This window comes from Epinephelus moara, chromosome 4 (assembly GCF_006386435.1).
Source record: "Epinephelus moara isolate mb chromosome 4, YSFRI_EMoa_1.0, whole genome shotgun sequence".
Lineage (NCBI taxonomy): Eukaryota > Metazoa > Chordata > Actinopteri > Perciformes > Serranidae > Epinephelus > Epinephelus moara.
Window position 1 is genome coordinate 15,964,549 of NC_065509.1, and position 144,179 is coordinate 16,108,727.

General features: G+C 41.9%; 7 protein-coding genes across 19 annotated transcripts in view; 6 read left to right on the top strand and 1 right to left on the bottom strand.

Moving 5' to 3' along the window:
* The first annotated feature begins 22,512 nt into the window (after positions 1-22,512).
* On the top strand, positions 22,513-27,902 carry rpl26 (ribosomal protein L26). Its single transcript, XM_050042524.1, has 4 exons — positions 22,513-22,668; positions 23,422-23,593; positions 23,685-23,825; positions 27,737-27,902. The coding sequence occupies exons 2-4, from the start codon at positions 23,426-23,428 to the stop codon at positions 27,863-27,865; spliced, it is 438 nt and encodes a 145-aa protein (XP_049898481.1). The 5' UTR covers positions 22,513-22,668; positions 23,422-23,425; the 3' UTR covers positions 27,866-27,902.
* Positions 27,903-29,516: 1,614 nt separating this feature from the next.
* Positions 29,517-32,371, top strand: atp6v0e1 (ATPase H+ transporting V0 subunit e1). 2 transcript variants are annotated; one of them, XM_050043056.1, is made up of 4 exons: positions 29,517-29,752; positions 30,285-30,332; positions 31,744-31,867; positions 31,987-32,371. In XM_050043056.1, the coding sequence occupies exons 1-3, from the start codon at positions 29,649-29,651 to the stop codon at positions 31,835-31,837; spliced, it is 246 nt and encodes an 81-aa protein (XP_049899013.1). In that variant the 5' UTR covers positions 29,517-29,648; the 3' UTR covers positions 31,838-31,867; positions 31,987-32,371. The 2 variants fall into 2 exon arrangements, with proteins under 2 accessions (XP_049899013.1, XP_049899012.1); XM_050043055.1 differs by having other exon boundaries at positions 29,518-29,752; positions 31,990-32,371.
* A 599-nt stretch (positions 32,372-32,970) lies between these two features.
* Positions 32,971-79,986, top strand: bnip1a (BCL2 interacting protein 1a). Of its 3 annotated transcripts, none has more exons than XM_050041588.1 (7): positions 32,971-33,098; positions 34,469-34,561; positions 34,698-34,789; positions 34,887-34,991; positions 35,192-35,310; positions 36,352-36,553; positions 79,861-79,986. In XM_050041588.1, exons 1-6 carry the CDS (start codon positions 33,018-33,020, stop codon positions 36,546-36,548), a joined length of 687 nt encoding a protein of 228 aa, XP_049897545.1. In that variant the 5' UTR covers positions 32,971-33,017; the 3' UTR covers positions 36,549-36,553; positions 79,861-79,986. The 3 variants fall into 3 exon arrangements, with proteins under 3 accessions (XP_049897545.1, XP_049897543.1, XP_049897542.1); XM_050041586.1 differs by lacking the exon at positions 79,861-79,986 and adding an exon at positions 54,693-54,829; XM_050041585.1 differs by lacking the exon at positions 79,861-79,986 and having other exon boundaries at positions 36,352-38,124.
* nkx2.5 (NK2 homeobox 5) lies at positions 38,262-41,536 on the bottom strand. Its single transcript, XM_050041582.1, has 2 exons — positions 41,015-41,536; positions 38,262-40,389 (listed from the first exon to the last, which is right to left on the bottom strand). Exons 1-2 carry the CDS (start codon positions 41,370-41,372, stop codon positions 39,776-39,778), a joined length of 972 nt encoding a protein of 323 aa, XP_049897539.1. The 5' UTR covers positions 41,373-41,536; the 3' UTR covers positions 38,262-39,775.
* Positions 79,987-98,108: 18,122 nt separating the features above from the next.
* stc2a (stanniocalcin 2a) lies at positions 98,109-104,851 on the top strand. The gene is made up of 4 exons (XM_050041583.1): positions 98,109-98,434; positions 100,527-100,669; positions 101,387-101,598; positions 101,839-104,851. Exons 1-4 carry the CDS (start codon positions 98,296-98,298, stop codon positions 102,200-102,202), a joined length of 858 nt encoding a protein of 285 aa, XP_049897540.1. The 5' UTR covers positions 98,109-98,295; the 3' UTR covers positions 102,203-104,851.
* A 4,065-nt stretch (positions 104,852-108,916) lies between these two features.
* LOC126388479 (cytoplasmic polyadenylation element-binding protein 4-like) lies at positions 108,917-122,147 on the top strand. 10 transcript variants are annotated; one of them, XM_050041569.1, is made up of 12 exons: positions 108,917-109,063; positions 109,992-111,111; positions 111,229-111,342; positions 112,114-112,207; positions 115,300-115,350; positions 116,306-116,329; positions 116,755-116,931; positions 117,128-117,217; positions 117,334-117,452; positions 118,579-118,693; positions 118,786-118,967; positions 119,146-122,147. In XM_050041569.1, the coding sequence occupies exons 2-12, from the start codon at positions 110,047-110,049 to the stop codon at positions 119,371-119,373; spliced, it is 2,259 nt and encodes a 752-aa protein (XP_049897526.1). In that variant the 5' UTR covers positions 108,917-109,063; positions 109,992-110,046; the 3' UTR covers positions 119,374-122,147. The 10 variants fall into 10 exon arrangements, with proteins under 10 accessions (XP_049897526.1, XP_049897528.1, XP_049897529.1 ...); XM_050041571.1 differs by having other exon boundaries at positions 112,117-112,207; XM_050041572.1 differs by having other exon boundaries at positions 111,229-111,327.
* A 19,758-nt stretch (positions 122,148-141,905) lies between these two features.
* Positions 141,906-144,179, top strand: part of LOC126388486 (homeobox protein MSX-2-like) — a 2,290-nt gene continuing 16 nt past the window's right edge. The window contains exons 1-2 of the mRNA XM_050041584.1: positions 141,906-142,345; positions 143,134-144,179. The exon at positions 143,134-144,179 is cut by the window's right edge and continues 16 nt beyond it. Coding sequence (XP_049897541.1) covers positions 142,045-142,345; positions 143,134-143,582 — 750 coding nt within the window. The 5' untranslated portion in view covers positions 141,906-142,044 and the 3' untranslated portion in view covers positions 143,583-144,179. The remainder of the gene's footprint in view (positions 142,346-143,133) is intronic.

Consider the following 144,179-nt stretch of genomic DNA (forward strand, 5'->3'; position numbering starts at 1 on the left):
TAATAAGAACAGCAGCAGTTTGGAAAAAGCCTGACCCCACATCTGAACACGTTCCCTCCCTTTTCAGGCGCACAGCTTGCCAGAGAGAGTTCAGCCATGTTCCAACCAGCCCCATGTGACAGAAACAGAACATGTTCTCCGTGCACCTCGGCTCAAGACCCCCGCACACACATTTAAACGCACAAAAAACCCACACAGCTTTATTACAATAGTCCCTCACACGCACTCCGTCAACAACAAAGACAAACACATGCAAGCGTGTCACACTTAGAGGCTGTAATCTCCAGGAAAATCCCATTTGGCAGAGCAGCTGCCAGCGTGGATCACAGATAGACTGTAGTCGTGGTGCCCACAGGGTGGCAAGCTGTCCATCCACGCTATTCAAGTAGACACACACACACACATACACGCAGAAACACATTTGAAGACGAGCTTAAGGTGGGATCAGGCCCTACCACTGTGATGATAAATTCATGCCACTTGATTTAATAGAAATTTGTCAGTTGGCTCACCAAGTCAGTTTCTCATTTGAACAGGGCTTAATTTTTATTGCTCAATGTATTGATCTGGCATGAGGGATCTCTGTTGCACAATAGCCTCAGGGACCCGCCATTTCTGACATAGTGGAGTCTGAGGGGACTGGCTGGCAAAGGTGGTCTGTCCATCTGTCTGTCTGTCTGTTTATCGTGCTGGCTGGCTGTCAAAAACACTCTGTGAAATGATACACAGGTAATATAAAACAATAACAGCATTAATATGCATTAGAAAGTCTTAATATCTAATGGGATGTAATGTCATTTACCATCTACATTATGAAATAAAACAAATGTGAAGTACAAAGTCTATCTATCTATCTATCTATCTATCTATCTATCTATGCTTTGTATGGTATTACACAGCACACATACATATAGAGTAAACCACATTGAGCTTACTGACATGAGCAACCTGCCTTCAGCATTAATAGAGCTGATCTTAGAGCACCACCATCTGGCAAAAGGAAATATTACATGTTTAAACTTGAGTAGCACTGTCAACATACCATATAAGATGTATGAATCACACGCATTAACCTTAGCCTGTGCAGGATTTCCCAAGAGCTTCTTGTCAGCCTGTCAAACTAACAATACTATTCACAACTGTGTGTGCGTGTGTGCAAAAGAGAGTGTGTCATAGATCACATTTAGTTAACCGCTGATATTTCCCTCACACATACACACACACACACACACGCACTACACTACACTTCTACTACATTCAGCACAAGCTATAATGGTCCCTGCCATTGTTGGGATTGGATTGAAAATTAGATTTAAGGGTTAGGCGTGCACTGGGCATACGCCAGGAAGAAAATCAATCAAATCAAAGGCAATGCAAAGAAGAGCTCCAGCAACACTGGGCTTATGAGGCAGATATCAATATGGATGTGCCAGAGTAGAAGTGCTGATAACAGTACGCTGTATTGTATGTCATTGTAACACATAACAATGATCCCTCAATTCTAGTCATTAAAGAGTTGGGATAAAGATATGGAGTGAAGCAGGGTCTTTATTTAATCAATAGGCTTTGTTAGTAAATATAACTGGACTTCGGGTGAAGTGGTGACTGTTTGAATTAAATGATAGGTCCATATTTCTTGTCTTAAATATTCATATTTAAAGAGATTTTGTTAGCTGTAAATATTTCTCCTGTTCATGCTGGCTGTAAAGATACCCTCCTAATGCAATTACAATGTAAATAATGGGGACAAAATTCACAGCCCTCATCCTCTGTAAAAATGCAGGCTGTTCTCATGCACTGCTCGTACTTATACCTGCAAAAGACAATGCACCAAAATGCAAATATGTCCCTTGTGAGCCAGTAATTCCTGTACAACCCATGTGTTTGGGAAGGCTGCAATCATATGACAAATTTACTGGTGGGAGTACAGGAGGAAACAGTCCACATATGGAGGCAGGTTGGGGTGGTGGATGGCTCATAAACCACAGGACTTTCCCCCAGGAGACCAGTATTCGGAATTGTGTGATACCAAGTGAACTTTGAGTCATTTTATGGTACTTTGTCACCATGTTTCTTTTCCTAAATCTAACCAAAGTAACTTTACTTGCTAAAACCTAACCTACGTTACTAAGTTTAGTGCATAACGTCATTTGTGGGGTGCTATTCCATAAGATATCATACAAACAGTTGTATGAGGATACACTGAAAGATATATTGTGTAAGTTCAGCTGAAGATATGAGGCTTCAACAGTCTGAGTTAGTCAAATCGATAGGTATACTCCAAAGCTACAGTCTTCTTAGTAGAAAATTCCCTCTTTGTGGTACCATCCCTCTGCAGTCGCTTTCATTGTCTGCCGAAGCATCATTGCTGAAGCATCATATTTGTTTTGGCTGAACTTTGGAATACGTTTTTGCATAGCAGGTGAACTCTGACCCTCATCATCACTTATATTGAAATTGCCTCAGGAAGCAATCTCTTTGCTGCCAATATGGACAGCAGGAGCAGTAACAACCCTTGTTGCATGTCTTTCCCCTTCTCTCTCTTTCCCCCTTCATTTCCTGATAGCTCTCTACTGTAGACTCACCAATAAAGGCGTCCTTGCCCCAAAACAAAAAAATAATTACAAACACAAATATAAAGGTATGTTAATTTCAAATGAAGGACAAGTACAGCCTATGAAACATTAAAGCTGCAATATCATGTTTGCTAATACTGTGACAATCAAGCATCAGCTGTAATACAATATCTACTCTCTTTCTAATGGGATGTCCCTGAAAATAAACTATTCGTGTGTGTGTGTGTGTGTGTGTGTGTGTGCGAGTGTGAGTGTGTGTGTAAAGATAGGGCTCAGTTCACATTTCAATCAATGCAGGAAATGCTTTTTTCTGCATCCCAAGACAATCTTTAGCAATCATATCGTACATGAAGGATTACAAGGAGGATGCAACAAGGACTTTTTTGTATCTATGCGGAAAAAAAAGCTCATGTTGGTGCATGTGTCCTGATACTAGATGTGCTCCGCCTGCATGCGATGTGACAGCATCAATATGGGATCCATATTTTGTCAACCCCTGGCCTAAGACACCAAGCAGAACTAATTACTGTGGTAACACGTAGGCCACAACCTGCCAGCTGAGGGCCTGCAGGAGAGCTCTGAGCTCAACAATCTGTGGGAGGTGGAGATGCGGGAGCAGCCCTGTGATTCGAGTATTCGCCACGGATGTATGAGGTCATACACGTGGGCACACAAGCGAGCAGATAAACACATGTACATTTCTGAAGGGGAGTGGTGCTAAGGGGGGGGGGAGGCACCCGTCTCCTCAGACAGACGAGCCAGTGAAGCAGCCAGAGGAATGAGGAGTCGGGCTGGGAGTTGTGCTCTACAGACACGCTTCAGTAATCATACAGTGAGCAAGCAGACAGAGGGGATGTTTCTTTATGAAACAGCCATTTCCACCTGCCAAGCCTCTCCCTGGTGAAAAAGCTCCTGGAAGCACAACACGCTACTTCAAACTGAGAGCGTTTTCATCATACAATCACAAATAAAATACCTTTTCGCCTATCTGACACTTATTCATTTATTGTCATCTCTATCTGAATGTAAAATAGAAACAATAAAGACGGCTGGATTGTGATGTCACACATGCAGAGACACACAAGGCTCACAGTGAATGGTTTAAGTTTGGGGTAAACAGTAAACAGCTCCTGTGCCAGGACAGCTTGGCCTAGCTGCACACCGTCAATACTAATGACATCAGGATACAAAGTATCACTATGGAAACCTGGAGGCTCTGGCCCTATCCCACACCCCTCTGTACTACCGGAAGACTGGAGAAAAAGGGTCCGACTGGGGTCGAGAAAAAGAGAGCGAAGGTAAGAAAAATTGAAAAGAAGCGCGGTGAAGGAAGGAGGTAGTGAATGAGAGTCAGAAAGATGAAGAGGGGGAAGAGAAAGGTTAGCCAAAACATCAGAGAGAGAAAAAGAAAGAGAGTGCGCGGGTGGGTTATGGGGTTCAGTGGCATTGGTCAGTCGAAGCTGGTTAGGAGCCAGAGCCGAGTGCTTGGTATGAAAACAGGCAGAGCAGTGTGCCGCAGCCAAGCCAGAGATTCAACTCTACCGGAAAAGAGCTCCTTTTCCCCCCCAAATCTGCACTCTCATCTTCTCCCCTCCCCCTGCATCCATCACCCCATCCATCACCCTCTCTATTCTACCGCCTGACCGCCTCTCTTAGACTCAGCAGCACTTTCAAACAGGCCAGATGGGCTCAATGAAATACACCCAACTGTCTGCAGCCGTCTAAATCTCCATAATGCCACTGCTCTCCTGAGCTGCTTTATTTCCGAGTACAGTTTTGCCAAAGTGTCTACTACAAAACCAGCTTGGCACAATGTCACTTTGAGCAGGCCTGCTATGAGGCGATGTGTAGGTCATTATAAACCATAGAAAAAAACATAATGCCTTTCAGGACGCATTGCTCTGCTCGTGCCGGGTCGTGACCCTCAAAAACATTTACTGTAAGTCATTTCCAGGCGTTAAATTGGTTGCTGGTGGGAAAGCTAATTTAAGTGCAGTGTTGTACTTTGTCTCACACCAGGCCTCCAAACACATTTTATGCTAGGTGGGTCACAGAGCCATTTGGTCAGATCAATGGGAGCTAATCACTGAGAGCCAAGGTTGAGAACAAACTGAACAAAGCTCATTTTATATAACAGAACGGGAACAAACCTCTACTTATCGACTCATTTTTAAGTTAGAATGAGACTGCGGCTGTTAGAAAGGACTATAAGGTCATTTATTTAAAGGTCAATGCCAGTTTATTGTACTGGCTGACAATATTTTATCCAATCATAATTTAGCTGGACGTAATGTGGCGCAGTAAATTTGCAATTATTCTGTAACTTTATGTTTTAATGTTTAATGTTGATGGCTAATGATCCATAGTGTGGCTAATATTTCAGGTGAACTGGTTTTCTGAGGTTGCAGTGGATGACCTACAGCTCTTTATGTATTTTAACAAGATGTGCAACACATAGGGACCTACAGTTTTTATTAGATTTATTAGACTCCATTTGTGATGGAAAGTGACATAAATCTGTACTCCTTATTTCTCTTGGAGTCCTTGGCCTCTGACTGAAATCAGTGTGGGAGTCTCTGTCTCTCGAGCCTGCCTGTGAATATGTCGAACAAATGAGATAACAAGTGCTGATCCCGCAGAGTCTCCTTCAGTCACGTCTGCATAATCCCACTGGAGGAGAGGGAGATGTGAATCTGGAGTATGGTAACGGTGTCACTGGTGGGATTTACAAACTGGTTATGTTCCAGTGAGACAAAGCTGGTCAACAAGGCTCTTGATCAAATCAATTTATGTGACGGAGGGGTTGAAATTGTAATTCGGGTAAAATATTCCACACTTAAAGAAAGAGAGCACACATTTAAAAACAGAGGTGATCTATGAACTAACTCAAGCATGACATTTCTTTAGTCTTCAGTGGAATACTTACAACACTATGAGTAATGTAAGCAGGAAAGTCCTTTGTTATGTTATATATTTATGTACCTAGTGGTTAATATTCAGTGTTTGCGAGACACACATCTAGGCTTGATGTTTTTTATTTTCACAGCTTATATAATTCAACAAGCATGAATTGTGGACAAATTTGCGAAATGGAGCTTGGGAGCATGGGCCTGAATTCAAAACTATAAACCTTAAATACTATGAAAATATTATCATAAATAGCTTCCAGACATGTTTAGTATCCTAACCCCTCCGCGTTGAGAATGAGTTACTGCCCCAAGCCAGGGAGTTCAAGTATCTCGGGTCTTGTTCACGAGTGAGGGTGGAATGGTGGATGGTTTGGCGCGGCGTCTGCAGTGATGCAGGCGCTATGCCGGACTGTCGTGGTGAAGAGAGAGCTGAGTCAGAAGGTGAAGCTTTCGATTTACTGTTCCATGTACATCCCAACCCTCACCTATGGTCATGAGTTCTGGGTAATGACCCAAAGAATGAGGTCACGGATACAAGCAGCCGAAATTAGTTTTCTCAGAAGGGAGAGTGGGCTCAGCCTTAGAGATAGGGTGAGGAGTTCGGACATCCAGATGGGGGCTCGGAGTAGAGCCCCTGCTCCTTTGCGTCGAAAGGGGTCAGTTGAGATGGTTCTGGCATCTGATCAGGATGCCCCCTGGGTGCCTCCTGTTAGAGGTGTTCCGGGCACGTCCAACTGGTAGGAGGCCCCAAGGCAGACCCAGAACATGCTTAAGGGGTTTACATATCTTGTCTGGCCAGGGAACACCTTGGGGTCCCCCCCTGAAAAGCATTGCTAGGGAGAGGGATGTCTAGAATACTTTGCTCAGTCTGCTGCCCCCATGACCCAGCTTTGGATGGATGGATGGATGGATGGATATGTTTAGTATCCAAGTCAGTTTCTTGCCTTACAAGAGACTTGAATAGTAGTAGCATACAAATGTGATGTATATCAGGGTTGGGCGATTGGACAAATATATTGGCTAAGAGTGTTGGTGATTGTTGGAACAGTGGAAAAACTAAACCAGATGGATTTGGTGAGTTTTATTTTGTTTCTGTTGAGATTAAGTGGGTTTCACGATGAGCTAACAAGGCAATAAGGCGAGTCTTTGTTCGGTGAAAGAGAGAAACTTTAAATCGCCGGTTGTAGGGTGGCTGGTTGAAAACCTTTATACATATCACCCAACCCTAGTTAATATACACCAATGGTAGGCTATAACAAAAAGTTGCTGACAAAACACTTAAACATAAAACGATGCAAACAATGCTAACAAGAGTCTACAGCCATACTAGTGGCTCTCTAAGGTTGCACAGTAGTGCTTTGAGTTAAAGACCGACTTGCTCAGAGTGATGATGCTAACACACTGTTTTTTGCACGTATAATATTTACTATGTTCATCATCTTAGTTTAGCATGTTAGCATTCTAACATTTGCTAATTGGTACTGATCATAAAGTTTAGCAAACAATGTATGGAGTACGCCTATTTCACATAACGCGAGCGGGAACCGTATGTAGGGAAAACCCACATCCAGTATTAGCTTAGCTTATGGGTAGAATCAGTGGCTGAGTAATGAAGCGGTCAGTTAAACTTCTTTTTGTTCGAATTCTAAAAAGAAACAAAAGTGTGCCAAGAAGATCATCTCCCTCTTATCAACAAATGATAAACTATAAATTAGCTTACAGGTTAGCTAGCATAAGGCACATACCCTGATAATGAAAAATTAATTGGTAGAAAAAACCTTATATGTGCAAGTTTGACCTTTTCTCATCTCCTGTAATTTTTTCAATAAGACAACATCTAACTTACCACAATGGTAACTTTGGGCAAAGAAAGAGGAGAAAAAGCACTGTTTAGGATCTGTGTTGCAGTGGTAGCAGGCAAAAGATTGTTACGGCGAAAACGGAAGTAGTGACTGAAACTTGTGATTCCCTACTTCTGGTCATGGTCACCATTTTTGCGGAATAGGCCTATGTCGTCAGCTTTACCGAACTATTAGACAGAAAAACATTCTGATGTGATGATGGATGCCACAGACGAAGTCAGGGATGATCAAATTTATTATAATTCATCCTGAGGGGACTATGAATGTCTGTACCATGTTTCATGACTATCCAATAGTTGTTTACACATTTCAGTCTGGGCCAAAGTGGTGGAGGGACTAGCCTACCTTCTTTCCCATCTCAGTTTACACTGTGTCATATCACATATGATTGTTTACTTCATTTGCATTTAACTGAACACATATACATGTACAAAGGATTTTGATCTTAAGATTAGAACTATTTGATAGAGGAAAAAAAAAAGGTAGTGGTAATTTTTATAGTCAATAGCACTTGCATTTCAAAGGAAACAGGCATAGAAGCTCGGATAAAAAAAGATGTTCTGTAATTTATGATATGTGGTGATACAGCTGTGTGACTACTGATTTGAAACTGTATTGTTTTTTTCAGGGTAGGCACTACTTCCTGAATCTAACAGGTAGTTTACAGAGTATTTTACAGGCTTAAACGGACCTAGTTGATGACTAATAAGGTTCACACAGGGGAACTCCACCAGCTTCCTTTCCTGCATAACAATACCAGCTATAAATAAGGTGAGGCTCGCAGTCTGAATCAGGATAAATGTGCTGCATGTAGAGGCTGTTTTTCACAAATTGTCAGAAACTAGAGAAACACAAAAATATAAAAAGACAGAGGCAGACAGAGACAGAGAGAGAATTGGTTTGCTGATTTATGACTCATCATGTGACATCATGTGCCATCCATCCATTCAGAGAGTTGTGTGTTTCATACTTTGTGTGTGTGTATATATGTGTGTGTGCAGGGGTGGAGGCTATGGGGTGGCAGAGACAGACTGGTACTTCATGTACTGCTGCTGTCTGCTGCCTCATACAGTGGCATTAGGGTACATTATTTATCCTGTGTCACGGCCTATGTGTAGAATACCATTCAGACTGAACAGTAAAAGCCTTCACCACAGCACGGCCTGAGGAGTGATGTAGTATCTCTCCTGTCTCACATACGTCACTTTACTCTGTCCATGGTGTTGACAGACAGAAAACACAAGAAACGCCTCATAAACAGCTTTCTATCTACAGCCACCTCTGCTTCAGTCTATGTTTTGGTTTGATCCCTGCTCCATATCGACCGTGTTACTCAGGTTATTCTGTACAAACGGGGCTGTGATGACTCTGCAACAATGGAGGGCTATTTTCAGAGGGATATTGAGAAACTATGCTGGGAAACTATAAAGGGCACCTAATGTGAGATCTAATTGGATCACAGCCATCACCCCTGTGGGTATGGTTTGGTTTCTACAGGCAGCTTAAACCCCCCGCAAATCTGTTTCTCCACCAACCAACATCTGGGGCCTTTAGGTCTCTTGCCTTTCTATCCGTAGTCTTTTTTCCTAGTAACTTTTATTCACACAGCGTTTTGCACCTGGAACCTACCCAGTGCAACCACAGTTCTCACATGCAGAGGGAAGTGTTATTCATTCATTTTCACACCCAGGAAGTGTTGTGAGACTACTTCCTCAATGCCGCCTTCTCTCTTTAGCATTTACTTCCCATGGAACATAACTAAATGTTGCAGAGCAGTGGATCTATTTTGTCTGAGATAGACACCCCAACACCTTATTTAGCTCTGTAGCACCTAAATGCTTCACTACGTTCACCAGCTAGTCACTGACTTTGTCTGCCTTTCATACTCTAACGTATTGGTAATTATTAGTAATCAGAGGACCTATTACGCTCATTTTCAGATTCATACTTGTATTTAAGGTTACTTCTTGGACATGTTTACATGCTTTTATGAAAAACACTTTATTTTCCTCAAACTGTTTGAGCTGGAACACCTGTATTCACCTTCTAACACGGTGATCACACTATAGGGCTGCCTTCCCATTTTTACACACAACCAAATGACGGCAGCATTGTGTCGCTCTAGTGTGTGATTTTAGATGGCATGTTGGCAACCCAGAAACAAAAGAGGCATGACAGGTGTGATGTGTAACACAACAGCGTCGGCCTCTATTGTGACATGTTGCATATGAGTCGGCAGCGCTGTATAAACAATAACGATGGCATAACATGGCAATTACAATCGTTTACTGTCTCTGTTATATGGTGGCTGATCTTGTTATCTGCTCAGAGGGTAAGGGGCTCCTGGAGCTTATTGTTGTCACAGTTTGCGTACATTTTCAGACGCTACTCTTCTTCTTTGTGTTAGCCATAACTGCTATCAGCTGCTTTTTAAATCTCCAGGGGTCGGGGTGCACACCCAACAGGATGTCAAAACATCACACTTGTCCGTCCATGGTCCTTTTCTGCTGGCTGTCCCTTTTATACTGACGTTGCTTTGGCACTGTTACTACCTTTATTGCCAGCTTAAATGCGAGACAACTCTGTCCCCCAATTCTGCGATTGTACCTTTTACACAAAATGTCAAGCTCCGCCCATGTTGATGATTTTTTCACATTCCAGGTAAGAGGCACTGAGCCAAAATTCTGGGCTTTAGTTACTGTTGGAGTCCCCCTCCTGAAAAGGCCACTCTGCTCTGACTGGTCAGTATTTCCATTTCTTCCGAATCAAAGTCCTCACACCCTTCTTGCAGCTGGGGAATGATTGTAATGGAGAATAGTAACACTTTTTACAGTAAAGAAACAAACAAGGAAAGCTTCTAAACACAGTTTCCAGCAGGAATGTGATCCAAAATCGGGAAGAAATGAATAACATCAGCAACTAACATGGAAAAACTTCTCTTGGTCAGTCTTCATATTGATGAATAATAAAATAAACTCAATGAGCCTCAGTTGATCTTACTTGAATATATATTTAATACAACACAAATCTGATGTCAGAGAGAATCTTGGTAGGCTACAAAATATGCATGAACACAGCCATCGCCAAACACTTAAAGCAGCAGAACAATGATTCAATTTACAGTATCTTAACCTTCAGACACCCTGGAGCTTCTTTGCATGCCTGCATGCAGACAGTGAAGGACTCTGAGGCACTTTGTTACACTTTCATATTTAATAATTTTCCACGACAGCAACCATGATCACATTTCCCTGGTGTTAGCATGTAGATACATACACATTAGCAGTGTAGTTGCACCTGGGGAATGACTGTGACAAAAAGTAGCTGCACTTTCTATCATGAAAAATCACCAATGAAACACTGGACACAACTGGACATGTTCTAGTAGGAATATGATCTGAAACCGGGGATAAATTTAGAACCTCAGCAACCACATGTTTCCCTGATATTTGCATGTAACTTCCTGTAGCAGTCAACACTAGCAGTAGCGTGACTGAGGCAGACGATCATATTAAGAAATCTTGCACACTATGACATCGTTGCCAGAGTAGGAAAAAGCTTTTGGAAACAAAGTGTTTAAAATGAAAATCTGAGGTTTTTGCTCACAGAGATTGTCTCTACTTATGTTTATCTCATATGAACATCCTTCACTGTAACACTATCATAAGACACAAAATAGGGAAAAGCATAATAAGTTCCCTTTAAAGATCAGCCTAACACCAACTTGTGATCCTGTTTCTGTGTTTATTTACTTCCTAAACACAAAGGCCAAAATAGTTGAGCTACTCCTCTATCTTTCCACGCACCAAATGGTAACCTAATCTAAATACAGTTCAAATACACATAAATCTGCTTAAAGCTCTGTTTTTTTAATTATTAATATGTAAAATTACTGTCACACTTTATCATCTCCAGCACCATTTGTTCTCCTTATCAACTGTATATCCTCTCCTCTACTGCTGCACAACCTCATTAAAGTTTCATCCAAGCTACCCTGTTCTTCGAAATCCACAAAACTTAAAAGGATTGCGATCAAACAAAAACTTTTTTTTTTTTTTTTAATCTGCTTGTGTCACCTGGGTATGCTGAGCACTTGCTAATGCTTAAACCTGGGTTTGTCTCATCTTAAGCATTTAGGTTTTATATGAAAAACAAAAACAGGATAGAGATTAACACAGAAGCAAAGAGAGCACTCAAACCATTGTTGCCTCGAAACTAATCTAAGAATTCATCACATTGGAATAATACTCTGTCACTTTTCATTGCTGCATTATTTTTTAAGAGGCAAATGATACAAGATGCACTTCAGGATTTAATGAAAGGGTTTTATTGCAGCAGTGCGAACCTGTCTCACTCAACTCATCAGGACCCTTTATAAAACCACAGAGACAGATGGGCGGAGAGGGAGAAAGAGGAAGCTCATCCTGATGTTCTATATATACCCCCAATCCCAGTAGCAGCCTCTGTCTCTGTGCTGCAGCCTGCCAGCCGGAGCAAAGGCCCAGCAGTCCAGCTCGATAAGGAGCCTCTTTGTCTGGCTCTATAGCTCCCACCAGGAGCAAAGTCGATGCCATATAACACAAGGGGCTCAAACACTGAGGCTCACCGTCAGCTTACTGGCCACAGGTGGAACATTTATGCTGCTCTTACATATTGCGAAACAGTGATAGAGAAAGTAGAGTGAAACTTGCGTCACTGTGTTTGCTGTAATGATACGCTGCCCCCTGTGAGGCTGTAGGAGCAAAGGGAGTCTCAGTGATACTGTAATTGCTCACTTCTTTCCTTGTTTTCATGTAGGCTTACTGGGGAGACCTGGCAGGAAGTGTTTGTGGTAAAGTGAGACTGCGGATGAGAGCTGTGTGAGAAAGAGGCTGGTATGTTATGATGTTTTTGTCTCGCTGTGGAAGAGAACGTCATGTTCGTTTCAGTTCCCATAGGCTCCTGAGAAACACTTAGTGGGATTCAATCTTTAACCCACTAACTATACGCCACCTATATTTTATAATGCTGCTCACATTTTCCAGAGCAGGTTTTACATTGACGTCCTTCCTTCAGACTGCCATTTGTTTCCTTTAATCTTATTTCAGTATAAATATGATATAGCACATAGAAATGTACTTCATCAATATAAACATTCTGGCACCTTTTCCAGTTTGTCACATGATCATGTAGCTCAATAAAGGGAAGTAACTGCTAGGAACATTTCTCTCATGTCCTCTTAGCGTGACCTTAACTATATCAGACTCATTTAAAGGTCCAGTGTGTGGATTTAGTGGGATATATTGATGGCAACCGAAAGTAATATATTAAAGGGAAATTTCGGTTTATTTCAACCTGTCTCCTATCGTCCTAAATTTGTTTCAAGTGACTAGTGACGAAAAATAATAGTTAGCATGTTAGCCGTTAGCCTAGATACAGCCGGGCACATAGTAGCGTCAGACCTGTTAAAAGAGAACATATAGAAAACGACATGTAAACGTGTTGTCTTACCTTACCTGTGTGCTGCCATGTTTGTTTATCCCTCTCGCTCTGCTTTCCAAAGGACGGCCGAAATATATCTCGCCAGCTCTAGATAAAGCCCAGCTGGATACTAACGTTACTCCAGGTGGAGGTGTCTCGTCCTCGGTCACATCCAGACCTTGAAAATAAGGCTGCAACCGGTCCCATTCCTTGCAACAGAGGCATTCCTCTTGTGTGGGCACTGGGGCACAGCATTCACAGGTACACCACCAATCTCCAGAGTTACTCAGCCTTGCAGCAGCCATTCGTCCTCTACCTGTTGCGCCTCTCTCTCTCTCCTCCTCCGTTCTTCAATTTCACGAAGCTCTTCGTCAGTGTATCCTTCCAGCTGTTGCTGCTTGTTCAGGCACGCTATGAGATCACTGCTTGTTCTCGCGATATTTCGGCCGCGCTTTGGAAAGCAGAGCTAGATGATAAACAAACATGGCAGCACACCGGTAAGGTAAGACAACACGTTTACATGTCGTTTTCTATATGTTCTCTGACATTTATCCTAACAATATGAGGCGGTCTTTGTGGAGAAAAAGCTTGTTTAGTGGACTAACTTTGCACTTGAAGGTTGCCCGTTCAATTACGTTTTAACAGGTCTGACGCTACTAATGCGCCCCGGCTGTATCTAGGCTAACGGCTAACATGCTAACTATTATTTTTCGTCACTAGTCACTTGAAACAAATTTAGGACAATAGGAGACAGGTTGAAATAAATCGAAATTTCCCTTTAAGTATGTTTTTTTTGTGAATAATAACCTAAAAAAAAAAAGAATCGCTGTGTTTTCATCATTTAAGAATGAGTCTTTTATATCTAAATAGGGAGCTGGTTCTCATCTACAGAGCCATGTTGCACCACCATGTTTCTTCAGTAGCCTAGAACGGTAAAACAAAACACTGGCTTGAGATAGGGCCCTTCGAACTTTCGTTATGGCCACCATAGAAGTCCCTCTGCAAAAAGAAATGTCGAAAAAACACATTTTTAAAATGTGAAACTGCTTTATTCAGTGTTTTTACTGCTTTTAGTCACCTGGTCAGTTTATTTTGGAGAAGAAGAGATCTGTGAATAACTGGATCTTTATAGGAGAAAAGGTGAGCACACATTAGCAGGTGCTCAGCTAACTCCAACATGCCAAAGAGCATCGTAGAAACACTGATTTGTGACGTAAAACTGCTTTATTAAGTGTTTTTAACAGTTTAAATCACCTAGTCCATTTGTTTTGGAGAGGAGACTTGATAATTTGGCTCCTAGATAAAACCTCCTGAATGATGAACACTAAATAAATTCTAATCAGGAAAATTTCAGCTGATTAAAATCTGCAATCTACACCACTAGATGTCACTAAATCCCCCTAAATCTCACACACTGCTCCTTTAAATTTAAAGCAGAAGCTGAACTTAACCCTTCCTAATCTTACACCTACATGACTAAACATGACAGTTTGACTGCATTTCTCTCCCTTTTGCTCCAGTTTGGACTGGACAATCCCCATGTCACTGCTAACTCCCCTGTTAGCCTCAGGAGGGTACACACTGTACTGCAGACCATGTATTGCAAATGTCTGATGCAATACACACGTAGTTGCCAACCGCTGCTTTTCACATGCCAGTGAGGAGGGCAGAACAAGTGCCAAGGTCCTATCACACAGACACCCTGACCAACAGGAGGAGTGACTCCTTACAGACGCATTAAATCTTAAATTAGATTAGTGTAAGGTTTATAAACTTGTTTTGTTACAATCTTATGATCACTGGGAGTAGAAAACACCACTTAATTAATATGGACCGGATGGGTTACATCTGACTGATAAATGACTGTTCAGTAAGGTCAATATCTGCACCGATACTGATCAAGTTCATTGGATTAGTGCATCACTTAGTGAAAACACAACCGATATGTTTGTTTAAAATGGTAGTAACTGACATTTTGGCCACTTAGGGGCATCACAACAAGCTATAAACACAACAATGACACATCATTTTATACAGTTGATATGGAAAAGTTGTTAGCAAACACTTGCCTCTTTACACAACCTGGTTTTTTAAAGGCTCCACTATGTTCACCAGCTCATCATTAACTTTGCTGCTGGTGTTTGGTACAGGCAGGGATCGTACAGTAGGTTTATCGGAGCTTGTGTGCTAAAAACAGATGCCTGCTACCACTGGAAATGATGCTGAAGAGAGCAATGAAAGTGAAACACATTTTAGAAAAAAAAGGAGAAGTCACTTATAAATAAATATATAATTCAAACAATCCTTTCCAAAAACAGAAACAACTTTCTCATTTTGTCGTCCTAGTCTTTGAAGAGAAATTCTCTTTTCTTCCAGCTACACCACGAGCTCTGCTGCAGAAGACAACCTGAAGCTAGTAGGCATGAAAGTGTCTTGCTCTAGGGCACTTCAGCAGAGCAGATGTTTGTTGTCACAGGAGCTTGTGTGTGTGTGTATTTCACTTTAAAAGAGGCACTCTACCAATCGCACACATCAAGTTCAGTTTACTTGTCATGAAGAGTACTATTCAGCCTGTGAAGACAGTTGTATAATGTCTCTTATGGCTCTGAAGGAGCTTTCTAAAGTCTGAGGAAATAACCCAGATGATGTCACAGTGATGTGATCGCAGCTTGGGGCAACTTTTAACAGAAAGCCTGTCTTATAAACACTAAGAGTGGACTTTAAAGGACACGGGCATTAACCAGGCAGATCTCTCACAAAGGGTGCTATTGAGCTACGCTATGGGAAATGTATAGGGTCCAGGGTTTGGCAACCTGTTCTCATTCCCAGGCCATCAAATACTGACACTTTGTCACACCTCAGGGCACCTTTTAGGGTCTGTATATGACACACTGCTGTCTCCTGGGTGAAACGCGTTGTAACACGTGGTTAACACTGTGAAATGGTCGTCGTTTGGTTGTGGGAACAAAACTACTTGGTTAGGTTTAGACAAAAACACCAATGTTTTGGGTAAAAATAAGTTATAAGTTATTTTTTACAGGGTTATGGTTAGATGTAACTTTGTGAAAATACATCATGTGAGTATTGTAACTACGTGAACCTGTAGGTAAGTTATATAACGTTTCAATGACGCAATGTTGACTTTTGGTTTCACACAGGACACAAACAGCGGCCTCCTGGGTGAAAGTCTTGTGTTTGTTTGACCTATCCACTTGCCTCCCTCCCTCCCCATATGGACTTTCTTACTATTGGCAGATCATAAGACAATGGCCCGTGGGCACAGATATGCAAGAGGCCCCACCACCTGTTCTTATTAGGAGCAGGACACGCAGACCTCGAGGTTTGTATCACTTTGTTTGTGTTTTGTGTCTCTTTGAGGTCATTTGTGTCTTTTTGGTCACACTGTGCGTCTCTGTGGTTGTTTTGCCCATTTTTGTAGTCTCTCTTTCAAGTTCATTTACATCATTTTGTGGTCATTTTGAGTCTCTTCCCAATCAGATTATGTTAATGTGAATGACATTTTGCCAAAATGGTCTCACTCCGAAGTCGTCGAAATCCTGTGCTTGGGCAGTGATTTGCGGTGTCAGACACTGATGAAAAAACACATCCTTTAATGTTGGCATGATACGTGGCCTGTCGCCGTTATAGTTTATTGCAGCAGGACAAGAATGAAATTTAAGGCGCCGAAAGTCCTTGTAGGGCGGATGGGAGGGGTGGTAGATGGGTCCAACAACCACCAACTTTCTCCCAGAAGAATGCTGTTTGTGTCCTGTAAGATTATAAAGCCAAACCCTGCTCCTATTTCCTAAACCTAACCAATGTGTTGTTGTTGCCTGAACCCAACCATATTTGTTGTTGAAGGGAAAAAAAAGTCAATTTGTGGTGTTGTACCGACGTAGTGTGCTTATTTTGAAAGAGACCTTATGTAAACAGTAACTTTCCCTGTGAAAACAGAAGTGTATTTTGAAAGAAGACAATACATGTAACAGGCAGAACTTGACACGGCGTCCCAGAACGTCAACAACCAACGCACCCAGGGTACCTTTCACATCATATCAGGATGTGGAAGATCCATGACCAAACATCAATATGTGACGAGGTCGGAGTGAGAATCATTTTGCACATGAAGGCCAGGGGGGCCCCTGACACTCTGGGCCCCTGGGCCTGTGTCTGGTGGGCCTGTTCAGTAATCCTTCCACGTTTGTTGCTCTTAATATTACATCAGTTAGTCTCAGTGTGAAATATTGCAGTGTTTTTTGCCTTTCATGACGGGACAGCTGTAGATACACAGGAAAGGTGGGTGAGAGCGGGTGGGTTGATGTGCAGCAAAGGGCCATGAGTTGGAATTGAACCCTTGCCGCTGCAAAGGACTCAGTTTATACGGGACGCATACTCTACCAGGTGAGTTAGAGGTCAGGTTCCATGGACAGGTTCACATTGTAGTTAACTGAAAGCCCGATGCATCTCATAAAGACGCAAAAGGGTGCCTTCGGTGTCTATATCACTCACAGAGGGGTGTGACAAGGCATCAGTATTTGATGACCTGGGAATGAAAACAGGCAATGTTTTCTGAAGCTTGACCCATAGAGACTAAAAATCAGGATACCTCTGTCTCTGCTGCTTCAGGACATTCTCCTTTCTCAACATGTTATTTTGCTTGTCACGGTGGTAAAGTATAAAGAGGAGGATGGACCGGGTTGGGCTGACAACTCCAAGAACTACCACTTCATCTCCTCTCCCTCCCTTTCTGGTATCCTTTCTAGCACCCTTTTGTTCCCCCGCTGTCCCATCTTTATACCCTCTGCACAGAAAAGCTGACCCAACCGAAACAGAACAGTCACGTGTACGAGTGTGTGGGTGCCTTATGTGTGTGTGTGTGTGTGTGTATATGTAGGGTGTTTGTCCCCGGCGGCATGTAAGGACGGGTCGGCTACGAGGAGTGTGTTCTGAGCTGTGAAGTGGGTGTCTGTCAGGATAACAACAACACAGCAGGATGTATGATAACGGCACACATACACACCAGCACACGCTTCGCTCCTCACCCACCAAACTCCTCAACTCAGTGTCATGCTTTGACAAAATGCCGACAGAAGTCCCCCTCAGGCACCGCCATGACAAGCTCACTGCTCCTCTTATAAATAAAACAACTGGGTAAAAATGCAAAATGCACAGATACACATACACAAATACAAGCACAGCACAAGACAATTGTCAACTGTAGTCCTTAAGCACAAAGATGTTCTTGTCATAGATCCAGTCTTAAATATTCACGACTCTATTCTGCTATTTTTGTGTCACACCTAAACAATCTATTGCACAGTTGCCCTCAGACGCCAAAGGAACAGGAAGAAGGACGACGAGGCAGAACTGGCTGTGTTGATTGATGGCAGCGTGAGATGTGGCGAGGTGTCAGTTGGGGACGCACCATTTTTCCCTGACTCCAACACAAGACAGCAGAAGGGAGACGCACATACAAACACACACCCATCAGAAACCTTTAAGACTTAATCCATCACACCAGAACTGACAGATTGATGTGAAATGGGGAAAAAGGAGAACACCAGGGGACACAAGAGCAGAAAAAAATCAAGTGAGACTCAGAGTTGCACAGAGGCCCAAACACACACACACATTTCAAAAGACACAGGCAGTCAAAAGCTGGCTGTGTATCCCTCAGAGACTGGACTCAGGTGAATCCGAGTGATGCTGGCACACTGCTCCCCACTATGGCCCAGATAAACAAAGAGAACACACACACACACAGAGAATATGGTCCAGTACGAGGCTTATATAATGTATTTTCTGCTAACATGGTAACTGCACACTCATCTTCCCTGGGGTGAACTCGGCTCAGCTGGGCCGGACATGAATGCTGGGAGATGTCGAAGAGAGGGGAGGGGGAGCTCGAGAGGAAAAACAAGGACTACAGCGGTGCACCGACGAGCCTCCTCAAGACCAGGAGGTCTAATGGAAAGGCAGAGCACGGTAACAAGGTCACTGCAGGAAGTGCAAACACAAGCGTAAACAAACACTGAGGCCCTTCCATGCAGAAACATGACGGGCCTCTACTTTCTCGTATTTTTGAAACACTTCAACAAAAACAGTGGATGGCGTGCGGGAAGAGACGGCCTGTGTCATTTTTACACATCACATTTCAAAGGTCGTGTGCTGTGTCATCACACGCCGCTGGCCTCCAGCGCATGAGATTCAACATCTCCCACTCGCTTTCTGAGTACAACTGTTTCATATTTCTCCATACAGAGAGCAAGGCAAGATCATGTATCATATTACTGTGGCTGTCTGAGCATTGCAGCTCCATGTTTACTGATCTATCACTTCCTCTATTATACCACTCCCTTATCTCGGGCAGAAGGAATGACAGTCCGAGAGTGGAAAGAGAAAGGCTGTGTTTGTTGACCTCAGAAGCTCACGTTTATGACTTAGACAATCATATATATCTTTACTTTTAATGTGGCAAAGAATTATTCTCAACTATATAGTACGCACACACACACACACACACACACACACACACACACACACACAGACACGTGTAAGTGTATGACTTGTTCAAACAGATCATAAGCAGCTGCTAAAATGGAAAAATATAACCTTTAGATATGAACAAGATAATGTTTGAGCGCAAACGTTCTTGACCTTGGAAACAGTACTTTGACAAAGAAAATACGCCTTCAGTCTTCAAGCTCCACTACTCACATTTTCCAGAACTTTTAACCACATCTCACTTTCTGTCTTGCTAAATGGAGTTTGCCCAGTTGTCACAAAGATAATACTTTAAGGCAGAAGCTCCTTGAAGATAATCCTTTGTTGACATGACATTTTGTCACAAGTTCTCCAAGCTATAGACTAGATTCCTTAATTTATGACATTTTTACTTTAAATTACACTATTTTTCACACATTATTTTGAGTGCATTGTCTTTTTTTTCACCAACTCTTCAAAGAAAAAATATGTATATCCAGTTTTCCTTTTCTTTCAGACATCCAGTGTCTTTTGGACACTTTGAGCCCTAAATATCCTTTTGACTGCCTAGATACACCAAATTAACGAATTTCAACCCCTTGATTTTTTATATATATATTTATTTTTTCATAGTGTTTTCAAGAATGTATCTTCTGTGTTTAAATTTAATATTTGGCGTCACACTCATGTTATCTTTTGTACACTGTATTCAAAATATCAATAAATAAACCTTGCAGTCTAAATTTATCCCACAAATCAAGAGCCACTTCATCATATTTTAAATAGTCAATCAATATAAAACTGCTCAGAAGGATCGTGAATGGAAAAAACAGGGAGTAAAACTTTGTAAAAAGGAAAGGTACCGGATGTGATGGAGCGGCGGCATTCATGAGTGAGTGAATGCCTTTCATGTCTTCATCCTGTTTACTGAATATATACAGTATATAGGTCAGCTCTACAGGCTGTGAAGGGCCCTGTATGACCACCACATACTTTACTGTACACTGTACCACACACACTATCTTCCTTCCTGTGCCAGAGGGCTGAGGGCAGAGCGCGCACAGGAAGGAGGGCAACCATGCAAAACTAAATAATGCAGTGGCTCAGACTCCACATTATGACCTAGTAAATGGCTGGTTATACAAACACTCAGACCCTCTTGGGCTGCCCAGTCTGACAGCACAATCAGAAGGATGAATGGACCGGCTATTATGGACTAATTTATTGCAATTGAGGCTGGGGTCAATTCACTCAATTCAATATTTTTACTCTGCACAACTCCAGGACCCTAACTGTGTGTATAGCAAGGTAAAGGTTTAGGCACCCTCTGAACTGAGTCAATCACAGGTGAATTCATTATCTGGAAGAGGCCTATTCCCATGCATGTTGCCGAACAGGTTATCCAAGCAAAGTGTGAAAGGGTTAAATTAATTAGCTAACCTATATTAAGGGGCAAATGTAAGATACTTGTCATGCAACTCCACAAACTGAGTGTCTCCTTCATGCTGCAGGCCTGTGTGTTGACAGCTCTGGCTATAAGGAAAGCAGATTGAGTGAAACAAGGAGTGCTACTCTTTGCACCAGACACACACACAAATATAAAAAATCCTCTCATTCATCTGCATCTTTCTTTTCTCATCTCTACATCTGAGAATGGCTCCAACAACTTCACGCACTGTGACACGTCTGCAGTGGGTTAGTAGCACTACAACTGGACAATCTAACTTCTGCACACATGCACACTGTATGTGTCAGGGACAGGGTAGCAGCCCTCAACATTCATGTCACACGCTCAAAGTAAGCAACTCACAGCCCGTGACAGCCCCCTCGGCGTCCCACCCTACCTTCGGTGTGGCAAGTGGAGGACAGGATGGTGCTCGGAGGGCGGAAGAGGTACGGGAGATAACGGGAAAAACATTTCATCTTCTCCTCCGATGCTTGCCGACGGGTGAAGAGCGTTGCGTTGCGGGCTCCACATCCGCACTGCCGCCGCGACAGCAAGCCAGAGAGGAACCAGGGGGGTGCGGGAGGGGAAAGAGGCTCTCTGTCCGCGGCGCAGGGGGCTATGACAGCATCACTTTTCGCAGGCAGACAGCGCAGCCAGGCAGGCAGCAGGCTCCGGTGAAACTGCGCGCCGCCCGGGGAGTAAACAGCGCACTATGTCAGCGCACCTTCGCTTCCGTGTCGGTAGTTCACTCCGTCAGTGTAGTTGTTGGAGTGAGAGCAGGACAGGGGGTCGTGTCTGTCCTCTCAGATGGGAGGTCAACGTATGTGTGGTCTGCCGGTGTAAACACCCCCACCCCTTCGCGTTTCCCTCTCAGTTTATCAGAATAATTAAAGCACAGTTACGCAGATGATGATGTTGACTGAGTTGTTCCCACGATATTCCTGTGTGTATCTGGCAGACCACTATAATAACCTACCTATAATTTACATAGCCTGTCTTCTAGTGTAAGTATGATTGACAGTTATAGGCTATTTGTGTAGTATCAAATTACCAGTGTAAGCACTTTCTCCTAAAAGTGATGGAGCAATAACAACAGAACAGTGTGTGATGAACACAGGCCAAAACTTGATGAATCATAGACAAAACTTGTTTCCAAGTGCTGACCAGGTTATTGATTAATTGGGTTTGGCGCCATCATGTGGTATAATTTCATATGAACAGCAGCGTCACAGAAATCAGAATCTTTATTGATCATTTATTAGGGAAATTGTGAGTCATTACAGTCGCTCTGGTGTAAAGCGTAGAGAGGTATAGAAGTAGAAATAAGAAGTAAAAGTAGCTATAAATCATGTAGGCTAAATCATAAAAAATAAAATATGGAGAGTGTGAGTGGGAAGAATATTGCACAGTTGAAAAATTGCTATAGTTGAATTATTGCACAAATTATACTGCACAGTTAAAACAATGTTATAAAATAATATTGAAGCCTACCTTTAAGTTCCTATTGCAAAGTTGAAATATGATCAAAAAAATTATGTTATTATAACTGCAGACGGATAAATTAAGTGTAATAAATCAATCAAAATGATGATTAAATCAGTGGAAAATGTTTGATTTGAATGAAAAGGAGTCTAGTGAAATTTATTTGCGAACTTTAACTTGTGGTGATAATGCAGGACCATAAAAAGTAGTTAAAAGAACATAAATCTTTTTAAATCGTCAAATAAGTCAAATTTAACCATTGGAGCCACACGCAATAGCGTTAAAAATGCCAATACGACTAAATGTAAATGTTCCTGATGTATATTTACTGCAATAAGAGTGGTTTTTAATACTGTCGTTGACATCTCGCGAGACTTGAGTGTGAACTAATGCCAGCGGAAGTACTATGCGAGCCTCTTTTCCGCCGGCCATAGAGGAGCAAAGGCAGGGTAAGAATTCCGGGCAGACTATTTCACTAAAGTTATCGCCATCCATCTTCACTGTACTGTCACCGTGTATCACTGTAAACGTTCAAACACCTTGTAAACATTGTCACCATCAAAAAATGGCCAATATTGAACCGATATTGATGATAGATTGCTAGTAAAAAACCCTCAGTGTCGGCTGCTCCTGCTAGGTCCGTCAGTATCCGCATGTCGGAGAGTGAAGGCGGTTGATTCCTGGTGCTAGTGACCAAACTCGACTTTCTTCACAGTTAATGGTTGTTCTTTTAAGTCTGAAACTCGTTAGGTAATATAACAGAGTTACTGTTGGCACAGAAATGCAAATGGTCTAGTCAGTCCGTTGTATTATGCTAACCTATTAGCGTCACTTGCTAGCTTAGCATACCACTTTGAAGCCTTCGTTAGAACAACCGAGCCAACTGGCTAACTTGCTGCTTTGATACTGTAAACGTGAGTGTGTTAAGTGACGTTAGATGCAATGTCAGTGGCATAACGTTACTTTCTATGTTTTAGGGAGGTAGTATATAGAGAAACTACACGTTTTCCATAAACTAATCGGGATAGTTGAAGTTCACATTGACGGTTAGAGAGGAGCGTTATATTATAACTTGCAACTAGCTTGCAGGAGTCACGTTGTTAGCTGTTCAGAGAGTGATATTCGTCAAACAACTTAATGTTTTTAACCTGAAACTGTTGCTGTCAACTTGTTAATAGTCCCTGTTGCTCCATTGTCCACAGCATCATGAAGCTGAATCCATTTGTCACATCCTCCCGCCGCAAGAACCGCAAGAGGCATTTCAATGCCCCCTCACACATCAGGAGGAAGATCATGTCTTCCCCTCTGTCCAAGGAGCTCCGTCAGAAGTACAATGTGAGGTCCATGCCCATCCGCAAAGATGATGAAGTCCAGGTAAGGTTGCTTGAATTGCTGACATTTGTCACCATCGGCTTAAAAGGTGTAAGCTGCACTAGCTTGACTTGCCTGCGTTGTTTACAAACAGGTTGTCCGTGGACACTACAAAGGCCAGCAGATCGGCAAGGTCGTGCAGGTCTACAGGAAAAAGTACGTCATCTACATTGAGCGCGTGCAGAGAGAGAAGGCCAACGGAACCACAGTCCATGTCGGCATCCACCCCAGCAAGGTGAGACACAGTTGTATAGGTTCTCAAATTGGTGTGCCTGCCTCAGTAGAAATGAGAAAGTAGTGTAAAAATGTTATATTGCTAGGCACTGTAGGTTACACTGGGAAATCTACTGAATATTAACATGTGTGTGTCAGGACTCACACTAGAGTGATGTTTCTGCACCTTTTTAGCCCCGTTTACATTGCTTTTTCAAGGAGTGACTTTCAAGCTGTTATGCCACCTTAAGGTTTTGTATTAAAGGTACAATTGAGTGATCGGGGGACAGAGTTTCTTGCCTTTAAGTCAACATCAGAGGTAGTAACGGCACTGAAAGGTCAATACAAAAGGGACAGTTGGCAGGACGGGATTATGTGTGGCACAGGTGTGATATTCAGACAACATAGCATGCACGTGACCCACCGTGGGAGATTTAAAAAGTAGCTGATAGCAGTTAGGAACTAACTCAAAAATGAAGAACAGCAGCAGAAAATGTCTGCAAATTGGGAAAACTGTGAGGTCCAGAAGCTCCTTGCCCTCAAAGTAGATTATGTCAGCCACCATATCACAGGGATGGTAAATTAGTGTTATTGCAGTCTGAATACCATTGTTATTGTTTATAAAGAGATGTCAATGTGTATGTGTGCCACTAAAGGCAGACGCTGGTGTTACATGTCATGCTCGTCATGCCTCTTTTGCTTATGTGATGCCGGCATGCTGTCAAAAATTACACCGTTGTTTGGTTCTATGTAAAAATGCAAAGGCAGCATAAAGGAGAGATTTAATAACCCTATAGTGTGATCTGTGTAAGAAGGGCTTTTGGCATCTCGTCAACGTGAAGTGGAAAGTATCACAGTCTGTTGAATGATAAGCTGAATTCCCTGTGGAGAACTGTACCTGCTTTTCTTTTATTGCCCTCCTAAAGCACCAGAAAAATGGTCCTATATCATCGTTCAGATGTTGTGTGGCTGGCCTTGCGAGCATTTTGCAGTAGAGCTTAGATCAGCAGAGAAGCACTTAACCGTTGTGTGTTGTTTTCAACACTAGATTGAAAAAGTTGGACCACACTTAGACATTAATTAAACCCCATGCCCCACCAGGTGGAAGATCTGTAATACACAAATACTGTTCAGTTCCTAACACTGTCACAAAGGTGTTGACTGGAGTTTGTGATGATCTTTGAAGTTGTAGTAAGTGTTGGTGTTGTATTGGACTGCATTACATAGAAGTGTTTCTGATGTTCTGTCCACCACTTTTACATACATTATGTGTGAGACAGTTACTTGAGGGATTTCTAGTTCTCTGAAACGGCACAGTGGTCGATATTCTTACCGTCAGTTGTCAACAATGTTTCTCCGCTATTGATTTCCATGAGATCATCAAATGATCAGACTTGAGCCTTATTGTTCACCAACATGAATTTTTATTGTGGTAAACTAGTAATTGTTTTGTCTAAAATTTTGAAGGCACTAAGAAACAGGGAAGTGCTATGTGGTTCTGACAGCGATTAACACAAATTAAGGCATGATGAACTTGGTCAGATTGAAAAAATAATATGTAAACTGTTTTACTCTGCCAAAATGGCATATTTGTAACTGCGTAATGATAAGGTATTTCTTTCTAAAAAATAGTCTGGGAACAGGAGAGATTTAAAGATATTTGAAGATATCATAGACAGGAAGCAATGTAAAACAGTTCTGTCACTGTGTCAGGTCTCTGAAAAGTTAAAGTATAAAAGTAGGGAATGTTAACAGGTATTGAATTTATGATAAAGATGGGCTATACATAGTAACAGCCTTGCACCACTGTGAATTTTGAAAAGATGGGGATTTTTTTGTTGGGTGTCAGAGAAGGTTATAATGCTGTAGTTCAGTGTTTGCATGACATTGAATTGTGAGGTGTTAGTGTCGTTTATGCTTATCTATATATATAAACAACGTAAACAAATTAGACATGCCTGTATAATGCAGTCCACTACAACATTATACTTACAATTTAGCTTCAAACCATAGAACAGAATCATACAAACAACTAATATCTCAACAAAACTGTACAGATTTTTAACTAAAGTAGTATTTGTAGAGGTCCTTTTCACAGAATACATCTTGTCACAGCACAAAAAGCGCAGGTGTAAATAATGAAATCAATGGTGGCTGATTTCCATTTAGGTCCTACAGTTTCAGGGTTCTGGTATTGTAGCTCACTGTCAAACTGTCATGGCATACTGTGACACTTGATAAGATCGGAGCCCACATTGTTGTTAGTCACACCTGCACTTTTCCACCTGTGACAAATCAAAATGTCTGCTGTGAAAAGACCTGTTGGATGCACCCTTTGTTTTACTCTTTCACCCACTGCAGCAAACCTCCAGTTTGTTCGTCTTTTCCAACAAGGTGTTGTAGATTTACCCCACCGTACCATTTTTGTACTTGAGAGACTTTATAAATATTCCTAAACCCAGCTGACAGATATATTTGTATTTATGATCAAATTCAAGTAGTGTAGTGTTAAGCTGTAGAATCTGAGTTGTGTGTTCGTCGTCAAGAGACAGTCACCCAGACATGATTAATGAAAACTACACAGCAGCATTTTATCATGCTCACACAGGTGCATGTGAACTGGACAATGCAAACTGCAGTTCTGATACTGGACAATGGAACATTTGGCTCAGCTCGTATTTTGAGACATTTTTACATTTCCATTACTCTGGAAGGCAGATAAATCTGCAGGTTCAGTTTTTATTTTTTCTGGCAGATGTGCCTGTCCCCTTTTTAATGTTTAGATTTCCAGCCGACCAGCTCAGGTGAGGCCAATCGAAATTGAATTCTCTATGGGGCTTGATACAATACAACTTGTAGAGCCTTCATACTTTACACAAATTACGTGAGGACATCATTTTGGCTGGCACACCCTCGTTAGTGACATTAGGACACGCATAAACCTAGCTTAGTTAAGAGAAGCGCTGTTGAGGCAATCAAGATGGCTGCTGCTGATGTCAAACTTTAAATTGAAATACCATTTTCAAATTCTGATGGCAAAGATTGAAAGCTGTTCAGACATATTGGTGCAACACCATCACAGCTCATCTGTGCACGCAGACTTTGTTTGCTGTATCAGTTGCTGAGTGCTACGTTATGTTTTGTTGCTCTGCTTGGTTGTAGGTCTGTCCACTTGGGTCTAAAAGCATTTTGATCCACAGCAGTTGATAATGCCCCTTGGAAATTGAAAATGAATTGCAGACTAACTGCAGTTCAGTTTGATCTGGTGATGTCAGCTTACATGTAATAGCATATACACGGCAATAATTTCCATTTCATTGTAGAGTTCCAGTAAGCCAAGCCTTGCTATTAAGCCAGCATGCACAACACGTGGCCCTGGACTCAGCACACCTAAACGTAATTCAGCCACAGTTATTGTTTTAATTGCACCGGGACTTTTCTTGTTGTGGCATCTTAATATCTGCGGGGGAAAGGGTTGCTTATCAGTGTTTTAGAGAGCGGGACAGCTGTGGGTCACTTTCAGTTGATGCCAGTATAAGTAATGCTGTGACCGAGATAAACATAGTTGCATAGTTTTTTGACGCATGGCACAAGCAGATAACTGTCCTAAAGCCAAACAACTATCAGGCATGTAAGGCCCATGTTACTCCCTCAGGTCTGAAGCCTTGGTGATGGTGTCTGTGTCAATTAATTCTGTGTTGTGTGTTTGTACTGATTGAAGTGTTTGTGTGACCAACAGACTTTAAATGTTTGCAGAATGTCTACTGGTAACTAGTCATTAAAATGTGCTGTAGACATTTAATGTTATTGTATATTGTGAGATGTGATATCAGATCAGTTTAAGACATGCTGCATTTTTCTTTACATGATTGGTAACACTGCCAGTGAGGCATTCCTTGACGTGTTTACAAACCCACTATCTTCCCTCTGCAGGTGGTTATCACCAGGCTAAAGCTGGACAAGGACCGTAAGAAGATCCTGGAGCGCAAGGCCAAGTCTCGCGCCGATGGAAAGGAGAAGGGCAAATACAAGGAGGAGACCATTGAGAAGATGCAGGAGTGAAAATGATCTTTTGCTATCAATAAACTGTATAAATGGACCATGCTTTGTCTGTCTTGTCATTTAGTTCTGGAGGTGGGATGGTTTTGTCTTTGAATTGTGTCGAATGTACTTCTAGGTTTAGGAATCAACATTTCAAACATGCATACTTTATTTAAAGATTGTTGTATATCACCTGTCAGAGAAGATAAGATCATTGTGAGCCCAAACAACACTGGTGCACTCGGTTCTAATGCAGTGCTCAAAGTGAGTCTTGTAGCAGCCAAAGGTGTAGGTAGGAAACTTTTTCTTTTGTGCTGGCAGAGGTTTGCTTTCCAGAGAAACTTCTTTTGAATACTGATCTGACCCAGATGTGATATTTGCAAAAACATGACAGAATTTCACTAATATTGGACTTGGAGTCTGAGAACATGGTATACAAGGATACTTCCTGGATAAAGTCAACAACTCTTTATTGTCATTGTACAAGTACAACGAAATTGGGGTAGCTGCTCTCAGTTTCAGTGCAATAAAGGTATAATTTAAAAACAAGGCAGCAAAACAACAGCTATAGAAATGTGATAAAAAGAAACTAGAAACCACTAAACTGTCCAAAAACAAATTACACTAGTGTACATATTTACACTTTTACAATAGTTTTGTTGCAAGCCACGTCTGTGAGTCCCAGTAGAAGGGAAGGATAACACCAGTAGAACCCAGTATATTATATGCAACAGTGGAAAAAACAGGAATATTGCACAGTAGAGTATTTAGTGAATATTCAAGTTTTCAGGATTGTGCAGACTTCAGTGTGATGACAGCTCTGGGTAGAAGCTGTTTTTCAGTCTGTTTTTGCTTTGATGGTCCTAAAGCGCCTCCCTGAAGGCAACAGTTCAAATAGGTGGTGACCAGGGTGGGATGGGTCTCTGAGGATGCTGTGGGCTCTCCTGAGGCAGCGTCTATTGTCCTCAAGACATGGAAGAGGGCAGCCAATGAGTTTTTAGGCAGTGTTAATCCTGAGTATCCTTAGGAAATACAGTCTCTGTTGTGCCTTCTTCAGCAGTGCCGTGGTGTTTGTTACCCATGACAGGTCCTCCTCGATGTGAGTGCCCAGGAACCTGAAGGATAGGAGTTACAGTAAATGCTGCTTGTGCGTGCATATATTTGTCTGAGGGACTTGATTTAAATGCCACATGCATTTTAAGGAAAACAAGTAAAATGAAATCAGATTAAAGTCGTGACGTGCAACATTTTTTGTCACATGAGGTCTGGTGTTGCCTGTTTGGTATTTGTGATTTTGTAGTTTTACAAATGAGCAGTAGGTGTCACTTTTTCCCCACAGACTGAACCTTTTCATTACTATAAGTCCGAAATGAAATAGTGTATAATAAATAATGTCAGAAGGCAAAATGATTTTACAAAGAGTCTGTCAAAATTGAATTCTTTGAACAGCTTATGTTTAATCCAAGGAAAATGGTCCTAATCATTTTTTACAAGCTGATTTTACAGTTTCTCTGTACTCTTAACTGTAGTAATAAACAGTGCGTTAATCTACAGAGCAATAAGACTTAATTATCCTTGTATCTTTTAAGAAAGGCCAGACTATAATAAGATATATGCTTTAGAAATTAATTTTAAGTATAACCGCACTCGCCCTCCTCCTCCTCCCTCTGGTTACTGGTCACATGATACACATTGCCACTTCAACACTGTGGACCCTGTCTGGCAGCTGGACGGTACTGAAGTTGTCTTAAGTCGAAAGTTTGTACTTTTTAAATATCATTTTGGTGTAAAAAGAAACACCACCATGGCGGAACTACGTTTCGTGATCTCCATGTCCGTGGTGACCCTGTTTTGGGGCATTATTGGAGGAGTGGTGCCCTGGTTCATCCCCAAAGGACCAAACAGAGGGTGAGTTTGTTAGCTTCGCTTTAGCTTCTAGCTGGCTACAAAGAGCTAACGTTAACCAAGTTAAGATTATATTACATGTTATCCCTTGACTGTCAGGTGTATAAGGTAGTGATGGTTTGTTTAACTTAGTTTCTTATCGTTACATGAACAGTTTAAGAAAGTTTAAGCTTGTGGATGAACTTCACTCGCTGGTTGGTAAAAGTTACGGTTAGCTAACTGAAGCTAACTTGACAGTCCACTTCCTCCCGTGACATCGATGGCAGCTCAATCATTTTTACCTCTTTTACACTGGGGTTATTGACACCTCTCTATCACAAATCTATATTGTATTTGCCGGGATATTTAAATAACAAAGTCATGAATATATATATACCCCATCTCTGGAAAATGTGTCTAATTCAACTTCCTTTATTTGCCCTGTCACTCGCATCACGAGATCACACTGTTAATGGCCTGTGATGCGTTTAAGACCTATTATGCAGTCGTTAAATATTCATTATACCACTGTTAAATGTTTTCTCTATTCCCACAGAGTGATAGTCACAATGCTGGTACTGACTGCAGTATGCTGCTACCTGTTGTAAGTATCCTCATAATGGAAGTGTACCAGGATTTCTACAACACTATGTTGTAAAAGATGTCATACATGTGTGCACAAATAGCACGTTTAATGAAATTATTGGAAGGTCAGCAAGATTTAGATCTATATTATAAATTGTGGAAAGGGTCAGTCAGTTTATCCATTGACAGAAAATTGCTTGACATTTATTTATTTATATATTCAATGTTTATTTGTATAGGGACAAGTATGTAGCAGACATAAATGCCACACACCACAGTCTAAGCTAATTTGCAATGCCCGTCTATAGCTGGGCCTTAAGATACAAAAGACTCAGGTACAAGAACACAAGTAACAGTGCAAAGTACACACAACAGTAAAAATAAAGACACAACAATACAAGACACGAACTGCAATCCATATAATTAGCACCATAGAATAGGAAGCACCAAATTAGTCATGACTGCGTAACTGATTCCTCTTTAAAACTGTTTCAGTTTGAGTTGAAGTGATCGAAATCAGGATCCAATTTGAGATCTGTAGGTAAAGAATTCCACATATTAAACACACGGAAAAAAGCTGAGGAATTACACAGGGAAACCTTACAATTCCCATTGGCTGCTCCACGTGTCACTGAACCAGAAGTTCTAAGAGGAACCACAGTGTCACCGCCTGATCATGTAGGCATTTATGAATGAGTTTAAAATTGGCAAAATTAATGAAATTATCAAAACATAACAATTTAGTTTCTGAGGAACATGGCAGCGATGTGCTCTTAATGGTTTCCTGTCCAAAATTTTAATTGCTACTGAATAGATGATAGATTATAATCATTTAACATGAATAATTTCAGTAATTTGATACACAAAAATAAATTAACAAACATTCCCTTGTTCCAGCTTCTCAAATGTAACTCGCTGCTTCTCTTTGTCGTATGTTTTATTGAATATCTTTGGAATTTTTGAGTGTTGAAGACGTTCCCGTGGCCTCTGGGACATTGTTACTGGCATTTTTTAATTATTTGATGACATCACTTTCAGTTGCAGCTTTGAAAATCTACATCATAATAATAAAACAAAAAGAGTACCCATTATGCGTATTGTGTTTCTCTGTTGTGATCAATTATTTACATTCACACCACAAGTAGTTGTAAGTGTGCATATGGTGTCATGTTACATGTTAGATGGGTAAAAGAGTATAGAAGAGACAAAACAGTGTTGCAGCCAAGTGGAGTTATTTCCCAAAGGCCCTCAGTTTGACGCTGTGTAGAATAATAAATAAAAACTGGATGTTTTTTCATCACAAATGCGGGCCTAAATTCAGAATGATCTTTTGTGAGAGAATAAGAAATGGCCTGCATAACTGAGCTTGGAAGGATGTATTTTCAATTGTACAAGTTTGTCTTTATCTTAATCTTCCCTCTGTCCATCAGCTGGCTGATAGCAATGCTCGCCCAGCTGAACCCACTCTTTGGGCCTACTCTGTCCGCTGACACCATCTGGTACCTGAACTATCACTGGCCTTAATCTACCTTTCCAGGACTCCTGACCATGCAGGTAAACTATTGAACCTACAGCTGATGCAGTAGCTTTTATGCAGCTCATAAAGCCTATAGATTAAGTATTTTATTGCTTGGCTTGAATTTTTTAAACTTACTCACTGTCATTCCTCCCAGCAGGGAAGGACCTGACCCTGCTGCATACCAATGGACGTCTGCTTCTCACTTCACGCAGAGATCATTCCTTCTGAATCGCCTTAAAGTCAGGTCTCTGTGTGATTACTGAGTGATGCCCACACTGGTGCCTTGTACAAAAATGATTTCCAAAGGACTTCTGAGAGATCTCACCGAATGTGCTTTACTTTAAATTAAAGCAACCTCCACTTGGTGTTGTTTGGCTTACGCGTTATGTATATTGTGTTTATTGCTGTTGTTAATATGAATGACCGTGCGTATAAATAGTTCATGTGTTGTGTTTGATGCCGTCTCTTTTTTGTCTGATGATATCAGTGATGGATGTAATCCATTCCATAGATGTTAATTAATAAACTAATAATGAGTATTGGTTCTGCCTAATTTGCCTAATTTTTGAATGTAACTTAAAGTATGAATGATATGACTTAATTTTCCAAGTCAATAATGTCATTGTAGATATGATAATTTCTCCTTATTATGTTAACATGCGGTTAGTGGTAATTTAGTTTGGTCCTCCAAAAGTATGCCACATAATAAAGAACAGATACAACAAGGCAGTACAATGAATGGAAAAACAACACCCAACTTCTAAAACATTTCCAACACAATAATAATCATTTGTTGACCACTGTAATTTTTTTTAAAAAAAAATTAAATTTGCACATTTGTATGCATTTTATATCAATATGTAAAGAATGTATGCATTTTATTTTCATGATACATCTTAATTACATCACCAAATATGTCATTAAATAGACTAGAAAGTTATTTTAACACTTTTGTATAAATGTGTCTCATTTCAGTGCATATAGGTAAAATCATTTTTTCAAAGTGTATCAAATCTGTTCATTTTTTGTTATATGAAGCATAGGATTATGTATTATAGGCATATATATATATATATAGTCTCTTTTTAATACAGAAAATGTACCGGTTAGTACGGTCGAAGTCGACGGTCGAAGTTCAAAACAGCCTTCCTGCTTTCCGTAGTTTAAGCCGACTACGTTGGCAACATGGCGTCCTCAGATGTCCACGTCCGAATATGTGAACAAGAAATACTCAAATATGACTTGGAAATCAAAGCTCTCATCCAGGTGCGAGTATTAATTTGGTAAGACGACTTAGCGCCACGTCGAGACATGCTGGTGTGTTAGCTTGTCATGTAACGGAACCGTGTTGTTGTGTGATAGCATCGATGCTACATCAGTCAGCCGGTGCACCGACAGCTCGAGCTGCTCTGTCTCGAGAGGAGCTTCCGCTGCCGGTGGAGGAAAAGTGTTTCAACTTATCTCTTTAATGTGCCAAATGACCTTACGGATAAGTTAAGACAATTATATGAAATGAGAAATTAAAACTGGGAGCAGAAGAGCAGGAAACAGAACTATAAGTGTCATAAATTGGCAATAAATAAAGGTAACGTTAGGTCATTCTGTTGGAAGATGAGGCGTCATAATGACACTGATTTGGAGGAGGATAAACGTGCTTTATTTGCCACGTTTTTTCCCCACAAATTATTATTATTATTAATAATAGTGTATTTGTGATAATTTAGCCACTTAGTGCTGAATTTAATTGATTAGTCAATTACAGACAACTGATAGGCAAGGCAGCTTTATTTGTATAGCACATTTCATACACAAGGGCAATTCAAAATGCTTTACAGAGCAATACAATATAAAACATAATAAAGGATACAGAAAAGAGTAAAGAGAAAAAGATATCCAAGGTAAAATTAATTACTAAATTATTTACAATTTAAAAAATAGCAAAACTGTAGACAAGAGGTGCAAAAATAAAATGATCCATTTAAATTTGAGTTTAAAAATAAGGTCAGTCATTACAGGGTGGAGTAGGCAGTGTAAAAGAGGAATGTTTTTAGCTTTGATTTAAAATTGGTCAGAGTCGGCGTGTCTAATATCTCTGCATGACAACAAAACGCTGCTTCACCATGTTTTGTTCTGACTCTTGGGACGGTCAATTTTCCAGCCCCAGGTGTCCTCTGGGTAGATTTTGATGATCAATTAATGGTTGAAGTCATTTTTAAAACAAAAACTCCAAGTATATACTGATTCCAGATTCTCAAATTTCCCTTTGTTCTCTGCTTATCATATCATTTAACATTTTTTACTGTTCATCAGAAGGAAAAACAAGGAATTTACAGGCCTCTTTAGACTGTGGGAAATTGTAATTAATTGATAATAAAAAGAATCATTGCAGGTCTAGAGTTACTTTATTTTTGAACACATTTGGTAGCCCATGTTGACGGATTATTCCCACCTGACAGAATGATGCACCTCTTATATACAGTAATTCCCGGTGATGGCTTATTGTCAGAACACTGATCGTCCAGCAGGGTGTCTTTACTGTCACAAATGAGAGGAACATGTCAATACCAATAACTTCACCTGACAGTGAAAACATAAATGCATGTGTCTCTCTCATCCTTTTCTTGATGTCTCACCAGGACATTAGCGAGTGCGCAGGCCCTCAAACCAAGCTGACCGAACTGAACGCTGAGGTGAAAAAGAGTTTCCACAATCTCAGGTTGCGGATTCAGGTGAGAAACACTGTTCGTGAACATCTCTGCAAACATCACAGAACCCCGTAATAGGCTGTACATAAACCACTTGCACTTGGTTGTATAATAATTGATTGCTTCGAACACATTTGTGATGTTTTATTTACTTTGACAGGATTTTGAGCAGATGGCGATGGAGCAGGACAAAGAGTCGGACAAGCAAGCTTTGATGAGTCAGGTGGAGGGACATAGAAAGCAGATGCTGAGGTAATGTTCACCATTCCTTGACTTGTATAAATAATATTTGTAATTGAATAATGTCTATTTAATGATTTAATTTTTTTGCCTACGGCTCATTTTGCAGTAACCAGACAGGTTGGAGGAAAGCCAACCTGGCCAGCAAACTGTCCATAGACAATATGGAGAAGCAGGCACTCCTTAATGGAAGAGATAGTGCTGTGAGACAGAGGTGAGCTGATGCATTCAGAGACAGGGATCAGCTTTATGTCTTGGCAAAGAATTTTCAAACAACTTACTAAATCCTGTCAATGTTGTAATAAGAAAAAAATACATTGTTTTTTCATCCTTCTAGTCCTTTTATCATATACGTTTGATCAGAAAAAGGACATTTAAATCAATTGTATGTCTTGCTTTCTGTCTGGTTCTCAGGAAGATGACCAAAGAGGGGCTGGCTCAGTCAGCCAGTGACATCACGGAGAACCTAATGAGCATCAGCCGGATGATGGCGCAGCAGGTTCAGCAGAGCGAGGAGACAATGACATCGCTAGGTTAGTGAAGGAAACGCCTGATGTAAGGAGCGTCTTAACTGTGTGCTAGCAAAATCCTGAATTATCTCTCTGAAACCACGGGCACCAAGTTCTTAAATTGTGATTGTTTTCTTGAACTTGTTTGATTCAGATTTAAAAGGTACTAAAGGGGATCAGGGGCCGGTTGCACAAAACACCTTAGGTTAAGGTTTCCTCAGAATAAAACTGGTTGCGCAAAACACTCTCAAGTCTTCTCCTTAAGGTTTCCTTTAAATGTTCACTTAAGTATTTATGGTTTTCTCCTTGCCTTGGTCTTATACTTAAGGAATGCCATTACATGAAAGACCTTAGTGACCAAAGCAAGGTAAAAAAAAACTTAAGGTACCCTCGACTCTATCTTAACTGCAACATGACTGAGTTTATGGTGGTAAATGAAAAAAACGATCACTCCAGAGGAGAGTGTTCTGCTACCAGGAGGATCCAATGGCTAGGCTTTTGATTTTACACTTTAGATTTTATTGAATTCAGGTTTGTTGCAATTTCTTACAATCTTTTTCGGTTTTCTGTTTTTTTTTTGGGATCACATTTACTTACGAGGATGTGCTTTTCATGATTGTACTCCTCCAGAAGTATAATCTTTTCTACCTCTGACCAATATGGTTTTCTTGTCCTCTATTCTTTTTGCCGTTTTTCACAAAAAATTTGTGAGATGATAACAGGCATCACAAGCGTGAGTCCTAGGTAACAAACAATCTCCATGGAAAATTTTGCCGCTGTAAAATGTCTTTCAACGCAGTAAATTATTTTTTTCTTAACTAAGGAAACCTTTTAAGGGATTCCATGTAACTGTGTAAGTCCCTTAGCTATGGAGAAAGTAAGCCTTGAGTGTCATAGTTAAGGCGAAAACTTGTGTTTTGTGCAACCGGTCCCAGCTAAATCACTCTGTTGCCATGGATGTTTAGGTTGGGGCAAAAACTTTGTGTCCAGTGATTTTAGAAGACTTTAATCATTTCACAGTATTTGTTTTAATGCACGTATTAATTACACGTCTTCTTTTTAAAGCAACCTCCTCGAGGACAATCCTAGAGACCAATGAGGAATTTAAGACCATGACGGGGACCATCCAGCTCGGGAGAAAACTCATCACCAAGTACAACCGCAGAGAGCTCACCGACAAACTGCTGATCTTCCTGGCGCTCGCCCTCTTCCTCGCCACAGTTCTCTACATCCTTAAGAAGAGACTGTTCCCCTTCCTATAGACCAGGTACCTTTCTGAGGAGCTCTCCCATTACCACATACATTACTTTCCATGCTCAGCGCAAATGATTTAAACAACCCCGACTGCCTGCGTGTCATATTACACACACATCACAGACGAGTGTCTGCGCGGTGGAATGCGGACCGCTCACTCTGCGGAACTGTGACGCTGCTGAGGGTGAAATATTGTCCACAAAAAGTGAAGATAAACCTACATGGCTGTAATGGCCATGCAGTGTTTTATTTACTGAGAAGGGTTTTGTTCATCAATGGGAGTATTTTATTCTTCTGGAAAAGAAGACGTACGTGTTGGTGGCATGAAATGTGTCAGATGGCCATCTTTGATTAGTGTGAGAGTCCATTGCTTTTAATGAGAGGAGATGGACGATCCACATGAATCTTTCCTTTCATACATTCCACTACGGTTTTTGTTTTCATACATATATAGTTCACATATCAAATATGCACAGTACATATATTCATAAAGATACTTTCCGTACTTTCTGTACAGAAATTATTCTCACTCCTATAATGCTCTCTCAGTTTACTTCAGATGTTGCCATGACTACAGATAATGTGCTGACAGCAGTGAAACTCATCTTTATGTGTGACACATAATGGGATAGATTAGAAAATGTCTAAAAAAATATTGTGAACACAATTTCAGTACAATTTAATAATTGCAAAATAAGTGCCACTATTAATTTCAATTAAACAAGCTCTTATTGCCGTGTCTGTCATTAAAACAATGACCGTACTATTAATTACTGTTCATCAATAGTAGTATTACATGTCACAATATAAAGGATGTATGTGGTGGGAAAATTTTTAGGACTTAAGACAGAAACAGTTCTTCACTAACTGATGTTTTAACCAAACAATTTCCCATCACCTGATATCATATAGTCACTGTGCAAATCATGCAACGATTATGATACAAGCATTTTGTTTAATTGTTATTTATGAGGATATACTGTATAATCACTGTGAGGTATAATTTATTACATTATAATGCTATACAATACTGAAATGGCTTTAAACCTTGATAAAAGTCCAACTGCAGTCATTCAGTTTGCGTTTCACCAGCTGGATAAGCAGAACAGTGCTTGTGCCTGTATATATATGCACTTCAGTTTGTCCCTATGTTTTATTCAGTTAGCGAGCAAACCAAAAAAATTCAAAGAAAGAGTGCGCACACTTCCCTCCATCTCGGCCCGTGTTAGCTCGGCTCTGGTCTGCAGCGGAGCAGAAAAGCTCAGAAAAGCAGTGGCAGTGATCACACTGGCAGAGATAGAGCAGCATGCATCCCTGCCTTTCTTCAGATAAGACCCGGAAAAGCAGATTATTCCGACCCGTTTCCCCTCTCCCTTTCCAGCGTGGGTGGAAGGTGAGGGGGGATATTTTTAGGCTTGCACGGCGCCGTTATCTGACGTTGCCTTTTCAACACCTCGGAGGAGAGGGTGGCCAGAGGAGCTACATGACCTTGCTACCCTGTCTGCAATTGCCTGGCATTGCCACTGTTTAATACATGTTAATATTGTCAGTATTGACTATCAATAAACGCAAAGTCCTCTGGCTTGATGTTTGACGTGTTTCTCAAATGTGTGTTTGTGAGGGTGTGTTGTTTAAAATGAGATGGGAGCCAACAGAGCATGTGTGGAGAGACCTGAGAGATGCATAAGCGTCTCTTACTTGTATAAAGTGGTGGCAGTTGGGCAGAGCCCGTTCCCATATAACTGCACACTTAGACAAGGCCTCTGCCTCTCTGTCAAGCAAATTGGACTATTCTTGCATTTAGCACCGTGATAGTGTCCATCAAGTGTTTGGGTTTGTATCTGGACATGTGGAGCGGGGTCTCAGGGGAGCGTACACGGCATCACACTCATGGTGTAAACACTGGAACCAGACAGAACATCCGCAACTCTGCATTCATACTGTCATTTCTACAGATTTGTCCAGTTATTGGTTTGTCATTGTGTGTTTTCGCTGTGAGTCCAGTTAAAGTTTGTTGGTTCAAACTCTCAAATAAAACAAAGCAATGACTTTACAAAATCGAAAAAGTTTCAAAAAGGAAGTCTTTAATAAACAAGTATAATGTCCAAAAATAAAGAAATGTCTTGGATCAGGTAACATCTTGAATTTGTCCTCATATTTACAGGTACAGAGAAAAGGTCACTGACTCTCAGGATGCCATTTGTATAGAAAATGTGTGTACACACAATACAGTTAATGAAAATTTGTAGTTCCATATAATCAAACAGAATATTCTTGTTGAACCTAATTTAATACACGTCAAGGTCATGGCTCGCAGCCATCTCCATCCCAGCAACTTCAACATGTGTGTACACGTGGCTGACAGCGGGTTGTAAAAAGAATAAACTTTTTTACAACCTTTTAACCTTGTTTAAGCGTATTGAAGGAAGCTGCCTAACAGCCACTTGAACATTTTAACCAGACACAAACCATGTGAGGGTTGTACAGATGTTAGAGTCCTTTATGTGGATCTACTGTATATAACCAGGTCAATCACTGTGTGACCCACAGGTATAGATTATATACTATAATTATAATCATAGTTCACTATTACATATCATATAATGTAGACTTATTATTGTTTTTAGTGTATTTCTTAATGATTTAGGAACTGATAGTCAGAGCTAAACCAAGCCAATTATTACACTGGACAACTTTAGATAATTTTAAATAGTTGCATGTCAACAATATTATTATTATTTTTATTATTATGAATAATAATAATAAAAATAGCCTATAAAGATTTAATTATTTTAATTAATTAATATAAACATTTAATAATTTTCCATTGCCTTAATTGTTGCAAAATTCTATCTTATTTTTCATCTTTGGTCATCTAAAATATTGTCTGATTATTATTATTTTTTTAATAGTTACAAATATTGTATCAGAAAAACAAAAAACAAAATGAACATTTTACAAAATGGTCGGGCAAATTTTAGAATAACATTTCAAGAACTGTGGCTGCAACTTTTTTCGCTCAAATGCCGTGTCTGCTCGCTAATATCAGGGAAATAAATAAAAATGTAACCTATTCAAGCAAAAGCCGGTGCTGAAAACAAAAACTCCCAAAACTAAATAGCCTAATTAAATATAAGAGAAGTTACACAAACTCCGCAAAGTCTTGACACATTTAAAAATGCATGCATTCATAAAATAATAACTGAATATGTAACACGAGTATTTGATATTGAGTTTACCACGTCCTAATGCCATGTAACGAAGACACCCCATTACTGGAGGGAAATGTGCTCTGCACGTTATTCAGGTCCCCTACCCCAAAGTTCATGTAGCTCCCGTTGTTGGAGGATCCCTGCATAGTTTGCATTGTGGCTGCGGGATAATTACACGCATAGTTTGTGTTGCAGCCGGGGCTGGTGTAGTTACTGAAAGCCGGGTAGTTGTTATAAGTGAAATGGTTGATGTGACCCATACTGTAGGAGGGGTTGTAGGTGGCTGTGTCCCCCGCCAGGCAAGGCTTCCCATCCCGCACCAGCACCGGCACCGACACCCTCCTGGGCGGCGGCAGAGACACCATCTCCAGGCTCTGGTCCTGCCTCTGCCGCTTGCACTTGTACCTCCTGTTCTGGAACCAGATCTTCACCTGGGTCGGGGTGAGTTTGAGCACCCCGGCTAAGTGGTCTCTCTCCGGGGCCGACAGGTATCTCTGCTGCTTGAAGCGGCGCTCCAGCTCGTACACCTGCGCCTGGGAGAAGAGGACGCGGGGCTTCCTGCGCCTCCGGGGCTTGGGTCGGTCCGGGTCCTCGGGTTTTATGTCCTCTGCAGGTTCGGTGTGAGGGCTGAACTCCTCTGAGTTACCAGACAGAAATTAAAAGATAAATATATATATATATAAGTGCAAAAGTGATCTTTTGACAGAGGGGCTGGAGGCATATTTATTTTCATCAACACAACATATTCAACTTCTACTAGTGCTGATCAATAATAACAATAATCATATAGCTATTATAATGTATAATATTACATGGTATAGTTAATTTGCTTGTGACACTTCAACCAAGTTTGGTGATTTAGCTCCCCTGGTCGCCCATGATGCATTCACTGTAAGCTCTGGGGAAAAATAAACACGAATAACACAACTAATCAAATAATGTAATTGAAGTTGTATTTGCCAGTGCAGCTTTTTTAGTCTTGATATTTATATTTTGATATAAATTTTATAGATCTAAATAAATGTAGCAGGCCTACAAGAAAGTGCTGACCATCATCTCAACTTTTAAATTTGCTTAAATTTGGAAATTCCAGTGTCACAGCCTGTAGGCCGGTCCAGTGAGTGTTCCCCATATTAATGCGTATTGCTTTGGAGTTCTGTGTGGAGCATCTGATGCGTTTTGCACAAATGAAAGACCACACTCCAGTGGGCCTCATTTTGCACAGGCCTACAAAATCAAGTTTTATCCTGTCATCAGCTCACCTTTTCTGCGTTTCCCCTCAAACGCGTCTGATTTCCCGTCCTTCACTATATCCATCTCCATGAGTGATTTCCCATAAAAGGCAGTAGCAAAGTTGAGCGCATTGCCTCTGCCGGCTCTGGACTCGTGGAGATCCTCTCCAAACAGCGAGGCGGCGGCGGACATGTCCCGGAGAGGCTCCTGCTTCAGGCGGGCCAGCATGCAGGAGGAAGAGGAGGTGGAAGAAGAGGAGGTCGGGACGGTGCAGCAGTCCATACGAGAAGAAACGTCCAGGGAAGACACCATCACGTCGTGACTCTGCTCCAAGTTTAATATATCCTTTACAGAGAAGGGAGTGGACGTGCTGGGGTTTGGAAACATTGCCAAGAGCAGAAAAAGAAAGCTATTAACCTGTCATGTGGAGGTAACAAAAAAAGACGTCAACAAACTCCCTCTCCTTCCTGGTAATATTTACTGGATTTAAGTATCAGTTTGGTAGAGCAGACTGATCTTGAGTGAAGTGTGCATTTTGAATGTCAACTTCTGTCTCCAAACTTTTTTTCTTGGCCTCCCTCTCCTCCCGGTGACGCAGGGAGGAGAGGGAGGGGGGAGCCAGTGGGACCCTCTGTATGGAGCCACTGGTACTCCCATTTCATGACGTGAAGTGATGTTTGGTACATGCCACGGCTGATGTTGCTTAGGGGCCTACATGTGTTCAAACTTACACCACCCCAGATCTCATCAGTCTCTTACCAAATTAGCCATTTATTTTATTCTACCTTGGTTTAGGATAAAGTCTGGCCTCTTACGCACAATACGCGTTTCCAGTCAATTCCAAAAGGCCAGCATTGGGACGGATGTTTACACACACCTTCAAGTACCAAGAGAAATAATTTATCTGACTGCATGTACATCAAACGTGTGTATTAATGACTAATGAGCCAAACTTGCACCGTTGAGGTTACTGAGAGGGATCAACAGGGGCCCGTCGTGCGCGTGCACGTGTTGGGGGGGGTGTCGGAAACGGAGCAGACAAGCATCAGGAAAGAGGGGAGCAGACAACAGGTTGGGTCCCTGAACACGGAACCTGAAACCAGCAGCGACACACTCTGCTGTCTGCCTCCGAGAGATTCTGGAGCCACTGTCTGCGTTATCAGGACGCGATAACAGACGACAACAAACCTGCACACACACACCCACACACTCCCACCCACGCTGCAGGCCAGGTTATCCTAAAGATGTGTCACATATGACACCCAAGGTTTAACCAATAAAACAGTAACATTTTGTTGCTTTTCAGCTTCAGATTTAGCAGTTTCGCTGAGTTTTTGTTCAAAATTCCAGTGAACAAGACACTCCTGTCTCCTCCAGCTGTATATTCTTCAGCATAAGACAGTGTCAATTAAACATACAATCAGTGATTTATAGATTAACAACAACAAAGTACAAATCATCACGCCGGACAGCAGTAAAACAGGAGACAACCGTGCGTAATGACGCATACACGTGTTTCCCCCCGCGCAGTTGGCACTAAACCTGCTATTAATGCCTGTGGAGACGGTCACAGGAGACAGACAGTATTATCGTTTGTTTTATCTTCAGCGTTTAGCACAGCCACGGGGTAAATGGGTCCCCCTGTCTCCGACCTAGCGATGGTGTTTATAGTTTTAAAGACTATTTGTGCGCCTCGAGAGCTGATGAATGGCCGTAAAATCTTTCTCAGGCGCAGTGAGAGTCAACACTGGCCCGGCTCTTGCTGTAATAATTGGCGAAATAAAGTAAACGCACGAGGGGAGGGTGGGGCACAAGACATGGGGGGAAATGTTCTCATCATGATTGATTTCTTCTGGCTTTGTGTGGTTAGAATGTAATGTTTTACTGTTTTCCGTCTATAGTTGCAAATAGATATTCAAAATCCAAATCAATAATCCCGTGGGATTATAAATTATCCACTAAACTAGACGCGTCTTCAGTTCCACCGGATAGAAAACTGTAAATTGAACATGACAGGTCTGGCATGTGTTTCATATCCCTAATGCTCCGTCCTGCAGCAGCCCCGCGGTCCCCTTTGACCTGTCTTTCTGCAGCACATCTCCAACTCAGATAAAGCGTCAGATAAGGTTGCTTAAAAACTTCCGCTGCATGAACCAGTGAGTATTTTGAGGGCTGCGTGTCGGAGTGAGGAGCCTCTCTGCGTGGGTGTGCGCGCGCGCATGTGTGTGTGTGACCCGAATTAACATTTTTGTCTCTTTCCTAGACGTTCCTGGTGGCGCACGACGCTGCTTTATAATGGACTCTCTCTGTCCTGGAGGCCTTTTGGTGATTTAGATCCATTAACTGTTGAGTGATTACACTGATTGGGATGCAGCAGACTCATTAGGATGTAATCCGGTTAAGAATGGCATAGCAAACATTTTACACTTTCACCACAAAACCTGGTTGGCCTCTTTACCTGCTTAAAATCTCAGTGCGTCAAGACCTATCTCAAACTTTTTAGTAATATAACAATTTCTACTTTCAGAACTTTGTATATGAAAAAGTAGGCTATGCAAAAATGAGGTGTAAAATGCTAGTTTAAACTGTTGCAGTGTGATATATATTATTCTATGTCATTTTGTAATGTTGAAATGCAGAGTATACTCATTATAAGCTATAGCTGACTTATCTGTCAGAAGTAACTTTTAAAGAATCCAATATTTATGTTGTAATATTTAGGAAAAAAGGTTTTACATTTGATTTCTTTTGGTTGGATGATAAAGAGAAATTGGAGTTTTGTTTCACGGAGGGAACCTTTTTTGTAGCTGTATTTCTTCGTCAGGCCTGGGATAGAAGGCAGAGTATTCTGTTTCTGGACTGAGCAGTAAAACAACATGTACTTTGGATTGTTTACTGCAACGTCATTGTAATGGTGTCTTGTAAACCCATGGGGGTTGGGCACATGTAAGTGTGCATGACACCAAATAAACAATCAATCAATCAATCATGTAGAAAGTTTCAGAAAATGTCTAAATAAGGAACAAGTGCTTTAAAATGTTGGAGGACAATACATAAGTACATGTAGGTACTATTAACCCCTGAGATATTGTTGAGAAGATTAAATGAAAAACAGAACGTACGATTAAAGAATCCAACTACAGAATAAGAATCAAAAAGCATTGGAAAAGAAGCCTGAAATACGTATAACAAAATTCACATATATGGGCACATCAATAGATATACAGTATATTTATATACAGAATAAATACACATACACTATATGTAAACACACGTACACATATGTGCTGTATTTTACATACAGTTACACACCAATGAACATAAATGTGTACACACAGACATACAAATACAAAAAATGATCATGCGCATGCCAATAAAATAATATATAAAACATTCAAATAAAGTGAAATCAAATAAAATATTCTTCACTTCACAACTGAAGAAAGAGAGAGTGAGTTTTAAGAATTTAAACGAGGACATACGGTGAACCCGCCTGACCAGACAGGCTCATTGCTCGATAAGAAGAAGCCCACTCCCGATGCCTTTCATCTGGAACCCGGGACAGCCAGAAGGGCCTGTTTGAGGATCTTACAACACACCCTGGTTCATGCAGAGTTACAAGATCTGTGATGTTGAAATCTGCAGTGATGTGCTCTGTTGTTCTGGATATACTAAGAGTCTGGCTGCTTCTGATGAGACATTAAAAAGCACTGTCTCTTGATCATCTGTGGAAATAATATAGGCGACTGTGGAAAGTTTTAAAATTATTCTTTTCTTTTATAAAAATTACATCTGACTGATTTGTCTTATTTTCTAGACATTAAAATATTAAGTAAAATTTTTATAGTTTAAGGAGACAAAAACACCACACTTACGTTGTCATAATGTAACAACACAAATTTATCACACCGACCAAAGGAGAATATTGGAAGGACAATCCAGTTATTTCATGTATACAGTAGTTGATGCACACTTGTGGACGAATACAATGCTTCAAACTGAGTATTTTCTTCATTTAAAGATCATTTTTTGACATTTCTGCTTTATAATTGTTAGTGAGAGAGACAGGAAAGGCAGAGGAGAGACAGGCGATGACATGCCGCAAAGGGCCCAGGCTGGACTCAAGCTCTGGTCTCTGCAGTGAGGGCTCAGCTTTAATGGTGTTTGCGCTGTGCATTTGCAGTGAGCTCCCAGGACGCCTCAGACCGACTCATATCTATGCCCGGGAGTTTAAATGGGAGCTAACTTAAAATTCAGCATCATAAAAAAGAATATATGAATTAGCCTGTTCTAAAAAAAAAATCAGTTTTGAAACTAAATTCATTCAAAAATGACATTTATCTCTTTTTGAATTCATTGTCTGATGTGACAGAGATACATTTCTACATTTCTTATCTTGTAAATCACTGAAAAACCTTCATAATTCTGACAATATTAGTCAATTTTTTCCCCTGCATGGCAATTATCATACATTTTGGCTTCAAAAATTGAAACAGTAACAAAATGTTAACAATAATTCCTGACCTATATTACAATAATACAAATTACAAGTTAACTTAGCACAAATATTGACTGGACCTGAATTAAATTGCCTTCTAAACACATAAACCTTTAACATCAGACGTCACAGCCTTTGTGTGACCCAGCAGCACTGTAGCCTGATACACTGTCAATTCATATCACCACCTGTTGCTCCATCTTTCTTTTCAAGAGTTATACTTCCCAGTATATCTCCTGATTCCCTCGCGTATAAATTAATGCTTGATACTGTCCAGTTTGCCTTGGGTCCAAGGTCAGGCCTTGTCAGCTGCATCATCACGCCATGTCTCCACCTCTGCCGCTCCTTGGATGTTTCATATAATATTAGTAACGGGTGGAGATATGATGAACTGATAATAGACATGATTGATGTGGTTTGCTGGCTGATGAGTTAAGTCTTTGGCCCCTTGGCTCTGTATCCTCACCACCACTCCCTTATGAGTTACACCACCACCATGTGGCCATTACGAGAACACACCCAAACTTTGGTTTAATCCTTGGTCCGTGTGCTGTTTATGATGACAATATGGATTTTTATTGTAAGAATGATCGTGGTGGAGCTCCTGTTGTGGCAACGATCGTTCAGTGGTCAGCATGCTGTATCATTTATAGTGTGAGATAAGCATCCGCTGATCCAGGGTCAGGTTATTGAAACTGGAAACTAACTGAATATGGCAGGAATGTCGAGTGCCATCTGTCTGTGCATCATTTGTCTTGTCTGTGATGGAGGGAGCAGCATCCCCTTCATCTACGCTCCATCCTCTGCCTCCTCCTGCCAACCTCCCCTCCCCTGACTCGCACCCTCTCAGGTCATGTTCATAGGCTTGGCAAAGCTTCACACAGTCTTCTGCTGAGTTCAAGGTGGTGTTAGGGTCCCCAGGGGGGCATGAGAGGATGGTTTTTACTCTGTGGCTGTTTTAGTTTTGTCTACAGCTGATGTTTGAGGTCAGCGGTGGGATAGTGCTGTATTGTAGCTCATGAGCTGATGAATGGATTTTAAGGGACAGGTTGTGCCCTGCTGACATGTGCAAACTCAATATGAAAGCTGGATTCTAAAGGGGTATTCCAGTGATTTAGTATAGTTACTCAAAATTAGAGCAGCAGAGGCCAAGATGTCCTAAAATTTAGTCCTTTGTGTGAGTCAAGCTTCAAACCACTGGATGCTACATGTCCTATAACTTAACTCAATAGCATCTTTTATTAGACCCTCCCTGCCCTTAAAGGGATAGTTCGGATTTTTTTAAATGGGGTTGTATGGGGTAGTCTACTTATCCATAATCAGTGTGTTACCTACAGTAGATGGCAGCAGGCACACATCCACTTTGGAAAAGCAGACAGGAATATCGTTACGGAAGCTAAACAATGTACTGCTGTGGATGGGGGTGGCAGCAAAACATATTTTAGCCACCTATACCCACATTTAACCATCAGTTAAAGTATATGGCTTGTTATTGTGTGGCTTTACTGAATCCAGACGAACCACTGAAAACACAGAGGTAACACAATAACACAAACAAACCAAGTGATCGAGCCAGTGAGACCAGCAGCTCCTGTGCTCTGTGAGGTAAAATTACTGTTGTTGTCAAAGTAGTCTAGAGCGTGCTTCAGTTCCCTGTCGGAAAGAGCTGTCTTACGACAAAAGCAGTGAAAATATTCTAAATATAGTGTACAATTAAACTGATAGGTGCTCAAAATACTTTTTGTTGCTGCCCCCTTCCACAGCAGGACATTGCTTAGCTTCCATGGTTGTACTCCTGCCTGCTTCTCTATGGATAAGTACCTCATACAACCCCACTTTAAAAAAAATCTGAACTATCTCTTTCACTACAAGGTAAATGGATGTTGAATCAGAGACATATTAAATCCAAGTATCCGGAGTAATAGAACCCCCTGGGCTGCATCTGCCTGATAAAATTTTTCCTCAAAAGATTAGATCTATCTTCGCTCAAGTGTCCATCAGTGTGTGTGTGTGTGTGTGTGTGTGTGTGTGTGTGTGTGTGTGTGTGTGTGTGTGTGTGTGTGTGTGTAAATGAGTGAATGAGAGACAAAATAAAATAAAGTGATTTTTGTGTTGAGGTAGAAAAGTGAAGTCTTGATGGGCAATACCAAACCTTTTTAATTTGGTACAATACTGATACTTATACTTTTTGTTACAATTTTAACAATACCAACACTGCACCAGTGGTTAGCACTGTCGCCTCACAGCAAGAGGGTCCCTGGTTCGAACCCTGGGCTGGGGGAGCCCCTCTGTGTGGAGTTTACATGTTCTCCCCGTGTCAGCGTGGGTTTTCTCCGGGTACTCCGGCTTCCTCCCACAGTCCAGAGACATGCAGGTTAATTGGTGACTCTAAATTGCCCGTAGGTGTGAATGTGAGTGTGAATGGTTGTCTGTCTCTATGTGTCAGCCCTGCGATAGTCTGGTGACCTGTCCAGGGTGTACCCTGCCTCTCGCCCAATGTCAGCTGGGATAGGCTCCAACCCCCCTGTGACACCCAACAAGATAAGTGATTATGGAAATGAATGAACGATACAAACTATGTCTTAAATGGGTATGTTATTTTTCAAAATAATGGTCATTTTTAGAACTAAAAGATAATTACAAGGAACATAAATCTTTTTACAAATATTTAACTTTTTAACCAGTTTTAGTATTATTAACTTTGGGGTTTTTATACAGCTATTTATATGCTGTGTTACTGATTTTATGCATTGTAGACTGAATGATTTTAGACAGGGCTACATACACTTAAAGGCAAATCACATGACACATACTGGCGATTAATAACAAAATTATTACAAAAGCAAATATGAGCAAAATTTAAGAAAAATGTTGGTCCTAATAAGTGTAAAAATAGTCCAGTATTTTACAGAAATACTATTTTTAAATAATAATAAAATAACATAAATATGAACAAAATAAGTTAAAATACCAATAACAGAAAACATGTGCATATGTCGCACATTTTGTATTTATGTAATTTTACTTTCGTCCATCCCTACAGTACATCCATTTAAAGGAGACTGAAGTCTCAAACCCATCCTCCCCATTACCTAGGTTATTTTCTCAGACTTTAGAAAGCTTCCTCAAGAGCTACCCAAGACTTTAGACAACTATTGTTGAAATTATACTGTAGAAACTAGTAGGCAACAGCACTCACAAGACTGGGGTCAAAACCAAGTTTTAATAGGGCAACACACAGCCAAACAAAATGACAGACGCATTTCGGCCTAAGCCTTCTTCAGTGTATCAAACTGGCACCAATCACAGTGCAAGGTGTAATGAGAGGCAATAGACACCATATGTGTAGCAGCTGCAGCCAGTGACAGGCTGACACAAGACAATTGCCAAGTCTGATGCACAAGAATCAATACATGCAAACAGAAACATTCAAATACAATGAGACATATAAGAACATCAAAAATATTAAGCTTCAGACTAGTTGAATGAGAAATTTTACTGTAAAAATTCATGGTTCCTGCATTTCACGTTATTTTTAGAAAGTTTTCTGCATTATTGCAGTGTTACTAGAAATTGTTGCTCCTCTGAAAAAAAAAACCAATATCTCTTTAGTCATGCTGGTATGTTTTGAGGATCTCCACCCTTGAACCTGTGGTATAGTCGCCACTATGCTTTACTTGTCTCATCAAGTGCAGTGTTATCTGCTCTATCAGTCCACATATGGCTTTTGTTGTTAGAACACAAAGTGACCAGAGGAGGGCAGCATCACACAGTGGTTTACTGACACTCCTACAATAATACCTCAAACTCATCATATCTTTTTGGATAACTGTCATTGAATGTTGTATCACATCATTACATCATATTCAGATTGCAGACATTTGCAGTTCTTGATGTAGATTGAAAATTGTTGCAGTGCTGCTCCTGCATTTACAGCAGGTAAGACCTACTGACTCATTGTTTGCTGAAAGTGTGTTTATCTGATCTGTTCATTTGAACTTTTCCAACTCTAAATTATACTTGTCTGGTGTATTAGCAGCTATGTAATTTCCCTAATGCTCGGCCTATTTGTAAATATACAGTATAGCTCTGCGTCCTCCTTTGTCCCCTCTTTAAATATTGGTTTTCATGAGCATGAGCTCATCCTACTAGAGTTCTCCAGTGACCCAGGACCAACTATGTGCCCTGAGGTTTGCAGCGTCTCTCCACGAGCCTGCATGTGCTGTATCAGCTGCCGTCGCTTTATGGCCCTTAACTCACCCAGCCTTCCCTGAGCCCATTTAACATGCTGACTGCTCTATTTTCCATGCAATTGGAGTTGACCAAGAAATGAGGTAAGAGCATTGCTAATAGGCTAAATGACCAACATTGTAATAAGGCTTGCCGGAGCAGCTTGATTACCACACTTGGCCCTGATGGATAATTCATGTGGAGACAAAAGGTGGCGTGGAAAGAGCACTGATCTCTGTGCACGTCTCTGGTCAAGGATGAGCCCTGCGTGCCACATATCAGGTCCTGACACACACATAAGCACACACACACACACACCCACACTGTCAGCTGTGACGTGCATATATCGCCACGAAGGCCACTAAGTCACTGGCGTCATGCTGTCATCCTGTGCAAAAACCACTCACACATAAACACATCATTCAGCGACTCTGAATCCATTTTCATCACCTCTAACTGTGTGGCAAGTTCTGCAGCGTTTAGAGCATCGATCATTGTGTCGTCATCTTGGCACAGAGACTGTGCTTCGTCCAACTTGAGCCCATTATTCTCAGTATTTGACAGGAAAGTTCAGGGACCACCGACATGATGGCTTGACCCACGTCTCGGACACTCGCTGAGAAGTCTGTTGAGCAGGTTAAAACACAGCTGAGCAATTTAGAAAAGGGCTAATTATAACGTGCTGGGCCGAGCTGAGCCACCGAGTCACCTAGCAAGCGCAGGACTGCGTAAGGTTACTGTACGCCCACTGTGTGTTTTGTGTGCGAGAGTGAGAGACAGTGTGTTAATGTGTGTCCTCTTCCTGTCTTCCCTCACTGCCTGTCTCTCCCTCTCTAATGGGGACAGTATGAGAAGAGAGCTTGTGCTCCGTCTGGACCTTTCTAATTGCCCCTGCCACAGAGGCCTGATACAGCAAGACCCTGTGTTCCCAGCAGGTCAGGCGTGTGTGTGTGTGTGTGTGTGTGTGTGTGTGTGTGTGTGTGTGTGTGTGTGTGAGTGAGTGAGAGAGAGCGAGGTAGAGAGAGACTCGGGCAGACAGAATCATCACTCAGGTGGTGCTCCCTTGGCTCCACCACACACATTCAGGCCCCACATAGAGAACACCATTCATTATAAATATCAGCGCTACGGGAGCAGAGCAGGAGTGGTGGGAAGAGATATGAAAGGGGGAGGAGAAGGTGAAGGAGGAGAGGGCAGGACAGAGAGATGAGCAGAGGAGATGGGAGATATTTGTTAGACGGTAGCTCAATAAATTCTGTAGAACTTTCTAGTGTCTTTATCAGCCTTCTCTGTTGAGAAAAGGCTTCTAGGATAAACACGCACACACACACACACACACACACACGTATGCAGCTCCATCTTATGCGAGCACATAATCTTCCTGCAGCCCTTAGGCTCTCTACTATACTGCCAGGCCAGGTTATGAAATCCACCCAGGGCCAGGTTACAAAAATCCTCTCTGTGGTATCTGCCAGGGAAGGCAGCTCCGTGTTGACAGATGGGCACAGCATTCCTGGGCCCCGGGCCTCGCCAGCGCTCTGCCAGGAGCCGGACTGAAGGAGCCATGGAGAGGCTGACTGGCATTTCTTTACACCTATGTGCTTAATTTCTGTGGCAACCTCGAGGCACGTACGACATGAGTTACATTCCCTGAATGCTGCTCCTTCAAACTGACACTTAGGGGCAGTGATGGGTGTTACTGTGGAATGAATAGGGTAGTGATGGGTGTGGATTCATGCATGTGTTTGATTTAATTAAAACTGCACTAAAATGATATGGTAGCTACGAGGCTCATATTGATTTGGTCGCTTCTCTTTGTTAATCTCCTGCGATGTAAAACATGACTTGTAAATTCCTTTTTTCTCTGGGTTTATTCACATGTGACACCAAGCTTACACTGATCTAGAGTGTTTTCTAGTGGTTTACCTCCACAGCTGAGGCAGGCTCCGTCCCATGCTGGCCCAGTTATGTGATCTATGTCCAGGCAGGGAAGAAAAGTTCGACCCCTTCCCCCCACGCCTCATGCTGCTTCCACAGGGATAGTGTTTTACATGCTCAAGGTGAGTGGAATACCAGCACAGCTCCTGTTAGCCCTGTGCTTTACTCGCTCAGGGTCCCCCATCTCTCTGCCCTATCTACCACTGACCACCTGCTCCAACACCGTCCCCTAACCAGGTCACACTAATGAAACCTGCATGTGGCCACTTAGCATCCGCCGCTCAGACTGCACACAAAAATACAAACTCAGATGATTATGAGGGCAAGATATATATGTTTTTAAATTCTTTATCTTGGCAAAATTAAGCAATTTCTTGTGTTTTCATGTGAAAAAAATGTACAGTACATTCTACTTTGCAATTCAGCAGAGCATTTGGAACACAAATATAGCTTTGGCATGGCTGAACTTAATAGGCTGGCATTCTGCAAAACCATGCCACATTCTCCGCAATCACCACTCTTTAACATCTAGCACTGCATGGACACAATGTTCCAAGACGCAGTGCACAGAGGGTGCCCTGCCAACTCCTCAGACAGTGAGAGATTACAGTGATTACTCCTAAAGCAATCTCACTATGGCCTGATGTATGCATGGGGGTACAAAAAAAAGGGGGGAGGGGGGTTCAGGAACATTGGCAAGTTTCACAGCCCGAGAACAAAAAAGACCTGCAAAACGTGAGCGAGTCGTTGACCTCGAAATCACTGTTAAAACACGGTGTCCCCATTTGGTAATTATCCTCCTCCAGAGATGAGGTCAGGCTGAAAATCAGCTGAAAACAAAGTGGGATGATGATGGCAGCGGTGACGACGGGAGCGAGAGAAAGAAAAGGAGAGGGGAAGAGGACATGACAGGGTGAAAATGAGAGAGAGAAGAGTGAGAGAGTGTTGTGGAACTCACTGCTTGGTGTGAGTGAGCATGGGAAATGCGTGGGACCATCACTGGCTCCAAGGGGATCTGTTTGGTGACTGACGCACACGCACGGACGTACATATATGCATGGGTACACACTCACGCACACAAAGACACACACAACCAAGTGTAGAGCTATTCATTCACTTTGGCTTAGTCCTCTCAACAACCCTCCATTTAATGCTTAGCTGCAGCAGATGTCCATCTGAGCTACTGCAGTTTTTTTTGTGTGTGTGCAAAAATGTTCCCAAATTTAAGAATAAAATGTGTGCAAAGTGTTCATTTGGATCACATCTCCTAATTTACACAGCAAAAATCTGTAGTCTGCAGCTGTTAGCGTTGCTTTTCACTTGTCGAGGGGTGATGCACAGACAGTGCTGCCTGAGTTGCACCACCAGAGGGCAAAATCTGGTCAGAAACTATAATGGAGAGTCTCTCAAGCTCACATGCATGTACACACAGACACACACAAACACATGTTCATGTGCCTACATGCACAGCTGCACACTCCCCACTATTTGACACACATCCAAACCTTAAGTCAGCATTTACATTCTTCCACTCGTGGTAACATATAGTATATACAACTCACAGCGTGAACAGTTTATATTACACATTCTGTTGAATGTATAGAGTTGGATGTATAGCAGCTTTGCTGAGCACTGAATAATCTACTGCAACTGAAATGCAATGACTGACCCTTAAATCCCACCAGAGTGTCATGTTTAGGGAGGGAAATGTGATGTATGAGAGTTCATTTGACTGCCCACCAGGATCAAATGTCCACACAGCACAGGTAGCTGTCATGTTTGAGCTGGGAGGTCTCAAGGCTGACTCCCCTATGAGCTCACCTCATGGTAGATTATGGGTCCACTGGAGTATGTCCATGCTCAAGCCAAACTCTGGCAGCATGGAGCATGATGTGGCCTTTTCTCATGTCTAGTTATTTTTATGGCTGAGGTGGTGGTGGAGCCATTGGGAGGTCTGATTACCCTTTGGAATAGGCCAGTACAATCAAGTCTCCCTGCAGTGAATCTGTGAATCCAGCTTTGACGAAGCAAGACTGCAACAGGCGGTTGTGAAGTGCAGCAGCAGCAGCAGCAGCAGCAGCAGCAGCAGCAGCAGCGTGTTATTACGCAGCATTTGCTGTATGCTGCACATTCAGCTCCATCGAGGTAAAGCTGAGCGGCCCACGCCTGTGCAGCTTTTTTTTATGCTATGTTTTTATGTTTCATATACGTCTGAGGGGAGAAGTTAGCCATAGGTGGTTCAGGTCAGCTGTTGTCAAGCCCATGCTGAGGGGCTGAGGGAAACAGAGCCGCTCAGGGCCATGACGTGTGCTGTTACTGCATGCGTGTGCACTTTTATACGGCTTTAATTACAGACTGTGAACACAGACAGACTTGTTTATTCTGCTGCGTAGTATACACTGAGGCCTGGTTGGCACCACAAACACACGTGCCACACACACACACACAGACACACAGACACACACACATTGCTTTGTAGTAGTAAAAGTATCTATCCTGGACAGCGTAGCAGGTTGTACCTGCCAGTGGAGTGAGTCACTTGTATTTTATGTCCGTGAATTTAGTCATTTATGGATATCTGAGCGCAGGACATCATCACTAACACCCAAGGTCGTCTGACGTTCTTCTTTTCATCATTTTTGTGATAAATAGCTCACATCTTTTTCTACTTTGCGGGCATTAAACAGTTCAAAGTTTCCAGAATTATAGTAGGCTATCAGCACCATAAAGTTGTATTCTAATTCCCTTAGCTTAAACAAACAGGCTATTTAAAGGGCATCAGCCTAACATAGGCTGCTTTATTTTGAGTAGACGAAGAAGGTATAAATAGACTTTGAGGAGTGCAACAAGCGAATGCTTCATATGAAATGGCTGGCGTTACATCATTGCCTGTGAGAGTGAAGTTCTGGAGAGGCGCTGGGCTCTCTGGGCCAGCCATTATGGTTTGTACTAATGTTCTGGTTTCACAATCCAAACATTCTAAGAGCTGTTATTTGCTCTCTTTTTCCCTTTTACTCAGTAATTCTGCTTCTTTTTTTCAGCCGAGCAAAGCTGTCAACAGAGAGGAGAAGCAGCTTTAAGTGGGAGACAGAAAAGGGATGGAGGAGGAGGAGAAGGAGGAGGAGGAGGAGAGAGACGGGAAGAAGGGAGTTGGATGGAGAGAAAGAAGGAAAAGTAAAACAACACAAACAGATTCAACAAGTTTGCAAACTGTGTCACCTGTGGGGTAAAGTTATATTGCGCCATGTGTCCATATTCATCTGTCCATATATGCGTAGTGGTGGCATGGGTGTATATTTGTCCATGCATGTGCTGAAAGAAAAGAAGGTCAGTTTGATTAAAGGATGAAAATGGCTGAATGTTTCTTGGCACACTCCCGTATTCCCAACCACTCAAACAGCAAGGTGTATCTCTGTGCAGACAGTCTGAGGTCTGGGGAGGCAGCGTCCACCATGTGGTTGGCATACTGCAACTCATCATTACTGCTGGCTTCAGCCAACGCTACTGAAATGACTTGTATAAGCGAATCAGTGCCGCTGTGAGGAGTTCCAACTGGTAGCAAAATCACAGGACAAACCAACGTCCCCCATCATGCTTTTTTCCCGCATTATCCTCTGTCAGTAACAGAGCCTGCACTTTTTCAAACACGGTACGATGAAGAATAGCTGATTGAGCACATTCTGACACCAGACTTGTGTCTCTAAGTATTGGCTTGTGTGCTTGCCATCTCGTACGAAATCCGAACGAGAGAGAAAACGTTTAATTTTGAAGTGCAGAGATGATGAGATGAAAACATAACTTGTGGTGGAGACGTTTACGATGGCCGCTGAAACGGGGCTGGGATGTGTCCCAGTTGTGTTCTATATTCTGTCTTTCTGTATGACTGCATGAATGATTACGAGATAAACGCAGTTGAAACCACTAAATGTATGAATGTGGTCTCAGACAGTACTACTGTACACCGTTGTCCAACAATGCAATGCGCAATTAAAATAGCTCTGTCCGATGGGAACAAAATCTGCCTACCAAAGGTTTGCTCCAGACTCAGTAAGTGTTAGTCCATTGTGCATTTTGGTTAAACATGTATGTTTAGTGACTGGAGTTTTCTCCCATTACATTTAATAATAATAATCGTGACTTTGTTGCAGCTTGATCTTTTAAAGTGGCAGTAAATGCTCAGGATCACGTCTGTGCTTTCTAGGGGTAAGTAACTCCATCACATGCACACACAGACATGTTCATGCACAGCTGCACACTCGCCACCATTTGACACACATACAAACCTTATGTCAGCATTTACATTCTTCCACTCGCGGTAACATATAGTATATACAACTCACAGCGTGAACAGTTTATGTTACACATTCTGTTGAATGTATAGAGCTGGATGTATAGCAGCTTTGCTGAGCACTGAATAATCTACTGCAACTGAAATGCAATGACTGACCCTTAAATCCCACCAGAGTGTCATGTTTAGGGAGGGAAATGTGATGTATGAGAGTTCATTTGACTGCCCACCAGGATCAAATGTCCACACAGCACAGGTAGCTGTCATGTTTGAGCTGGGAGGTCTCAAGGCTGACTCCCCTATGAGCTCACCTCATGGTAGATTATGGGTCCACTGGAGTATGTCCATGCTCAAGCCAAACTCTGGCAGCATGGAGCATGATGTGGCCTTTTCTCATGTCTAGTTATTTTTATGGCTAAGGTGGTGGTGGAGCCATTGGGAGGTCTGATTACCCTTTGGAATAGGCAAATACAATCAAGTCTCCCTGCAGTGAATCTGTGAATCCAGCTTTGACGAAGCAGCAGCGTGTTATTACGCAGCATATACTGTATGCTGCACATTCAGATTTACCTGTGCAGCTACGTTTTTATGTTTCACATACGTCTGCGGGGAGAAGTTAGCCATAGGTGGTGTAGGTCAGCTGTTGTCAAGTCAATGCTGATTTAATTTCCTTTTAGTTATGTGAAATAAACTTCTTTTTAGCTGCAATTCACGTGTGGTCTTTCCTCCTTTGTCCGGCCTTGAGCCGGCTTGTGACCAACTGGGGGCTCGTCCAGGATCAGATTAACCATTTTGGTAAGATGAAGTCTAGGCTTTGTGGTTTGGTTTGTGTTGCTACCTCCTGTGATAATGAAGATTTGTTAACCCGTGTGAAGGCGTTTAGAGCTTTGGTCAAAATTACAGCTTCCTACTTGTTTAAATGCAACTTTGGGAAGTTGAAGAACTCATACACGAGTTTTTTTAATCTCATGAGGCAAAGCAATATTCAAGTTCTTTGTCCTTTTTGTTTTTGCTCCAAACTCCAACTGCCTAGTCACACTCACTTAACTAAAACATGGCCGAACGTTCAGTTCTGCTCGCTAACCAGTTGGCTAACATGGTTGTTCATAAATGATAAGCTAGGGAGCTGAGAATTAAGGCTGGAGGACACCACATTGGTTTCCAGTGAATAAGTGCTCCCCATCAGTAGCTGCCTGAAGACGAGGATCGAGGTTATATAGCTGTATGTTAGTTAGGGGGAAGCCTCCAGTTTGTTTGTGTGTCTGTTAATGCACTTTTTGTGTGTTGTATCAGATTTGGTGAAAGGCAATGATTAGTTACCTTCCTGCTTGTGAGTGTCATATAGTCAGGGTTTGGGTGTAGATTTTTACATTTGTCAGGGTGACTGGCTGTCCCACCTGTATAGTGGTCAAACAGATTTACTACCTGTGTGCTTGGGAAGCTATTGTGCCAGTGTTGGCATTGTGCATGATTAGCAATTAAAAAACCCACAGCTGGCGGACCTGTTATTAAGTAGTGACTACCATCAGCCAAGTCAACAACTCTGCTGGACACTCGGCAATCGTACATTAAGTCCTTACAGAATAAATAGAAATGTGATATTTTGACTAATAATGTGCGAGTTGAAGGAAAGTCAAATCACCTCTGGGTCAGTGAGAAAGCTATTGGAACACAATTTGTTTAAGCTGCGTACAAATGGCAGGTCTTCATCCCAAAGACAAATTTCAGTTCATTACAAAGACAAATGTTGGGAAAAATGAACCCAGTGTACTCACTGTGTTCTTTTCAAGCTGGCATGCTGTTAAACCTAACAATTGGTCTTTCACCAGGTGTTGGGCTGCTTAAGGCGGATTTGTCAATGGGCTGCCATTATTGCATTGACACAAGTCATGTTTTCTTAATCTGTAATTACTCTGCAATTGCAAACCAGCTGTAAAATCACAAGGATGGCTGTTCTCTACATGCTATTGGTCTGAGCTGCTAAACTGTCCCAGCATTTTCTTTTTTTACATATAATTGAAGTGAAACTGCCGGAGAGCGTTCTCCGTGCAGATCCTTTGGACAGTCTTGCTATAGTGAACAAAGAGCCTTGCGTCCAACCTTGTGTAACATTCCTACTGGAACTGAGAATCTTCCATAAACTGTCTGAGTAGAAAATAGTAAAGCATTGGTGAAGAGACTGATTGTGGATGGCTGAGTCTTCCAGATGTTTGATTGCAGTTCCAGTGAAAATAGCTCTTTGGGTAATTGTCCTGCCATCTTAATACCTCCCCACTGATACATTTTATGAGAGAGAGGCTGAGATAATAGTGAAGAATGAAGCCTGCAAAAAAACCCAGACTGTTCATGCATGTACTTGTCGTTCAGATTAGACAGAAACTGTGTGACAAATCCACAAGAGAGAGAGAGACACCAATAGAGAACAAGAGTTGAGGGCTTAGTGTTTCTCTGTTATCATTCCTCAAGCAAGACACTATAGCCTAACACATCCAACACAGGGCGCATGCTGCAAGAGGCACCGAGGGAGTGCCTGGCATGGTTGGCATGGTGCCGCGGCCTGTGCTGCCTGGTGCATGCCACTCATTTCTGTGTGAAGCTGAAGCTGTCGCCACATGGACAGCTGGTTGTGAGCTGCAGAGCCCTGCGAGAGCACAAACCACCACATCCTTCTACACCGTCAATAAGCTGGTGCATAATACCCATAGATCCGCATCAGTTTACCCTCTCTAAATCTCTACCAACGAAATTTGTCTGGAGACCATGAAACTGACCTTAGACAAGCGCCTGGAAACAAAATGACACCCTCCGGCGTTCCACAGCAGTGCAACAGGACCCTGTCCTGAGTTAGATGAGCCTGCTTTCAATCAGCACACATCAGGCTGTATATCAGGTCTAATTAGTGCATGTGGGCCTGCAGCACAGAGCTTGGTGTGAGACATGAGCTTTCCGTGCACTGTGAGCTCTCCCCCGCACGGCACAGCCAGACCTCGTGCCTATACGGCTTGTATTGCGTGGGACGTGACGCACAACTTTTATGGGCTCGCCATTTCTCATCTTAACAGCACATGTGTCGCAGTCTGAACAAGATTCCACAACAATTGGATCAAAAACATGCAACACGGACATTCATATCCGTGCCGCTCTCGCACACACACGCCGCGGTGCTCAGCAGGGCCAAGCGTCTTACGAGTTACAAGAGTGGACGGATTTAGGCCTTAAACAGATAACAGAGGTCTGCAGGGACGGAAAGATGAGGGGGAAAGGTTGAACGATACAGTTTGGTTAGATGTGTGAGTGCAATGTTGAGAGGCTTTAAGGACGTACAAATGGGGTTAAGGCTGTAAAGATTTGTATGAAAAACCTCATAAACATCTTTCAATGGACATAATGTAATTTATCATAATTTACTCAGCAGTTATGCGTGGCTCTTAGTGACAAACCCACAGAGGAATATCACCTGACTCTGCAGGTTTCAGTGCCTTTCAGTTTGTTGTTTGGTTTTGTGGCACGCAACTTTTCTGTTTGTTGCTCCAGTCTCAACACTCTCATCACCCCATGTTTTCTGTCTCAGGCAGGCAGATGTTTTTGGTGAAAATGCTCTAATAAACCCACTGTACACTACCTGCCCTGCTCCAAATGGCTGACAGACAAAGTCAATAACCAGCTGAGGTGAGCACAGTGGAGCGTGTAGCAGCTTAAGAGCCAGATATTTCTCTCATGAGTGAGCTGAGACCAAAGACAGAGCTAAAAGGTGAGTGAATATTAGACTTGCATTAGTCAGGTGTCCAGAATCATGACTCCAAATGTTGCTCTGTGTCTGCTGAATGTATAAATAAGAATATGTTCACTATAACAATTTTATAAGGGGATAATACTGTAATGATGTGCTTGCAGCTTGTTATGCTGCCCCCCATTGTCCAAAAAAGCAATTAAATGAGCTACTAATGTTTTTTTGAGAGCATTAATATAGCAGCAAACAAGTATTTGCTATGTAAAGATATAGTAGAGTAATGGCGTCCTGAGCAGCACTGTTGCCATTGTTAGCAGTGTTTGCGCTGTTAGCACAATTAGCTGCTAGCCGGCAGGTCAGCCACCTCCATGTTGAGAGCCGTGTGCAGACAATCCTGGCTCAGACTCGTATTACAAACCCTTTTTACACAGAGATTCGGCACTAGGATTGCAATGAAGACCCTTTATTACGCCGCCTTTTTATACATATATATATGACCAAATACCATCAGCATAAAGCCACATTAGTGTGTGATTTAAGTTTTGTCATCTATCTTAGAAAGTATGCCAGCAATAAAACAGCAGCAAACAAACTTGCTATGTAAAGACATAGTGGAGTAATGGCGTCCTGAGCAGAGAATGAAGTCAATGGAAGCTAAAACAACGTGATGGGCGTGATGTGTAACACGATAGCGTTGGCCTCTAGTGCAACATATAACTTAGCATTTAAGATGGCAGCCCTTTCATGACAATAACAAGGAATTCCTTGACCTTGTTGTCTCTTCAATTTGTGGACATCCTCAGCTGCTGTTATTCTTCTTTGAGTTAGCTGTTAGCTGCTGCTAGCTGCTTTTGAAGTCTCCCAGCAGTGGGTCGCACACATAATACCTTGTCAAAACGTCACACCTGTCCCATTATGTCAGCTGTCCCTTTAACAAAGATGTCTTTGCTGCCGGCCTAAAGGTGAAACAACTCTGTCCACCCATTCCACCATTGTACCTTTTCTACGGAATTGTGAGGCGGAATAACGGCCCAACATTCCCGCCTTAAACAGGCTGTGTAAAAGGGGCTATAGATATGCTTTGAATTTCACATGCAGCTCTTTTAATGCTGCTTTAGCCTATTCATACTGAATGCATTTCCTCCCTCATAAATTGTTTACAAAGCAAATTCTTAAAAATGCAGATAATGATCTTGTCTTTTTGGGTCAGCATCACATTACCTGCAATTCCTGTTCCTGGAGGCTCCGAATGACGAGAGGGGACAGTGCAGTGGAGAGGTGTGTGGTGGGGTGTTTATTTGAACAGAGCTGCCCCTCAGAGCACAGTGTACGTCCCTGGCTAGCTGCTGGCCTCAGGGCAGAGATTGGCTGAGCTGTGTGACTTTATTGGGAAAATTAGGGTAAGTGGTGTGGTGGGGAGCATGTGGGCGGACTGGGGGGGCGTTCTGAGCGGGGGTGGGTTACTGACAGGGGAATTTACTTACTGGCCCTGGGGAGACGTTCCTCAGTTACGTTGTGGCTGTTGAAAAACTAATCCTTGCAGTAAATCATGACATTATACATCCACACAGCTAAAATTATCCGGTGAAGGTCAGGCAGAAATTGTGACCAGGGTTTGGCTGCATTCTGACAAAGTGCTAGCAATCCAGAAGTAGACAAACATCCAGATAAACATAGTTCTATCACTCTGGCAGCTTCGCACAGCTCCCTGACAATGTCCAAACATTGCAATTTCAATTTGCACGCCCTGAATCATTACACAAAATGCAGGTATTTTAGGTAGGCCGAAATTGTTTTATTATTTTTAACACAGTAATTGCAAGGCAAATGGTCTTAATTGTAACCCCAGCCTCTGAAATAAACAAGGCTGAAAAACGAAAGTGGTGATTATGGTTTCCTTGGGCCTGATGTGGGATTTGTGAAGCTGCTGCCAACTGCGTTTTCATGTCACTGTTTCGAGTTCCTGCCCAATATAGACACACTGAATCACTCATCAGAACACATGCTTTAATGGAGGACAGTTCGAAAGGCTCTGTCCAGCACAGGAGAGATACTGAATCTATCCACCCCCATTATTCCCCCCTCAGTGGAATGTTCCATAGGCAGTACCCTCCACAATTACCCCTGCCCCCATGATGAATGGTGGAAAAACTGGATTTGACAAATAATATCTATCAGCGCTTCTTTTTCCCAGAAAACAGTTAAATAGTTATGGTGCAGCCAGAAGAAATGCACAAATGTCATTATAACATACAGGAAGGATTTCAATGCCTCAATTTGAATAATGCTAAATGTCTGCGATATGATTTGACATTGGTGCCAGAGCTCAGCGAGAGGCCAAAGCCAGCAGTCTGGGACCTCTGCCTCTCTAGCTGCCTTTAGCAGATGCTCCTATCACCACATTTAAACATTTTTCTTTAAAGATCAGACTACAGTGGATGATATGAACATGAATCTGCTGTCATTAGATATCAGCAGCTGCTTCAGGTACCTTGATGAATGCACTCGGGCGTTAATGGCAACTAGACTGAGATGCTAATTCACCCGTGTTGTGGCAGAGTGGATTGTAGGGCAGAGGTGAGGGTGTGACCTTTTTTTTGCATAGACTTGATTCCTGCTGCCTCAGCTTGGCGTCCTCTTCTCAGATGCCGCTGCCAGGCGCTCACTATGGCCATTTTGCTACCATGCCAGTGTTGTGCTTGGCCAGACGTAGGAAGAACTGAAGTGTTGGCAGCACGCAAATCTTCAAACACAAACACACTCACACACACAATGCCCTGAGAGGTCCAAGCCAGTCACACAGGTGTAATGATTTAAGACCCAAATTAGCTTTTAATTTGACTCCTGTCTGTTTTAGGTTGTTTATGGGTGATTTTCTGACTGATGTGGTGGTCCATTTGGAGACAGATGGTGGCTGGTAAACACATAAACACACATACACACAAACACACCTTTCTCATTAGGCATACTTTAAAAAGAGTGAATTTGTTATAACTATATGGCTTTAGTAATGGTAAAAAAAAAAAAAGTATACATTAGAGAGGCAGTTCAACATTTTGGGAAATGCGATTATTCACTTTTTTAAAAGTTGAGGGTGCCACCGAAAACACACCACGCTGCAGCAAAGTGTGACCTGCAGCAAAATTACATTCTTCGGCAACTGAGAAGCATGTTCATGTGTTTCATGAGGGGAAAAACATCTGTGTAACATAGGTCAGCATGTCACAGGAGTCACAGGACTCTGTTTACTGACTGGCTTCAGATACTCTCTTACTGGGATTCATCGCTAAAGATTTAACTATTACCAAATTTTAGTTTGGCTGCACTTTGCCACTGATTAGAATGGCTGCACCTAGAAGTGGCTGCCGAACACATTTTTATCCCAACTTGTCACATACTGCTGCTTTGTCAGTTGATGTACATGTCAAAATATGACGCCCTAGGTGCCCTCTAGCATCTGATTTGGACATTCACAGACCACATGTATGTATTTCAGTTTTCACAGGAAATGTACAGTTTCTGCTTGTTACCTGCAAAAAGTCTTTTTCAAAACTTACAATCTGGGTAAAATACTTTGTTTTCAGGTTGATTTCCTTAGGTTTAGGCAACAAAAGCACGTGGTTAAGTTTAGAAAAATACATCTTGGATTAGCTTAGAATTCACACAGGAACCAAACAATGGGCATCCAGGTAAAGGTCCGGAGTTTTTTCTGCCACCAACCAGTGCGTATCATACTGCTACAATGGGGCGCCTCTCTGCATCTGTGTCTCAAGCTGAAGGTCTACTGACAAAGTAGCGGTATATGACGACTTGGATTGGTGCCCACTGTCTCTAAAACTGGTACTTATCATATAGGTGTGGGGGGAAAAATTGATATAGCATAGTATCGCGATATTTTGCGTAGCGATATTATATCAATACACAGACGCCAAGTATCGATCTTTTATTATATACATTATTCATTTTTGCAAATTTACATTTTAATACAACTTTTGGTACTAGAGTAATAAAATGAATTGCTTTTTCCAGTCCACTAGATGGTGCTGATGTTTGTTTCCTGGTGAGGTCAACAGAGGTCACAGTCAGCATCTGGCAGGAAGTTCATCAAAACAAAGATGGAGGCACCAGAGAAAGAAATTAGAAATGTACAGTATTTAAATTAAACGTATGGACTTATTTTGGATTTTTTAACACTGAAGGAAAGGAGGACTTGGATATGACACATGATTTGCAGCAGTGTCATATGAGAATGAAATACTTCAGGAATACTACGAACATGAGGGCTTACCTCACACTCCACCATCCAGAGATAGCATTAGCCACTAACGCTAAACCAGCTCTGCTGAAAAATCAACCAACACTGGACACTGGATACTTAGCTCGACAAAACTACCATCTAACTCTGAGAGAGCTAAGAAAATAACGCAGTCCATAAACTACTTCATGTGCAAAGATCTGCATCCATACAGTGTTGTTGAAAACAAAGACTTTTGTTACATGCTAAAAACACTCAGTCAGTATGTGACTCCGCCCTGACGGTTTTCACCAACATAGCAGTACCCAAGCTCTACAGAGAAGTTGAAGCATACAGCTGAGGAATCTTTGAGTACAGCAGGAAGGGTGGAATTAACTTGTGACGCCTGGACTTCAAGGTCAGTGGATTCATATGTGACTATAATGGCACATTATCTCACAGAGAACTGCTACTGTCTCATGTTCTCCAAACTGAAGCAGTACATGAAAGTCACACTGAAGCAAACACTGCAGACCTCCTGCAAAATACAGCCGACAAAAACCTTGTCACTGTATCAGACAACGCTTCTAACATGGGTGTTACCATTGAGTTAGCGGGATGCCTGCTTGTGAAGTGTTTCCCTCACATGATTAATCTGGCCTTGCAGAGGGCATTAAATCTGCCAACAGTTCAGTTTGTCAGGTGTATGCAGCATTTCTGACAGGTTTTATGACTGTGTTGGTCAGTCTGTCTGCTTTGCATCACATTTTGCTGCAATAAAAATGATTGAGGTCAGATGAACAGACTGAAAACTTTATGTTATGTAACTGATGTTGACAAAGTTTTCCTTTGGGGAAATAATTTGCAGTTGGTCATAAATGTAGTAAATTCCAATATATCACAATGTATAAGTATCGCAATACTCAGCATATCGCAATAATATAGTATTGTGACCTCAGTATGGTGATAATCTTCTTTTATAGAATTTTTATACACTCAGAATTGGGGCACTCAAATATAATGACGGACAGTAATTGTAGTGCACTATATTAAAATAAGTAAGTAGTAATTTTGGAAACAGCCTTGACAACCAGCGGTAAAGCACAGTGACTTCATAGCATCTCGTGTGTTGCTTAGCAACCTCATGATGATGACAAGTTTTCAGAAACTTAGGACAGAGCCAGAAAAGCTGTTTGCCCCTGTTTCCTGTCTTTAAGCTAAGCTAAACTAATCACTTCCTGGCCACAGCTCCTTTCTTAAGGCACAGAAATGAGAGTATCAATCTTCTCATCTAACCCTCAGTGGAAAAAGTGAATAAGCATATTTCCCATAATGTTTTACTTTAACGCTTCATTGACTCCAGGTATAAAAAATTCCCTTGGCAGATGTCTGTCCCCCTCTAGCATGACTTAGTCTTGTTAACTAGCTCTATCGCACTAACAGATCTAGTGCTGCTGCCAGTTAAATCTTGTTCCTTCTGTTCAAAGGCTGCAGAGCATCTAAACCAAATCCAGTAATGCACACTTAATCAACATGAATGATGCAAGACCTGGTAATTGTGGAGGAATAACCCTTTATCGATGACCGCTTATAACTGCAGAGATGATTGCTCATTGTCATGTGAGAAACTCATGAACCTTAATTAAGGGAGTACTTAACCCACAAACTGACCATTTGTATATTACTCATGTTACCTTGTATTTGAAGTAAAGGGGGACTGTGTTTAACAACAGCAAAAATATATGAAAACACCCTTTGCAAACTCATGCAGTATAATCTGAGTCTCATTTATCCAGTCGTATGCTCAGTGTTTCCCAAACACTATGTGGAAAGTACTGAACATATGACTGGATGAGACTTGGATTATAGGCCACTGCATGAGTTGTGTAAGAGTTTGCAAGTGGCTATTTTCATCTCGGTTTGCTGTTGTAAAATGCCTGACCCCTGTGGCCTCAATTCATCAAGAATTGTCTTCATTTTTGGATGCCTACATCGTAGCCTATGCCATTGTAAGCATTTATACTTGTGCAGTGGTGTGTCTGTGTCACTCTGTAGTTACATCTCCAAAACACTAGTTGGCTTCTGTCTGCTTCTTTCTATGAAGTGCTGTAAAGTTTAGTTAATTCATAAAACACCCAAAACACACATTAAACATGGCTGAATAGGGACAATTTCAAACACAAGTACACAAATCAGCTTCACTATAACTTGCAGCATTCACAGACAAGGCACTTGTCTTTATGGACGCATTTTCCCCACAAATACAGCATGCTAAAGTTTTGAACACAAGCCTATGACATTTCACATTGTATAAATTAGCTTTGCAGCTAGCAGACTTTTTCTCCACTCATATGAAGCCAGGGACAACAGCAACATTTAACAAAGGTAACGTTGCAAAATTCGGTCCCATTACAACTCACAAGATTCACCGCCAAAATAACTGTCTTATACTAAATACGTTTTCCAAACAAATATAACATGCTAACGTTATTAGCACAAGCCTGGGGCGTTTTACATTGTATAAATTAGCCTAGCCTAGATTTCCTCTGCTCATATGAGGCCAGGATAAATCCGGAAGTATAAATTGTTTGTAATACCATTGGAAATTGTCTTCACATTTTATTGTTTCTTATATGTGACATTAAAGTAAATAAAAGCTTAGTTTCCACTGAGGGAAATGGTTTAAGCTTACAACAATAGACAGGAGGTCGGCGTTGCCGCAGTGTGTAGTTACATTTCAGGGGAGGTGCACGTCAGGCTACAGCGTAAGGTATGGCGTCAATTCGCCACAGATGTATAAATCCTGCACAACTAATATACAAATGATGGTTTTGTTGCTGAACAAGTCCTTTAATGACTCACATACTAACGTTTGCTGTTAATATGTCCACTATAAAGGGTCATTTCACCACACATATATATCATCTGATGTTGAAAATGTTTAAAAGTTTTTATTGAATGGATTTCAGTTTGAATGCTCTGGAGCTTTTTTTTTCCAGATGGTAAGATGACTGGAGGTCAAACTCTCCACCTTACTGGATTCCTGATGAATCAAAAGTAGCTTACATAGTTTAGAGTGGCTATGGCAACTATGGCTTATTACTGATCTACGAAGCATCACTAGGGTAATAGGAAGCATAATATTTTGAGAGCCATTCGTTAAAACTTTATTAGCTGCTATGGTTTCACATCCACACAATGATTAATGAGATTGAAATCACAAAATGCACGAGGGTAGAAAACTGTCTCTTTCATGTGTCTGTCAGCACGTCAGCTGCACCAACCTTCCAAATTCAATATTCCTCCAATATATTTCATCCTAGAAGTAATTAACCGTAACTCTGATAATAAAAATGGCATCTTGGCAAATCCCTGAATAGCCGGTGGCAGCTTATCTGCCACAACAGGAGCTACCTTGAGTAACCCTGTTTCAGCTTCTCTCTCTCCCTCTCTTTCCGCTTTCCCAACCTCTGTCTCTCGCGCTCTCTCTTATTCAGGCACATTTTCACAAGTATCCCTGCAGCTGCAAAAACACACACTCGCACATGCATGCACACACATTATTAAGCTAATTTGGAGCTGACATAGAGCCTTTTAAAGAGATTGTAGTTGCTCCCCAAGCTGAGGACGAGGTTCATCCCATGGAGATATTTTAATGAGGGAACACAGATCTACATAAGCTAGTAAGCAGGAGGGCGTTAAGACGTTACCTCAGTTCATCCCTCGTGTACCCTCTCATTTCTCAACCCATGTATCTCCCTGTCTCTCCCTGAGTCTTCGCCAAAGCTCAGCTGCTTTATGAGAGGTGGTCATTATTTTTGCTTTGCTTTCCTTACTCTTCCTCTATATCCTCATCCTGTGTTCCACCTTTTATCTCTTCAGAGCTGCAGCAGTGCTGGGGAAAGACAAACAGGCTTCTCTTCAATCCCAAAATAATCTCTGGAAAGACATATCACCTGATGAAAGTGATGATGGGGCAACGATATAGAAGTTTAAACTGTAGCATATGATCTTGTTTGAATGAAAAGAAAATAGTTATGACTGGAGGAAAGAAAGTGAGGGCTGGCTGGCTGTGGGTTGTTTAAGGCTTATCTTGACTCACCATCAACGGCTAGCTCAAGCACAAGCCGAACACACTGCCAGCCCAAACAGTGTTTGTTGAAGACATTTTTGTTTAAGTTTTGTTATTTGTTCAAAAAGAGTCCAAAAAGAAAAAAAAATCTGGATGTAGTTTACTGAAGTCAAGTCAGGTCAGGTTTATTTATTGAGCACATTTAACGGTGCAGTGTGTAGGATTTAGTGGCATCTAGCAGTGAGGTTGCAGAATGGAAACTTCTCCTGTGTGCCAAGTGTGTAGGAGAACTAGGGTGTCTTATGTGAAAATGCAAATGGCCCTATCTAGAGCCAGTGTTTGGTTTTCAGGTGATTATAAATAAATGAAAACATAGTTATGAGCATTATATACCATTTTTGCCAATAGATGACCCTAAAACCTACTCACTGGAACATTTAAGAACAACAAACGTTCATCACAGGCGTTAAACAAAACACAGGAATGATCAAATGAAAAATCATAAATAAGGGAATAGAAGTAAGTTAATAAAAACAAAGAATATCTTGATAAAATCATAACCAGTGTTGGGCAGTAACACGTTATTGTAAGGCAGTTCACAGCAGTGAAGTTTGTACCCCCTCTGTTCCCTTACAAATGTGTTCCTTGTTGCTAGATGTAGCGTGTTGATTGATCAGTTGACATAACAAGATTACATGAAGCAGGAGTCAGTTAGTAAAGGTTTAATCATGCTCACGGCTCATTGGATGGACAGCACTAGCTTGCTGTTCTGTGCCCGAGCTTGAGACTGCAGCCCATCAAAGTTGCCTACACTGATGTAAATGGCTGTATGTTCAGTACTCACCTGCCGAAGTTATGTAAAGTGCAGAAAAGATTCCTTGTCGTGTGAAGGGATTTCCACCCACGCACATCCAGACGTAGTAGCCTAGCTTATTTCGGAAGCTGGAAGCACGACAATATGTAGTGTAACTAATTACTAATAAAATTATGGTAATAATATTACAGTTCCCCCAAAACCAAACATCCATCCATCCATTTTGTAACTGCTTATCCTCATGAGGGTCGCGGGGGGGCTGGAGCCTAGGTCGCCAGACTATCACAGGGCTAACACATAGAGACAGACAACCTTTCACACTCACTTTCACACCTACGGCCAATTTAGAGTCACTACTTAACCTATCCCCAATCTGCATGTCTTTGGACTGTGGGAGGAAGCCGGAGTACCCGGAGAAAACCCATGCTGACACGGGGAGAACATGCAAACTCCACACAGAAGGGCTCCCTCCTGGGATCGAACCAAGAACCCTCTCGTTGTAAGGTGGTGGAAAGATGACAAGAACACTGTTTCTGCAGGTAGTCGGACTAAAACTCTTTCCACTGCAAAAAACACATCCCCAAACATCCAGTCTGAAACACCTACTACAACTAATCGCACAACAACGTGAAGCTCCAGGAAATACACCACCAAAGTTTAGCCGAGTGAGTGGAATACAGAGCAGTGATTGGTCACTGGATCTCAGGGGTCGGGAGATGAAGTAGGAGATGAGCAGTTCAGAGATGTAACCTGGCGCCAGCCCATGCAGTGCAATTCATAAAGAATCTTAAAATCAATTCTGTACGTCACTGGTAAAAAATAAAGAGAGGCCAGCACAGGGGGGATATGGGCTCTCCTCCTGGTACCAGTAAGGAGTCTTTCTGCTGCATTTTGAATAAGCTGCAGGTGAGATAAGGCTGACTGACTGATTCCAGCATAGCAAGAATTACAGTAAAATAAAGGCGTGGAAAATCTTTAACAGTCAGTAATAAGTTTAATTTTTCAATTGATCCAAGGTGGTGGAAGCCAGTGCTGACAACTGAGTTGATTTGTTTCAACCAGAATCAAAGACAACACCAGGACTTTTTGCGTGAGGCTTTACGCTCAGTAACAGAGCATCAAGGGCACCGATTGTTGTTGCAGAGTTGTCTGTGAGGCTGAAGATTAGGACCTCAGTTTTATTCTTGTTTATCTGGGGAAAGCTTTTTGCAATTCAGGATTTTACGTCCTCGGTGCAGTTTAAAAGGGAGTTAACATTTCATGGATCACAAGGTTTCAGTGGGAGACTTAACAGTTTGAAGCAAAAGGTAAGCAGCAAACAGGTGTTGATTCTCTGTCACTCCAACAGTAGCTCAACAAAGTCGATCCTCAGTGCTGCTGTGCATTAGCGCTTCATACACCTGGGACTCTAAGTTCATTTGTAAGCCCCCGCCCACTACCAGTCAGCCAAGAAAGAAAGAAAGTGATCATGTGAGCCTAATACTCAACCTTGCACAATAGTGTGTAAATACCTCCTAAGTAGAGGTATGTAGGCTGCCTGCTCTTTAACTATAATTTCTCACATTCTATTTTTACACGTGAAGATGAGACACGTGGGTGTGATGGCCTTGATGTTTTTGGAAAGCTAGCTAAGCTTGGCACAAAGAATGAAAACAGAGATTAACAGCTGGCCTGGCTCTGTTCAGAGTTAACAAAATGGGCCTACCATCACCAAGTAACATGCTACATTTTGTTTCTCTTTGTTCCTCCTCTCCAGACACATTTCTAAAGCCCCTTTTCCACTGCACAAAAAACACCCACTAACATCTGGCTTTTGTAATGGGAAAGGTTACAGTCAGCATTCACAGTCAGGTCAAATGACTCTGCAGTAGTCACAGGTATTTATCGGCTCTGGCTCTGATCGGCAGTGATGGAAATACAGCACCCGGGTGAACGTGCTAATTTTAGCCCCACAAAGTACCTTCTGCCATGCCTAAGCAGCGCTAAAACGTTCCAAATTAGTCTGCACTGAGTCTGAAATATAGACTGAATAAAGAAGGGGTATATAAAAGGAAGTAGTCTCCATATACAGACTCTACATTAAGTGAATGTAGAGTCTGTAGGCAAACCCCGGAGATCTTGCCTCCATGGTTTCCGGTTATAGGCTGTTTGTAGTCTGCGTGATATTGACTAATCACGTTTGAGCCGGCTGCAGTTGTTGCCAGTTTAAACGGTCCGTGCGGTGAACTAACGAGGCGGAACATAATTGGCGTCACTGCAAACTCTGAATCCATCGCAATGGTTCAGCATATTTACTTATATACAAACGGAAGTCGGAAACGGAAATTCGCCTCCTCCGCCCAAATCAAACCGGAATGCCAAAAAATCGGGGGTCTGCCCCCAGAGGCTGTATCGCTGTCTGCCGGAAGTCAGACGCCGAATACAGCCGATGGGTTCCGAGAATGAAAAGGAAGTACCCATTGAACCATTTTCACTGGCCTCTGTGCTGCTTTCTACTGTTTACTAACCTGTTTTCCGGCCTGTCTGTGACATTGAACATGACCAGCATTTCACAGGCTTTTTTTTCTTGGGAGTGTTGCGACCTTGAATGCCTGATTTCACAGCAGCTTTTCTAAAAACTTGCGATGCATGCTGCAATGTTTTCCAGTCTTTTATGCAATAAAGTTGTTGGAGCATGTGAAAATTGCAGAAATAGATGTGATGCCATGTCAGATACAGACTTTGTCATTATGAGCTCAGTTTTTCCAACAGAACACTCCTTGCTAGTTGCTTGACCTGACTTTTAAGCCCTTTGTTAGCCTAACCTGAACTTCAACCTGGACCTGTATGTGCCTGACCTTCTGCCTGCTTCATGAACCTATGACTCCCTTCCTAGCACTTTTTGGATTTGTTTGCCTGTTTGGACTGCCTTCCCAGTTCCAACCATTGCATGGTTATGATCCATAAGCGCTTGTCCGCATCTGTTTGATTAATGAAGCCCTGAACCGATCAGTCTGCATATGGATCCTATCCCTGTTTCCCTGCTTACTCCAGCCGTGATTGTTTGATCTGTACAAAATACAGAGTGTAAATCGACAAGTTGCAATCTTATGGGGCTTATGTGCTGGATTTCTTTTTGGCTGGATACAGTCACTTACTAGAGTCTCAGCTGGATCCTTGGCTCCAAAGTCATGGCTCCAAGAAAATACTTAGAAAATACTTAGAAATAGTCTGTCTTTATGTTAAAGCCAACCTTTTCCTGGCTTTAGCTTCATATTTAGCATGAGAGCAGTATCAATCTTCTCATTGAACTCTCAGTTAGAAAGCAAACAAGCCAATTTTGCAAAGTACCAAACTGTTCCTTTAATACCTTTAGAAATGTTTCATCTACATTCATCTCAAGACCTGGAGCTAACTGTCCATCTGCCGTTGGTTTCCACTGACCCCAACAGTAATAAGAGAACTGAACAAAGAAAAGGCAACAGGAGGAGACAAAGGAAGCTGTCAGTACTATCTGATGTGACCCGAGAGCTCAGATTCAGGTATGAAGAGATGAATGGAGTGAGGTAATCTTGGACCTCAGTGAGTAACAAACAGAAAAGGAGTGAGCGCATTCAAGGACTGTCCCCCAACTGAACTTTAGTTGATCAATTAACTCCATTATGTTAATCTGGGATGCACTCCATGTTCCCTGTGGCTCTCAGTCCACCCAGGAACCCGGGGACGAGCCAAGACACAGAGGACAGGGAGACGAGTTCATTTCCCGCCGAACGGTGAATGAGGTCATCAAATGAGGAGCCCGGGGGCCATCCATTCTCCTACAAGGTCACCTCAGGGTCTGCAGCAGCCTGGAAATACAGCACATGTCCTGTGAGTGACCACTTTGATGTCTTTAAAGAAGGCACGCTCAGATGAAGATTTATCAGAGTCTGTCCAGTGTATTTTTTATTTGTGTTTTCATTTGCCAGAGCTTTAATGGGGCCCAGATTCTTTTGTACAAGATACCATTTAAACCTGATGAACTTGGGGGCAGATTCAAACATGCACGCACTCTTACATGTACACCCAAACCCGAGCAGTCACACGAAAGAGCTACAAAAAAAACAACAGACGCATCCTTAGTTCCACCACACCCAGGTGAGTGGTAACATCTGCAGCTTTTAAGAGGAACAAAGCAACACGAAGCAGTTTTTTGTGTCGGCCAGAGATGTTGTGACTGCGCTCAAGCATGCATCCCAAAGGTGATTCATGACAGTTTAGGACCCAGGCTCCATTGCTTTGAGCTGACGCACCAAATCAAGACCACTTCAATGACCCAGAGAAGCAGCCGTGACTAAAAATAAAGAGGCAGAAAGGACAAGAATAGCCTCGGCATGAGAGGAAGGAGTGAATTACTGCCGCGATAAGCCATGATTCCTACACATGCAGTTGGATCACGATGTGGCGGGGGCATGCAAATTGGTACCAGCTGTGTGGCCTTGGAGTATGCCGTTGCGGACAGGAGACAGGGTCCAACTATGCGGATTAATCATTTACTCATATAACACAGCCACGTTGGAAACCTCAGGCACTCACTGCATTTATCTCCATTCATGTGTGGTGGCACTCATGCTTGGCTTTGTGTGTGCGTGCGTGTGGCTCTGAAAACAATGCCGACCTCAGTGCCCACCACCTAGTCCATTATGGTTGCATATCATATCAGCACTCCGAATCATGAGCAGCACAATGGTTAAAAGACACCCTTCTCCTCCTCCTCCTCTTTCCCTTGTGCAGTTCAACATCCCATCACCCACTACAATGCTCTCTACCGAAAGTCCAAAAAGTCTTGGTGTCAAACTGTTTCCAAGTTTTCGTGGAAACCATTTGGCCCACATTTTGGTTTTAAATGCATTCCTAGGATTTAGCACCCAGTTTTCTAGGAACAGCATATTCTGGGAACACTCCACTATACAGTATTTCAGAGAACTATATTTCACTGAAAATTTGATTTAGGAAAGTGTGATTTTTTAAAGTGGAGCCAGTGGGAGATGCAGCCAACAAATAAAGTTTATTGCCATGAGAAACCCAGACCTTCAAGGAAAGATGTCGGTGTTGTCTAGCCACAGCGTTGGTGCTGAGATGTCAGTAAAGTCGTCGCTGACACAGTGCTAAGGGGAATACATCCACGCTGAACGCTACAAACGCGCAACACCTACTCTTATAATAAACTTCTGAGTTCACATACATAGAATCACACACCTCATTTTACAGATGGGGGTTAAACACTCAGCATCATGATGACAGAATTTTAACGGCCGCACACGCATACACAAAAATCATTGCCTCTTTGAGTTGGTGGTTTACAGGACAAGACCCCCATGTGTTACTCAGCGAAGCCTCTGTTTATGGTGCTGTTTTTACAGGTCTATAAAATATTAGTCTGAACCACTCTGCTCTTGTGTGTGTGGAAAAGCCACATCTGAAGCCTGCTGGTTTGTCATGAGTGGCTGTGGGGAATAAGAGTTAATGCCGTGGCTTGGGACCTTTCCTATAACAACACAGACTCCTTCAAGGGTCCCAACATGACAGCCAAGACCACTGCTCGGGCCTCGCTTGCTGTATGTACTTCAAACATCAAACGAGCTACAGGGGACCTGTGCTGTGTTTACTGACCGACCTGTCTGGCCTGTTGCCAAGAGCAGCTCTCAGACATAAGTCGTTCCTCTGACATCACCGCGCAAGGGGATGGTAGGCAGACCAATGTGGAGCTACAAGAAACTATCTCAGACCAAAGCAGTTATGCATTCATGAGTATCTAGTGTCTAGAGAGGCAGGATATCCAAAGAGAGAAGTTTGGTGAAACTGGCCTCAGCCCCTTTCACACATGCACTGAAAACCTGAAACTATCTTGACATTAACTGGAGGAGCTGTATGTGAGAACGCAAATGTCTGAATCAGTAAGATCGGACATTTAACGGACTCCAGCCTCCTAGTAGAAAGTCCGTGTACAGTCCGATTGAGCCTATGTGTGAATAGAGAAGTCAAAGCGAGAAGGTGAGCGTGTTGATGACGTTTCTATCATGCAGCTTGGACGAAATTGCAAGAAAACAAACATCCAAGAGTGAAGAATAAGAGTAATTTACACAAAGACGGCAACGGAAAAGTCTACCTGGACAGAAGACATGATTCGGGAACTTCTGACGGTAAGGGCCGAGGCCAGTATCGTCAGACAAATTCAAGGAACGACAAGGGGGTGATCGCGATGTAATCTGCATCGTGTCTTGTCTCCTGCCACCCCTCACCTAAACCATACTGAGTATTTCCAGTGATTGAGAAGACGTTTGATATAGACAATCTTGATCTTGTGTATAATTTTCTTTTGCACCGTATCAGATTTACAAGATTTCTTAGCTCTTGGCGAAATGGATTGTAATACCCTCAAAATCAGGCAATGCCACTAAAGCCCCGTTTCCACCAAACATTTTCAGTATGGTACCTTTGGAACCAAAAGTACCCTTCAGACATGGTACCTAGACCCTAGCGTTATCTTTAATTGTGGGCGGGGTTATCGTCACTCACTGCTCCGACCAACACTCACTGTGTTTCCTCATTATCGGTGACACAGAGGAAAGTCTGCACTCCGTTTATTGTCCACAGAATGAGACTGCACGCCAACATTTTCAGAACAAAATAGCTCAAAACAGGCTGCAGTGAGAGTCTCTCTCCATGGGACATTTAAAAATAGTGGGTTTGTGCATTCAGTCCTTCTCAGGCAAGCTCAGGGGTTTATTGTTGCATTGGCCCAACACTATCCCGGCAGTCGGCACAGTGAATTAAGTTATTTTTTCTCAGACTCCGGCTGCTGCAAGAGGCAGCAAAACATCCTTTCATTGCATAGTTACAGTTTACTAATAAAACTTTCCACGATATGAGCAGTGGTTACATTAACTTCAAAACCAGCCACAACTCGGCCCTGAGTGACCGTCCACTATTGACCAATCAACAGACTGCAGTGTTCACAGATCCACCTTTTAGTACCAGATCTGTGTGCTAGGTACCCCAACAGAGGGGGGACCAAAAATGGTAACGGTTAGGAACGGTTCCATTGGTACCATCAACAACTTTTCGCAGTGAAAACGGAAAAAAGGCATACCGAACTGAACTGGACCGTACCATACTGCTCGGTGGAAACAGGGCTTAAAGCTACTCCCTCTTGAGACCAGGAAGACTGTTCCTTTATCAAACAAATAGAAAGTAAGTAAAGCACAAGTCACTGTTCATCCACATTCATTTATTCATCATTCTCTGCAGTGAAATCAGTTCAAACACAAACTTTTTTTTATCAATTTCTTCTAGTCACAGAGCACAAACAGAAAACTCACAAGCCCATGTATAAGCACTTGACAGATTTCCATTAGCAAAGCCAAGAGCTCTGCTCAAATAGTGGAGGTGAACCCAGCTTACACCATGACAGGTACACTTAAAACCGACAGCGAAGACAAACTCAACCTCGCAGATTTTCTTATTTGTTTTCCTTGGATTGAGCAAGGCTAACTATACAAACCAAAAATGCAAAAAGGATTTTGTTTTTCTAATGAAAAGCATTCACACACAGCCCCCACTGCCCCCCACCCCCACTCTCTGTTGGCAAACAGACACAACTAATGCACCAAATTCTTTGCACATCATTACAAGGAGAATGTTTGGAATCTAACATACACACAACACATAAACAGACCGAGTTATATTTGTATATTCAATGAATAACTGCGTCTCAGAAAAATGTAAATAACTTACAAAGACAAACTGAATCTGTAGAGGAGATATAAACCATGAGAAAATAAGAAAAAGAGACAGAGTGAAAGAGAGAGAAGAAGAAGTGGACAATAAGGTATTATGATGGAAGATGGCCTGGGGCATAGAATCTGGTGTACACACCATATGCACCACTTTGTGTACTGCATGCATGCATTTACCAGACACACACACACACAGAGTACAAAGTGCATCCCATCCACCAACCCAGCAGGAGGAATGCGGGTCCAGTAAATATCTAAAAGGGGAGAGTTGACAGATGGCAGTCCTGAACACAATAATTACCACATACTTCCCACCACTGTGCATGTCTGCTACATCCTCAGCTCCTCAGGCCAACTCCCTCTAACCCAAACCAACGGCGCAAAGAGCCCACACAGCAACTTCATCCAGCTTAGGTCTCACAAAGAAGCCTGGCTTTGGGTTAGCAGCTGAATCTAACCCACAACACATATAGGCTGGCGAGCTGTTAACCAGAAGCATTAGCCCACAGACATATAGTAGGTTTAAGCTAACTCGAATCATGTGATACCGCAGTCTAGATCGGCTCCAACCACAGAAGCTTATAACCACAGAGGCACCGGAGGAGCCATTGTCTGCCTCTCTCACCAAACCTACCGTGACAGACTCCACTAAGACCATGTTTAGACCCTGGGGCTGCTTCTCACACCATAAACGCTCAACTTCAATTCACTAGCTGTCTGCAGCTCCCATCCAACCCACAGGTATGACTACGCACGCTGGGATGGCCAAGACAGCGTAATCAGCAGATTGGGGGTTGGAATCCGCAACCATGAAGATGAGTGGCGCCCACCATCGCAATGTCATGAAAACTAAGCTGCACCTCGCTGCGCTGAGGCTCCCTGGACCTTAAAAATGTCTCGCTCTGCCATGTGGTCTCCCTTGATAGGGAGTTCAGAGCCAAACAAGAGGTTCACACACTGGAGGAAGACATCAACATTGCAACAAGTACTTACGGGTCCAGTTTATTTCAACTTGTTGCACAAGAGCAGCAGAGCTTCAAATGTTTACACCAGAGTCTCAACCTTGGGGTCGAGATGCTATTTGTGGTTGCTTAATATGCAAACAGGGTCACAGGAGATTTGACAAACTAGTACATGAATGTCAGATATATTTAGATTGAAAATAAGGAGATTTAAATATATTGAAATGTCTATGTGTTTCATTTAGAGCTTCCTCTATACTCCTGAAAAACAAAATTACAGCGTACAGAATTTAGGGACATAAAATCTGTGTCAAAATGGTTAAGAAATCCATCAACTTCAGACAAAACAAAAACTTACATTTTTGCCTTGAGATCAAACAAACCACACAGAGAACGGATTCATTACACGACTCAATAAAATGTGCCCAGAGGCAATGGATAAGTAAGGGTTTAAGGGATGGATCAGGGATTGTGAGCCGGATAAAAGTGTGTTCTGTGTGTGCTCAAATGACTGAGGGCAGCCTGCTCCCTCTCTCTCACTGTGATCTTTCAGCACAAGGTAATGATGAAGGATGAACCGGCCTTCCAGGGTTCACTGAGTTGATCTACAAGCACCCCACTGACCCCCCTCTGTGCACTCAGCTCTGATGCTTGGCCATGCAAGGAATGTTCACACATACGGATACAAACACAAACACTCAGGCATGGCCTGAAAACTGGTAGCAGGTTATCTAACATTCCTGACCTGGAAGACATTGGCTAAATTTGGAGACTGGTCCTCTCAATACTACAGCACTGGTTGTTTGTTCAAATGCCTTAAATGACCTATGTTTATGATTTTCTGAGAAGGACCTCGTGTGGCCGTGCGAATTATGACTGTTGTTTGTCAGAAGCAAAGGTGGAAGCAGCGTGATGTTGTTAAAGTACCGCAAAAGCTCTTAGGGAAGAGGTCTGAATGGATGGTTGGGTGACATCAGCAACTGCTGTTTGCATCCCCTTTTACTACCAGCTGTCAGCGTTGTTTTTCCTCCCTTAAATCTAACCACATAGTTTTTTTTAAACCTAAACCACAATATGTTTCTACCCTTAACCAAGAAGTTTTTATCCATACTAGTGGCTCTAAAGATTAACATGTCAGTCCACTTTGTCCCAGAAATAAACATCACGTGAAATACAGGATGGATTGTTATAATTTTTGTACAGACATTTATGGTCCCCAAAGGATGAAGCCTTCTGACTTTGGTGATCCTTATTAGTTATTTAAAAAAGAATCAAGGGGTTTTCTACAGGTTCGAGAAGTGGAGGCCAATGCATAGGTGTCTTAAAACTGCATTGTTTCTAACGACCAGTGGGGGGTGACTCCACTGGATGCAAAAAGAAGTCAGATTGTGAACAAGTCTATGAAAAATTGACCCTACTTCTCATTTGATTTATGACCTCAGAATACATTTTTCTAAGAGGTTTGTGGTCTCAAGTTTCAAGTCTTTGGAGCAAAATGGACATAAAGCAGAGTATCTAAGGCATAGCTACCTTGTGATTGACACAAGGTTTGCTGCTAACATGGCATTGTCAGCAGGTTCTCAGTCAGATCCACCCTCTCGTCCCCCCATCTATCTATCTATCTATCTATGAGGATGGCAGTTGTAGTTTTACAATGTCTTGACAACTACTGGATGGATTGCCATGAAATTTTGTAAAGGCATTCAGGGGCTAATGGCAATCTACTGTTTACTTTGTGTTTAGTGCTAATTAGCAAATATTAGCATGCTAACACACTAAACCAAGAGGGTAAACATGCTGAACATCAGCATGCTAGTTTTGGCATTATGAGCATGCTAATGTTAGCATTTAAAGCACTGCTAAACTCACTCTCCCACAGCTGCTCTCATGGGTGTAGCTGCTTAGCCTTGTTTCAATCCAATCCATGATCTTCCTCGAAACCTTAACAAGTTAAAGGAACCAAATCCAAACCTTAACCACAGAGGTGTCAGATCAGAAATGGAGATGTGAATCATTTTTGTGACTACCATATGTAGTTTCTGTCCGGAAAGCAGCAACAAAGATGCCAATAGGGGCAGAGGATCAGAAAACACCCATGGTGTTTGGAATTGCTTTGTATAACACAGGAATAAAGTCAGCCAACACCTCTGATGCAGACTAATATAGCATTGGCTCACAATGATTAGTAGCACTTTTTCTTGTGAGCCCCCTCAGAGCTTTTATATGAAGTTCATGGTGTTTATCCAACTGCTTCTGTGTGTTTTTGGTCCAGCATCTCTAGATTTTGATTTTTCCCTTTCTCCTTCTTCTGCTTGTATGTTTACCCCGTCTGTTTCTTTCTCTTTCTCTCAGTTGAAGGGCAGCGGAGAGGGGAGAGAAAGTGAGTAAGAGCGAGCCTTCCAACCCCATAAGACTGAACTCAATCAGCCATGCATCAACCACAAGCATTGGTAACCACACTCTCAAATGCTTATGTCAGATGTTATAAAGTGCCCATGTGGGCCTTATGAAGGACCCCTGTGTGCCATCTCTAATAAAGGGCCCTTCTGTCCCCACAGCGACTCACACAGTGGTCTGGCCAGGGGCTCGATCCTAAAAATAAAGAAACATACATATGCATTTTAGGAATTGGTATATTTGTGTCATAGAGAATTCATGCACACTCACTGATGCTCACACCAGGGATTTATTTAGGAGAGAAATTAAAAAAGAAAAAAGAGAGGGCACTTCATGGTTTTTAATTAAAACGATTCATTACAGTTTTACAGTCTGACAGCAGCACTAAAATAGGCAGTCTACTGACCCTATTTTTTTCAGACGGCATTGGGATGAGGTTGGGAACATGTTGGTCAGCAATGCTGTTTACAGAACCGCCAAGCACATAAATTCATCTTCACTCCCTGTGAGTTGACATATTGTCAAAATAGTAGCACTTAATCAGTGAGATTTCCCCAAGGAACAAAATGTACAGAGCAAACAGAAACACCAGCACTCAGTTCATACCTCCCACGACTCACACCAGAGAATTTGTGTCCCAAAGCACTTCTGGCACATGAAATGAAGAGGCTGTACGTAAAGCCAGGCTGACAACCCAGTTAACCAGCCCGATACTGCTTGATGTGGATGGCAAATGTGGGAACAAGAGGCTTGATGGCTAGAAAGTAAGTTTTTTAAGGAATCTGAATATTTTTTCCTGCATAAAGCCACTATTAGCAATACTTTTTGGTAACAGTGGATAACAAGACTTCTCGTATGTGAACGTGATCGTTCATAGTGATGAATCCACGACAATTATCACCTTCCTCTGTGACTCCCTTCATCTCTGGAGAGCATTTTAACCTCTTTCAGCTCATTGTTTTGGTTTTCTAGCCCCAACTTACACTCTCTCTCACTGCACAGGTGCAGCTGTTATTAGCAAAAAAGCTCTAAAAACAGAGTGCGCACTGACAGACTGCCTGCTTGACAGACTAGGTGGTGAACAAAGTGGAGCATTTAGACACTAATGAGCCAGATCCTTCCCTGAAGAATTGATAGAGGCCAGAAACAAAGTTTAAAGGAGAGTGAATTTTGGACTTGTACTTGCTACACCTCTTTCTAAAGCGGGATTTGTAGGCCTACCCTACGCCATAGCCCACGCCATTGTGACCAAATACTTGTACGGTGGTGTGTCTGTGTCACTCTGCAGTTACACCTCCAAAACATTAGTCGGTGGCGGAGGTTTCTGTGAAGTGCTGTAAAGTTTAGTTGATTCAAATCACACACAAGACTTAAAATGCTATTTTGTGGAGGCTTTATTATCTACACAATTTATTGTTTCTTATCTGTGAAATACAAGTAAATAAAAGCTTTGTTTCCACTGAGGGAAATGGTTTCAGCTTACAAAAATAGACAGGAGATATGCGACGCTGCGCCATGTCGTTACATTTGTGGGGAGGTACATGTCAGGTTAGTAGCTACCGTGTCAGTTCAACGCAGAAGTATAAATTCCGCCTAACTCGGTGCAATGCGAATAAGCAAATGAGTGAGCGTCAGATTGTTTCAGTTTTTCCCAATGAAGATTTTCTAAGCTGCCTGTTGTCAGCAGACAGGCTAAGTGACCTCTCACCCTGTATATATCTGGACAATTTTTCGCACTCCATTCACCAGAGTTTGCTCGCTTCCTGAACATTAGAAAGAGGTGTTAAGGTGACCAGAAACACAATTCCATATAAATGCTAATGTTTCTGCTAATGCTGGATGTGCAGAGAACCAACTGTATGCTGACAAGTCCGCCCTACAAGTTAACAGGTAGTAATATGTATAAAATTGTGTTCAGAGCTTGTTTCTGCTGCCCCCAAGTGGCCAAAATTATTCAAATATTTTTGCAGCTTTAATTTCTAGTAAAAAAAAAAGAAAAAAGGGTGTTTTTTAATTATAAGACATACAGTGTGCACTATATGACAGCTGAGATTAGCCTTGTTTAGCTCAATAGCTTAAAGCGTTTATAAAGTATAGTTTGTTCATTCTGGTAGAAATATATTGAAATTGTCATCTCTATCAGTTTCATCCGCCCAGTGCCAGGGTGGATGGATACAAATGTTTAGACAAAAAAAAAGTTTCCAGCTATCATGAGTTATGATTTTGCAGGGTGTAAGCTTGTGTAAGTTTATTAAAGAAATGGCTGTTAAGATAATATGCAGCATTAAACCCTCATGTAGGGAGATTCTATACTTCCTCACCTTTAAAAAGACCTGTTACTTGATCCCAAAGACCTCCAGGAACTTGGCCAAGTTGAGGTATGCTCGCCATACCTTTTGAAATGCCTGCAGACAGAAAGGCAAAGAGCAAAGACTGAACTCTCAGCTTTAAGCCATTCTCTTTCACACACACTACCTTTTCCTTCCTTTGCCCTCTTATCTTCCTCTTTTTGCTCCAAGGCTCTTCATCCATTTCCCCGTCACTTTCCGTCTTTCGTCTGCGATGATGCTCGCAGAGGGGTAATTGGAATGTGTGCACGTGTTCGTGCGTGCATGTGTTCACGCAAGTGTGTGTTTGTAATGGGTGTTGGGGTGATAGGGTGGGGGGGTGTTGGGCCTCTGCTCTCTGCGGATGTCATAATTAGGAACTGGAATTCTGGGAATTCCTGGGAAGGTTGGACGGTCCTAGGACTTTTCATCTTCTGCAGCAGCCCAGCCCCCCCCTCAGCCGCTGGCCTTACGGAAAAATACAACATGTTCCAACACACACCATCACAGCAATCAATTACCCCTAACTGTAGAACACACATCGTAAACAACAAATATCCCAAAACATCCTACAATTGTAACCTCATGGCACTGAGGTTCACAAGCATCTGTGACATGTTGGTTTGATCTGGACCCAACCACTAATTCATGGGCTGGCTAATTAACCTCAACTATTCTAAATACAGTATATCATGTGCTTTATTTATACCACTATCAGAAAATAGTTCCTTCCAGACAAGGAAAATAAAATGCTAAATGTACTTCTCATCAGTACAATAAAAAACGCTTCATTCTTTACAAACAGGTAGTCTTATATAAGGCTGTAATATTATCACCAAAAGAGTCCAATGGTATTTTCTGTAGACACAGGCGCCAGTATAGAAACAATGCTCTCCAATCATGTGTCATGTCAAATAACACTTTTCTAATGAGCTACCTAAAAGGCTTATTATTGCTCACTAATGCATAGTTTTACAGGGTCCAACATGTGTCTGAGGAGCACTGGATAATCACAGACACAAATAAGAGTTTGGATATTTCTCTCTCAGAATCCGACTTCTTATAACTCACACCCACCCACACGAAACTAAGTTGACCAGTTGGTGAAATGGAAATCAAATATTGTTATTTTTAGCTTCTTTTTTTAGCAGCTGGTTCGCAGTTTCAAAGTGCATGATGCAACCCAAAACAAGTGTTACATTTGGCTGCGATCACCCAAACATTTCACACAGCCTCATTCACCATCCCACTACAGCTCCTCACCTGCAAGCGGTCAACAGTATCATGGTTGCATTTTATTACATTCAGTATTTTGAGTCTAATGTTTTAAGCTTCATTGAGTTGTTTACTTCTTGTTTTAAAGGACTAAAAAGTTGTGACTGTTCCCAACTTTGCTCAGGAGGTCCACCTTCTTGTGTGGACGCCTTATAATAAACAGACCAGAATTGACATAGGGCAGTCGAGACCTCATGGTGTCTTATGTGACAGAAATCTGAGAGCACTCCAAAACTGAATTTAGTTTGGCAGCCTTAGCGATGTTGGGGGCGTGCCACCTATTCGTTTTTCACAGGTTGGTCTAGCATTAGCTTTTATTGGTTGTGTTTAGGCCCAGTGTTGCTTTGTGGTGATAATCACATAATAAACACAATGAGTAGCATTAGCAGATCTGCAGAACCATATTCATAAGCTGATTTAAGTGAGGCTACAGCCAGTGAATGGTGGAGCGCTCAGGGATGGCATGTCAATTTATGCATGTTATTTGCATTGGGTCTTTTGGAAATGCACGGTTGAAGTGTAGCTCAAGCGCTCATTGACATAGTCTCATCATCTGTTGCCACAAAGCACCTTGACTGAACATCATCTAAAGGTTGTACTTGGTCAGAAAAAATGTCTGAGGCCCATTTTAGCATCACATTCTGCTGCTCCATTGCAGTACCACAGCTAGGAACAACCACATATGGTTTGTTTTGAAGCCTCACCATGTCATTGGAGCAAGAAAGTTGAGGCCAGCTCAGCTTTTATTTAAGCATGTCAGGCATCAGTTTGTAGCTTCATGTCACCGGCTTCCATTGAAAATGACTTGTAGTCTGTTGCTGTGACACCAGTGGTATGAACACAGCAGAGGTTTCATACAGGACGCCAGCAGCAGTCCTCTGGGTGAAAGTTGTGAGTGCTACTCATCCACCACACTACACCACCCACCCTGTGCAGACTTTCTTGCTTTATGGCAGTTGCCTTGGTGTGTCTCTGTGTGATGCCGAGAGCTGCTGACCAAGCGTCGGTATTTAACGAGTTGGGAGTGAGACCAGGTTAATGGGGAAGGATTCAAGATGGGGCAGAAGTTTTATGTGTGTGTGTTTTAAGGAGGCAGTCAGTCATTTGTTTCTGTCATGGTAGGAGCGCTGCCAGGAGAAGTGGTGTACTCACTTGGACAGGTGAAACGGGTGGAGCCGAAGAGCCCTGCCAGTCCAAAAATGCTTCAAAGGGCTAGATTGGGTCAAATGAGCTCACCTCGAAGACATATACATTACACAGTCAGTTTATTCATTTATTTTCCATATTACCAGCGAGTGAATAAACAAATGCATAAACAAATAAATGAGGCAGCCACATGCCCTCTCAAACACATTTACACACCAGAAGACCACGTTTTTGGTCTTGCATTGGAAAGGGGTATTGTTCCACTGCAAGAATACTGTGAGCCAGCTTGTCTTCTAACACAGTCTAATGAGGCAGGAACAAATGACTATCCACTCTAACACTCTTTCTCTACGTGCACTTCTCTGAATATTGTCAATTATCCCCCATGTCTTGGCTGACCTGACTCTGAATGTGGGTCACGGGCTACACAATCACCTGGTAATTACCACAGAGTAAACAAGCCAAGCCAGGGGAGAAGTTTTAATGATTGTCAGGCTGCCACAAAGGACCCTTCATCTCTAATGAGGGGTAAGTGTGTCATATTATGTTGCACAATTGCTGGACCTGAACATCACGATAAATATAGCATCCCTGGATCCAATATTATGGGATCAAGGACATTTTAGGGCATCAGTGTGATTAAATAGAAGTGTAACCCAGAAAGGCTCCCTTCGCCTCAATGAAGCTGTCTAAACTGACCTTACATAATAAGCCCTTTGCCCAGTTCTTGAATCAGATGATTAATTGCTCACCGGTCTTTTCAGCAGCTATGACACTATGTGCCACCCACGGAGTCCGCTCTGGCCTCATGTCTCACTCTCATTAAATGGGGCCTTTGTATCCCATGTGCTCTCTTTTGTCCCAGCATGCCCACCTATCAGAGGGGTCGACCCCTGTGTCTCTAGCCATGATGACATCACCTCTGCCCTCATCGAGGCTAGAGCAGCCAAGGTGAGGGCTCTCATGGGCAGCTACGGGCCATCTCTTTCCCCTTATCACTCAATCACTCCTTTGTGCTGGCGAGGCCTGCGGGCTTATATGGACAGTAATGAGACGGAGCACTTTGTAATCTGCCAGTGCTCTAGCAATATAACCCATACAGAGCAAACTCTATAATAGCACATTGTTTGAGGCAAGTTAAGTGAGGGTCTGAGATGTGGCGCTTTCACGCCGGTTGGAATCAGAGCCCAGAGTTTGCCTGCTGAGCTGGGCCAGTAAAACCTCTCTTTTCACGAGTCAGGTGAGTTAACGCACCAAGGAGTGCATTAATGGGGGAGAGAGAGGAGAATTTTTGCAGCTCCATGTTGCAAAAATTGCGTGTTTTTCTGTTGCAGTACGCACACTCGCAGTGCAAAACATCAAGTTTACATGCTCTTTAATGAGTTGAGACAGTTTCTCAACTCCTTGGACTCATAAAACGCTGCTGGATGAGGCCAAACATGCACTGTCATCCTACTAAAACAAGCATGTTTTTCTTAAATGCGGCTCCCACAAAGTCAACATGCAGGAGATACGAGGTTTTCACCACCTGACACCATTAAGATGCATATGCACGCACACACACACACACACAAATGTGCACAGTCATAAACGGAGCCAAATTTAGAAACTAACATATCATCTTCAGGTTCCTCGAAGACTTTTGGTATTTGATATTTCACAGCTTCTCCTTCTCCCAGCCGAACACTGCTCCCTTCTCATGCTCTTTCTCCTCTGAGGGGTTTTATACGTTATGTTTACACTGCGAGACTCTATGCACAGCTTTGATTTACTGCTTTGATTTTGTCAGACTGTTCACATTATGTTTTTGCGGCCATGTCCTGCATCAGTTTGAACTGAATCTCTAATGTCAAATGACAACATTAAAGGATAAACACATGGCATGAGTGTGAAGTTTATTGCATAGAGCAGTGGTTCACAACCTTTTTCCTTACGGAACCCCTTTTCTGTCATTGAGTAAACTGATGACCTCTGACTAAGTGACATACTTTATGGATAAAATGAAATAATATAACAATAACAGTACAGAACAAGTGATAAACTGTATATTTAACCCAAACAATGAATGTGGTAACTGCAGGATGTTTGTGAAAAACAAGTAATTCCCAAAGATTTTGAGCAGATTATTTCCTGTGACTGTTGCATCTAACATATTTTTAGGAGCCTTTTATGATTCTTTGTCTGCATTATGTCTTTTTGTTTTACTAACAATCATACATACTTAATAGGCTTCTCTTATGACAAATTAAGTGACTAAACTCTAGAGTTTAGTTTAGTTTTCTCCACAGAAATGAATGAAATGCTGAGATATTGGCCACCTGAATATTTTTAGGAAAAGTTTTCTTACATCCCTTAAAAAATCACGAAGGCCTCGCGACCCCCTGTGATGCTTTGGTGACCCAAAATGGCAGAGGGGACCACCAGGTTGGTAACCAGTGGCATTGAGCTCAGCGTTCAAGTTGCATATATTCTAGTTTTTCAGGAATAATCCAACCTTTCTGGGAATATATGTATCCATTTGCTTGCTGAGAGTTAAAGGGACAGTTCACCCGAAAATTAAAAATACATATTTTTCCTCTAACCTGTGGTGCTTTTTATCAGTCCAAGTTGTTTTGGTGTAAGTTGCTCAGTGTTGGAGATGTTGGCCGCAGAGATGTCTGCCTTCTCTCGAATATAATGGAACTAGATGGCACTCGCCTTGTGGTGCTCAAAGCGCTAAGAAAATACATTTGAAAAACTCAACAGTGATGTTTCTTTCCAAATAGCATGACCCAGTTACTCAAGATAATCCACAGACCTTGTTGTGAGCAGTTTGATTTAGGAACTATTTTCTTTCCACCGAAATACACCTGCCAACCGAATCACCATGCAGAAGGAAGCGTGCATTTGCATAGAAGTGCATCTGCTAGCTCACCCTGCACCACTGAGCTAGCTAATGTTACAGGTCAGCTGAGGTGGACGCCAATAATGTTTATATCTCATGCTATGCTCATTAGCAAAAGCCTCTCATCTATGAGTAGATGCACGCTTCCTTCTGCGCAGTGATACAGTTGGCAGGTGTTGTTCGGTAGACATGGTTCCTACATCCTACATGAAACTGCTCACAACAGGGTCTGTGGATTATCTTCAGTAAACAGGTCATGATTCCTAGAAAGAGACATTGCTGTTGAGTTTTTCAAATATTCAAATATTCAAAATCACTAACTCAACAGGCTTATATTAGGGACAGGCCTTTAATCTTTTACACAAAACTGTTGGTCAAAGATGCGAAATACAATAAAACTTTTTGTTTTACTTGTATAAAAATTAGGCTTCTGATAACATATATGTGATATGTTACAACATTTGTTTCACAACACCTGAGGATAACGACACCCGGCATACTGACACAACACCACTTTATCCTGTTAAAACAATAGTCACCACATGGATTAATTTTTATGAAAAACCCATTTGATTCTTTTGATTCTTTTTGATCGGTGGAACATTGCAAACTGAAGGAATAAAAATAACTTACCAGAATATCGAGAAGGGACACATATTCTGACTCTATGACAGCTTCAGAGGAAGGGAGTCGCCACTTGTTTTTCGTCATGCCGGTAAATCTGAATGACTTACAGTCTTCTCTGGTGCTCATGGTTTCAGTAAACTGAAATTAACTGAGGTAACAATGTGTAGCATCTCCATATTGACAGAAGTTTAAACATTTATATTTGTATGTGCAATTTAAGCAGCTAACTAACATTACCTCAAGTGGGTAGTGAACAATCTGGTTTTATACATCCAAAGAACATCTATAAAAATGAACTGCTTGGCAATCAGACCAGGCGTCTAATTGAGACAGGCCTTAATTTGTCTAAACGTATAGCCACTCCGCACTAGTAAAAGGGACTGGGTGTTTAATTGGGACTTTAATTGAAGTTTTACGGTACGTATTTTGATTTTGGGGTGAACTGTCCCTTTAAATGAGAAGACTGATACAAGTGGTGTTAATCATCTCAACTAACTTTTGGCAAGAAAGCAAATAAACACATTTCCCAAAATATCAAACTGTTCCTCTTTAACCTTGCAATGTTTACTCATCACTTTTTACACCAGTCACACCACTTGGAGCTGTTCTTGCATGTTTGTTTGTTTTGTTTTTCTTTTTGGCATCGAGACAAAATTCCAAAGTCCATTCCAAAAATAATGATGCAGTCAGACACCTCCATTACAGCAGTGTTTTTTCCTCAAATGCCAGTGTGGAGTCATGAGAAATTATGCACTGGAGTACCATCAAAGTCACAACTTCCACATGTAAGATATGTATCGAATCACGGACCACAAAAAGAGAATGTTTGAAATGTAAAATTGATTTTGTTTTCGTTCTGGTTGAAAGGATTTGAGGAGAAAATTCCAGGTTGGGGCCACTTTTATCTGCAGTGCGAACATTGCCGTGTTGCCACACATTTGACAACAACAAACCCAGTGTGTGAGTGTGAATAGAGAGGATGTTTTTTGAAGTCTATGTTTAGGTCACTTGGAAGTTATTGTCCAGCATCTTTCCACAACTGAGCCTGAACTTTTAGCCGAATTACACCCACATGCTTCCCGTAAAGTACTATAAGGAGTCTGTAAACTAGTTACATTAATTGCTGTTACAGAAGCCTTCCCTCCAGTGAAGTGACCCCCCATTCACACACACACACACACACACACACACACACACACACGCACGCACGCACGCACACACACACACACACACACACACACACACACACACACACACACACACACACCTCAGCCTGGCCTCTCTGTTGTGGTTTCATTGGTTGATCACTTGCCAGGGCCCCAGGGGTCCCAACTCAGAACACATGTCTGCTTTCTGTATGTTTACAGTACAGCAGTCAAAGTGAATGAGCATTACTCCTGTCAAAGCATACTTGTCTATTTTCTGGACAGTGTCACCAAACGGAGACAGTGCCTTTACGCAACATAAACATGAAACAGATTCCTAATACCTCTGAAACGAGACAGATTAGATGTAAAAATAAAAAAACATATCACTCCAGCTGTCACGCAACCATCTGTGGCAACCAGACCGCGACTGTCCTCACACTTCAGATACAACATGATTGTCATTACAGGCACTGAAGCTCTGCACTGTGTTCAAATACTCAGTGACCTTAACAGATGCAGTCAAGTTGTGAACAACAAGTGTTTGGAGGCTGAAGGTCAGAAAAAGGCAATTTATACATATAATCCAAATTTCTTTCTTAAACACAGCTGTGCAGGATGTATAACAATGAGGCAATGCATCTATTTGTGGCTATGTAAGATTAATAACTGATGATGGTGACCAAAGGAAACTCTTTTTTAACCACCAACCTAAATTCATATATTCATTTAAAACCATGTTGTGCAAAGTTGTTCATGAACAAAACCAGCCCATTTGCCAGAAGAAAATGTTTGCATTTTATGTTTTTGCAAACCAAGCGTTTCCACCGGTGTTTGTTTTAGTGCTCCTACACAGCATTTCCCAGCAGCATTTGAGCCACCAATCTGGATGTTTTTCACCGACCCGTCCCTGCTTTTCCGTCCGTTTTTGTGCCACCATACATACGCATCTTTAACAGGCACTGTGTAGGAATTTCTCCCATCTAGTGTTGAGATCGTATATTGCATTCAAACGGATAACGCACTCTAGCACCTCACTGTTTCAAACGCGTATTGCAACAACGGTAGCTGCTGTGTACCAAAAAGCTATGATAACATTGATGAAACCATGTCAACCGATACTTCATGGAGTATTCATTCAGGCTCCTACACAGACACATGCCATGCGAGTTGACAATGGAAGTACAAACCAATCACGTCTTGTCTTTTGACAACTGACAAGTGGCTCAACCTCACACACCTCATCCCTCTCCTTGCAACACTGCGTCGCTAACAGCTGTTAGCGACCAGCGCGGCTAACAGCACTAACAGCACTAACAGCTGTAAGCCGCTGTTAGCTGTGATTCTCCTTCAGCAGCTCTCTCCACCTGGGAAAGGCTACCCCGATGTTGACCCTCGTTTTTTGAAATCGCCAGTCACGTTGCCTTTTTGCCTTTTTCTCCAAATGCACTGGCACTTGTGACTAGCCTGCTTGCTGCTGCTTTTCGTCACTCTACCTGCAGGCGGAAACCGGAAACCGACAAGTGAAAATGCGAAAGACAATTCCGTATTTCTCAAGTATGTCCCTGTAAGTACCTGTATTTTCAAGATGCCGCACGTGCATCATGAGACACCGGTCGCAATGTATATGTAAATGAGAATTTCAGAGCTTACGGACATAGTTAGATACCCTGATGGAGGTAAATACACATGTGCTAGGACACACTTTTGACTGCAAAAGTGAAAGATCCTTTTCTGACCATGGCCAAGAGTTTTTTTTGCTTAGACCTAACTGCACTGTCACCACAGTGTTGTTCAGAAACGTTCAATGTATTCATGACAAAGTAATGTACGAATGTAACATAACCACGATCCATGGTTTGCAGAAATGTACAATGCAAACAGTGGTGGTTTTGGGGTGGCGGTAGCTCAGTCCATAGGGATTTGGGTTAGGAACCAGAGGGTCACCAGCCCAAGTCCCCATCTCATCCAAGTATGAAGTATGGACTGGTTGCTGGGAGGTGCCAGTTCACTGCCTGAACACTGCTGAGGTGCCCTTGAGCAAGGCACTGAACCCCCAACTGCTCGGGGCGCCTGTCCAAGGCAGCCCCCTTGCTCTGAAATCTCTCCATTTAATGCATGTATATGTCCTGTTTGTGCATGTGTGTGTGTATGACAACAGAGTGAAAAAACTCAATTTCCCCTTAAGGATTAATAAAGTATATCTTCTTCTTCTTCTTCTTCTTCTTCTTCTTCTCTTCTGGTGATTGGGTTGATGAAATAGACATATTACATTCTTGTCTATGAGGAAGTGGGCCAATTCAGGATTGGTTTTCAATCCTGCAATTTTCTCCATCTGTTTAATGACAGACCAAGGACAACTCGTGTTTTTACGGCGCTCGATCATTGTCCTTTTAGTTTTTATTTATCTATTCATTTTGGATAATTCTTTTCTCTTCCTCTTAGCTGAACCTGGCCCAGCATCAGCCATAACCACAAAATATAACATAAAGAATAAATTCTCTAAAAGAAATCTTGTACTTCCTTTAATTGGCTGAAGTACTACTTACTGCAAACTTTGCCTTGGACATTGGTAACATAGGCGTCTTTGGTCCTCCATAAATTCTTTCATCTATTTTCACAGGGAATCGGACCTGATGAAAGTCATTAAGAAAATCTGTATAGAAATAGCCAGTCTTCTCACTGAGCTTGTCCTTTTCTTATGTGGGTCATACAGTGACATTAGTATTAAATTAAGACTGTTTCAGAACCAGCTAAAAACTATTTGTAGCTGCTTTTAATTATATTCATCTCTACATGTGTTTCAAAATCTACCGTTGCCTGCTCATTCGTTGCCAGCTGTTCTGGAAAATGTGATTATTTTAAACTTTGTGAACAAAGTTTTAAATCATGATGTTCATTCATTTTTGGGTAGTCAAACCACTGAATGTTCTTGTTGCTAGTGCCAATGTTTGGCATGTTGTGTTGCATTCAAGTAAAGTAGGAAATATGAATGGCACTTAGAGCACCACTTTTCTCCACCTTTCAGCAGTTCCTTGAAGTTTTCCTGTGGTACATTATTTAACAGTATCATTCATTTGGTGGTTAAACCTGCTAGACAGCTCTTAGCTCCCAACCTTGAAGATACTATGCAGGATTTTCCTTAAAAAAAAAAAAAAAAAACAATGTACAGACTGACACATACAGCAGTAATCCCCCTCAGTCATCACTTATGAAACACTCTCAGTGTGTGGATGTGTATTTTTCTTCAGAGACTCTGTATTTTCTTATTTTCCTCTTATTTTCTGTCCTCAGGATGTTTATGGGCGTGTACCCACACAGCGCTCTGGTGAGGTAGGGGCTATATAAAAAGGTAGCAACCAGGTGCCAGACCGTAAGCAGCAGGTATCCAAGAGACACGGTGCTTTTACTTTCACTTTTGCTGGTGTGTGTTTACAAATCAATCCTGAGTAGTGTACCTTTAAAGTTGCCCTGAGAACAGTCAGATTTATGTTCTCATTTGGTGTTGTTAACTAAAAAAGCATTAGCCCTTATAAACAGAAATCACGCTATAGGGCCTCCACGACGTCTCTTCTGTATGTGGCCTTTGTATTTTCACACAGAACCAAACAACAGCAGTATCATGCTGCTCCAGTGTGTGACTTCAGACAGCATGCCGGGATCACGGAAGCAAGAGAGACACGACAGGCGTGACATGAAATATGACAGCGAAGGCCTCTAGTGTGACATCTACCATGTCATGTTAATAACAATGGCATTAACATGGCATTTACCTTCGCATTCGGCCACCATTCTTCTTCTTTGAGTTGGCTGCTAACTGCCATTAGCTACATTATATTCTACCGCCATTGGTCACACACATAACACGTCATCAATGTGTCAGTACTGCTAATGATCTTGTCCTGCCGTCTGTCCCTTTAATACAGACATTGTGTCGGCGCTGTTAATACCTCAGGGACAACTCTGTCCCCCCATTCCATGATTGTACCTTTTATGCAGGACGGTGAGGCGACATAATAGCGTTAAATTCCTACCCTGACAAGTCAGTGTAAAAGGGGCAACTGTGTGTATCCCTGAGCTCTAACAAATGTGTTGAATATGTTTCCTTCCTCATACAACATGTGCAAAACTGATTTTTCTTTAAAGTTTGAATGGCACTACTATCAGTCCACAGGTTTCCTTTACTGGCTATTTTTAAATGCTGTAAGCAAAGTAAAATATGATAACTATGAAGCATTCATTTTGATCTTTGAAGCAGTAGCTCGACAAAAAAGACACTTATCAGCTGTACCTCAGCAGATTGCTCCGTTATTATGGAGGTATGTTGAGAGATACCAGATTTAAGTCACTGAGCTTTCTCCATCTGCTGAGGAAGACTGTGAAATGTGGTTAAAGCTCTGTAAAAAGCTAGTAAGTGGACCTTGAGTGATTTTTTTCTGTCACAAATGCTACGTAAAGGTTTATACAGAGAATTAAATCATTTCTTTATTGGTGTCTGGTCTGCTGTTAACTCACCAATGTCTGCTAAGTGCTTTAAGTGCTAGAAGAAAATACTAATCACGGGAATATTTAAGTCTCTAAATAACTATAATAACCTCCAGGTCGTTAGTCTTGGTTTGAGGACCTCCAGCAGTTTTTCCCATATGACTTGAATGCAGCACCAGTAGGCAGCGGTGACGCACTCCATTACAAGCCTGTGGTCCACTGCAGCACACTGATTGGGCCAAATCGAGGGTGTGTTCACAGCGTGGGCAGATTTTAACAGACGTGAATTGAACAGGAGATTCCAGTTTGTGGTATAGGCACAACTGGAAACGCTCCAAGCCCATCTCCAGACGCGCGCCACGGTGCGCTACACCCTCCTGTGTGAGCCTGCTGGAAATCCAGTGGACTTTGAAAATACTGCTGCATTGCAATTTCCGTTCTGTGCTCGTCAAGCTTAAGCCAATTTGTGGCACACAGACTGGAACAACTTTTTTTTTATTGAGGAGAACAAAGTCTATAATGATGCTGTATTAAATTTAGATTACTATCAGCTCTAATCTTTGCATCAGTGTAACATCATGAGGATAGAAGACAAAAGTAAGACAAGATCATCATAAATTCATGGCAGACAAAGTCCACCACATCCACCATAAGAATATAATGGGAATATTGAAATGTTGAGGTTTTCTACGCTGCACCATCTCCTGGCCAAAATACCTCCCATTTCTCAGCTGTGGTGACTTCTCCAAAATTTATTCCACTGACTCAAAACCTCAATTAAACCGATAGATACTGCAGTCTGAAGATAATAATTATCTATATTTAGAGCTATAAGTGATCGTCATTTTGGTTAGGTTAGAGCAGGAGTCCAATTCCTGCTCTAGGCTAATTTCATTGATGGTCTAAATATAGCCTGGGTCTTAAAGTTTTTTTCCAGCAGACAGAGCCAGAGCTTCCCATGAAAAGGATTTTATGAAAATAAATGAAATGTTATGATAAACACATTTCAAAGTCACAGATCTATGAAATTTGGCCGGCCACAATCAGATGCCTGTTTGTCTGTCTCGTCCTCTGTCTGTCTTTCACACACACACACACACACACACACACACACACACACACACACACATACACAAACACACACACACAAAATGGCCAATCGTTTCCCCATGTTCGTTTATGGGGCGCCTGAGCAGTGGCGTATGGTATTTGTCTCAGGGTCTGAGTTGTAGTTGGGTCCCCACAGCCACCCAGTCACACGCAGACACTAAACCACATCATCGCTCCTCATCACTGCAGCCACACTATGATGGAAGTTGAAGTTTGGTCAAATCTGAGAGTTTTAACAATAAACCACCAGAGATAAGAAAGCCACTGGCTTGGATTTTCAAAGTTTGCATGTCGTCTCTACAGCCCATTTTACACTGCCTGTTCAGAGGGGCAATAAATTCTGCCTCAGCGTTCTTTATAAAAGGTACGATTGTGGAACGTGGGGGCAGAGTTGTCTTGTTTTTAAGTAGCAGAAGAGATCGTAACAGCACCAAATCACTGACTGTGTAAAAGGTACAACCAGCAGAATGAGACAGTTGTGACATTTTGATGATGTGTTATGTGTGCAAACCAACATCGGACTATTGAAAAAGCAGCTAGCAGCAGTTAGCAGCTAACTAAGAGGTCCAGAAGCTCTTTATCCTCAGAGCAGAGAACAAGCTTAACCGCCACATAACAAGGACGGTAAATGGTTGCTATTGTCATTTTAGGCCATTCTTACTGTCTAGAAAGTGCTGCCCAACACATATGTTAGATGTCACACTAGAGATCGACGCTGCTCTGCCACACATCATGCCCATCATGGCTCTTTTGCAATGCAGGGATGCTTTCTAAGCTCACTAAGCGGGGGAGCCCAGTCTCACGCCGAAGTCGTTGACATCCGGCGCTTGGGTAGTGACTTGCGGTGTCAGAAACCAATAAAAAGGGCGTCCTTTAACGTTGGCATAATACGCGGCAGGTTGCCGTTATAATTTAATGGCGCCCAGTGGCATCAGGGGGAATTGTGGCCGGACAAGAACGAAAGTTAAGGCAGCAAAAGTCCGAACAGGGTGGGTGGGAGCAGTGTCCAACAAACACCGACCTTCACCTGAGAGAGCGGTGTTTGCATCCTGTAAGATTCTAAAGCCAAACCCTGTTTTTTTTCCTAAACCTAACCACTTCCTTTTGTTGTTGAAGGGGAAAAAATGTTTGCAGTGTTGTATCAACATGGGGCATTTATTTTGAAAGAAGACAATGCATGTAACAGGTAGAATTTGACACAGTGTCTCAGCACGTCAACAACCAGCGCGCCCAGGGTACCTTGCACGTCATACAGTATGTGGACATGGGAAGTCCATGACCAAACATCAATATGTGACAAAGTCAGAGTGAGAATGTGTTGAGTGGGGCGGCATTATGCCATAGTTGTTTGGTTCTGCATTAAAAAGCAAAGGTGGTGTAATGAAGGGTCGTTGTTGTACCTGCATCTATCTGTATGCATTAAGCCCATACGTTGTATAATGAAGATGAATGACATGACAGCTGCCCAGATGTGAAGCCAAAACACTGAAATCGCTTGGGTGACTTGCTTCGATACATCTCATAAATGTTAGCTGATGGGACACAGCCAAACTAAAGAAGATGGTTTCTGTCACTTTAGGTAGTTCTTATCAAGCTCATGCATATTCAAGTGTTTATTTTTCTGACAAGTTTGACTTTTATTTGTTATTTGATGCTATAAAAATGGGGCTGACATCATGATCAATGGCGCACAGGTGGATGGGCGGGAACTCTATGCTGCAGAGATCACCACAGCGCAGACTCTGGCTCCAATGACGTAACCAGCACAAGATGGCATTGGTAGTATCCGAAATATTTTGGCTTCTTTTTTGTACAATCGTAGGAAGTGAAGACATGCTGTTGTTCTTTATATACAGTCAGTGGTTAGACCTGTGATTGCCTGGAAGTTTATTATGTCAAGGTTGCTCTAGCGCGATGTAATTAACAAAAGGAAGGAACAATAAGCATCACCAGGCCCCCTAGAGGCTTTGGACCCAAGTGCCGTCACGCACCCATGCACCCTGATAGCCATTTCCTTCCACGGGTACAATTTCCTGTCCTCCAATGGCCCTCTGGCATGACGAGCAACACGGCGACATGCTGGCTCGCGTTACACCGCTGGCTCCTATAGAGGCCTTTACCTGAAAGTAGTAACACCATTAAGTCACTGGAAACATTTCGAAGACAGAGACTTTATGTTCTGACTGCAGGCTCAGTCTGCTTGCAGTTATTCCACATGGCATCCTCAAGTGTTGCTCTTGAAAAAGATTCCTCTAAGGTCTCCAAATGTGCAACCCTGCCAATGTTGGTCCTCTATTCTTAGATCACTCCCTGTAGTAGTGGTTAGCAGACCTCATTGTCACAGACTAAACTGGGCATTGTGTAACAGACGCCTTCATATTCACTTCCCTATAAAAAAAAAGTTAGTTAAGGACGTTCTATTTATAGGAGCTTTCACTTGTAAGTATGCAGTAATTATAGCATGATCTCAAAATCAATATGGACTATCATATAAAGTTCTGACATCCTGTTGTTTGTGTGCAATTATTATTAGGACATTGATTGCAAGATTATACGGTATAATTCATTTTCATTGAGTGTTTCTGTTGTTGCAGACTTTTCACCTACTTTCTGAGAGCGGCTACAGACATCTTTGAAGCTGCAGTGAATTTATTTACTACCTTGCATTAATGACTTAGTGGGTTGTAGAGCCACAAGCTAAGCCTATTTTATGCAGAGTGCTTGGACATCATGTGCTTCAATTTACTCCAGTTTGTTGGCAAGCCTGGTATGTCTTGATCCTCCCGCAGCCTTGTAGCCTAAATAAGTGCTCCAGTTTTATGACAAAAAACAGACTTTCTATTGACTTTTAGCTGCTGCACTGTCCCTACAACAGGCAGGGACTGTTGGTTATCTTGCAGTATAGGCAGATCATATAAGCTGCTCACAGATTATCACAGTGTCTTTATGGAGGTTTATGTGTTACATTGGGCATTAGTGACTTTTGCAGATTTGGTTTGTGAAACACTGCTTGATCATCCCTGAGCTGTCACAATCAACTCACTCATGAATATTGCTTTACAGCGCCTGTTTTATTGCAAAAAGGGGACTTTCACTGGACACTCCCCTAAAACCTTGGACGTGGATGTCTGCGTCTCTGATTGGTTGTGAAGCCCCAACCGACAACACCTGCTTAACTCCTTCATCCAAATTGACACCCGGGGCTCTGAGAAATATAGGCAGCATCCCTTCCAGCTCATGCATTCAGTCCCACAGCTGCCCCCATAAGACACCAAGCCGCAGCTGCGCTGATCACTGATCCAAGGTGAACCCTCACACACACATACACACACACACATACACACACTGCCGGGATCTTTGCTGGAAATCGGAGCACACTGTCGGAGACGCAATGTTGGTCAAACTGGCCGTGGCGCTGCTGGTTTTGTCAGTGCTGGAGCAAGTGGTGGGATCGGATAATACTGATATCCATGACAGCCTCCCGGAGAAGCCTGCGAGCCAGAAAGGACGCCTCTCCCTGCAGAATACAGGTAAAGTGTCAGAGGAGATCAGAAATTTGGAGATTCTTGGTTGGTGCAACTGTTCGCACATCTCCGTGGGGTTTGTCCGTACACGTGTTTCTGTGGCTGCAAATTAAACCATGCTGGGGGGACGAGTCCGGGCGATTTGAGCAATCCGCTGCTTTTAACTTAAATCCCGGCGCTACGGTGCACACGAGTGACCCTTTTCGATTACCCAGGAAGACGATATCTTGTAAATACTCTCAGACAGAAATCCAATATGTTAGTAAACTATTAATAGAAAGGCGCAAGGTAATAGGTAATGTATACGGCAGCGCATCTAGGTGTGCGTGCGTCGCTGGTGTCCGTGTGTGCGCGCGTCGTAGGTAACGTTTTCAGTGGTTTTCTGGAGAAATGTGGGTTTTGCATGTGTTGTGCAGGCTGTGTGTTCAAATGAATGCTGGGTGATGTGTTCAAGCAGGTTAGTGGAGCAGTAATGATTGTTGGTCAGCGCTGAAGGCGAGCGGGAGTTGATTTCTTGGACAAATCCTCTGGGGGAAGCATTGTTTAAATACCACTAAAAGACGAGCGCGTCTTGGCTAATTAACACAAAGCACTAACACCACGTTGGGCTGCTGCCTTCTCTCTCAAACTCGTCGTATATAGTGGCTGATTTATTTGTGTGTGTGTGTGTGTGTGTGTGTGTGTGTGTGTGTGTGTGTGTGTGTGTTCTCATACACAGCATGACTTGCGCCCCACCATGTGAACCAATGTCAAATATTACAGCATAATTGTTATCTTGCCTCCATAGTGAAAAATTAGGGACAAACTCCAATGCAGGTTTTATAGCAGAGACCCTGGTAACACCACTGTGTAATTCAATGCACGTTGCGGCCAAGCTCGTACGATCCAAGCACATTCCCGTGATGCCAAAACAAGCACTGCTGACAGCGGCTCACTTTTCCTGCGCACTAAAGTTCAACTCAGTGCCTACCAACCCCGCAGCAGCTCGTCCCCTTCCCCCTACTACTGCCCCCCCAACAGAGGCTCTTTGTTGACAAGCGTGATTTCTAATAAGTCACATTTAATCCTCTATTTGCTGTCCTCTTTACGCAGCTGGCGCGCACTTCCGAGTAAGGAGGGAAAAAAATTCTCTTACGCCCATCAGTTATCAGCTTCGAGACAAACCACGCGTGTAATTATGTTTTTACTTAAGTCAACAGTTGGGGTTTTCATAGCCAAACTGTGTACGGCCTGTTGGCTCCCAACCTAACCTGCAATTTGCCATAGAGTAAAACACTCCCGACGATGTCACATAGGGTAAGCAGCAGTTTCTGTGACAGGTTCCCTGCTGGTAGTCAGATGTCTCATAATACACAGCAATTTGGGGTTAAAAGAGAGACCTTCACTTTCACATTGTAATTTCTGTCCTCGAACATCTGTTTTATTCCTGTCTTTCATGGCCACAGTAAAGAGAAAATGGCACTTGAGAGCCAGCCAGTGGGGTGCAGGAGCTGGCATTATGTATTCACATGACATATACTTACATATTTCCCAAGTTTTTTTTGCCTGCATTGCTGCTGTTGTGCCCCCTCATGTCGCTAATGATGCACCTTTTACTTAATGTTTAAGTATGCAGTCTCAGTTCATCTTTGAATGCAGTAACGAGAGACTTGTTGATGCACATTTAGTTGACAGACAATAGGAATGACTGCATTTGTGTTTCCTCCACAAGTAGTCAAGGCTGTATCTGCAATGCACCATCCCATCTCAATGCTAGGCAGTGCAGATGGATTGTGGTGCAGAATGACACAGTAATATCTGTCACCAAGTGTTCCTCCGCAGGAACCCCTCAGCTTGGGAAATTAGACTTCCCCCCTCCCCTCCTCCCCTTTCTCTCTCAGACTCTAGGTCATGAACACACGAGCGACCGCCTGTGTCTGTGGAAATAGTTATACGCCACATCAGCTTTGTGATTAGTGCAGCAATCTCAAGTGCTGAAGTGGAGTTGTGCCTCCAAGCCGTATGGTCTTCATTGCCAACACGCCTGTAACAATCTGCTGCTGTGTCTGCTGTGAACAGATGATAAGGTCCCTCCCCCTAACCTGTTCTCTCTTTCCAGCTGAGATCCAGCACTGCCTGGTGAGTGCAGGGGATGTCGGCTGTGGTGTGTTTGAGTGCTTTGAGAATAACTCCTGCGAGATACGAGGGCTACAGGAAATCTGCATGACGTTCCTGCACAACGCTGGCAAATTTGACTCTCAGGTACTAAACTATTCTGTGTGTGTGTGTGTGTTTGCAAAAAAATGATATAACCAGAGGCAACATTCCTTTTCCTTTTCACCGGTTCGCTGCTCCACACTCGTCATTCACAGACAGATTTGTTTACTTGTGCTTTTTCCCCCTACATACCTCAAAACATATCACTTTTCCTCGAAGTGCGATCTTACAGACACTGATCTCATAATCTCTTTTCCTCTCTTGGGAAGTTCACTTCCCTCTCAGTGGACTGGTGCATGTACAGTTAGGACCAAGGGTCATGAGCCAGTTGGCCAGACGCCTAGTTAGCTCTCTTTTCATACATAGCAGAGGCTGAAGCCCTGCCAAGCCAGGCCTGACTGAGGTCTTAACATGTCTATAGGGTCACATTCTAGGAATCTTTGGCAGGCAAATCCAGAAGATTTCAGCAGAAGAATGGCACAGTTTACTGCTATTCATGCAGACTTTCATCACCCCATTCTGTATTAGAAGCATGTAGTTACACATTCATATAAAGTTTGCTCCAAAGCAACCACACACACACAATCCAACATGACTGAAACAGGTGCATAACATCTCCCAAACTATTAGGTGTAAATAATATAGTAAAATGAACCAAATGGTTTTCTTTGGCTGGTGTGCGTACTCTCAGGTTTCAACAACTTCTAGGGACTTTGTCTTGAGAGTCGACTGCTCAACAGTTGTGTCTCTGTGTGTGCACAGGGGAAGTCCTTCATCAAGGATGCTCTGAAATGTATGGCACATGGGCTACGGCACAAGTTCAGCTGCATCAGCCGGAAGTGTGTTTCCATTAAAGAGATGGTGTTCCAGCTCCAGAGAGAGTGTTACATCAAACACAACCTTTGCTCTGCTGCAAAGGAGAATGTGGCCGTCATGGTGGAGATGATCCATTTCCAAGATCTCTTCCCTAAAGGGTGAGTGGCTGCTCTGGACAGCATGTTTGGATTTATTTTTTCTCTAGCCTGTCCCTTCTGTTTCATCTCTGACTGTTTACCTTCCCTGGACTCTTCTGCCAGTTTAAGCTTGTTCTCCTCTTCCATGTATAGTAATACTACCATCCCATTTATTCCTGTCGTTTCCTCAACCTAGATGTATTGTGCTTCCAAACATGAAATCACAAGCTTCATGTGAGTTATGTGCCTCTCTCTGCCCAGTCCATATGTGGAGCTGGTGAATATTCTCCTAAGCTGCGGAGAGGAGGTGAAGGAGGCGTTGACACGGAGTGTCCGGCTACAGTGCGAGCAGAACTGGGGGGCTCTGTGCGACAGCCTGAGCCTCTGCTCCTCCCTCGCCCCGTCTCCCGCCGGCACCGCCGTCGAACAACACCGCCGCCCCTTGCCTTCCCACCCTGAGCCTGAGCATCCTCGCCCCCCGCGGCAAGGTGAAAAGGACAAACCCGCTAAGGCGGGCTTCAACACTCACCCACGCAACCGCAGTCAGGGACCCCGCCGCCAGAGCCCAGAGGCCGGAGTCGTGGCCGAGCAGGAAGACCCCGAGGCCACCGATATCCGGAGGTGAAAGCGCAGAGACTGTCCCGACCTTTGACCCCCTACGACGTTTAAAAACCACACTTGCAGACTTATGCACAACTCCACACTTCTCCACACACACACACACGCTCACACACACACACACACACACACACACACACACACACACACACACACACACACACACACACACACAAATTCCCAGACAGACTGAGCAGAAGGAAACAAGCCCCGACCTTTCCTGTCCTTATTCCGCCCTCTCCAGTCATTCCAGCAGTCCCACATGGTAAACTTGCAGGGTAATTGTGGTGTAGCTTGTACTGTTATGCCAGACTGTAGGCCACGATTTTTTAAAATTGAGTAATAATTGTTATTATCATGATTATTTCAACTGTTAGGACTATTTTGGCTCTAATATAGCATTTCTCAAATCATACTTACTGTAAGATTTGATTATATTTGTATTATTTATTTTATTCTGTATGCAATGTTGAAGTATCAAAATGTACATAGAAATATACTTATCTATATTTATATAAACATGTATAAATATAGTTACAATATGCAATACTGATATACTATAGATGACATAGTATATGGTGTGCTGTCTGTTGTTCTCTTCACAGTATTGCACCCATCACACATCGGTCTGTAGATATGTAACATACACCATTTGTTGTTTCAAAGTGGGAATGTGTATTATAATTATAGATACTTGATGATTAAATACAAATTGTACAGGTTTCAAGTCCAGTTCTGGCACATATGAATTGTAGTGCATGATGGCCACGAAGCCAACAAACTTGTGCATTCTTCAAGTGAAAATCCACTCTAAAGAGGATGCAAATGTAATACTATGAATATGGACAGTTATTTCACACTTGTATGTATTGATAAGTCTCTCACAAAGCTAGAAATAAGAGAGCCAAGACTGATCTCTGATGTCATCGAGCGCCGCTGTCTGGGCAGCAACGAACGGGAGACTCTTTGTTTCATAAGTGTTAGTGCAACTCTGACGTGATGCAGAAAGTATCTCGTCACTATCATTCATTGTTAATCGAACTTCAGGAGCTGCGTCTCGGTGACATTACAGATTCATGTTCATAGCTTCAGGAGACGTTTTTTGTTCTTGTTCACGAATAATAATTGAACTGTCAGATGTTATACATTCTCTTTGAGTTGGTTTTCCATCTAACTGTCAGCTATCAGTGAACTGCAGCAAAGAGAGGACGCTCAATGAAGTCCTTTCGCATATAAAGTCACACACATCAAGGTGCCTAAACTTGTTATTGTCCACGGTGACCGCTTCTCTGTGATTTAAGTGAATGGATGATACTGTGTCGTGGGGGAGATTTAATGTTGAGCTATTTTACGATGATGTTGAGCCACAGAAGTCTTAGATTTTGCACTTTGGATGATTGTTAGTTTGTGTTGGACCGCTGCAGGTTAAGAAGTAAGACCAGGTTACCAGAGCAGTCGCCCTCTAATCAGACCTTACTGTATAGGATGTTTAATTTGAGCAACCCCTGGTTTTCCTTATCAGCTTACAGCACCAAGATTTGTATCCCCAAATGCTCCTTAGGACCAGATTGAGCCTCTTCTTTAGAAGATCAATGTTACCCTTTTGTGGTGTCCCAGTGGGCAGGAAAGAGGCTTGACAGAAACCCTCCAGATCTCTGGCCCCTCTAAATTAGCCCTTATTCCTCTCTGGTCCCTTACCTAGGTCAGGAGAGACATGAAGGCCTGTTATTCTACCCGTTAGAGCCGCAGGCAACGCAGCGAGGAACCAGGAACTGGGTTAAGTCCACACACGGGGGCTCTGGCGCTGTTATTCTAAATGTTATATTTACCGAGGCCACCAGAGAATTCCTCTGGGCCACAGCCAAGAGCCAGCAACACAGAGAGGTAGAGAGGAGTGGAGCAAAAAAAAAAGAGAGAGAGACAACTTTTTTATGTGATGATTCACTCCATCTTCTCCTAGTAGTCTTCTTCTCTCCCTCCTCTAGGTCACAGACACAGGCTTTTGACCATTTCAGGCCAGTCACATGCTTTTAGCTGTGGAAGTGTAGTTTGTGAGCGTACAACACCACATGCTGGGGAGCGATTGGTGCAAGCAGAAAATAAAACCTGCTCAGATTTTGTGGCTCAATTACGTTTTTTTTGTTTCTGATGTACTTACAGTAAGGTAATGTTTTCTCCTCCCAGTCATTAAGAGACTATAATAAGCTCCGAGGGTTTGAATCATCAGTGAGGCTTTCAGGCTTTTCTTTTTTTTATTCTGTTGTGGAAGTTGGGATTCCTGTGACATCCCAACACAAGACATAAGCTAATCCTTTTTGAGAATGTACTGTATGTGTGTAAAGTGACAATCTGTTCAGCTCTCTGTCATTAGGTTTGATATGGCTTTTTGTAATAATGTAGTGGCTTGAATGGCTTTTCTTTATGTGTTCAGAGGAAAATAAAACTAACCACATTTCCGGTATTGTCAGTGCTCCATCACCACGTTGCGAGTTTTCCTCCGTTCAGCACAAGGACTCTGCTTTCACCGTTGAAAATACAGAACATGGTCTAGAAGTTTGTAACTCACCTGTAAGACATTGGGCATACGATCCCATGAATAACTTTGGACTCATGAAGTAAGATGTATCTTGTTATCATTAAAATATTTTTGTCTGTATTTTGTACATGTTGTGTCTATCAATACAGTTTGTATTCACACTGATGTAGCATGAAAACATGGCGTAAACACCACGACAAACATGTTCTCGTGGCTCAGACGAAGAGTTCACACAAGAGGACGAAACATTTGGTGGTAAAACATTCAAGGAGCAGGTTAGCAGAGAAGGCCTCGTCGTCTCAGGTATACACACAGAGTTAAAAGACACCCTATTCTCGTTTGACTTGCCGCCTCCTCTCTGACAGTGAAATACGGGCTGTGTTTAAAGTTTCAAGGACTGGAAATATCCTCCCTATTGAAAGGCCTAAACATTTACGTCAGCGGCTCTGGATTGTATGCAATGCTTGGGGTGGGTCCAGGGTGTCAGTTTTTATGAGTTGTCCCAACAGTGTACATTGCCTCACTAAACATTTAGACAGTGCTCTGGTTTGAAAGGTAGACGTCCAACTGTTGTTTTGGAGCTTTAAGACATTCTGGGGTCAAGTTAAGAGTGTGCTGAGGTGCACAAGGCCATATATGGGAATTTGACACCCAAAGGTTTTTTTGTTTTTTGATTTATCTACAGTGTGGCAGGGAAGAAGAAAGGCTACATATACCACTTAACATATACAGCGCTTGTAATAATAGCACCTCTGCATTTCAGTATTAATCTGCCCTATACAGTCTGCAACAGCTCACCTCTGACTGTGTAATGACACCAAATGACCACTGGGTGGTGACATCTCTCTTTGTATTGACCTAAAGGCAGATGAAAGTAGCAGGTGCAAGGATTTGATTTTTAATAGGGTTGAGATGAGTCATTGGATTGAAGCTACAAATGATTTTAAAGCTGAAATGATGAGTTAAACAATTCAGTCTCTTTGATTTTTATTTGAAATGTAAATCCAAAGTGTTTTTAACTTCCTGTTATCGTCCTTTCTGTTGGATTACAGGAAGCACACAAACTTCCTGTTACAAACTGGGGGTGTGGAGTGTAGTAGAAGAGGATATTTGGGAGGCAGGGAGGGTCTAATGAAAAACACTATCAGGTTGCATTACAGGAAATGCAACATTTTTTGAGTTTGGCACAGATTGGGGTCTGAAGGTTGGGATATCATCCTCTGCTGCTTCAGCTTTGACCTTTATTTATTTATTTTTTTTAAATCTGTGTCTCTCCCCGATCTTTATAGTGCCCCTAAAACCTGACTCCCTTTTATACACTTGATACATAGCAAAAAATACGTCTCAAATTACAGTTTTGCTCGTTTAGACAAAAAGACGCTGCTGGGATGACTGCATCTAGGTCCATGTTTACATCTACGTCCAGTAGTCCATGGAACCTAGGCACCCATTCTTTACATTCTAAAATAATTTCTAAATACATTGACATTGTTACACACTACAGCAAATAGTCAACCTGCAGTGTAATGAGTAAAACTCCCTAATTTTATTCATTTTTGTGACATTCAAGGAAATAGAACATAAGGGAGATGTTAGAGTATTAGAGTAAGAGAAAGGAAAAAGGCAAAAGCAATCCGGGGCTTGGTAGAAAAGAAAAAGAAGAAGAAAAATGCACATATCATAGTCTTTTACAGACTGTTAGCTGAATTGTTTGTGTTGGTTTCTCATTAGCTCTTGTCTCTTTTAGTAAAAACATCCAATAAATGTAAAAGATTAAAAAAATATACTTGTTTTTTGGTGTTGGTGGTGGGTAGGTGGGGGGTTGTAGCTTGCCTATAGGAAGCCCTGTGCTGGATATGGTGCTGTGTATATACTGTGTATATATTGAAAAGGGCAGTGCGAGCTATGACATCATCGCCTGCACACTGTCGGTGTCACACTATAATCAGGGAGCTGATAAGAAAGGCCGCAGAGTGCAGCGTGCTACGTTCACTGGGATTACAGCGTGTGAGAGAAATTATGCTGTGTCACACTCAAACAACGCATTGAGTCTGAGATGGATGACCTCCTGGCCAAACAATGGGCTGCTGGCTGGACTAGAAATCTCCCAGTTTGCATGGTTGGTATGGCAACGGTGCTCTATCAATATAGAGGCAGCAGAGATCACATCTGAGAGGAGGCTGAACAGCAGAGAGAGAGACTGCGCCTCTGAGCAGAGAAACCCGAGATAGTCGGCCTCGGGTGCTTCGTGAACATCTACCCTGTGCTCCAGTGTGAACTAATGAATTAATGACTGGGTGCCTGAGTTCCATGGATGAATCATTAAAGAACCAGTCAAGGTGAAGAGGTGCACCCCACCTCTGTGTCCCACTGGGCCTCGGAAAGAAAAATGTAAAGCTGATACAACAAAACATAATATACTGTGCAATGAGTAATCATGTCGACCTGCTCAGCTCTATAAAATGAGTGGAACCTCAGCAGCAAGGCTCAGTTTCACAGGGGAATACAGAGCGCGTTGCTCTCAGGGAAGAAAACGCTGACTCAACTCACTGTGCTCGAATTACTGTCAGCCTCAAAAGACCTATGGCAGGCAGCAACACACATAAGATGGTGGATCCAAACATGCATTCACTCAGCCTTACCCGTGACATGCACACAGGCTGCTAACTGGTTTTAAGTCAACAAAGTGCCATAGCTACCAATGATTTGCTGAGTCTCTGGCCTGAGAGTAACAAACCACTAACACCTGGACCAGCAGTCTGTTATTTCTTTCAAAAAGAAACCAGAAGCTCAAGACACACTGTTGTGTGTGTTGTTAAACCACCCCAACAGGCCCTGCCGCACATAGGAGTGGGGTGGGGTGATGTGTGCTGCTACTACAGGATACAAATGAAGGGTGGGTCTGCCTTGGGGGACAAGAACACTGTGTTAACAACACTAAATCAACAAGCAAGCAGTAAATAACACTCCAACTGAGGTGGAAAGTAACTGAAACTTAGTGGCTCTTTCAGTTAGGTTTTTCGGTACATTTTAAGAACAGTAAGTCTATGCTTTTAGATGGCACAGTCATGAAGATATTCTGCTTAAGCTTCATTTGAAACTCCTTTCCTTAAAAGGCAACCTTTGCTTTCAGAGACAAAATGGTCTTGAACTGCACAGGAATTGTTGTTCAAATATTCATTTTAATGTGGATTTAGTCAGGACCTCACCTATGACCACAATAGGCTGTGTGACATTCACAAGAACTGTTAAAATTAGTCTCTTTTGCTTGAGTAGCTTTAACACAAGTAATTTTACTCCCCATTGAGTAATGTATACTGCGGCTCCAGCAGGAGTACTTCTATTGAAAAGGATACTCTTTCCTCTCCTGGTGAAGGATCATTAAGGTTTTAATGAATTGGCTTCAGCAAAGGACAAAGCACAGCTACGTGAGGTTCTGGCTTGCGAGCAGACGTCAGATGAGGGAGACGATATGTGCAATGTGGAAATGTCATCTGTATTATAGCCTACTAAGTGATAGTATGATATGATGGCATGATCAGAGCGAAGCACGGATCTGACCAAAGTAAGATTAATCAAGCTCTCAGGCTCGATTATGTGCTGAAAATAGCAGCAGCTTAATGAGATTGCTACGCAGTACTTTGCTGTGATGATGTTATCTATCTATCTATCTATCTATCTATCTATCTATCTATCTATCTGTCTATCTATCTGATCCTTTGCTTTCAGGGCCTGTCTGATACACAACACACCAATCCTGGACAACTGCTGTAGGCTGAGGTGGAAGAAAAAAAACCCATTTGCTTAGTCAAATTAACTCATCTGCATTCGGAACAGATGCAAATACCAACACTAAACCCTAGATTTTAACCCTTTGCACTAAATTGTCCTACAGTTCTCTTACATGAAAATAGCTCTGTGTAGTCATGGTTGAGGTTTTAGATAGAAATTTCCTTGGATGTTTAATTTCCCTTACAATACAACAACTCCTCCCACTGATTTCTAGGTATCCTTATTTGGGAGGAGAACGTCTTGAGTGCATGTGCCATTCATTGAGAAGGAGTGCTGTGGGCGTCATCACACGGGAATCATCCAATCACATGTCAGATTCTAGTGAGATGGGCGGGGCTTCTGAGGGAAATCCTGACACACAGTGGCTGGTAGCTGAAGGAGGGGGCGGGGCTTTCAGACGGAAGTGTCTCCCGACTGGTCCAGCTGTCATCTAGAAGAGAGAAGAGACCATTTACACCGGCTGCCTGTGAAATGCAGAAAAAGGGAAAACGCTAAAATATGGCAACATCTAAACGATAAGGTCATGACGCCGAACTGAAGGTAGCTATGCCCGACATATATCTAAATACACACGTTTGTCGATACGTTCAAACGGCCGTCGAGGTTGCGTCACGGTGTTTCGAGATGTAAAAATGATGACAAGGTTTGGTAGGCTGTGTGACATTGAACATACAGGACACGAAACAGACGAGGTCGTCTAAAGAGCCATACACCATTTCTAACCACTCAAGTCCTGGAAAATTCCGCCGTCCTGTCGTCGTTAACGCTGTCGTGTACGTTAGTGAAATTTCGAGGTGACGTTTTAGCCGTTGAATTCGTTTATTGCTTCCCAGCTGGTGTGCAAATATGCTACAACGTCTCTGCGGTATCGGCTATTATCCTAGCCTAGCGGCTTGGTGAAGGGAACTACCCTAGATTCAGAACAGACAGGAGACGTCATCAGCATTTTCCTGTATTTAAATGGTTGCGTATGAGGAGGTCATTGCTGAAAAGGGAAGATTATTTGGTAAGTGTCCATGCTGTAAGCCCCCACAGTGCTTGAGCGTTCACGGATGCACTGTAGTGCATAAACGTACTTTAAAATTGACTGCTGGGATCTGCATGATTAATAGGGCACATGGAAGGTGGCGGAGCAGCTGTTAGCTTGCTGCTAGCTGCGTAACGACCTTTAGAGACGTAAGCCTCACCAGCACAGGCTGCTAGCTGTCTGCGCTGGTTAGGCTGGGTGTTTTCCGTGGTTGCCTGCCTGCTATCCGAGTGTTATATTTCATCCAGGCCTCCCATGGCCAAGCGAGTCAATGATTTAATCTCATTGATTGCATCACAAGACCAGACAGGGTGCAGCCCAAGCACATTTACAGGGTATGGCGAGGCTTGTTTTTTTTTTTTAGAGGCCAGATCAACTTGAGTGTAACAGTCTTGTGCTTTTTGTCACCCCTCCCCTGCCCTTCCTCAACCCTTATATTAGGATAAAGAAGACGGTGAAAGCCAAAAGTGAATTGAAGATTTACTGGGTGTCCTAAATGGGGGACTACGGGTTTGGAGTTCTGGTGAAGAACAGCAGCGGTAACAAATCTGCTTTCCCTGTAAGGATCCCTCCTCACCTCCAACCCCAGCACCCACACCACCCCTCCAACCCCCCCAGCCCCCCTTCCTTCGTAAACAACACCTGCTCCACCAATGGGGGCAGTGCTTGGCTGTTCCCTGCCGTAGCCCAACACAGTAACATGCAAGATGAGATTCTGGAGTCAGACAAGTCCAAGGCCTTGGACCTCCAGGACATGCAGGAGAAGTCTCAGGTCCAGGCCCAGCCTCAGGCCTTGTCCCCGGGCCAGCAGGAGGCTGGGGGAGGCCTAGGAGAGCTTGAGGGAGCTCTTCCTGAAGACGGCCCTTTGGAGAAGGGTTCTCTGGAGAGCAGTGGTGGAAAGGAGAAGCTGAGGATGGAGTCCCCTGTGCTCAGTGGGTTCGACTACCAGGACAGCCTGGGAATGGGTACAAGCTGTGCACAGTCCACCTCCTCTTCATCCTCGCTGACCAGCTTTAACAACTGGTCCCCTGCTGTCCCATCCACCCAGTCTCCAGTGGTTGGGGAAGACGTCGGTGGGTTCTTCGGCCCGGCTGGCTCTAACGCCAACGGACCTCCCCTGCTGTTCCAGAACTTCTCCCACCATGCCGGCCCTGGCTTTGGAGCCGGAGGTAGTTTCTCCCCGCAAATTGGACCAGTCTCCCAGCACCACCCACCCACACCTCACCCCCAGCACTACCACCCCCATGGTCAGGGGGTCCCACAGCAGCACCGGCGCTCTCCAGCTAGCCCTCATCCACCCCAGCCCTCCTTCCCTCCACATCCCCATCGCACAGGACCGTTCACCCAGCTGCCCCACCTCGCTCCTGCCCAGAGCAAACCCCCTTCACCTTGGGGAAGCTACCAGAGCCCCTCCACTCCCACATCCACGTCCTGGAGCCCCGGTGGCTATGGTGGCTGGGGAGGCACGCAGGGGGTTCGAGAGTACAGGCGGGGGGTAGGTGGAGGGATGACGGGTCTTAACTCCATCTCTCCGCTGAAGAAGTCCTTCCCCAACAACCAGGTAGATGTAGATCTTAAACACTTATAAATGGTAGCAGATATTTGCATTAGTTGGTATGATAGCACACGGTGCATTTGGTGAGCAGACATGCATGAAACTAATCCATCTGTCCTACAGGTTCCTTCTCAGAAGTTCCCCAGAAATAGCTCTGGTTTTAATCACAAGGGCTGGGTGGAGGACAGCATGAGCCGCAGTGACAGTGTCTACCCTTTCCAGGTGAGCAGATCACAGGTAATACTCTGGCTGGTTTTAAAGGAATTACGAGATGTGATGCCTAATAGCACTAAGTTCAGTTTAGTTTTAGAGTGTCCAGCAGGAGCAAAGGATATTAACCACATTAAACACGCTCATCTGTAACAAATGCAACAAATAAGCCATTGAGCAAAACGGGATGCGTGACAGTTAAGCTAACTAAACGGATGAATTGAAACTTATTGTGCATGTGCTTATGTCTGAGGCCTTATCTAGATCATTGCGTTGAAGGAGAGCAGTGTTATCATCTGCTCTGATCACATGGCCTTCCTCTTGTCCTGATTTGAGAAGTCTTGTGCTCCTCTGCAGCTTTGTATGCTCTCAACCCATTTAGATACACAGTGAAGCACCCTCAGTTGTGTTAAGTATTACTCATAGCTTTTCTGTGCTTTTGGGATTGTTTCAAATGCTAATATCTTTTTACCTTAGGCTGTTCAATTAGAATTTGTATTGATCTGAAATTGGGCAAGTGGTCACGCATTTTTTGCCTCCTAAGTAGCATATATTCTGATCTGATGCTCTCAGATAGACAGGAAAGATATAATTGCAGATATACACAGGTAATTTTGTGTGACGTACTCTCGGCTCCATTTTATGTTTACAGTGCTTTCCGCTGAACGTCTCTACGGGGATATTCTCTGCAGTTTTTTATTAGCTATTAGCATCATGGCAAACTATGTCAGGGCTCTTGCAGCTTGTGACGGTGATGTGGGAAGTGAGGAGGCTAATTGTTGTCTTCCTCTCTTTCAGCAGGAGAGAACACGGTCCTTTGATGGTTTCAGTATGCACTCTCTGGAGAACTCTCTGATTGACATTATGAGGGCTGAGCAGGATTCCTTGAAAGGTTGGTTCCCACACTAACAATAGTTAGGAGAGGATACTTTGCCTCACCACTGGCTGTAGATAAATACAGCCATTTGTTGCATGTATTTGACAGCAAATGAAAAATGGGTATTATCCTCACAGTGCAGACAAGTGATTGTGTTGATGGCAGGACTTCAGTTTGAACATGCATGCTGCTTATTGGGTCCCAAAACTGTGTGCACTAGTTTTTACTTGTGATTACACTTCTTCTTTGATAATAGAGTTGCATGTGTGGTTAGGATTTTGAGACTTTTTGTCTTGCAACACACTAAAACCAACATACAAATACAAAATTATAGTAATAATACAAAATTAACCTAACATGATGAAGTACATGTTGATTATACAATGTAATGCCTACAGAATGATGACACCATCTGCGTTTAGATTGGTTCCCTATAAGCCTCGCTTTCACTATGTAATTCTGTCTGCCACTGGGTACGATCTCCTGGGAAAATGAAGGCTCGATTTACAGCACAAAAGATGTGCGTTAGCCACTGCGCAACCAAAACAAGAAGAGGATGGCGCTTTTGTTTTTCTGGGTAGCTATCAGTAGCTATTCCTAGTCACCAAAGAGTAGCTATGTAAATTCTGTGCAGTTATCATTCCCAGTAGCTGGAATGGCAGACATAAATACTCCCCATCCATTTCAAACATTGGAACTGCTCTCATACTTCCATGCGTCATTTATAATAGCATAGATACTTCCAACTGATGGCAATAGAGAGCAGAGTCACAAGTTTTACACAACAAAAAAACGAGGCAATGGTGAAGGAGGTTGTGATAATGAACCTTTAAACTGAGGCAGTATTGTAGACAGTGGGGGTCTGTGACGCCATTAAATACATCACTACATGAGGAATGAGAATTATTTTAACTATATTACGGATTTATTTTGTTCCGCAATTTTTTAAATGTCCTCATCATCTTCTATTGAAGTATCTCACTTTAAATATGCCACGCTGCCCCCACAATCTCCGGTGGTACTGCTCTACTCATCTGTATCCGTAAGCTTTCAAAGAATGGTAAATAGGCTGCACTTATATAGCACTTTTCTAGTCATCCGACCACTCAAAGCGATTTTTTTACACTACGAGTCACATTCACCAATTCACACACGCATTCACCGAGGCTGTCATACAAAGCGCCACCTGCTAAACACACTCGCACACCGATGGAACAGCCATCGTGAGCAGTTTGGGGTTCAGTATCTTGCTCGAGAATACTTCAACATGCAGACTGGAGGAGCCGGGGATCGAACCGCTGGTGTTCCGATCAGTGGACGACCCGTTGAGCGTAAATTAGCCCTAACTGTGGAAACTGTGGTTGTTGCTAGGTTTGGAGGAAAACTAAAAGCAATCCAGTTAGGTTTTTGATAGTGGCGGTGACAGGGAGTAACTCCCAAAAATTCTAAGATGATTTCGAATATTGCACAGTACAATACATCTTCCTGTACATTGTTGTCCCCTAATTTCAATAGAATATAATTTAAGTGCTGTATAAGCGGGGAAGCGTATCTTATATACCTCTTAAAGGAATACTTTTCAGATACTGATTTTCAGCCAGCTTTACCAGTGCCCAGGTCTCCCTGCTCACCCCTCAGCTCAAATCTGCCAGGTGACACATTGCGTGTCATTGTGCAGATTTTCACTGGCTCTGGGGCTGTTCGTCGCACCACAGATTGTACTTCCGCATTTTCGTATGCCTGCCACCACGGACACAAAGCGTATAGAAATGGACCAAACTTGGACCAAACTGTAACACTCAGCAGTGCTGATTAAATTGAATCCAAGATTCTGTTACTGTATTGCCTGTTTCTATCATAAAATGTCTTCAGAAACCTATTTTGGTGCACGGTTGACTGTGATATGAAAATCTGAACAGGAAGCGGGCACCATATTGTTTATTTTATTGTGAAAATCGAGGCCGAAAGAACTCAGATCAACTGTGTTGCTTTTCTCTCACCTAAAATGTCTTCAGAAACATATTTTAGCTTGCTGTTCAAATGTAATACGAGATCCCTTGTAACTAGCAGGCCACCATATTTGTTTTTAGACCAGCCACCAGCGGGAGCATTAATTGGTCCACTGCGTCGCAGTGCATTGTGGTAGTTGTAGGTTTTCTACCTTTTGAGCAAAAGTGAGTGCCACAGCCCTTTTTCACTGTTTTCTCTGGCCATGTTGTTCCAATTTCAAAAATATTTAAGCCCTTTCTGCTGCATAGACAGCCCAACTTTATGAAAAGACCATCTTTCCAGCAGTGAAATACAAGTGAAATATAAGTACCGACCAAAATGCGTTCACAGCAGTCAGAATCAAAGTACCAAAAGCTGGCGTGGCATATCTAGGTAGATTATTTTATTAGATTATCAGAATTTGGCACATTTCAGCACATTTGTACTTTGACGACTGCTTTAGTTTAGACAGTTCACATTAAAGAGATATGGTTTCCTTTCTCTTGTAAAAGAAGGGTTTTGTGGTAAAGTATAGTATCAAAAAAATGCTTTTGCATCGTTGCAAAAGGCATATATGTCGCATTCAAATCAAATCACCACATTTCTCTTATTCTGTGTGACTCGTGAAAACAGTCACCTGCAGCATTTTTGCTGTGGAGGCTCTTTGATCTGAGCTAACGCTCTCATTAATAAAACATTTTAGTTCAGTTTTTGTTGCAGTCAGTCTTAATAGAACTCTGTTTTTCCATCACAGCCAGCTGATGCTTATGTGGGCCAGCTGATGCATGTGCCTTGTTTTTTTGAAACTTCTCTTTTTTACAGCTTCCTCAATTATAAAATCCGCTAATAATTTGCAAGTCTAACACGTCCTTGGACTTATTCCAGCATTTCTCTCGCACATGATATTACACTAACATGCAGTTTTCTCTACATGTATGTGTATGCAGTAGCTAAATTCTTCTTACTTTCCCCAAATGTGTGCTCCTTTAGAGACAGAACAGAATATTACCCCAAACCATTTCAAGATAACTTCAGTTGGAATAGATTTATATGTTAAGGGAAAGGAGTGAAATGTCATGACATGGTGTTCTGAGGCCTCTCCTGTTTTTGTCATGTAGGACGCTACAGCTTCTCTCACCAGGGTGGAGACGGGCCTCTACCTATGAATGGTATGTAAATGACATGCATACAAATATGCAGCGCTGTAGCAGAAGTCAGGGCTTGAAATTAAAGTCTGCCAAATGCAGAAAAAATTATTATTTAACCATGCAAGTAAAGATGTAAGATTCAGTCCTTCATTACCATTTAAATGTAGTTTATAGGAATTCGGTGAGATCATACAAAATATACATAATATATGAAATCCCATAACCCCAGTGAGACATAAAGCAAGTAGTAAAAAACAAAATGACTGTGACACACACCCAAAATGGCTGACCAAAAGGAGATGAGACCAGACCGGCTTCTTGGAGTAGAGAAATAATACTGTTGTTACATAGGTTCAGAGACCACACAGAGCAAATAAATTATACTGTGAGCAGAGTGAGCTGCCAGAGGCAGATGATGGTATGGTATGGTTGTAAGTTTTATTTATCAGTATTTCCATGCATAATGATGAGCGTTATGTTCTGAAAGACATTGAGTCACACAGTGTTTCTTCAGTCATATGTGGCGTTAGTGAATATGTAGCAAAAGAAATCTTAGTAAAAAATAAAGGTCAGCTTTAGTTTGTTTTACATGCATAGTGATTAATGAGGCGTTCAGTTACTGTGGGCTACAGTTACATGCCATGTTGGGTTCTCACTCTCATTTATACAATATATATATATCTCTATATATATATCTCTATATATATATCTCTATATCTCTATATCTCTCTCTCTATATATATATATATATANTATATATAGAGAGAGATATATAGATGTATTGCTCTCAATTAAATGCAGTTCATGGATACTGGTGTATTTTTCAGAGTGGCTGATACTTCAAAATACAGAAGCCATTTTAGCTGGTGATCCAACAAATTAATTTCAAGCCCTGGCAGTGTTTTACTTGTTGTTTTTGACTCTGCACCTTTTTCAAAAGCCATTTCAAGAGTGTTTTGTGTTGTTTTACATGCAGCAAGAAGTTATGGCAGAAGACGAGGTAAAGATTGTGAATGTGTCTTGATTTCTTCCATGTGATTTTTAGAGAACAGTGATGAGCCCTGAGATAATGACTTTGTGGTTTTCCTTCTGTGTTTGTCTGCTTGGCTGTTAAGTGTCACTGATTATTGTGCCTTGAATATTGTCAGGGTTTAAATCCCCTTTTTTTCTGTAGGGTGTAAATGCCTTCCCATGTTGCCTGCTGAGACCTTGTAGTGTTAATACTCATGCTTTTACTGTGTCATCAAAAATGGCAATCATGGCTGCTTTTGTATGTATTCTTTGATGTTATTTAGTTAATTTACATCTAATCAAATCCCCTGCTCATTATAATATCATTAATACTTTTTCAAAACAATAAGAATCTTGGTTCAACCTCACTGTTGGTGAACCCGTTTATGTAATCCAAATCGTTCTCCCTGCTAGGTCACTCGTCTTTGTTTCCCATGGAGGATGAGCGCTCCTTCGGAGAAGATGAGTCTGGTGACCAGGGGCTCGCTGGCCTAGGTTCAGCCCACTGTTTCCCACACCTCAATGGTGAACGAGTGGAGCGATATTCGCGCAAAGTGTTTGTTGGAGGGCTGCCCCCAGACATAGATGAAGGTAAAGACGTGTTACTGTCACAGAAGATGCTTTTCATCTGCATGTTGGAGATCAAAAGCTTTAACAAACCCGTAATTTTCAACTTTCTTCTTTTTTTATCGATAATTTCTGTATGGCGGGAGTTGATTAATATCGCAAAATTTGTAATGGGCACGGCAAAATACGAATGCTGACTGATTTGAGTTTCCTTTTTCAGATGAAATTACTGCCAGTTTCCGCCGATTTGGTCACCTGTTTGTTGACTGGCCTCACAAGGCAGAGAGCAAGTCCTATTTCCCACCAAAAGGTAAGTCTAACCAGTTGGACATTATATTTCTGCCAGCGTGTTCACTCTACAGCTCTGTGATGATGCGTATTAGCTAGTTGTGCACACTCATTGTTCCGTTTGTCCAACCTTTCCAGGATATGCATTCCTACTGTTTCAAGATGAGAGCTCTGTTCAGGCCCTGATTGATGCCTGCATTCAGGAGGATGGCAAGCTTTACCTGTGTGTCTCCAGTCCCACCATCAAAGACAAGCCTGTGAGTGTGTCATCTTGTTTTGCTGCTACATGCTTTTTATCCATCTTGCCCAGAGAGTACAAAACTAACACAAATGTTAAAATCATAGACTCGCACAAGCTTTCTTTTTTTTTTAGTGTGTCTGGTCATTTTATCTCAGAAAACTGGGAGGTTCAGTAGAGCTTTATTTATTTTGCGTGTGTGTCCAAATGTGGACTTTGTAGTAATTCATTAGATGTATAGGTTTAGTTCACTGCGCATTTAAAGTGCAGAATTTTAGCGAAAAATCAACTGATGGCTGCTGCATATTGAACAGAATTGTCCGCTTGTAACACTCAGTTTCCATCTTCAGTCTGACATTACATCCACTCTTACTGGTTGCCATGAGGGAGAGGGGTTCATTTTTCCCTAACCGATCACGAGAGACTAACGTGTCCGCCTGAATCTAATTTAATTTTAAGTCCGCACTGAGGCGTTACCTTGCCAAAATACTGGTTCTGCATGTGTGTTAAGAGTGAATCAGAGCAAAGTAAGACAAACTATGATGTTGTGCGATATTGAGAGGACACTGATAGCAGTGTCTATCTTGTCATTGGTTCCTGTGCACCACCTCATATCAGCGTTAGTCCCCCCATGGTGCTCATTGGATCGATGGATTGCCAACTGAGAAACAGCTGTTACATGTCATGATGCCAGACGAATCAGTGAAGTTGGTGGCGAGGGCGGATTCAAAGGTCTGGACCCAGACAAGACTGGTAGCCAAGTGCTAATCATGATCAGTCGAAGGCTAATTTTGACTGTAATGTTTGTTTGTTAGTTTATTTGTTCAGTTATATAACGTACATTTCCGTATATGTTGCAGTATTCTGCCCCACAGCACAAAAGGTGGGGAAAATGTAACAACAGTGACCTCCCCAGTTGGAGCACCTACTGTATTCCCCCTTCATTGCTTCCTGTAAAAATCCACAGCCACCAGCAGCAGCAGCATGCTGCAGTGGCAGTCAGACTGAACCAAAGAAATGTGTTAATCCATATTACATGAGCAGCAAGCCGCTTTCATTTTCACAATCCAAACTGTATCTTGCTCACAAAGTAGTAGAGCCTGACTGAGAGGAAATGAATGCTTTTCTCATTTTGGTCTTCGTAGGTTCAGATCCGGCCCTGGAACCTAAACGACAGTGACTTTGTAATGGATGGCTCTCAGCCATTAGACCCGAGGAAAACTATCTTTGTAGGAGGTGTCCCTCGTCCCCTTCGTGCAGGTGAGTGTATGCGGTGACTCCTCTAAATGTATTGCAGTCTCAGGAGTCAGTTAGATCCCATTAACATACATTGTGTTGCACTGCTCTTCCAGTGGAGCTCGCCATGATCATGGACCGTCTGTATGGTGGAGTCTGTTATGCTGGGATTGACACAGACCCCGAACTCAAGTATCCAAAAGGGGCGGGGCGAGTAGCCTTCTCCAATCAGCAAAGCTACATTGCAGCCATTAGTGCCCGATTCGTTCAACTGCAGCATGGGGAGATTGATAAACGGGTGAGTCCATCAGATGTTAGCAGCTTCCCATTCAGGTCTTAAAAAATGAAGAGTGGATGTTCATGAAATATTAATTTAAACCTATCCAACATGCTGCTGTGCACGCATTTCACATTTTTCTCAACCTCCATTTTAACACAGTTTTTCTCCTGTCGTCCATTTTCTTTTTCTTTTACAGGTGGAAGTGAAGCCATATGTTCTGGACGACCAGCTGTGTGATGAGTGCCAGGGCACCCGCTGCGGGGGGAAGTTTGCTCCTTTCTTCTGCGCCAACGTGACCTGTCTGCAGTACTACTGCGAATACTGCTGGGCGGCCATCCACTCCCGGGCTGGCCGTGAGTTCCACAAGCCGCTGGTGAAGGAGGGAGGGGATCGACCACGACACATCTCCTTCCGCTGGAACTGAGGCGAGAGGGCAAGGGAGGGAGAGGATGCAGGATCGGGGAGGGATTGAAAGACAGGGGTAGTAAGGGAAGGGGTACGGGCAATGACATGAAAAATAAATGCACTTTTCTTTTAAGTTAAAAAAAAAAATCTTAATTTATTTTTTATTTTATTTCATTTTAATTGGGCCTTCTAAAAGAAGTAAATGCTAAGAAGAGAGTGAAATCCCATTTATGTTTTGACTTTAAGTGTGCATGAGCATATGGATGCATTAGATTTGGATTTAGATGTTTTCTGACTTGACTGTACTTTTCTTTTCGTGTTAGCTGGCAAAGCTGCTTACATTTGTTGTCAAGAGTAACATAAAATTTAAGTGAGGTTCATCATACCTAAATCAGTATACTAACTATGGAAGTTGAGTTTAAGAAGGGTGCATTTTCTTACTTTTTGCTTGCAGGATTAGAGAACAACTGTACCATTTACCAAAGGTTGAGTGCAAATGGTTGGGTTGAACAGAGGAGGAACGCCGTTTCCGACGGTCGGACGATTGAGTTTTTCTAAGAAGCTCACGTGTACAGCATCTGGCCACGTCACAAAACAAAATCTCCCCTCAGTCTGGCACACGTGTTTCGATTGCTGGCATGAGTTTTTAGGTTTTGGTTTAAAAGTCGACACTTTGTAACCAGAAAGGGCAAACCAAAGATTGGCCTAAAACGCATCATCAAAAGCAGATGTTGATCTGAGGGTTTTCAGGATAATGTTGTGTCCTCCTGTCATTCGGCGGAGGAAAGGCTGGAGTTGTCTGGAGTTTCGGTTTGTGGGTGTCGGCTAATAAAGACACAGCCCTCAGGGCTCAGGTATTGGCAGTAGTATTTGCTCACTTTATATTGTCAGGGATATTAGCACTGGAAGCTAACATGCTAATGTAGTACAAACTAATGGGAATGCACAGTCCAGTCTCCCTGAGCTGTCCTCATGATGTACCACTGCACGCTCTACCATGACTGGAGCTTCTATCACAAGTGTTGTGGTTGGATATGGTAGTAGCTAGAATTTGCTGTCACAGAGATAAAGATATTATTTTATACATGGCCTGCTGATTTTTGTACAGTGTTTTATAGCTGATTATTTTGTCATGAACATATATACATTTATTATGCACTACTTTTCTAAATATTTTTTTCAATAGTCATTTTAGGCACATTTTTCACAGATGGGAGAACTCCTTTTGCAATACCTCATTTTTTTCACTTGGTGAAAAATAATTTTGTACCTTTGTTACTAAGAGATCTGCATTTATGGTAAACTTAATTTAAAAAAGAAAATGAATGATATTAATATAATTTTCAATTAGCTTTTATATATTTAAGTGCTGGTAAATCTGAAAATTGTCTGGTGCATTGGTGTGATTCTGTAGATAAATTAAAAAAAAAATGAGGCTTTCATTAGCCAGTCATATATGGATTCTCCTCTGTCCTAATAAACATAATTACAGGATCCTAAGGCATGACAAGACCTTTCTAAACTGATTTTGATAGTCTTGAAAATATATTCTGATATTTCGCTCCTAGGTGTAGTCATTAAGGTTATCAATAGGGTAAATGTTTTGGCTTTGGTCAATGTGAAATCTTCCCTTCTATCACCGGAGTGGATATCAGCTGTTTGAATATTTAGATCTTCTTTCTGGGACTGCCTGTAAGTTCTACTTATTCTTGGCATGCATAATGTAATACAGAAATAACATGGCTAGTGTTAATGCAGGACCTAATGTAATGCACTAGATCTCCTTTTTCCTTTTTAACTTTCTTTTCCTTATCTCTTTGAGATCACCTCTCTTGTAGCCTCTCTTTACATGATGGAGTCTGCCTTCCTTACACAGACATGATGTTTATGCAATCTACACAGTGACAACACTTTGGATGCGTTTTGTAATGTAGAGGACACTCAGTAGGACATAGGTGAGGAGACTTGATCACTTGACCCCCTTTGTGATGTGGCATGCTTTGGGACATAACCTGAATGTGATTTAATGTTGCAAGTTAACTTTGAGCCATTATGTGCAATACTTATTCTTTCCAGAAACAAGTCTCCGCAGTGTAAGTCATTTAATCCATATAAACCATGCAGTCATTTACACATTTGTTTCCTATTGTTCATGCTGGTGTCTGCAAGAAAAAAAAACTAATTTATACCTGAATTTATTTTTAAACATTAGTTTTGTGCTTATTTACTTATTTTGCTACAACCATGCTACTGTGATTGAAAACATTGTATATACTAGGTCGATAATGTATTTAGCATTTGCTATATTTTCAATTGAAATGTATAACTATCATTTTGATCAGATTTTTGTTATATTTTTTGGGGTGATGTGTTAAACTCGTTGATGTGTCTAGTTTTTCTAATTGCTGTATTGTGCTCCACATTTTCAGATGAAAAGAATATTGATTATGTCTGTTAGTATTACTTGATTGCAAAATTTCAATAGTTTTTAATTGTATGCTGGGAAGGTTATATTTATTAACTTTTTTTTTTTTTTTTTTTTTACCTGATATCATTTTGATTTTTATTAAGTCATTTCACATTTATACGTAAGTTCCAATTTTTATATTTTCTTCCTGATTAATTTACGCTACAATACAGACGTCAGTTTTTATAGTTGGTTTGTAGAATTGAAGTAAAACAAAGATCTAATGTCATATATTCATTTGCTGCCAACTGTTTGTAACTGTATGCATACATTTGAAGTATTTGTAATGTGAGTTGTTGAACGAATAAAACAGCTGTGAGGAAGAATTACACGCCCAGTGTTGGTTTTTCCTTTATTTGAGTGTTTTCGGAGAGGCCCCTGTTAATTGATTTGCCCTGTGAAGGTTTTTTACCTCTAAATGTGAGTGTTACACCTGATGCCGTTGTTATGCCACAGTAATTTTTTGGCACATCTGGTGGGCTGAGTTGAATCAGGTCAGAGGTATTTATAGGCTGAGGCTTATTTCAGACCTTGGTGAGTGATAGGCCTATTTAGCTCACCCAAATCCCCTGTCTTTGCCCTAACAAACCTTTTGTAGTCTTAAATTACACAAGTATACACATAGGCACATAGGCAACAAAATGTCATGAGATTTTCTAATTTTAATACAAAAATATAATTCAATAGCTGATTTTTTTAAATTGACATACTAAACTCCCAATGAGCTGTAAAATGTGATGCATTGTTTACAGATTAAGCTACAGTACAAAAAAAAATGTTAAAATTAGAACCACCTTTAGCCTGAAATGCTAATTGCACATGAATGTATCGGCAGTATAATAATGTAGTACAGCAGCATATCACTTCTATTTTTAAAACCTAAAGTTCACTTTGCTAATAATCTAGGCGGTAATTAAAAGTGAAATTTAAATAAACTTGATTTTAAATTAAGTTACAGAAATTTGACTTTTTTTTGACTGAAAGACGCGAACCGCTTGCCGGAAGCCAAGGGATCGGTATAACACTGCCACCTGCTGGCTGAGAGCGGGACAGGCACAATTTAGGACAACAGAAAGGAAAAATTCTGCCCAGGTAGAAACATACCTTTCATTCGTCAGTCTCTAAAGTAGAGTATACTTAGAATAAAAATGGTTAGGACCGTGTATGTGCCCCTGTTTGGCTCACAGCAGGGCTCCAGTCAAAGACATGTATCAGACCGGACCATGGACAAGACTGAGCCCCCCTCTCCGCGGGACAAGCGCGGGAACAAGCGGGGTAAAGTTAACGTTAGAGGCCAAAAAACTCGGTTCGTTTTGAAAGTCAAATTTCCAAAACTCAACAACAGCACTTTGTCCAAGAAGGCGACAGAGGGGGAGACAACAGAGAGAAGGTGGACGGCAGAGGCCACTGCAAATAAAACCAAGGCGACTGTGAGCAGCAGAGGTAACGTTAACGGTTATACCCATATACCAATGTTAGCTAAAAGTGGTTAGCTCAAGTTAGCAAGTTAGGCTAGCTGTGGGTCAGTGCTAGCTAGCAGTCATTTCGTGTACCATAGTTAACCAGTTACTGTGCAGTCTATGTGAGTGAACCCAGCAAAATGAGTACTAGCATATCTTGGGTGGACACAATTAAAGATGCACAATATATTGTTATGTTACAGCAGTGGTTCCTAAACTCGAGGCTATTAAAAAATCTGATGTGTTACAACTAACTAGCCTTTTGGCTAGTGTTGGTCAGTGTACATGGGCTTTGTAAAGATAAATAAACATACACACACACACACACACACACAAAATTTGACATATCTATCTATCTATAGTGAAATACTGACTATTTTCACATCTGTAGGCCACTAAAAGTCAGTCAAATAAAACAAACTCAAATGGAGATCATACTTTGGTGAGACTGCTCATAACTAATCTTGATAATAATAATAATAATGATAATAATATAAGAAACAATAAACTTTATTTATATAGCACCTTTCATACAAGAAATGCAGCACAAAGTGCTTTACAATAAGGGCAGTATAAGCACTGAGTGCTTCACATGAAAATAGACATATACAGACAAGGCTATTCAATATAAAAGGACATTCAAAACAGTTTAAAACGTGGATTAACTGATTCATAAAATCATAGTTTTAAAACAATAAATCAGAAAATCAAGTAAGATTTTAAAAGAGTTGCAGCAGCGTGAAGTGTAAATAAAAACTAAAAGCATAAAAACAATTAGTTTCAGACCTGTATCAGAGCTAGTTAAAGGCTAAAGTGAACAGATACGTTTTTAGCTTTCTTTTAAAAATATTTATTGAGCTGACCTCCCTGATATTTATAGGTAGTGTGTTCCATAGCTTTGGGGCGTAATCTTGATCACGACTAGAAAGGGTACAAGCTTAAAAGGCTGGAAACCACTACAGTTAAGTACAGTATTCCTGCAATAAACTACAATTACAGAAAAGTTGAGACTACAATTCATAATATCATCAAAAGATTCAGAGAATCCAGAGAAGTCTCTGTACGCAAGGGGCAAGCCTGAGAATCATTATTAATTGCCCGTGACTTTTGACCCCTCACGTGGCACTGCATTAAAAAAAATGACATGATTATATAAAGGATAGTACTACATGGGCTCGGGAACACTTTGGAAACCCACTGTCAGTAAACACAGTTCATTGCTGCATCTACAAATGCAAGTTAAGACTATCATGTGAAGTGAAGTCCAAATATCAACAACAGAAACGTCACTGCCTTCTCTGGGCCTGAGCTGATCTGAGATGGACTGACAGAAAGTGGAAAAGTGTGCTGTGGTCTGACGAGTCCACATTTCAGATTGTTTTTGGAAATCATAGATGTCATGTCCTTTGGGCTAAAGAGGAAAATGACCATCCAGATTGTTACCAGTGCAAAGTTCAAAGCCAGCATCTGGGATGGTATGGGGGTGTGTTCGTGCCCACGGCATTGTGGTTAACTGACACATCTGTGAGGGATCCATGAATGCTGAAAGATACATACAGGTTTTGCCGCAACATATGCTGCCATCCCGATGACGTCTTTTTTCTTCTTAAGACAATGCATGTTACAACAGCGTGGTTTCATAGTAGCAGAGTGTGGGGACTAGACTGGCCCCCTGCAGTTCAGACCTGTCTCCCATTAAATGTGTGGCACATTATGAAGTGCAAAATATGACAACGGAAACCCCGGACTGTTGAGCAACTGAAGTTGTAGCTCAAGTAAGAACAGACAAAGAATTTTACTGTTTAAAACTTCAACAATTAGTGTACTCAGTTCCCAAACACTTACTGAGTGTTGTTAAAATAAAAGGTGATGTAGCAGTGGTAAGCATGCCCCTGGCCCTGTCTCAACTTTTCTGGAACGTTTTGCAGGCATCAAATTCAGAATGAGTGTGTATTTTAAAAACATTAAATATATTGTCTTTGTACTGTGTTTAATTGAATATAGGTCAAAAAGGATTTGCAAATCATTGTGTTTTTATTTACGTTTTACACAGCATCCCAGCTTTTTTAGATTTGGGGTTGTACTTTTGTAAAACATTATATATGATAATATTCACATTTTTGTTTTAGATTTTGTCATTAGTTTTGATTCAGCTGAATGCCTTTTTTTGTTTGTGATGTTGTGCTCAGGATTGTATTTAATGGTTTCATTAAAGTGTTATTGTGTCCACCCCCGGAGTTAACATCTGTTTCACCTCAAGTTAACCACACAGACGTAGGTCTGTTACTTTATTATCACAAACCTTTTTCAGATCGCCTTCCAAAGGTCAGAATCTTAAAACTGGATGATTGTGGTTTAAATTATCTTGTGTAGCTATCAAGACAGTAAAATGTCAAACACAGACCTGCTTTATTCAAATTGGCAAAACTCACCTAAATAAGCAATGAACTAGTTCTGCATATTGTGGGAAAACTAAAACTGTCGCATTTATGTTTTGTTGTCAGGTGCTGGCGCTGAGTCGGACTCTGTTGGTAGAGATGTTTTCTTCTTCTCCCAAAGACCCACCAGCACAGCAAAAAACGAGAAGGAAAAGGTAGGCCCCTATGCAAAGAGTACATTATGTGCAACGACGAAGCGTAAGGGGGAGCAGATACTGAACAAAGGAAAAACGATATACCCTAAAACATTTTGTAGTTCAGGTATGTTGAAATGAGAATGATTTTGGGTTCAACTGACAAAAAAATCAAAACATGGTATTGTGAATTCCATAATTACATGAGGCCGACTGTACATTCAGTCTCCTGAACTAACAGGTATGTTTAATTGACTATGTCACTTAATATTCAAGATAACCAGTTTCCCGTTGAGCTTCCACTATGGCAATGGAGGTTATGAGTGCACAGATGACAAAAAGCAGAAGGGTGGGCTGTGTGTCCCACTCATCAAGATAAATAGGAGCATTATTGCAGGTGCTCAGTGTGTATCTTCAGCTCTACTATTTATTGCAGCATCTGGGAGGTAAAATGAATGGTGTGTGCCGCAGTCGCTTAAAGTTTAACCACTCTGTGGTTGAAGACTATCTCGAGCCCAGTCATTGGCTTTGAAGAATGGCATGTATATGTGATAATTATTGTGCATTTATTTATTCAAATACATTTTTTGGATAACTCTTCACTATGTAAATGTTGGCTGGTACTTCAATACCAGCCAGTACAAGTCAGAGTGACTGTGTTTTATTAACTCTGTAGTCATTTTTCACAGAGGACATTTTAACATGTCACAGCAGGAAAAGCACAGGTCTAAATAAGGCAATTAATGAGTATGTTTACATGGACATTTATGATTGGATTTTTTTGAGTATCCCGTTTATGTATTTGAGCACGTGAACACCATCCTGTTTTCAGAAACATGAGAGGCTTACCGCCTGTGCAGGTGTGGTTTTAGCCAGGAGACATAGCAGAAATACAAACAGTGGTGGCTGCAACAGTGTCTCACTTCTGGAGCAGAAGAAATTGACTTTGTCTTTCGGTAATCAAAGATGCTGCATATCTTCGTCAACTGCTCCCCTGTCCTATATGCTGTGACTCTGACTAGCTTGCGCCAGTGTGAAGGATAGTGTTCTAGGTGTAGTGTAGCTGCTTTCAGGAAAAACCTTTGGTGTGTGTGTGTGTGTGTGTGTGTGTGTGTGTGTGTGTGTGTGGTGAGACGATGCGATTGGAACAGAGAGGAAATTAGACGTTAAGCTGTCAAGTGTTAGCTTAGTAAATGTACAGTGGAGTGTTGAATATTTCCTGTTGCTTCTATCTCCCATTGCCGGTTTGTTTTTGTAAACATGACAGCACCTGATCGTAAACTTTGATTAAAAGCAAAACCCTCAAATTCACATTGATTCCGTTCAGGACATTATGAACCTAACTATTAATTGAAGTTTTTTGGTTACCATGTTGCTAGTATTTTTCATGTATAAGGGGAGTATGAATAATCAGATTTGTCTGTGCTCATGTAAACACCATGTCCCGAATATGATCATAACTGGGATAAGCTTCATAAACAGGTTAATCATGTCTATGTAAACAAACTCAGTGATGGCTGACTTCTATTTAGCACACTGTCATGGCTTGGTGGGACACTTAAATAGAACAGAGCTATTGTTTGTATCAGTAACGCCTGTGTTTTTCCTTCTGTGAGAGGTCAATTTTTTTCTGTGAAAAGTCCTGTTGATAAATCTGCAGACTCTGCCTGTACTCATCCTCCTCCACCATACAGACACACATGTACTTTGGGTCCTCTGAACTCATGAACCAAACAACCAAGATCTTTTTCTTTTTCTGGGAATGTGCTTCCTATCCCAAAAAGGCCAGGCTTGCAGTTCTTAGGACCATCTCCAAGATGCTGGAGGAGAACCAGCTTATCAGAGAGAGACTGGCCACCGTCAGCCAGGCCAACTGAGGCTGCGTTCACTGACTGAAATTACCCACAACTGTGGCAAGTCACTTACCTTGTTTTATTTTACTTAAATACATCATCAGTATTTCTCCACATCAAAGTTCTTACTAGTTATATCTTTAGTTCCTTAAGCATGGAGGTTTCAAAACCAATGTTACAACAAGGCACAGTTTGGTGGTTCATCCGTGTTTGTCCTCACTGGTAGTGTGCCCTGCGACAATAAGACAATCTGCATAACAATGTATTTACCAAAGAGAACAGTCTTTTACACAGTGTTCAGTTAACAGTGTCCTTTTATTAAAAGAGTCCATGTTCACGTCTGTGTGCTAATTTTTTAAAATTCAAATCAGCCTGGTATTTTACAGTTTCATCATGTAGGCAAATTATGATTTTTGGCCATGAGTTATATACAAGTCCAGTACAGCACATGCTGCCTTTGTAAAGATTTTATTGCTCAGTGTAAGCTGAGACTGTTTCAGAGCAGTTTAGTATATAATAGTGTAGTATAGTATATAATTTTTCTCTCAATTATAGTGGATAGAGAAAATATCATATCAACGTTATTGACAGTATACTAACACTATAAACATCTTTCTTATTATAAAGTTGTGTTGCATGAGATTGAACAGTTATTTATGATATTGAGTTCACAAACCCATATTACAGCATGTTGCAGGAATTACAATACCATGAGGTTATCTCACATAAAACTATCTTCATTATCCACCAGAGGGCACCAGCTCCTCCAATATCAATGTCTGCTGCGGTTGACTCACTCCTTTTTACTACCTGCTCACAGAAATTTTACCAGCCAGTTTTATAGTAGCATAAGAAAACTAATAAATGCCTGTAGATCTGTGGGTGGTGCAGCATCCTGGCTGTGTTAATGATGTTTGTTAGTATTATAGTTTTTGCTATAAAAATGTACAAAATGGCTTGTGCGTGCTTCTATTAGTGGAAGAACATTTCTCTAAGATTATGTAGTTGATTGCAGATTGTCCTTAAAGCCAATCTCATTTTGCTGTTTGTATGGTTACAAGAGCCGCTACATTGTCAGCTGCCGTTACCAGTACATCCATTTTGAGAGGAAACAGAGCAGATGATTTCGGAAGACCTTTGAATTCATCTTTTATTGCGGGTCAAACCTTTGGTCAACTGGCTTTATTGCCATTGTTCAAACTGTTTCCACATTCGTCATTAATAAACAAAAAGTGTTCAAGAATATTGAATAATACCACTGACCTGAACTTGTTCACCAAAGGTTTCAAGTGATGAATGTGTCACCAAAGGTTTGCTCTTTTTATTAGACTTTATATTACTAAATCAACTTGGGAGCATATGGCTGTGATTATTTTAACTGTAAAATAATTGCTGTTAGACCATGGACAATTTACTTTAAATTGTTCTGCAGTTTCTTAATGTTTTGACTGATGAGCCTCATTGCCTCTGTGTTTAGAGGCCAGTTGTTTTACCCTGTTCTGCCCTGAACACAACATGGCAGCCTTATCAGAGTTCTCACTAAAGTTCAGCACAGTATGTGCTTTAATATGCAGCAGTGAAGGGTTTAATGCACCCATATTTACAACTGTATATAATATGTGCAGATACCTGGCATTTCTACTGCATTTAAGACATGTTGTTCTGGCATCTGTAGACTTGGGCAATATGGTGAGTTTATCGTTAAACAGGATATTGGCTGGCCACAGTAATGATCCTTATGTATCCACAATAACACTATGATATTCAATTGTGCAATGTCTCATATGAATTTTGCCTATTCTCTTGCTTTCTGTATGCTTCACCTCATTATTGTGGTGTATCAAAAAAAGTAACAACATGCTAGCATACATCTGACACTGTAAATAACTACCCTTTTAATGTAAGCATATGCTGTATTACATGACAAGCAAAAAAGCAGCAGTGTGGCAGCTTTGTTGTTGTGTTGTCTTGGATGCAGCAGGAAAGATTTCCTTAAGCTTTCGTTAGCAAAAAGAATGCAAATGCACCTATTTGGGGATTCTTTCTTTTTAAACCAACAAAAAAAGTAGAGCCAGAGAATATTTGATTCAGTTCAGTTCAATTCATTGTCATTCTCTATGTACACTAGCATACGGTGAACGAAATGTCATTACTCACGAATCCAAGTGCAGTAAGAGCATATAGCAAACAAGCAAAGACATTCAATGTGGACATGACAACATTAAAGTGCAATGAAAAGCATTGCGAATACTCATAAAAATAGAAATAGGTAACTACAGAGAGTTAAATAATGCATTGTAATGAACTAATAAAACAGCAAAATGATGATCTGGGTAACAGTTAAAATTAGTTTCAGGGTATATTAAAACCATAGTACATTAAATTGGGGCGGCAGTAACTCAGTCCATAGGGACTCGCCAGTTCGAGTCCCTGTCCGGACCAAAAATATGGAGCGTGGACTGGTGGCTGGAGAGGGGCCAGCTCACCTCCTGGGCACTGCCGAGGTGCCCTTGAGCAAGGCACCGAACCCCCCAACCGCTCGGGGCGCCTCACCAAGGGCAGCCCCCTCACTCTGACATCTCTCCACTTTGTGCATGTATAGGTCCTGTTTGTGCATGTGTGTGTCTTTCGGACCTGTGTGTAATTGAATTGAATTTCTCCTCAGGGGGATTAATAAAGTAAATAAACTTAAACTTAAAGACATATATACATGTATGTACAGGATAATAAATAGTTAAAAGCAATGGACAGAACATGAACAAAGTGATTTGTAAGCTGTGCGAGTTTGCACTAAAAATGGAAAAACCAAAGATCTCTGCTCCCGTCTTTAAACTTACCATCCAACAGACTATCCACAAAAAACTCCCTACCACAGTGACCAATGAGTCCTCAGTCAAGTGGATGAATGTAAGCCCATATCTGTGTTATCCTCATTCTATCAAAGGTGATAAATGTACTACTGAATAAAGATAACCTCACCAGTTGATTGATCTGATTTATTGGTCTCAGCATGCCATTGTGTATAACAGCTCTTACTGCCTGTACATTGTGGGCACTTATGGGTATTGCATATGCATTCCCAGTCTATCTATGTGGGTCAGTTGGGGATTTAAATATTGCCTTAGGCACCTGTGTTCATGAATGTGATTATTTTCCTCGTTACCCAGCACCATGCCACAGAATCCTTATACCTGCCCTGTATCATTTAAGATAAGTTTGATGAAAAGTTGCACTCTTGATTTGGTGCTTTCTAAAGCAAAACCTGCTCAACTGGTTTCAACAACTTATTATTTTGAAAATAATTGATTTGGGCACATTATCAGTTTACTTCTATATAATACATCTACGAGCAGCTTGGATATAGTGTGTAACGTGGCTACTTTCAGAAAATTGAAGGCACTTTCGCTCTGTTTCAGAAATGAATCCTGAAGATCACAGGCTGGTGTGCTCTGCAGCAAATAGAGCTGGTGGTTTGAATCAGTAAACAGGCGGTTTATTGAGAGTGTTTTTACAGCACTGAAGATAAATGGCTTCTGGACTGGTGATTAGCAGTTAAACAGGCCTTTTAATCAGAGCTGTGGTCTGCTCGGAGACTGGCAGACTGTGGCAGCTGTACCTCCAGACCACACTGTGAAGCCTGTTGACCGGCAGTGTGCTGCATTGTTTACATGGACAGAGGCCCCAGGATGTTGTGCAGTTTGAAACAAGCTGGTTTTGTTGTACAGAATCTGTAGTGAGCTGAAACACTGGTGGAGAGGAGACATGTAGAAGACACTGAATTATAAGATGTAATGTAAAGGGATATAGTATGTTGTGCATTAAGTCTTGTTTGGGTAGCTGTGAATTCATGTTTATATAAATTCATCCTATGTTGTTGCAGCTCTAAAATTCAAAGCCTTTGTTTGGTTTCTAAGCAACTTTCTGATGCTGGGTTTACTCAAATGCTGGCATCGTAGATAGCAGTATGGTGGTGCTTCTGAGAATGATGGGTGATTCATCGTGTTTTAACACCCACTGTACCACATCCTGACTGAAATGGCTCAATGTGAGAAACAGGACCCAGTGATGTCAGCACATTTGAGAGGTGTGGGTGTGGCACATGACTAGCAGGGGAGCTAGCTCATTCGTTTTATCTTTTTTACTCATTCTCATCCTCAGCAAAAGGTTAAAGTAATGTATCGTTTTGGTTGAACTTCTTCACTGTAGTACTTGCTCTCCCTTTGACAAATAGTTGTGCTGTCTTCAACCTCTAGATGATTTTGATCACAGAACACAATATAAATTGACTATACCTGGATGTACCTTTCTTTGATACAGATACCTGAATTTGCTTAATTGGCTCATCAAAGTCCTGATTAAACAGCATCATTATTACACAGGTCATGTGTTGGGATGGTCACAATAAAGGGCCACTCTAAAATGTGCAGTTTTATCAAAAAACACAACGCCACAGGGGTCTCGAGTTTTAAGGTAGCGTGCCATTGGTATGCGGACTGCAGGAATGTCCACCAGAGCTGTTGCACATGGACTGAATATCGATTTCACTATCATAACTCCCCTCTGATTATGTGACCAAGAATTTGGCCATACATCCAACTGTCCTCACAAATGCGGTTATGTGTAACCACATCAGCTCAGGGCCTCTACATCGAGCATCTTCACCTGCAAGATTACCTGAGACCAGCCACCCGTACAGCTGACGGAACAGTTGGTTCGCAAGGTTTGCCGAAGAATTCCTGAGCAAACTGTTAGAAATTGTTTCAGGGGCTCTCATTTCAGTGGTTGATCTCAGAAAATCTTGCAGTTGAAGAAGCCGGCAGTGGAGGTCCGTGTTTGGCTCACTAGACTGGTTGGATGTACTGCCAAATTATCAGAATGACATTGGAGATGTCGTATGGAAGTAACATTACCATTCAATTCATGGGCAACAGCTCTGGTGGACATTCCTGCAGTCATGCCCATGGCACACTCGCTTGTGTTGTGTGGTTAAACTGCACATTTTAGTACGGCGTTTAAGAGTGACCAGCTCAGGGCACACCTGTGTAGTAATGATGCTGTTCAGTAATGATACTGCATCTTGATAGGTCACCCCTGTCAGGTAGATGGATTAAGTTTGCTAAGTGCTTACTAACACGGATTTAGACAAACGTGAACAACAATATTAGCAAACTAAGCCTTTCTGGGCATCTCAAATGTTTTATTTCAACTCGTGAAAAATGGGAGCAAAAACAAATTAAGCATTTCTAGTTTTGTTAAGTGTAAAAGGTGGTAAAATGCTTCAGAGAGCTGGGGGGAACTATGAAGTATGATGAAAACTGTCTGGGTTTCATTACATTTTATCTGTTGTTTGTATAACAAGACTAATTCTGCAGACTCACTAGCAGCTCTACGGGGTTGTATTCAGGCACAGTGGTACTTTGAGCTAAATGCTAATATCAGCATGTTAACATGCTCACAATGACAATGCTAACATGCTAATGTTTAGCTGGTACAGTGTTAACCATGTTCATTATCTTAGTTTAGCATGCTCGCCTGCTAACATTTGCCAATTAGCAACAAACACAAATTACAGATGAGGCTGATGGCAGTGTCATTAGTTTTGCAGATATTTGGTCACGAACAAAAGTTTGGGAAATTTTGAACCAATAAGGGAATAGACAAGTGGTCCGCAATGTTATTAGAGTTCATCTTGAGGGGGACATCAATGTGTATACCAAAGTTCATGGTAATTCATGCAACAGTGGTTGAGACATTTAACTAAACATCTCAAATGTAAACCTCACCAAGTCATTAGTTTGTCATCTGGGGACCATGGTTCCAAATTTCAAGACAATCCCTCCAATAGTTAAGATATGTCATTGTGGACCAACGTAGCGTAGCAGCTGACAGATAGAGAATGCCATCCATAGAGCAATGCTGCTAATGTGGCTAAAGATATTGATTACAATGGCTTCAAAGAAAAAAAAACAGTTGGCAATCTAATCTATCAAAATCCCCACACCTTTTTGCGTAAATGTTCAACACAAGATTTTGTAGTAAGTTCTTGTTTTTGCTGATGGTAAGAGGAAGCAACCACATTTTTGGAAAGTACGTGGTTTGACAGCATGTTAGAACCTCCCTTCCTCTCATCCCTGACAGAACTACTGAACAAATTCCAACTCCTCAAGAGCATTTCATTATTTTCACTGTCAGACATAGTTCAGGGTATTGAAATTTGCAGGAAAATGAACGCTGTCACAGAGTTTCATCAGCTTTACTTAAGTCAACAGGCAGCATCCCTTTCCAAGCCGAGAGCAAACTGCTGTGACTCCTTTAGTTCTGCGGAGAAACAGAAGGCACATTAACCTACCAGGCTGTTCTCCACACTTGAGAATGTAAATCATGAAATAAAAATTAAAAAGAAGTGGTTCTTTAATCTGTTCTCAATCCATGTGAATACGTAGTAGGGATGCACCGACTATTTGGTAACCGAATATATTCGGCCGTATATTGCAAAAAAACACACATTTGGTATTCGGTGGAATAAGTTAAAAGCAAGGCCGAATAATAGCGGCGTGTTTTGATAACGCAATCAAACGGCGTGCCGTGATGGGCGGATTAAAATGTTAAAGTGTTAAAGTGTGGCGATCCGTCCGTCACGGCACTCGCATTTGCGACTAAAAAGAGTTTTGAGCGAGCAAAATAGGCTTAAATCATTCAGCACGCTGTGCGAGCAGCCTACAGATTTCAACCAGCAGCAGAAATGAAAGGCGAATCCCACCGATTGTGGGTTGAACGGGGGTCACAGACACAGACAGTAACGTTAATGTATTCCTGTCAAATACGGCGGCCATTGGCTTACCGGGCGACGGAGAAGTCGGTTCCAATAATATCCTCTTCTTGGTGTCATGACTGCCCAGAAGTACCTGAACAGCCGAGCCAGCCGAACACAGGTATGTGACGTGTCAGAGGAGAAACGAGCCGTTCACGGCCCACAAACCTCACCGCACTTTAGGGACTGTTCTTTACTTATGAAGGGACTGTTCTTTACTTGTCAGGGGAGGAGGGTGGCTGGTTGATTTTTATTTTATTTATTTATTTTATTTTGATCCCCCCTATGTTAATCACTTATTGATGCTGTTTTTGAAGTATGAATAAGTCAATAAGTAATTTATTCCATTGAAATATCATTGATGTATTATAGAAAAGTGATTTATCTTTTCATAAATGAGAAAAGGCACATCTGCCTCATTTTTGCTGTGGTATTGTGATACTACTCAGAACCATGATATTTTCATTGGTATCACACAGTGGATCCCAATTTTGGTACCGTGACAACACTAATCTGGAGGGGGTTCATCTGCAAAAACTAATGAAAAACTAAATCGGTACTATTGAGTTTTTCCGGTGCTATTCGGTACTCGGTATTCGGCCAAGCGTTTAATAAGCTTCGGCTTCGGCCACAAATTTTCATTTCGGTGCATCCCTAATACGTAGTTGATAGTTGGTAATGTTTAGTAATGTAGGCTCATTATTAGACTGCTCTTCTTTAAATGGCCATCATCTATACTGTACTCACTTCAGATTGAGATGTTATTGCATTACAATTTGCCAATATTACTCTACAATTGATCATTGTAGCTGAAACAACAACAACAAGCTGTTATAGAAAACGGATGGATGTTTATAGGTTGCCTGTATTTTAATACTCTGTTTGTGTCACGTTGTAAATGATGAAAATGCTTCTACAGTCGTGGCAGCCAATAGACTATAGATAGCTCTCCTTCATTGTCATTGTTATTTTAATGTGTAGTAATTGTAAATACTGTCTGTCATTTGTAAGAAAGAAAATTATCCCCAGAAGCCATGAAAATGACAAATGAGGGAAGATGGTTTTGGAAAGGGGGTATATTACCTGTGGATCACTTGGTTGTAGCTACACTACAGTGTAATAATCACTCTGCCTGGAGCAACTGGCAAAGCCATGTGAAAGGCGCCACTCTCACTCTCTGCAGATGGTGCTCATGTTTGTGTTTGTGGGTTAGAGCCAGAATATATAATTTCAAGTGTAAAGCAAGCTAAGCATGTCGTTTACATTATGTACTTCACTTGCCTTCATTTTAGCACGCTTACTCCCAAACAATGTTCATTAATCCACTGTTGGATTGCATTTAAGCCCATTATCTGGCTCAGAATTTCTACACATTTGCACATGAAAGAGAGGAAGTTCAGTGACATGACATTGCTGTTACTTCCTCATTGCTTATACTATGAGCCTAAATAACCCTATGCCCTACTTAGTGTGACCATGTGTGTAATAATTCTGTCACTCATGTTCACAATCTTGTGATAACTAATATTTCCTAAATGTTAATGTGTTCTAAAGATGCACAAGTGTGACTTCATAAAGTCGCAGCTCATTTTCAGGAGGAAGCTTTCAGGGTTTTGATGGGTGGTTGAAATCCTTGAAAGTTTGTGAATTTGAGTGTAAAAACGTCAAGGCCCTAAAAGTTTTTGAAAATACACAAATAGGCATGGGCCATTGAGAGTGCTTGAATTTATATATTTTAAGCAAGAGTAGATGTTGAAGTTCTCTTGATTTTTTTCTTTATTTACTTAACGTTAGTAAATAGGCTTTGTTCTGCTGTCTGCATGTGTGTCTCCTGCAGTTGTGCTGTTGTTTCAAGCACCACCTATGCAGCACAGTTGAGTGTTCACACATTCAAGCCTCTCTCACTTTTTAATTTTTTAAAAAGCCCAATCAGTCTTTGGCATTAGCATTGGCAGTATAAAAACAAAATCAGGGAGTGCGGCAAAATGCCGCCTGCCTATTTTTGTTCATACAGAATGTGCCTTTTTCGGGGGAATGGGGGACGTGAGCAAGTAACAAAACATGTAGCTCAGTGTGTGACGTAAACAGTGACGTACTCCGAGGGAAGCCGCGGCTAGTCAGTCCTTCGGCGATTCTCTCATAAGTTGGCCTGTCCTTCACCGTCCCCATCACTTGACGGTTAATGGCCTCTTCATTTGCGAGGGAAAAGAGGGCGCACAATTCCTTGTCGCCCCAGTTGCCAGTGGGTCGCACGTGCCGCGTCATCAACAGCTCCTCCCACAAGTCATCAACAGCCGTGGCGGAAGGGCGCCTCGTTCTTTTTAAACCAAAAAGGTTCCGCCAATATGTCTACCCTACGAGGCGGAAAATTGGGCACCTCGGATCAACTCGCCAATCCAGGCTCTGTGTAGTTAAACGCTCGCAGCTTGCCGGCAAAACAGCCCAACATTCGGCAAAAATCTGGCAGTGTAAAAGGGGCTTTACTGAGCTGTCAGTTCAGCATGCCAAGATGCCACCAAAGTATTCAAAAGTATGGCTAAATACATACCTGTGGCATCTGGTGGCAATTTTTGCAACTGAATGCTTCCATTCACACAGTAAGTATCAAATGAAGTAGAAAACAAGGTATCAAATGAAGTAGCCTACTCTATGGTATCAGTATCACTTTAAGTGTACTGGTATTGGTACTGGTGTTGTAATGTTTTAAGCGATACCCAGCCCTATAAATTTGTGAGATAATGGCACTGAATCATTTTCTGTCTTTAGCTTTTTGTGGTTAATGTGGGTCAGAGTTAAAAAGTTTGACGTGCTCCCACAGATATCACATGCACATTTGCATAACTGTAATGTTGTTGTGGGTGAGACGGGGGATTTACTGTAGCTGCAGTGCTTTTGTCAGTCAGGGGATTAGTTTAATATGTTTTGGCTTTTGTAATATTATGAAGTGACTCGCTTCAAACAACAGCAATGTGTGGAAACACAATGAAGGGCTGAAAGATCCGTCAGCTAACCGTGAAGTAATAATTGCACTGTCAGAAGAACCCGAGGATGCAATAATGAGAAAACACGTCTGACCACTTTCAGCATCCCAGGAGATAATTACTCCCTCAGACTGAAGCTGGTTTTCTCTTTGTACTCACAAGTCGCATTAAATACGTAATGTCTTCTGCATTGATTACATTTGCCTCCAATAGCCAGGTTATACTTATAACTAGAGCATAAATGGCATAATTGGGGTACTTGAGTATACTTTTGTTAGCTCTGTTTAATTGCCACACTGATGATAGTCATCTCTGTGCTTCTTGACTTTAAGGATGTTGGAAATAAGTTGCAAAGTAGAGAAGTACAGTCATATACATTAATGTATAGAAAGTAGCCTGCACTCTGACCACCAGCCTTCAGTAAATAAACAGCTCTGGGAGTGGTGGGTGCCAGCTTTATAACACAGGACTCATCTGAAAACATGCAGGCCAAAATGCGACCCAAATAAACTCCTCTCTTTAGATTTAGGAAAACAACTTAAGAGCTCGTTCTACTTTTAGCTGTAATCCACTCTACCCTATACTTATAAAGACATTAGACATCAGTTATCTTGAAGCTGTCCGTGGTTGTGCCTTTCTTTTTTATGTCGTTTTGTGTCGTTTATTTTGACTGTCTTCAGATGAAATATTGATTCAGTCCTGATTGGCCCGTGATGGCTGCAGTGAGAAAGTCCATGGGTTGCTGTGTGGAGCGGTTGTTAGTGTGTTTAAGTCAGCTTTGAACATGATGAAGCATGTCCGGGAAACAACAGCGAGGCAAAAGCTGACACTAACATCACTTTTTAAAATTGTGTGGAAGGTTATATTATCATTAAAGTCAGTTATGTAAGATATCAAGTATTTTGTATCCAGCACATGACGTGAGGATTTATAAAGGTCTGCGTCCCTTTAAAGCAGGGGTTCTCAAACTTTTGTGACTTACAACCCACTTACATAATTAATAAATACTGATTAATAAATATTTTCTGTACATTTGTGAATCCAATTTTAATATATTCAGGGTCATATTTCTGCACCACACGCTTTGAAGCGGTACTGGGGCGGCTTGTATCCCACATTATGTTTTCATTTCAAAATCTGATCCATTTTGTGTCACTGCAATTGAGGAGACGTTAGTTAATCATGATTTACGGCGTGTTACTAAAATATCAGCTGTCATTGAGATTATGCATTTTAATTTGATGGGGGTTTTTTTATATTCATGTGAATTCTTTAGCACATTTATATATAAAAATACATTATTTAGACAATTTTAATTAGTTATTTGGCAGTACCCCCGCAGCCCACTAGATGACACACCTCCTGCTTGTTGAGAATTGCTGCTGTAAAGATAATGAGGATAAAAGGTATCTGAATAAGACTTTTTCCTTTTGCCACTCAGATGTGTGTGTATATTTGTAAAAAAGCATGTGTTGATGTTCATATTAACAGTTGCAGACTGTAGACATTTGAGCCATGTGTGTACATTTGTGTGTGTGTGTGTGTGTGTGTGTGTGTGTGTCGGTGTGTGTACTCCACACTGTTGCTAGCAGAACTAATGCAGGTGAAGTGGGGCAGAAGAGAGAGCAGTGCTAATTACTGTTTGGCGTGATCAATGTGAGCTGAGGATGTCCGTTCTCTGGTCTGCTGCTGCTCTGCCTCATACGGAGACTCTGATTCTGTAACATTTGCTCGGATGGTCAGGTTGCAACAGCTCTGTCAGTAACTTCCCTCGTGTGTGTCCCCCCCACAATTTGATACAGACTCAGCAGGGACCTTCTCAGTGACCAGTGGACAGCAACGAGCTATTTGGGCCTGGTTACTTGAGGAAAGGCTACACAGACAGATTACAATGGTGGAAGATTAAAGGGGGGATTTTATGCAGTGTTGGATCGCCCTCAAATTATTTAAAAAATCAGGCTACTTCTGTTGATAATTAAAGGACAGTTTACTGACCTGTAGTGCCATTAATTAGTCTACATTGTTTCGGTGTGAGTTGCTGGGAGTTGGATATAACAGCCATAGAGATGCACGCTGAACATATCAATGTGCAGAAGGAAGCTTGCATCTACTGCTAGCTCACCTAGCACCACTTAGCCAACTAAAGTTACAGCTCAGCCAAGAAGGACGCCATTAATGTTTACATCTCATGAACCTCTCGCCCACGAGTAGAAATGCGCTTCCTTCTGCACGGTGATATGGTTTGCGGCTGTTGTTCAGGTTCCTACATGAAACTACTCCCAACAAGGTCTGTGGATTATCTTGAGTAACCAGGTCATGATTTCTGGAAAGAGACATTGCTGTTGAGTTTTTCCAAATGTACTTTCTTTGGCGCTTTGAGCACGACAAGCAACTCACACCTAAATTTAAACGTTCGCACACCTGTTCCATCCGTGCTGCAAATTCAAACCACTGCTATTGTTACTGTTTAACTCTCTGCTGCTGCTACTCAGGTGCTCTAACTTTATTTACAATCGACAGAACAACTATTCCATCTACCGCTGTTAGCATTACTTTGTAAACTACTGATGTTACTGCTTCTTTTGACATGTCAATTTTAATCTGCTTTTTGACAAGACATTGGATTAACCCATCATTCCTCTGCAAATTATGTTGACTCATGTTGCCCTTCTCTGCGAACATCCATAGACTGTTTACACACAGTAAATGGTCTCTGTAAGAGTCAAAAAGCACAAAGAAGACTTTATACAGGATGATACTCTCTGTTTTGACTGCTTTTACTTGATGAGACTGAGTTTGATTTATTTAAGCAAAGCAATCTTTTATTTTCCTGTGGTATTTTCCCCTATCCTTCAGTACTGAGTGGTAAAACACAGTGATACCGTATTCTAGAATAAGAAGTCAGTGCATTTTTGCCCAGCAGTTTTATACTGTACATAATTAGCAAGTTAATTTTTGCCCTCTTGTAGGAAGCACACTGAAATGATAGATAGGCCCCGTAATTGATTTGCATGTGTTTACAGGAGAGCGAGCTCATGCTGTGAGAGCACTTTGCGTCACATGGAGACTAATGATGTTGAGGCGCTGGGGAGTCGAGCCCCTGATGCCACTGTAATCCTGCTGATTACAGAGTGAGGGTTGATCACAGAGCTCCGGACAGCTCACTCCAATCACCTCACAGGTGGCCTCATGTGTGGGCATATGTATATAAGAAAAACTCACATACTAGACAAGGAAACAGACGTGAGAGTAAAGATAGAAACTGGGAGCAGACTATAGGAGACAGCATGGAATAATGCACATTAATGTTGCATCAGCAGCTGTGCATGTCTTTCATTGGCTGAATGAACACTAAACCTCACTCAATGACATTAAACCTTCTGCTTTGTATTTCCTCATGTCAGTTGTAACATCTATGACCTTTTTGGCTGGGTTTCAGGACGCTGCGTTGCCTTATTCCATCAGTGAATGGTTAGAGGCCAGATTTAGGAAGGCTAGAGCTGCTGTTGTACTTCTCATGATGTTTCCTCAAACTCCGGAGCCCTACAGGTATGAGCTTCAAACAGGCACAAGACGCCTCTGTCTCCTCCGACAGAGCAGAGACTGGGACTAATCGCAGCGGGCGCCACACACCTCAGGAAGGTAGCAATTTTCCATCATTACCGTTAAATCCTGCTTAAAAGAACCGGATTCCACAGACCTAATTACAAGGTGTTAATAATAACAATGTAATGACAGTCATTTTAAAGCCTGCCCAAAACCATAATCCATCTCCCAACTGACTCTCACATTTAAGTGTGCGGTTTCTCTACAGTGATAGTTGGCATTCAAAAGCACCGTGATTCTTATTGATTACCATTGTGATTACTCCCACAATCGGTGTGTCAGGTCCTGCGTGTTAGGGCTTGAGTCAGGAGCTCTGTCAGCTTTTGTTAAGTGGAAATACAGCTCTTCAGATGTCACACTGATGCTTTTCATCCTGCTGCTGCTGGTGCTCGCAGAGACAGCCAGGCCAATCTACCAGCCTAATTGCAGGATGGAGTAGACAGGGGATTGATTTACTTAAAATGAGTGTTTTTTTATTTCCAGAAAATACAAGGCCTCATCCAAAAGTTGTATGTATCAATTCAGCACATCAAGCAGGACTATTTTCCTGTACTTTCAATGTCAGCAGAGCGTTTGCAGTCTGCAGAGTGAATAAAATACAGTCAGTATTTATAAAACCGTGTGAGCTGTTATCAAGAAACAGTCTTCCTTCTGCGTAATTGCTGCTAAATGAGGCTGACGTGCAGCTGATCGCCTGTCTAGTTGGAGGTGTGGCGACACAGGGATCCAGACCAGAGGGCCTCAAACGCACCGTCCAATCACAAGTCCTCCGCGAACCCGGATCGGGACGCATCACTTGAAATTCCCGAGAACCTCCCAAAGTTTTTCCAGCAACAACATTGTAACAACTGTGGACTCTGTGTGTTTGCACTCCGTGACAAAAGAGTTATGCGCTCTCTGGATTGGAATTAGACATCGATCCGGGCCCTGAAAAGACAGCATGCCATCCCCTGGAGACTGGAGAGACGAGTGTTCGACAGACGAGGATGTACAAGCACCGCGGCCGAGGAAGCGCGCGGCGCAGGTGTCGTGCCTGCCCTTCAGCGTGGAGGCGCTGATGTCGGACAGGAGGTCGCTGAATGCGACGGACAGAATAGATGGAAAACGTCCTTTGAACGATGACCAGGCGCACAGGCCGGATTTGTTTTCCCAACAACTAGTATCTATCAAACCAGAGCCATCGGAACGAGGGGACTGTGCGTCCTGGATATCCAGCCCCATTAAGATGACAGCACCACCCCGTAAGTGAAGAGTTATTACATAGAGAAAGTTTATAACTGATACATTTAAAGTCTTGTAAATATATAAATCAAAATAGAGGTTCAGTCGTTTTTTTGAAAGCACAGTGATAATATAGTTAATTTAAGTATTTATAAATAATTTATTTTTGTACAATGAATTATTTTCACCCTTTTTTGTCCATTTATCACTGGACCTGATAGTCTACTTTTAGAAAATCATTTTTTAAAATCAGATTACTTTTTTAATCAATCATTTAGTATACACAAATTCAAATAATGACAGATGGTCATCACAATTCACCAGAGCTTATTGATAATAATGATAACAATAATAATTATAATAAACTTTATTTATATAATACCTTTAATACAGGAAATGCAGCCAACTGGCCAACAAGGCAATTCAATATAAAAGGGACATTTAAAAACCATGTGAAACAAAAATTAGGTAATTAGATGATTTTCATTTAAAAGTGGTGGTTATTTTAGATCCTATTAATCAAAATCTCAGAAAGTATTTAGCCTTCATAAGGTGAGGTGATGATCAGCTGTCCAAACCCAAACTTAATTAGTTAATAGTGACTTAAAAAGGAAAAATAGCCCTCAAAGAAACAGAAGAAGAGAAGCGGCAAACAGGGAAGGTTTTGCACTTATCAAAATTGTTGTCAAGAACGTTTCTGTCAGTGAACTAATTGAATAACTGAGTAATTGTTTCAGCCTTTATTTAAGTATAAAAGTATATAAAACTGGGTGAACTCTCAGCCTCACATCTGTCCCATGTCCTGTAGGGCAGCTCAGTCCAGCAGTGTGCTCTTTGAGGAAGCACAAAACCAACCGCAAGCCTCGCACTCCCTTCACCACCACACAGCTTCTGGCCCTGGAGAGAAAGTTCCGTCAGAAGCAGTACCTGTCCATCGCCGAGCGAGCTGAGTTCTCCTCTTCCCTGACGCTGTCCGAGACCCAGGTCAAGATCTGGTTCCAAAATCGACGAGCCAAAGCCAAGAGGCTTCAGGAGGCCGAGGTGGAGAAACTCAAAATAGCAGCTGGCATTGGGCCCAAGGCAGTATTCCACCCAGGCTTCCCTTCCATAGGTTTCCCCCTCAGTGTTAACCTGCAGGCTGGATCAGCAGCACTCTACGGACTGGGCTGCTCATACGGCCGCAGCCCCCTTCTCCCTGCCACACATCTGGCCATGTACGCCTCACAGTTTGGGCACAGCCTCTTCCACCTCTCCTGAGATGAAGCAGCATTACACAGACAAAGAGGCATGGAAGTGTGTTAAAAAAGAGGACAGGAGTGTATCATGAAGTCATACACCTTATAAAAGACCTAATTAATGACCTGAAGTGGAGCTGAAATTTTATGATCTTACTGGTGCAGCTGGAGTTACAAGGAGAATTTATAAATGTCCTTTTACAAGGCTGTAGCATCTTGAAGGTCCTGTGCTGTTTGTTTATGCCGATTCAGCAGGGGTCACTGATGATGAATAGGAGACTGACCAGGCGGCGTGTTTCTGATTATAGTACCAGATTGCATATATTGTAGCCTTTGTGAGTTGTTTTTTCTACTCTTCTTGTTTTCCTGGATGAAGTCAGCATTGGGAATAATGTATTCACTTGTTTGCCTTGAACATGCAGGGATATTGTTTGTTATACTCCTCTCAGAACAAATAAAAGGCCACAATTGGAGAATGACGTTTTGGCCTGGCGATGTGCAGGCTTGTTTAAAAGCCAGAGCATTCCCAGTGACTTGTTTATTTATGATAACCCTTGGATTCATTTACTATATCATAATGCATAGCTACACTTTTGAAGATAATATTTTGTGTGTTTGC

Bases quoted from the DNA above. Each gene is read 5' to 3' on its own strand.
- rpl26 (XM_050042524.1), top strand. From the start codon at position 23,426: ATGAAGCTGAATCCATTTGTCACATCCTCCCGCCGCAAGAACCGCAAG. The intron at 23,594-23,684 runs GTAAGGTTGCTT...GTTTACAAACAG, and splicing joins GCAAAGATGATGAAGTCCAG to GTTGTCCGTGGACACTACAA. The intron at 23,826-27,736 runs GTGAGACACAGT...TTCCCTCTGCAG, and splicing joins TCGGCATCCACCCCAGCAAG to GTGGTTATCACCAGGCTAAA.
- atp6v0e1 (XM_050043056.1), top strand. From the start codon at position 29,649: ATGGCGGAACTACGTTTCGTGATCTCCATGTCCGTGGTGACCCTGTTT. The intron at 29,753-30,284 runs GTGAGTTTGTTA...CTATTCCCACAG, and splicing joins CCCAAAGGACCAAACAGAGG to AGTGATAGTCACAATGCTGG. The intron at 30,333-31,743 runs GTAAGTATCCTC...TCTGTCCATCAG, and splicing joins GCAGTATGCTGCTACCTGTT to CTGGCTGATAGCAATGCTCG.
- bnip1a (XM_050041588.1), top strand. From the start codon at position 33,018: ATGGCGTCCTCAGATGTCCACGTCCGAATATGTGAACAAGAAATACTC. The intron at 34,790-34,886 runs GTAATGTTCACC...CTCATTTTGCAG, and splicing joins CATAGAAAGCAGATGCTGAG to TAACCAGACAGGTTGGAGGA. The intron at 34,992-35,191 runs GTGAGCTGATGC...TCTGGTTCTCAG, and splicing joins GATAGTGCTGTGAGACAGAG to GAAGATGACCAAAGAGGGGC.
- nkx2.5 (XM_050041582.1), bottom strand. From the start codon at position 41,372: ATGTTTCCAAACCCCAGCACGTCCACTCCCTTCTCTGTAAAGGATATA. The intron at 40,390-41,014 runs GTGAGCTGATGA...CTGGTAACTCAG, and splicing joins TGAGGGGAAACGCAGAAAAG to AGGAGTTCAGCCCTCACACC.
- stc2a (XM_050041583.1), top strand. From the start codon at position 98,296: ATGTTGGTCAAACTGGCCGTGGCGCTGCTGGTTTTGTCAGTGCTGGAG. The intron at 100,670-101,386 runs GTACTAAACTAT...GTGTGTGCACAG, and splicing joins CTGGCAAATTTGACTCTCAG to GGGAAGTCCTTCATCAAGGA. The intron at 101,599-101,838 runs GTGAGTGGCTGC...CTCTCTGCCCAG, and splicing joins CAAGATCTCTTCCCTAAAGG to TCCATATGTGGAGCTGGTGA.
- LOC126388479 (XM_050041569.1), top strand. From the start codon at position 110,047: ATGGGGGACTACGGGTTTGGAGTTCTGGTGAAGAACAGCAGCGGTAAC. The intron at 111,112-111,228 runs GTAGATGTAGAT...TCTGTCCTACAG, and splicing joins AGTCCTTCCCCAACAACCAG to GTTCCTTCTCAGAAGTTCCC. The intron at 116,330-116,754 runs GTAAAGATTGTG...TCTCCCTGCTAG, and splicing joins AAGTTATGGCAGAAGACGAG to GTCACTCGTCTTTGTTTCCC.